The sequence below is a fragment of the Hakea prostrata genome, chromosome 2 (assembly GCF_041222555.1).
Source record: "Hakea prostrata isolate BN-2017 chromosome 2, UWA_Hpros_2, whole genome shotgun sequence".
Classification (NCBI taxonomy): Eukaryota; Viridiplantae; Streptophyta; class Magnoliopsida; order Proteales; family Proteaceae; genus Hakea; species Hakea prostrata.
The window spans coordinates 73,136,609-73,275,109 of record NC_142601.1 but is presented as its reverse complement, the minus strand read 5'-3'; the positions used below and the strand labels follow the sequence as shown (position 1 = coordinate 73,275,109).

The window sequence follows — 138,501 nt, the reverse complement described above, 5'->3', positions numbered from 1 at the left end:
GGAGAATGGTTAATTACAATGTATAAAGTTAAAAGAAGACACCGCTCCTCGCATATGCTCAAAACTTGAAGTACAAATAATGAATGATTAAAAAAGGGCAGAATTTAGACTCACTAGATAATGATAAAGCTATTGCAAGTGGGGTCTATACTCTTAACTAATCATGAAATCTGCAAATGCAGTCCTTACACTTGCTAATGATAAAAGCAGCTGCAAATGGTGTCGGTGAACTAGCTAATGATGAGCCTGCTGCAAGTGGGTTCCACAGGCTGCTCTTTAGCAACACCGTAGCCGTAGAACTAGTCGTCAATCCAGAGCTAAAAGAACCAGTTGTAGGCCTAAAATGATTCTAGGAAGAGTGAAGAAAGACATTTATAGCTTAGAATAGTGTTGATTGAAGATAGAAGATCCAAGGAGCCGACCCATTTAGTTCAGACAAGGCTTGTTGGAGATGATTTACATAATTTTGTTTGTACTGACATATTTGAGCTCCGTTTCTTCCTATTGCATGGTCCTAATGGGTTAAAGGTTGATTCCTTCAAGCTTAAGTAGATTAATGGGTTGATTTCATTTTTCTCTGTTTATTTCTGATTTTGATTTGATTTTAATTTTCATGTATAATATGAGCCCACACAAAAGAGGAAACTCTACCCTAAATGTTATTGTTTGCAAATTATGTGATGGTGATGATAGCTGTAATCTGGATCTCTCTCTCCAGAAAAGTCACATTATTGATTGATCATGTTTAGTTGGCTAAAATTCAAATTGGATCTCTGCCGACTCCTGTAGTATTGACTTTGCCAAATTGTGTGGCAAATTTAAGCAGTGACAATGTGAATTCTTAAAGATATGGATCGAATTTCAAAGCATGGATATATAGACCAGGTAGATTTCCTGTAGATGGATGCTACAGTGTAAAATTAGCAGTCATGAAGTCCTTGTAAATGGATTAAGTATGTTCTTGGATGGGTAATATTTCATCATTTCTAGTTGTGATTTGTTTAGGTGAACTTTATGCATGGGGTCGTGACGAAGGTGACGGTAGATTGGGCTTGGGTGCTGGCTGTGGCCCGAATGAAGGTGGTGCATTTAGCATTCCTTCCAAAGTAAAAGCATTACCTGTGCCTGTTGCTGCTGCAACTTGTGGGGGTTTTTTCACAACAGCGCTGACTAAAGATGGGCAACTTTGGAATTGGGGAGGTAAGAATGATGTCACCTTGCTTAGATTTTGAGATCCAAATTCAATTGTAAATGTATAAAGAATCTTTTTTCCTGTATTTCCCCCTTAATAAAGAGTACGATAGGCAGACCTATCATGTACTAGATCCTAAAATATAATCCTCTCCCAAATGATGTCAAAATTTACTTGGAGTTCCCCTAATTTGAAATCCTTGTTAGAATCAGCCCCACTCTGTTAGCTGTGCTGTGTCAGGGGGTGACGTTATATGATCCTGAAATTCTAATCGACCAAATAATTGATAGATCTATGGTGAACCTACTGTTCTTCCCTCCTATAGAAAATGCTTGAATAATTTAACCTCCATGCTTGACCATGCACTAATCCATCCATGTGTTCCCAAAATTGTTACTTTCTGAATTGAAATTTACTAGTTTCATCCGATCCTGCTTGGTGGCATAGGCACTAATTGTATTGACAGCTTCTTTCTCCAATGCTAGTTTGATGAATATAATTCCATCTCCAACTCTTATGACATCCACCACACATCCTTTGGATCTGTGTTCACCATTATTTTTTTTTGTTTCCATACACATTGCTTTAAGTCATCCAACACTTTAGCTTTTTTAACCCTTCCATTATCTCTTGAATTTAGGCAATAAGAATCCTTCTTCTGTTTATAACATCTCTCAATCCCATCCTCTTACCCATTTGAGATCCAATGTACCAAGACACAAACCAGATCATGCTCTTCTGGGCTAGTTTCAAGAGATGCAAATGACCATTGTGTGAGCTCTTGCAGGTTATGTCTCGGAAGAAGGCTGATAAGTATGAGACAATGTGTACTTTTCTCAGCCTTTCAGCTAAGATCAAGTTATGAGATAAAGTACCAAAACTAAAGTAAAGAAAGAAAATGATTCATGCAATGGTGAATGACTGAAATTAATGAGTAATGACTTGGTGCCTGCTGCAAACCTAATGCACCAGGGGAAATGATAAAAAAGAGGATAGTATATAACAGAATGGAGAGAAGGTCATTAATGCAATAAACAGATAAATTTAGAAGTTATTCAACCCTATTAGGTGCGATATCATATGAGATTCAAAACAAAGAATTTTACAATTCATGCTAAAATATAAAGAAAAGTAAAACTCCATATATGATCCAATATTGGTGCTTAGACCAGTGATTCAACTTGCCTATACCAACATAGTTATCTGAGGAAATGCACTAACAAGGCAAAGCAATCCAGCAATTCACAACAAAACACAGAAGACATAATGCAATACAAAGGGCACAACAGAGTTTTGATACAATATGCTAGCTATGTATTAAAATCATAAACAGGTAGAAATAAAGCCGTACGTGGGGCTCAAAAGTGTATTAAAACAATAGGCAGTTAAAAACCCCTAATGGCAATATATTAGAGAGCACAACAAATGCTATTGTTTGCTAAGAAGGGAAAACTGTAGCACAGCCAAGGGTAAATCTTCTTACGGCTACATTTGCCACTAACACAGAGAAGCAGTTACCAGAGAGTCAGAGACCTCAGCAAAGAAAGTGTTGTTTGGCTTCTGGATGTTGTATAGCATATGGGATAACTGACTGTGTGAGACATTTGCTTTGGACAAAGCAACATGGTTTTCCCTGTTTCAGTGGGGTGACAAGTACCATGTGAAACAACAGCCCAGCTCTCACTCTTCCAGGGCAGATTCTTCCATTTCCAAGCACCCAAATGTGCTGTTGTATACTGTGAAGTATGTAAATGAATTTGGCAACTTTGAGTCTATTAAAACTCCATCCTGTAAGATTGTAAGATTATTCCCATCTTTATTTAAATGACATACGTCTGCTTGTCATGAACTAGGCTTCATTCTGATAGTGTTTCTTTTGGATTTTCATGCAGCAAACTCGAATTTTGAACTTGGAAGAGGTAATAAGGTTGGTGGTTGGAAGCCACAGCCAATTCCCAGCCTGCAAGAAGCTCGTATCATTCAGGTGGCAAGTGGTGGATTTCATTGTCTTGCACTAACTGGTAAAATGATTTCAAAGTTATTTTAACATTATTCATTTACTTGGCTTAATGTTCAGAAGTTGATGTTATGCTTTCGGTATTTATTGTGATTACTGTCTATTTTGTAAGAGGGCAGTGTCCTTTCCTCCCTGCCCGAAAACAACCCTTACCCCAACCCACCCCAATGAAATGTTGACTCTGGGACTAAAGACAGTTGGAATACTTGTCAGATGATGGTAAAGTGCTTTCTTGGGGCCATGGTGGAAAAGGTCAGTTGGGTCATTCTTCAATAGAAAACCAAAAGATTCCAGTAGTGGTTGAGCCTTTAGTTGAGGAGCGCATCACATACATTGCATGTGGAGGTTCTTCTTCAGCTGCTATCACTGGTAAGAATGTTAGAAATAGTTTAGCATATGAGGTTTCTAAAATAAATTTCAAGCTGTTGCATGTGGAGGTTCCTCTTCAGCTGGTATCACTATTAAGGACAACTTGTTACTATTTGAGACTCTAAAATGAATGTCATTCCTATAAATAGGGGAAAAACAAAAAAGAATTTCATTATGCTCTTCATAAGAACTGTTTTATTTCTTAGAGAAATGTTTAATTTCTGATTGCAACTTTATGTTTAAAAAGCGCCTTGACGGTAAGATCTTTGTAATGAACATCTCTTATAAGTGAAGACAGTGCCTCATTTTTCCTTTCTGGAAACATAAACTGAATTTATTGGTAAAATTTAAAATACTAACATGGTCATATAATCTTAGGAAGAAAAGGAACAATATAAATGTTCTAAAATTCATCTTAATATTTTACTTTTGTGAAACTTCTCTAATTCTAATCTTTATGGAGTTCATGTTATCTCTATCAAGTGTATTAATTTTTGTTTAAAGGTTAGAAAATGTTATTTTTGTTGAATTCCATCATCTATTAATACTTTCAAACAGCTGAAACTGAATCTTGAAAACTCTCATGAAGTTTCGTTTTATGTATTTATTATACTTAAAATTTATAATATTTATTCTAGTAACTAAAATATGTTTATTTCTATTCAATTAAACTCAACTAAATATGAGGATAACATCTGATTGGTTCACTTTTGTCTATTTATCTCTATCAAGTATATTAATTTTTGTTGAATTCCATCATCTATTAATACTTTCAAACAAGCTGAAATTGAATCTTGAAAACTCTCATGAAGTTTCGTTTTTTGTATTTATTATAATTAAAAGTTATAATATTTATTCTAGTAACTAAAATATGTTTATTTCTATTCAATTAAACTCAACTAAATATGAGGATAACCTCTGATTGGTTCACTTTTGTCTATGAAATGCTTAAGATACCTGTTTATTGATGATATTCTGTAGATAATTTTGGCATATGAGTTTGACAGTACTAGTACTGTAATTATTCTTCTGGTAATGGTGGTGGAAATACTTTCCTGGGAATGGCAGATAAGGGGAAGCTGTACATGTGGGGGAGTGCAAGGGATTGTCAACTTGGGGTTCCTGGGTTGCCAGATGTCCAACCGTTGCCTGTTGAAGTGAAGTTTTTGATTGAGGATGATGGATTGGGGCCCCACCGCGTAATCTCCATTGCAGTTGGTGCATCTCATGCCATGTGCTTGGTTGTGAGGTCTGGAAATCAGAGCTGACTGTAGTGGAATCAAGAATTTTGAGCTCTGTTCCGATGGTAGAGAACATTCAGCAATAGAGGTGCTCAACAATAAGTTTTGACATACAAGCCAATCCTGTGATCTCTCTTCTGCAATAGAGAGCATACACTGGTGAGGAGAAGCAGCTACAGCAACAACTTGTAGGTGAAAAGGATGGTTTCATCAATGAGGTTTGCACACTGCCCAGTCAATGTTATACGATTTGATCATGGTCAATAGGTTATATAAATTTTGGGTTCAGTACAAGTTCTTTGAAATTTGTGTTTTTTTTTTGTGTTTTTTTTGTTTATAAGAATTTCACTTCACTTCCCCTTGCAACCAAACAAGGCCCTCAAAGAATTAATGTTTGTTTCGCTGGGTTGGTTTTGACTTTGTACCGGAAAAATAAAAATGGGAAATTTCAATACGTTGCGACTTTAGTTTCCTTTTTCACGGTCTAAGGGAGATTTGAAAGGTTTCCTCTTGGGCAAATGGGCATCCAGCAACAATAGAGGCTGGTTTGTTTAGGGCCGGGACGAGCGGACAAAAAGAGATCAAACCGACCAAACCAGAGTCAGGCGAAAAACGTTTGGTTAGTTTGAATTTTTGGAATGAAATTTCTAGATTTATCCTAAAAATATTTATTGAATTATGGTTCAAACTTTACGTTTGAAGTAGGGGAAACGGTTCCCTCTACCCAAAATCTCGATTCCGTTTTAGTGTAAAAATGGTCGATCAGAATCTGAGTCACACAACCAAACGGTAAAACTCCCCATTTGTGCAACCGAGTTTCAAATCTCGTTTTGCAAAATTTAATCATTTTGTAAATATTTACGGCAATTGATGATTGTATGCTTCCTGGTTCATGCGTTCAAGGAAAACATTATCCATTCCTCATTATTCAACTTCTCCAAGCCACGATGAAGGGAAATTCTTTGGTCAAGGCTTTTGGATGAGCTTAAGAGAGTAAATCTGATACTGGAATTTTAATGATAGTTGTATTATTTGAATATAATAAGAATAAATGTTCCATCTTCTTGGAGTTATAAAGTGCGATAAAAAATTTTCATTATTTTTTTTAAGGAAAATGTCTTTTATTTAGTCCCACATTGAAAAGTGAGTTGTTGAATTTGAGTTAAAAGGCGTTGCTTATAAACTCTGATTTATAATAATAAGACAAGCTAATGCGTATGTGGTATAGAAGCGAGGATGGTGTACAGTCCGAGCATGTTTGCACTTGTGCATGCATAGCGTGGGCACTTTTGGTGCACATACGCACTTAGCACTTGATCAGATGTAAATCGTAAATTTTGATCAACGGTAGATCAATGGTGATAGAAGTAGATCCATTAGATTCCATGGAAAATCGACGGTTAGATTTATTACTGTAATCTATCCGTAATAAAATAATCCCCATATCCATTTGATGGTCATTCTAGACTCGGGAGGCCGAACGATCTGACAGCTCAAATATGAACATGGGTATTGGTATCCTTGCATGGAGGTACCTATACGAAGAGAGTCATGAACTATTTAATACAAGTACCTCAATGCTTATAAATACCCCCTAGTTTTTTTTTTCCGTATCTTAGGAGATAATTCGAACTAGAATTTCCAGCTTTCTGAATGTGCTATCTCTCTTGATTCTGTTACTCTTTTGTTTACAAATGATTCTAAGATGGTCTCTGTAATGGAAAATTTCCCCCAATTCATTTGTCATAATTCAACTAGTTGTTTGATCATGTAATAAGGGAATTAGATCTGATGGTTACAGTTTTATAGACATTAAAGAGTCAATAAATTAGTCAAAATCTAACTCTAAGGAGTTAGTTAGTTTAGTTGGCAGAAATCAACACCTTGAGCATGATATCAAAACTCAGAAGTCTGAATTTTCTTGGAACCAGAGTGAGATCCCATATATTAAATGTTTGATCATTGTTACTTTTTCCTTACTTGTGGGGGGGGGGGGGGGTTAGAGAGACCATTATTTTTTATACCCATATAGGACTAATGATTCTGCGTGCATGATCTCCTTTGTTCACAGTTGATGAAGAAACACCTGAATAATTAGATTGCAGCTATTCACTTAAAAAATGATATATAAGCAAAGTTGAAGATAGGATGACTAAACAAAAAGAATTTAAAGCAGGAAAACTTCTAAGTATAATAAGGTCAATCATATAAGTGAACTCCTGTACATATTAAATGTTTGATCATTGTTACTCTTCCTCCCCCCCCAACATTTAGTGGAGGTTAGAGATACCTTTACTTTTGGTATCCATCTAAGACTAATGATTCTGCATGCATGCCCTCCTTTGTTCAAAATTGATGAAGAAACAGTTGGGATAACTAGATTGAAGCTATTCACTCAGAAAAATGATAAAGAAGCAAAGTTGAAGATAGAATGACCAAACAAAAAGAAGTTAAAGCAGGAAAACTTATTAAATAATTAGATCAAGACGCAAAGATCTCTTCTGGTATTACGTACCCTAGCCAAACTCTTTGTCTGTTCACTTGTCCCCCATCATTCTTTTGAATTTTATATTAACACTTCCCACTTTTTAGGGTTAATTTAAGTTTACTTTAAAACCTTGCACATTACTTCCTGCTTGAAGGTGTACGTTATTTGAAAGATCTAGAGAGCTTCCACATTACGTTGCCAGTTTGAGGGTTTAACAATGGCATGGAAACAAAGTTATTCGAGAGAAAAGACAGGGATGAGAGGAAAGCTCTTAAACCTAAGCTTGTCTTGTCGGGTGACCAAACACAAACACAGAATCCAATGTAGTTGTTTTGTGGTGTTCGCAAATGATTTAAATGGAAGAACCAGTCCGCAATGACTACCTTATTATGCGAACTGTATATAAGTAAGAAACGTGAATATGACTCCATCGTCTGCAATTGACTGAACTGGATCTCTGTGTACTTTGTTATTCAAAAATAACCAAAACACTCAGCTTTTAATAAGACCCTTATTCTTTGCCTTCTTAAAGATAGAAGCTTCCTCGATAACTACGCTCGTGGGAGTGCGCAGTGCTTTTCTTCCCTTCCAGCTCTCTTTCTTTTCTTCCCTCATATGCGCCTCTCTTTCTTTCTCTAGGAACCGAGCTTTCTTGCCAACTTGCAAACTTCTAAATTTTCTCTGCACTCGATAAAGGTAGCTGCTCCACCACCCTCTTTTCTTAACAGCAAAAGAAAAAGCTTCCGAACCTTCTTCATGGATGTAGTTACAGATACCCCACAGAGAGAGAAAGAGATTGAAGGAAATCAGTTGAGGCTATTAGTCTTACAACTCCAGCTAGAAAGGGTTATTTTTTTTCCTGAAGATTTCTTACACAGTAGTAGTCTATAAGACCACCAAGGTAACACTAGTTATATGATGTTTTAAGTCTAGGATGGGCATATATCTCAAAAGTTTTGGTGATGTTTTCTACGTCTAATTATGTTTACAGAGAAGAAAAAGTGGATGATACATATAAACTGGCCCCAGTTGGCCTTCTATAAAAAAAGATTAATTCTTTTCCTTTGCTCGTTCAAGGAAGCTCCAAATTAAAACTACCCTTTGTTCAATTTCAGTGAGGATTTCAGACAATGTAGGATATATTACAATATTTAATTTGTTGTTCCCCAAGACTCCAGAATTGTTTTTTCTTTTGATTGCAAAATGGTTGTTTCAGTCTCCAGTTTGTCTCTGCAATGATGATAGTAACTAATTTCAAGCAACTAACTTAAAAAGGAACTTCACAAAAGGCGGCTGCATTACAAATTTACAATGAATTATAAAGTTCATGGAAAAAATAGGAAGAAGAGTCACATGAAGAAGCATGCCAAAGTTCAAATTAAGTTATATATAGAAGACCCACATGGAAAATTTTTTGAGTAATAAAACCAAAGAGATACATGTCTTGCTTCTTTTTAGATACAGATTTGCAGATCATAAGCCCTGAGAAGCATCGAATAGGAAGGATTAACAGGACATATTCAAACATAAATGTAGTCATGATGAAGAGACCCAAAGCTAAATTAAAGCTGAGCTTTTACAATATTGCATGCGAATGTTCTTAATCTTTGATTGCAAAAGCTAGTAAAGGTTCATAGAGGTCTCTTCATCACTGATTTGATACCCAATAGTTAGAAGAATTTTAAGACCATTACATCTAAGAAATGAGCAGAGTTTCAGCCATAATGCAAATTTCTTCCTTGAAGTAAGCTGCCACCCTTGATCATGGGATTGACTCTGTCTACTGGATTATGTTGTGTTCTTCGTGGTGATGGTCTTTCAAGCTTTGCAGGCACCTCAAATTTCTTTTCTCCCACACCATCACTGGAGAGGATTGGCTTGGATTCATAAATATCCGACATAGAATCGATATCTGAACCGCTATCCATTGTCGACGCACCGATTTGAAGCTGATAACCCTTGAATGCATCTTCTTGATTGCCTAGACATGATGCAGCTGTTCCTAATTCCTGTAGTCTGAGGTCATCAGGCCACATTAGAGGATTAATCTTGCTACTGCCACCATATGGGCTATGCCTCTTCTTCCCAAGACAGATAGAATCATTGGCTGACATGAATCCTTCAAGAGATGATCTTTCCATATGTGGCTGCATCTCAACTTGCTCTCCTCCATATATGTGTAGGTCTTGAAGGGAAGGAAATCCCATTTGAGAACCGAAGTCTTTCATGGAACCCATGTCAACAACTCCTTGATCATTGACGCCCTTGTAGCTTCCTGAGGCCATGTTTTCACCATCAAGTGTTTGACAAGCTTTCTCAAGTATGGACTGCATATACTTACCTTGTGCTTCAATTCTCAGCTGGAGGTGCCTTTGTACCTGCAATTTCAGCAAACTGTTAAGAATCAACAATATTGCTTCAGGAACAGCAATTTGCAAAAGAAAAGGGAAGAGCTTTCCACCCCAGAAAAAGGCCCCAGAGAGAGCTACCAGAATCACGCTCAGAGAACATAGATTTACGTGATTCACTCAAGAAGGTCGCACGCAAAAGGGATACAAATAAAGCAACGTTTGCAAGTACTCCAAAGAAAAATCATTGATGTGAGTTGTTGGGTATTCCCTCTCTCTCTATATATATGCTTACCTCTATCTGCTCTTGCAATCTCCTTTGGACTTCCATTTGCATCCTTAGTGCATCAGTTATCTGACCGTTCCTGCTGAAGTGCATCAATCATAAAACACCTTGCAGCAACTTTTTTTGAGTGTTAAAAAGATTTAGTCAGTTACGTACTCATTTATGCTTCGGCCCATTATTCCTGAGGATGCATTTCTTTGAAGATCTAGCCCTGAAGCCGTCATGAACAAGTAAATATTAAAGAACAACAACTGATTCAGAAAACATATTAGGTTAAAATGGAAATTATATGGCATAAGGGTAGTCATCCAGTATATAAACATATAAGACAACATTTACCTCTCTCACCCTCCTTAACTGAGTGATCACCGAATTCCTTGTGGGGCTGCTTCCCAAGCCTGAATTTCTACATGACAAAAAAAACAAACAAACAAACAAAAGTTTGATTATTGAAAAGATTGTGAGTTCTGAGAGAAAGAAAACACATCAAATATTGTTTACATACCTGAAGATGGCTCTTGAGGTGATATAGAGTGAGACCCTTAACACCCATAACTCTCATGATGGTCTTTGGCGTGGCCTCTATAGATTAGACATGGAGAAGAAAAGAATCACATACAGGATCAAATAGAACCAAAAGAAGAGCTAGGGAGGAGAGAAAAAATTTAGATGAGAAGATGAAGAAGATCATCGAAGAAGATGGTTTGTGCAGGTAATAATAATAAGTTAGTGAGAAATGTAAGTACTGTCTGGTCCTCCGAGTTGAGTCACAGCATCAACGAATCTTTCATGAAGCTCGACAGTCCATCGAAGACGAGGCTTTGGGTCCGTTGTGAGAACAAGTCCCGAGTCCCCTTGAACACACATAGGCCTATCATGTGAATTCATAGTAGGTTTCTTGGATTGGAACATATTCTCAGAGAGCTTCTCTGGGATAGGAAGAGATTCAAGAACAAAAGCGACGCATATGAGGAAGAGAATAGGGTGCGTTTTTGAAGAAGAGAATGGCTTTGGTTTTTCTCTCTTCTCTGGTAGAAAGTTCCCCCTTGTAAAATAAACATAAAGCCCACCGACTCCAATTTGCAGGCCCTCCTTTGCAAAAAGATGTACTCTCTCTCCCTCCCTCCCTCTCTCACAGTTTGACTCGGAATAATTGATTAAACCAGATACCTTGCTTGTTAATCAGTCTAACCAAGACCAATCCCAGTCGATTCTGGACGATTCAAATCGGAATCAATGGAGTGCTGTGGTTTTACACGAAATTAATTATTCCAAATTGGAGGTGATTGCTGTCTTAGACCCAATTAAGATACATACTTAGGCATGCACCCTTTCTTAATAATTAAGGGCTAGCTTATGAATTAATTGCTCTTTTGTTTGCGTATACTCTATATAAAATTAGAAACCCAGAAGCAAGTGATTCTGATCTTGGACAATCTAATTTTTTTTTGGTTTTTTGTGGTAAAATTTCATACAAGGAAATGAAGGAACCCCTTGGTGCAATCATATAAAACTATCATTTGATTTAACTGTTGTCAGCTCTTTTCTCTTTTGTAGTATGAACCCACCCTTACCTTTTATGTTTATTATATGCTCATAGAGACCCATTTGGCATGATAGTTAGGCTACAAACCATGTTTTATGTCATGACCAACAAAAAGGTTCTATGATTGCTGCTATTGAGATTGATCATTTGAAAGCTCTGGCTATCTAACTAGTTAAACTATTCTTGGCAATATATATATCATAAGATGTACTATTATTTGATCAATGAAACACGGCGACGTGTCGTAAATTACTAGTATTAATTCCCATCCGAGTCACAGTAAGCACCCTCTGCTTATAATACTTACCTTCATTGAAACAATATCATTAGTGAAAATAGCTACAACAACAAGATGTCGTCTTACACATCTGAGAAGACACTAGCTTGAGAACAAGTTATGTGGAACCAAACTTTAGTTCTTGTGGCTATTATATGAGAATGTGAACATCAATCCATAAAGGGTTTCTATGTGGAGCTTTTGATGGCAGGTGGGGGGACCTCTCCCCCTTCCAAAGTTTGTTGGGCTTAAACGATAAGGCTTTTGTGGAATGGAAGATTGTCTCTAGCCCCATGCATATCTCATCAAAGCAACTCCATTTCAAGTTCAAAGAACCAAAAAATATAGGTAAGGTCAAACCTAATTTATCTTGAATCTTCACAGTTAAGACCCCACCCATGGAGGAAAAGAAAACTAGTATGTATAGGAAGAACATTTTAAAGCTCTCTCCCTCGCTCTCTCTTTAAGTCCATGCTAGGATGTCAAATTCCAGAGATGCACAACAAGGCCAGGTAAAAATATAAACCATTTAATATTTACCCTAACCCACAAAGGAATAGATGCTTTCTTCTTCGACAATCAAAGGAAGATTCTTCTCCCAATGATCTAGAAATACTAAATTGGTTCCCCTAAATCTGATTTACACTTAATTCTGTTCTGATCTCTCTGCTTTTGAACATATCAGACACCAATTTAAAACATATCGTTAGGTCCCACAAGGTGGATGACTTTACAGGTTGATATCATGGCCATTCCTAAATGCCAAGCTTACAATTTATGCTGCTTTTTAGTCCATGGTTAGGCATAATGGCTTAATGATCGATATCTTTAGAGTCACCTTGTAAATTTGATTTTGTATTAATGAAGATTCCTTATTAGAATACACGTGCTTCAAGCTGTCCTAAATTCTATAACAGAGTAAAAGGTGATTTATAGCTTTTAGTTCATTAATTAAGCTTCGTAGTGTTTTTATTCATAAGGAGATCTTAGCTTAAATTTCAAGCTGGAATTCTAAGATGCTTTGGCGAATAAATTCTTCAAGATGAATATATTCCATATAGGTGAGGTTTTGGGGACCCATCTTTCTGCATGGCTTGTTGGCTTTAATGGGTTTCTCTTCTTCTGCTTGCTAGGCCGGTGCAATTCTCTATCTCATACGAGGCCCACAGTGATTAGCATATACAGCAGCAGTGCTTTGATCTAGATAATCTCTAGCTACCAGCTTTGTATATATGGAATTAGGCTAGATTTTATCGCATTATGATGATTAGATTAATTAGAGCATCGAATATAATGGAATGGTATTGTCTTGTTCTTTTCCACAGAAAAGGCCATTCCTACTGATCAAGTACTGATCATTGATTCTGACTGTAATGCATCATTTACTGTATTTGAGCATCTGAATCGTAGTACAGTAACCATCCTTAATAACCAAGATTTCTCTTAATACCATTAAGTCAACAAGTAACAGTGAGTTCCACCAGAAAGAATACTAGAAAAGGGAAGAGTGTGAGCGTGGAAATCAGCCATGAGATCAATTTGATGGGCTCTCTGCAAAGTTGCGTCTGCGTTTGGCTGTCTAAACAGTAAGGAAGTTGATATAAGTTTGGCCTCAACAGCATTCCAGAATGACAAAATCATAATTTTGAAAACTCAGAGGGCCCGTTTGATAACTCACACAAAAACACTTTCTAGTTTTTTTTTTTCTTGGAGAAATAAAAAATTGGTCAAAAACTGTTCGATAAGACTTATTTGATTCTGGTGCTTTTTGTAACATAAATTGAAATTGTTGTTGCGTCAAAAATGGTTTTTGAAACAAAAGTTTGGTGCCCTGGATTTAAGTCAAATAGCTTCAGAGAGGGGTATTTGTAGAATTCAATATCCTAAACATAAGAATCATATTAAAACCCTTTCATGCAGTGACAAAAACTCTTCCATTCTTTGCTTCTTTAACTCCAATGATTGAGATTGTTCGATTCTTCATCTTTATTATCTTTGGTGATTGAAGGTTCTCTTCATCTTCTAAATCCCTGGTGAAATTCAAGCCATTGTCTTTGAGAAAAGAGTTCCTGTTCTTCATTTTTCTATCTTCGACCAACTTTGGTAAAATATCGATTGATATTGTTTCTACTTCTAGAAGCAAGTCTTGTCAAAAACTTGTAAAGATGTTTTGGCTTCCAAAAACACTCATAAGGAGTCTTGTCAAAAAATGATATATTGATCTAGTTTCATTTGTAATTTTTCATCTAGACCTAAATTCTTTTGATCTTAAATATTCAATCAAATCTTCGTTTCTAAAGATTGAATGCACTTCTATGGTCCCAAATTTCGTAATTTTCGAGCTGTTTTCGTCTATATTTGGGGTCGTCAAAATATACAAGAATATTGTTTCTACGAAAAATATCATTTATGAGTGATAAAATACATATTTATATTGTTTTTGCTTCCAGAAGCAAGTTTTGTCCAAAACCTATAAAGTCATAATTCTCAAGTCGTTTCTTCTATATTGGGGATAATCGAACACACAAGTATACTGTTTTTACGAAAAGTACCATTTATGGGTGATAAAACACCTATTGATACTGTTTTTGCTTTTAGAAGCAAGTTTTGTCAAAAATCTATAAAGATGTTTCTACTTCTAAAATCACACATACTTCTTTGAAAACCTAACTAGTCAAGAGTCAATTAGGTCCTAGAGCTTACTCCCATTAAGGTTATGGTTTTTTGACTCAATTTACTCATTTGAAAACCCTAGTGAGTGGAGAGTCAAATTGAGTCATGTTGAATCAAGTCGTGATAACTTCCCCCTCGGTTTGGCAAAAAAAAAAAAAAAAAAAAAAAGTAGATAACTTCTCTATTAAGAGAAAACAATATGTTTCTCTGATGCTTCTCAAATTTTAACTACACAGCAAGAGTGAAATTCTATAAGACTTACTAAATGGTTGTTTCGCCTTTGATTCATTTTTTTAGCATATAAAAAAGTGATTTCCACCCCAATTGTGTAGTTGACAAGCATAGCATCAAAGGTAGCATTTTTTTTTTTTTGGGGTTGTTTTTTGGATCTGAGTTCATCCATTCTAATTTAAGCATACTCGACTATATCCTTAAAAGAACTCTTAATTAATATATTGAGGAAGCTTCACCCTTGGCTCGGACAGAATTTCTGACCAACATTGATCTTTTCCAATTGAGCCACCTTCGGGTTAGGGTTAAGGGAGCACATTGTCATTTCTGACTGGGAGGGGATCCAAAGTCGCTCCATGCACCCGGATCAAGCGTTGACTCACCGAGTTTCAAACACCAGAATAACATTCGTCCTTGGTTCCGGCCTAGAAATTTGATGGGGGGTGGGTCAGAGCTGAATATTGATTAGAGGAAGCAAATGAGTTAAAAGTCTGCAGAAGCTGAACTTAGGAAGTTGGTACAAGGAGCAGTTTTGGTGGCGGTAGCCTGAGGAACCTGCTGGCGGCAGCGGCCATTAGAGGTGTGACGGAGGCAAGGGCGACCATATTCGGTCACGTTTTGAACCCAACAGGCCAGAGATCACCTCACAAGGTTCTTCGTAAGAAACTCATCGGCGAGAAAGTCGCTCAGTGGTACCCTCACGATATCAAGAAGGACGACCCACTTGTAATGGCTCGTCAAGAACAAGAGTATTGCCTCCAAATCCAATTCCTATTCTGAGTACCAATTTCTTGGTTGACGAAATATGCTTTTATTTTCTTACGCGCCATCTGTTTGTTTTTATTCTTCTTTGAAACTTGTATTTATTTATTTCTTTTGGTGGTGAATTTCCCCCCTCTTCAGTCTTCCTAGTTTTTAGCGATTACAATGTTTGTTTCACTCCAAAACCATGGTGGACTCCTGTACATTGTGTAGGTATTATGGATTTTCTCTAAAACATGTAGAAATATTTGGGTGATCTTATAATGTAGCATTGGCATTGAAAAATTCTAATGAGCAACGTGTATATGATTTAGGGATATACCTCTCTTGGTAAGCTTATGGTGAAATCCTGAATGCCTCCATTCCTCTTTTGGTAAAATTTAATTAGATTATGTTTTGCGTCTTAATACATTATTACTCAGTCATATTTACAAGCCATAGACATGCTAAAATTAACGCAGTTGTGATGGAAGCATTGGATAGGAGTCTGACCACTTGGGAAAACGAGCTCTAAGTATATGGTCTAATGCCGTTCTCTACCTTAGTTGTTGCACGAAGAAGTGAGAAGTGATGATTCTTGTGAACCTAAGAGCAATGATTGTTATGTAAAGCGTCTATATTTACATATGTGACTATTGGAAATCTGTATATGAATACTGGAAAGTCTGGGAATGCTGTGATGGCACCCAACATATTTTCTCCTTAAGGGTTGCTTTTCTGATGAGAATTTCTATGGTGGAAATGTAGTATGATGATTAGTATGACAGGATGAGCTTTGTGATTTGTGCCCAGCAGTTCATGATCAAAATTTGCCATATGTAATAGGGTTTGAAGCATTCTGAGTAGGGAGAAAGATATAACACTAAGCCCCACTGGAAAAGTGGCCAGCCCTTTATGCGAAACAGTCACACAAGCCCATCGTATAGATTTCTTGCAAAGGAAATAACTCTAGCTTTTGATTTACCCTTTGGTTTAGGGAGTAAAGAAAATTATGAGTGTGTCAAAGTAAAGTTTGACTACAGTGCTGAAGTCTCTCTCTCTTTTTTTTCTTCTTTTTTTCCCCCTTAAAGGTGTTTCTCAATGTGAGAAATGCCTTCTATTAATGTAATTGCTTGGAAGAAACTTACTTGTCTGAGTGCTCCAGCTTCCATGCCTAGGATGAAAAATAAGTAAATCAAAATATCTCAGCGCCCCTACTTTTGATTGCACTTCTACGGGCTTCTTTCTCAATGCAAGTGAATGTAGGTAGGTTGGAATCTTGGAACAGGGTAGAATGATACATGCGGCTAACCTGAAGTAGTTTGGCAACGCAATGTTGAGTTATGCTTTCAAGTCACTCGGCATGTCCTTTCCACAGTTGAGGTGGGGAACACCTAATGCTATTATCACAGTTCACCAAGTTTCCTGCCTCACCGACACTGAGTACTTATTCTTTAGGCAATACAATTTCAACAGGAATGTGTCATTACCTAGTTCTTCCATTTAGACATCTCAGGTAGCATGAGAAAATATAATTGTGATTCTTTATACTGCAATTCCGACCAACTCTAATTTTGATCTTGCAGGCGCTTATCTAAACTGGAAATGTTAAAACGTCGTGGGAAAGGCCCGCCAAAGAAGGGTCAAGGAAGACGTGCTGTTAAGCGTAGCAAGTAAAAGTAATCCTTTCAGGTGGTTTCTGATTCATGGCATTCTTTTAGTTTGAGGATATTGTTGATGAGTGAAATTGTGTCTACTAGTTTTCTGAATTTACTTGATCTTACTGCTTTATTTGCTACCATCTCTCTTAACATTTGTTAATGCAATGGAAGAAACACATTTTTTGGTGTATTAAAAGATCTTGGCATTGTTCATGCTCTTTTTATTGAAATGAATCAATATGAGCATTAAAAGGCAACTCTTCAATTCACGGCCTTTCATGAAGTACTGGGAGGGTTAGAATCTCAGGTGGGATTACTCATTAAATTCACTTGTTTGAGGGGCAGCATACTCCACCCATTGAATTCTCAGTAATGGAACTAAGAACTAGTCCTTTTAATTATCAGTCTCCATTTTCATTTGTTTCAGTATAAAAGGATGCATTGTCCAAGAGAAGAGCTGGGTAATATGGACATTAAGGTAATGAATGCCTGCATCCATATCCAACTCTGAAGCATGCCCAGGGAGCCATGTTGAATGAAGTAAATCAGCATAGGTTGACTGTGGACAGGGCCATTTGCTAATGAATTTTTTTTTTCCGCATGTGTGGTGCAGGGATGTTAACTGGGGTGTGGTATGAATATGGCTTTTCTTAGTTTTGATCCCCCTAGTGTAGAGTCTTTTTGTTTGGCTGATGTACATAGAGAAGAATATTTTGCATTCATGAAAGAGAATTCTTTTTTCTCTGCTTTTTAATCTTTTTTGGGCTGGGAAGCATCAGTGAATCCATCCATTTCAGTTATATCATCTTATTCTTTAGTTTTTCTTCTAGAAGATTTGGTGGGTCATTATAGGTAAATGTTTCCATAAACTTTGGCTATTTGACTGGAACAATTAGGAGTAAGATTGGCAAGAAAAAATTGTGTCTTCTCTATTTTTAAAGAGACACAGAACCTACTAAATCCACTGTAAAGTATGTTAATGGCATGTGTCAGACTCAGAATTTTGTTACAAAGATGAGGGCTGTAGCATAGGAAGATACTTGCAATTTAAACTGAAAACTCAGAAAAGAACTGAAGCAAAGAGTAGAGATTCGGAACGTAGGAAAACTTAAAATTCCTGGTGCATATTAGACATCTTAAAGCAGTGGTGCCCCAGAATACAGTTTTGGAAATAGAAAGCTGGTTTTCACCAAACTTCTTCCTAAACTGAAAATACCATAGGCCCTGCTTTGGTCACTTTCATAGACCTCAAATACATTAACTTATTTTCTAGTTCAAATTTACTAAAACCTGACTGCACTTTGAATTTACTCTGAAAAATGGATAAAAAACCTAATCAGGACATTATAAGAAACTAGAAAGAAACAATGAAAAAATTCTAGAAGAGGCATAGCTCATATTATGGCTAGGATGTTTTAAACTCTTTAGTTGATTCTTTTATGACTGGGATCTGATTAAGAGTGGTAGAAGAGGAAAAAATGACATTGTTCATTCAGATATCCAACAGAAAAGGGACTTGTAGCTGAGAAATATGCATTGTCTTTTCATGCTTAGTTTTCTGTCAGTGATAATATTTTTTGGTTACTTGAAAGTCTTGCCCATCAGCTTTTGTATAACTTGCTTGATTAAGCTATTGATCTACTGTGGCTTCTACATCAGCTTCATGACACTGTAAGGCATTTGTTGGGGTCTGAACCTGATCATTACACTCACTATTTCAAGTTCTGTTTTAAAAGTTGGAATTGAATAGGTTTCCCTAGTCTAGCCGATTCCAGGGTTTTGGGAATCAGATTGCCGGCTTGCTGATTTCGGGCCTTTGGGACAGATTATGGGTTTAAATTCCTCAAGTTAAGACATGTTTTCAGGTGTATAGAAGTTCCCTTGGGTCAATTAGACGCAGATATCTGTTAAAGTAGTCTTGTGATAGTTCATGGATTTGTCTTTCCTGTCTTCATCTTGGATCTCCAGGTACTCTCCATCCATCCCTTCTATCTGTCTAAAAGCCATAGCTAAATCACTGAAGTCTCATGGCCACTATTAGATAAGCAGACCCCCACCACAAACCCTGCCAAAAAAGTCCTTAAATGGTACGATAATAGTTCATGTGATATGGCATATTCCCATGGCATTATGAAGCACCACCGTGAGCTAGTTTTCCAATATAAATAAGAAAATGTATAGCAGTACCAAGAAAACTGGGTGTCCTGTCTAACTCATTTAGGTAACTCTGTCATGATCAGCAAGAATGAGTACCATTGCATGGAGCAGTGTCAGGTATATGATTGTTAATTGCATACCATAACTGGAATATAAAATGTGGTCTGTGCCATCTAGAAATGATTTCAAAGAACAATAATTTAGTTTTCACTAAGCAACTGCAGTTCTTATTGACAAAAGAGTCACAATAGAAAATCCCGTTTGCCAGGATCTTTACTCAGCCTCATCTCCACTAGGATAGCCCCACCAGTGCCTATGTTAGAGTGAAACTGAACAAATGCTCCTGGGTCTAGGGGTGAAGCATTGTCTATATTAATTATATAAAAGCTCCCTTGAGAATGTAGCTGAGGTGTGTGTAAGTTGGCCCAAATAAACCTTAGATTAGAAAATAAAAATAAAAAATAAAAAGTTGAATTATAGGGTAAATCTTAATTGTGATCCTGATGCTTTCTCACCACACAACAGTCGTGAGGCCCACCTATAAATATTGAAAGAAAAAAAATAATAGAAGTGGAAATGCCAATGGACCCCCCCTTTGTATGGTTCAAAAGTATCATGAGAACATATTGTTCTTCCCTGATGGGGAGCTGATCCAAACTCTTATAGGGGATTGTGTTGAAAACAAATAAAATTGAATATGATAGTTATCGAGGCAGCAAAACCAAACAAGACCTTCCATCTCATCCCCTAGAGTTGAAGGTAAAATAGACCCATATAGATCCGAGACCAAGCCCCAAAGATCAAGTTTTTGAATCCTCAAGAAGTATTGGGATATCAACCCAAAACCAGATTTTTGCAGCGCTCCCCCAGAATCCTCTCCTCTATGGATAGAGAGTTAACTAGCACGGATCATCTAGAAATTGTTCTCATGGTAGGGAAATCAGTCTACAAGGCATTGGGGTATGGCTAAAGTAGACTATAGTCAAACCAAATGTTGGTTTGGCTGCTTGTCCTCGACGGCTTTCACTCTAGTTAGGATTTACACATGTCAGCTCTGATACCAAATATTAGGTACTTTGACTAGTGTGCCAATAACTCTGAAGTTGACAGAATAGGTTGAGTCAAGCTCTTTAACATATCCTATATTAAACTGATTCAATCTAATACTTATACACCAAATTGAATTCCATTAAACACGTAACACTGGGGCTAGTTGAACTTTAGCTCCTTGTAGAACTGCAACTCCCAAGTCTCAGAAACTTTTGCGTAAAAAAAAATAAGTTAACAGTATGGACAAAGGGCATGCGCACTCTCACGCAAACAGCGCATACACACGCGCATACAAGCAAATAAGCAACTTTTCTTTTTCCCAGTTTGGAGCCTTTGGACCACAGGCAAGTCGCAAGCCAAGACAAACGCAGGAACAGATAAGAAAGGAAAAGCTTCAAACTTTTCTCCTTGATCAGTCTCCGACACCTTGTCCGATCCATCACCCTCTAATATAAAATGACGTTCCATTAAGAGCACAAATAAAAGAAAAAACACTAACACCTCCAGAACAACTCTGTTTAGTCTGTCTTATCTATTTCTATACATGGCAACTCGTCTATTTCTCTTTCCTCTCTACATATAAGTTCTCTTTCCCCAGTCACCCAACCAATGGCGATTCATTCGAACATAAACCAATCAGAATCAGATGGGACCCGTCAGATTCTGTCAATGTTTACGGACGATGGAGATCGACCTCGATTGCGCTTCCATTTGAATCACCAATTGCTTTATTCAATAGCGCCGGTAGATCGAGCGGCACTGGTACGCCGGTCTCGAAAGTATCCGGCCGGCATGGGCGGGGCACGTCATCGTCCCAGTTGGCGGCACCATACAATTGTACGATAAGCAAAGTGCGGCGGATTCAGGCAGAGGTGGCGACCCAGGTCCCAAAGGGAATCCTGATAGGTAATTGTGTTGTAGGTATAGTGTTTTCATGCTACCTACCAACACACTCTTCACGTACTCATCTGGTACGATTCCGATCAAACGGTTGTTGTTCAAGAACAAGTTCTCTACTCCCGACAATACCCGTGATAACTCCCCAGATAACTGGTTATGGCTCAAGTCCACGATCCATCCATCACCATACGATACTGGATCGTTACCCACCAATGTTTTGGGGACCCCACCAGTAAGATTGTTCCGTTGGAGCAGTAATGATGAGAGTGTTGGACGGAACAGTGACTCCGGAATACTCCCACTGAAGCTATTCATGCTCAGGTCAAGGTACACCAGCTCGGAGAGCGTAACCAGTACGTTAAGTGGGCCCTGCATCTCGTTCTTGGACAAGGAGACATAGCGGAGCGACAACGGCAATGAAGGAAGCAACCCCGAGAAACGGTTATCTTTCAAATCCAGGTGGAGAAGCTGAGTCGTCACCTCGGGCAACTCACCTGAGAGCTGGTTTGATGCCAGGATCAGGACCCTTAGCGAGGGTAACCGGGTGAGACCAGATGGAACCGAACCAACGAGCTGGTTTCCGGTGAGATCGAGCGTGTGAAGGTTTGGGAGGGTTGAGAGAGTCCCCGGAATCGGACCGGACAACCGGTTGTTGGTTAGGGAAATGACTCGGAGATTCTTCAAGGTGCCGAGCTGGGGAGGGATTGAACCGGAGACAAATCCAGCGTAGAGGACCAGCTGGGTTAGAGCCGTTAGGTTGGAGAGAGCCGGGGAAAGTGTACCCATCAACCCGGTCGAGCCGGCTAGGCCAGTACCCAGTGTGAGAGAGGTTACCCGCAAAAGCGGAGGGGCGGCGGCGGCGGCTGTAGGTTCGGGAGAGCAGAGGAGACCAGCGAAGGTGGAACAAGGATTGGGTGCAGTGAAATCCCAGCTGGAGAAGAAATTTGAACGTGGCAGATCTTTGAGACTGTTCCTGATGTCTTGGAGGGCAGCGAGATCTTCGGAGCTGATCTGCTGTTGTTGGAGTGATTGGTGTGTGAGGAAAAAGAAGAGCAACAGAAACAGAAGAAACCGAAGCTCCGCCATTAGAATAGCAGAACCACGAAACAATGTCTGTTAAGAGTCGATTCAAGTGTGGGATCAGCTCTGGCTCAGCGTTGTTCGATCTTCGCTTGGATTTTTACAGAGGAGTGAGTGAGTGAGAGACAACTTCTTATATCCAAGTTGGCACTGGCGAAGAGCGGTGATGGGCCCCCCACTTAGAGGACTACCATCCATGGGAGATAAGAGATCAAGAGTACATGGTCGTAGTGTAGCTTAATATGGTAAGTCATTGATCAGTATGTTTTTAACAGGTACCAATTGTTTCCTATGTCTCCATTAATGGCCTTTGTTTAATGAAAATTAAACAAAGTCTGAAATTAAAATGGTTATTGTATAAGCATTGGATCTGTAAATCTCCCTTTTAGTTACCAATACTAGTAGTTAATTTCTGGAAACTTTAGTCCATCAAGCGCTATGAGACAGATCAGATCCCACATGAGAGTTGAGACCGTCCAGTTTAAGAGACAATTCGAATAAATATGTGGGCCCATTAATAGAAAAATTCAATTAAATTAATTGGGTTTCACATGAGATGGGTGGTATTGAATTATTTTTCCCCACCCAGAGGATTTAAAGTTAGTTATGGAGGGAAGAATTGAACATGAAGAAGTGCATGAGCTTTTTTATTTGGTAATCTTTAATATGGGTGGTACGGGTTGTGCAAAGTTAAAAATTATTGATTATAGGGTAGGCAGGTCGGTGCTTTGCAAACCGAAGTGCTAGGCCTAGCATGTATAGGGATGTGCTAATCAAGTTTGGATTCATTAACTATGAGGGTAAAAGTCTATTATTTCTTGACATCTCTTCACCACGTATTAAGATTGTCATGGAACTCACTGAACAAATCCAGCATTGGTTCATTTTGTTAGCATAGACTTCACCTTCTAATGTATCATAGAAAAAAGTATAAGGGAAGCACAGACTTCTATCCTGGCCGCTTCTTCTTGGACCAAAAAATAAAATTAAACCAATTTTCATCAAACGAGTAGAAATTGAATGGTACAGATCGACCAAAATGGTCCACTTGAAACGAAGAAAATGAAACAAAATACAGTTTGACTTTATGCTGATGCTCCACCAATTTTAAACCATCTTGACCCTGGCAGAAACTTGACCTAACTGACTCAAACTCTACAGTTTATTTACTTTTATCTTTTCGAAGTCCTCAATATTCAAACAAGTGTTTTGAAGAAGTCGGAAGTTGTTTCGAAAGGTTCCAGAAATACATCAAAGCAAAGAGTGAAAGCCTTAAAAGCAGATTCTTGGACTTGTGTCCAAATTTAATGATGATATTTATGGCTTTACATGCCAAACAAACCATACAATTTTCGCTCGCAACATTTATGAATGAATTCCATTAAGAGACCCACGAATATCAGAATGTAAAATGAACCGTTATAAGTAGCCGTTAGCCCGTTAGTGTCTTGGCGGTGGCCTAGCTCAAACTTAAAGGTCCCAATCCCAAAACCATCATGTCATCTCCATTAAATGTTTCTGCTAAAAAGCTCCTTTATGCTTATAGTCTACGCAAATCCGCCTATAAGATCGGTCTTTAATGGGGGGCGATAAATTCATTTTTTCACCCCCTTAAACATTGATGTTTGCCGGAGCAGCTTAGATACATTTGAATTATATATCTTCTTCTTCTTTTTTTATATAGAAATTTTGATTACAAAGGTGTAGTTTTTACATATTAAATAGGGTTTCGCCCGACCCCGAGAAAAATTCATGTTTCTTAATGGTAAATGTGTGAAACCCAAATATTTTCTTTTAAGGGGAACAAAATGAGAGAACAGTTTTGATAGATGACACAACAGTCACAACTCTTCTAAATAAGCATCGAACCAGAGTCATTCTAAATCAGCTGCAATCACTTCAGGTAATTTCGTCTGATTCCACTTATTCAAATCCAAAGTTTTGCTCAGATTTACTAGGGCCTGCTTGGTATTTGAATCCCTGGATTCATGAATTGGAGATTTATACATGTTTGGCTGTAAAGCATCATTTTATTTTGTTGCTTAAAAACGTGAATTATGCCATTCTTGGATATTGGGTAAATTCAATGAATTCCATTTAAGTATAAAATGGATGAAGTTTGCAAATTCACACAGAGTAACCCAAAGGAACTTTACAAACTTCCATAGATTTGAGGCTAATTAAACAATTAATTTTTTGAACCATGAACAGAAGAATCACTTTTAACCCATGCATTCTGTTACAGCACATGGCTGGTACTTTTTATTATTTGGCGGGTTTTGCATGGACAGCTAAAATCTGGCCCAGTAAAAAGGGCCAAATTTATAAATAGGCTGGCTGGGATTTGGGGGCCCAAAATTGGGTCGTGATGTGTTTTCTTCCCACCCGAGAAAATATTGAACCAATAGTGGCTAATATCAATCAAGACCCATGAGATGAGGTTTGAAACCGTTGGATTGGAATATATAGAAAATTTGAATATATAGAATTTAAATCCACCACGGTTGCCTAGATTCCACGAAATGGTTTTGGTGGCTATTATAAATTATAGGCGTCCCCGTCTGGAATTGGTCGTTTCTTTCGTGAGTTCACGAAATGAATCAATCGACAAAGACAGGACGACGCGAGTGTTGGGCCCCACTGGAACCTATCGAATGGTTGGAAGTTGGAACCATTCAACGTTTCCACCTTACATTGTCTTTACATTATCAGATCTTATCTGGGTGTCATCCACGGCGTGTTCCCTGCTAGTAAGCCATCACAACAAGGAACTCAATTTCTAGAAGTCAAAACTGGACCACGGACCCACGGTTCGACCCATGAGTCGGGTTTGGTTTGGTGACCTGGACTTATTCAATTCTCGGTTGACCCAAAGCCTTCAATCTTTTTACATACTAAAACTAATTACTTATAAAATCTCGGGGTCTCAAGAATCGTCCGGCTCAGCCATCGGACCAATCCGGATACGAATGGAGGCTTTGATCAGGCTTCCTACTTGACCGTTGAAATGTCAATAGAAAATTTAAAAATTTGCGTCAGGAATCACCCCAGAGAGAAGCGTGTTTCGTTTCGGTCAATATGGATCTCTTCAGGGGGCGGCTGGGACTGCTTTCCAAGAAATTAGATTGCTTCGCTTGCGGCTCTCTCTTCCTTCCTTCTCTGAGTTCTCTTAAATTTCAGATTGGTCTAATACCTCTTTGGGTTTTGAACATTACAGAAGCTCTGATCACAAAATATATCCAGTTTACATCTCTGTGTATCTGACGCTTCTGGTGATTTACTTGTATATCTTTCTTTACGTGCATCTCTCTATCTATAGCTTCCATGAGTACTGGGAACGCTACATCAGAACCTGGACAACCTGGTTCTACATCATTTAGAAGACTCTCAAATCGACCCAAGTGTGAGCATCTCTGAAAATTCCATCCTTTTAATTTTGTTTCAGTTTATGGCTACCATTCATGTGAGCCCAGATTTTATATCGTGCACTCAATATTACTGTTTATTTTATGGGTCAGTTGGTTAAGGAATCGATTTTTCATCTTCCATGCTACAAAATTGGATTTCTGTTCGTTGAGCTATTCCTAGCTCAGGGATATATATATATATATATATATATATATATATATATATATATATATATTTTTATATATATATATATATATATATATATATATATATATATAGCTTCCTCTTGTTGCCTGGAACACTTGATGTTGAGAGGAGTTTCACAGAGAACATGACGAACCAACCTCTGACTTGAAACCTGAACATACGATACCATAAACCGTGATCATGTAGCTTCCAGTACCTAAACCATGAATCCCGAACCATAAAAACACATGGAAAATCTTTCAAACTAGAAACCTTGTAACTAGTGAACCCAGAAAATATCCGTCAAGCCCATCTTATTTTTTCCCTCGCTGGAAAGTTCACTCGCTGGAAAGTTCATTTAACAGTCCAAGATAAATGTTTTATTATATCGAATTTGGATTTTAAATTTCATCATCTGAGTATATGTAATATATTTCGTGAATTTCTTTATCATAGTTGATTAGATTAATCGTAGAACACAGCAATATCCTGCTGTTGGTTGACGAATCCCAAATCCCAATATGATCAAACTGACAGTTCGAATTTTCATGATCCCAGCTGGACCTTGTGGAAATTTATTCACAAAATTTTTTAATGTCGTCATTATTGTTTCTAAGACTTTTCCTAAATTCGTCACGACCTGATGGAAGTTTGTTTGTCTTTTCAGACTCAAAATTTTCTCAACAAGAGCTTCCGGCTTGTAAGCCGATACTCACTCCAAAATGGGTAAGCGAACACCAAAAGTTCTGGAACATCTTTTTTACTATTATTAGCTGTTTCATTCAGTACTGTGAATCAGTATATACTTATCTAGCAATAACCATGTTTCTCCCAGGTGATCATAGTATTCACAATCGTCACCATCATCTTCATCCCACTTGGAGTTGCTGCTCTATTTGCTTCCCGGGATGTAAGTGTCAAGAATCATCTGAAATATTGTATCTTCTTTCATTTACTTAACTCACTCGATCACTCACTCTTAAGATTATTGTCCACTTTTTAGGTTGTTGAAATGGTCCATCAGTATGAAAAAGAATGCATACCACTAAACTACAGAGGCAACCAGACGGCTGAAATCGCATTCATACAAAGCAATCTGCCCAAAACATGCAACATATCACTAACGGTAAGTCAGAGATTTCCTGACAAATCTGAAACTCCTGACTACTCTGAAGAGAAATCAAATTTGTATGAGAAAGCCCTTCCTAAGCCAACCCTGTTAACATGGTTAACAATTTGTTGCAGGTTCCAAAGAATATGAAGCAGCCTATTTATGTATATTATGAACTCGATAACTTCTACCAGAACCATCGAAGGTACGTTTTCCCTTTTGTTTTGAACTAGTATCTATAGTGTGGGGAAATCATTATATCTAAATAGATCTCACGGTGATGCCTTGTAATTCAGGTATGTTGAGAGCCTAAGCATTGCACAGATAATGGGTACTTCAAATAGCACAAGCGGCTGTGCACCAGAAGACGTAACTGCGGATGGATCCCCCATTGTGCCCTGCGGTCTTATAGCTTGGAGTTTGTTCAATGACACTTACAACTTCTCTCTCAACAACCAGCAAGTGCAGGTCAACAAACAGGGCATCTCCTGGAAGAGTGACAGGGACAAGAAGTTTAGTGACAAAGTGTTCCCCAAAAATTTCCAGAATGGAACCCTAATAGGCGGTAAAACCCTTGATACCACCAAACCAGTAAGTAATTCAGCTCCAGTCTGTACAGAACACAAAATAGAAACATTGCTTTTACAGATGAATGGTTGGCAATTACATTGGTTCCATTATAAACAATAACTGATCTCATATGATGCTATTATCATGTGCAACAGTTGAGTCAACAAGAAGACCTTATCGTCTGGATGAGAACTGCTGCACTTCCAACTTTTAGGAAGTTATATGGGAAGATAGAGATTGATCTCCAAGCAAATGATGTTATAAACGTGACCCTGGATAACGTATATAACACATACAGTTTTAATGGAGCTAAGAAACTTGTACTTTCCACAACTAGCTGGCTTGGGGGCAAGAATGACTTTCTTGGCATTGCATATATCACAGTTGGAGGGTTGTGCTTCTTTCTAGCCATGGTATTCGCAGTCATATATCTGATCAAACCAAGGTAGCAACATTTTCAACGCAAAAAGATTACCTTAACCATTTATCATCATCAAATCTATTTCCATTACTGACACTCTTACATGTTTTCAGGCGACTTGGAGACCCTTCATATTTGACATGGAACGCTCCTGGAGGGCGCTAAAATGATTTTATAAAGAAGGATTGTGCAGATCCCAGATATGGTGGATGTAATATATTGTGTATTGAGAAATATAAATCACTACAGATATATAAGCGAAGGATTCTTTCTCATTGGGAATTTGAATGTTAAAAAATTTCCATTCTTTAAAGGTTGAAAGAACAGAAATACCAACCCCCAACATCCAAGTGATAAATTCGAGCCAATTTAAGGCATTGAAAAGAATTAATGCACAGAATACACCTACATTAAGAATATATACACATGTTCACATTACCTACAAAACTCTAAGCAGAACATTGGAAAGATAAGCTCCTTCAGGATAGGATGGATCGATAGGGTGGTCACAAGCTGCTCCAGCTTGACGTAAAACTGTGACTTTTCTACCCGCCATTGAAGCAGCATTCTGTATGGAACCAAAATAGAAAATTCTCTCAAACACCAACTCCACTGGCTTGCACTTTATATTTATTTTTTTTTTTTTTTTGGGGGGGGGGGGGGGGGAATTTACAGATTTTTCAACCATATAACTCCACTGTCATCCAACATTTGTTCAGATAAAGCAGAGATCTGAATCAATCACTATGCTGGACATTAAGCTGATTCATAATAATACATGTTGCATGATCGCAGAATGCTACGTTTGGATACTCTTTTCCCCCTCAATATAGTTGTGTACCACGTTATTATACCTTAAATATACCACTAATATTTGTAGTTCCCTATCCAGATCAAAGCCTTAATAGGGCTCTGTTTAAGTGAAGAACTAGACTCACTTCAATACCTCCAGGCTCTGATCCTACAGCATCAAGTCATATTCCCAAACCAGATCTAAGCCTAAGGAGAAGCCTAAATGACAATATGATAAAATTTTTCAGCAACAGAACAACCTTTCATGACTAACCTCCCTCATCCAACTATTTGAAACAATTTATAGATCAATAAGCTGTTTGAGATAATCAAAAAAGATATTACTTGCCTGAAGAATACGTAAGAACAATCCACTTTGGGTCATCGCCCCTGAACATGAGCATGTCATGAGAAGACCACCTCTCTTCGTTATTTGCATGGCTAATGAATTTAGATTCCTATACATACCAGATGCACTTTGTAAAACCTGGAACCAAGAGTTGCCCAATAAGAAGCAGGAAAAAGCCACTAATTTTACTCTCCAGTTTTCTAGAACAGATTTTTCAGCAGATAACTCAACTGATTTTTTTCCAATTCAAGTGATTTTTTATTTTTTTTTTTTTGGTAAAATTCAATTGATGTTATTAAATAGCCAGAAAGATCTCCAGCAGCTGAAAACAGATACCCTTTGTGAAGTGAGAAAGGCCTCACCATTAAAGAACTATTCAACCAATACAACCACCATTGTCTTTAAAAAATATGTTACACATGCACAAATTTCTATGAGGAGCAGTTCAAATATAAAAAGTGTTGTGATGTTTATGCCAGCTATTTAATCATCATATATTATTACATATAAAAACACATCAGTTTCCAATCTGCTGGGATGCAAGGTAGTTTAGAAACGATAGAGATAGGAATATGGATCTCCAGAGCCCTTGAACATATTAGCCAACCCCAACACACTCATATATTATACATATAAAACACACAGCCCAATCTGCTGGGATGCAAGGTAGTTTAGAAATGATAGAGATAGGGATATGGATCTCCAGAGCCCTCGAACATATTAGCCTGAAGCCCTTTTCAGGGAGCATTCATCTCCTGGAAAGCTATCTGAACAAAAGCAAATGCATCCAAGGATTTCTTCTGTGTTGTAGCACCCTTTTTTTTTCTATTCCAAATGTGTCACATGCGCCAAGCTCTGCAATTGTTCTGATAGCAATGGTGAGATTCAATTCATAGAATTTACTCTCTTTGTAAATTGGTATCCAATTCTTCATTATCTTGTGGTCTAATATAGCCTGGATTATTCCTTGAGGATTATGGCATCTTATAGATGGTTGGAAGCTTGATGATCTCACTCAGATCGCTCAAATTTGGTCTTTGATAACTGCACCCACTCTTTTGGGTTTTGGAAACAAGGAAGGAGAGAAGAGAACACGACAGGAGGCAGAAGCATGCAAAGGACAAATAGCGAGCCTCATCACAAGTAAACAAACAGAGAGAACAAAGAATATGCTCACAAGAGACCCACCATATGTGGGTAACGCCGCAAGGGGAAAGAACCCGACACCACGGGACCCCCCCAAGCAAAACTCAGATATCCAAAAAGCTTCCAAAACAGTGGAAGCCAGGACCAGGGAAGGATGCACGAGGGGAAAGATCCAGAGTGAGCAGCAGAAGAAAGACCCGCACAGCAAACCAGAAAGCCACGGCACCAAAACATCTAAAAGAGGAAGCCCCAAAGCGCCACAACCCAACCCCCAAGCCAGACCCAGGACCCCGCTAGATACCAGTAGAAGAAGTCCAAGGCATCACAAACACGAAAACAAACCACACCACCCAACATGATGAGCCAATACGACCCAAAATACCACACGGCAAGACCCAAACAACGCAGAGCACGCAAACCCCAACAAAAAACGATCCACAAACAACACAGCCAAAACCCCACCAAAAGACACCAGCAAAAGGAACAGCAAAACCAAATACCCCAAACCCCAGAGAGGAGCCAACACAGGGAAGGCGAAGGCGATCCAGGACAAAGGAACAGCAAAGCAAAAATATGAAGCACGAGAAAAAAGAAAACCCAAAAAAGTCGGAGGAGCCAATCAAACCACAGCCCACCAAGGCAAGCGAATGGAAGGACCACGAGAGCAAACAAGAACGCAGAACGCAACCAACGAAAAGGAGAAAAGAGGGGCGACCAGGAAGGCGAAAAAAGAAGGGAGCAGGCCCAAACAGGACGCAGCATCACACGCAAAGCGATCAATCGGACAGGAACCAGGACCAGGAAGGCAACCAGCCACAGAGGCGATGATAGGGACCGAACACCAAACCACCAAGCTCAGCTGAACAGCACGAACCCATGGGGACAGGAGCACACCACAAGGCCACAACAACAAACCACCGCACAACAGGGAGCAGAGAGACAGGAACCAAAGGGAAACCAGGAAGAACAACGGAAAAAGAAAAGGAGAGGGGAAAAAAAAAGAGCGCAAAAGAAACACCAACCCAAACAGCAAACAAGAAAAAAGATGAAGAGCAAAGAAAAACCGGGCAGAAGGGGAGAACAAACACCAAACAAAGAACCACGAGGCCCACCGCAGGGCAAACCCAAGACAAACACAAGACAAAACCCACGGAGAGAAAAAAAAAAGGAGGGGGACCCACAACAAAAACAAAGCCCACAACAAAGACCAAAAAACCAAGCAAAAGGAACCCAAACCAACGAACCAAGGCAACAAAACGCCAAGAAACCAAAAGACCCAAAAAAAGCAAACCCAGAACACAAAAAAAAGAAACGGGAACAGAAAAACACCAAAGAAGAGGAAAGGAACAAAAAAAACCGAAAAAAAAAAGGAAAAGGGAACAAGAAAACAGACGAAAAAAAAAAGGAGGAAACACGGGCAGCCAGCAAGGCAAGAAAACAGGGGGCAAACAAAGGAGGACCAGGCCGAAAGCAGGAACGACGGCCGACAACAGCCAAGAAAGGTGGAGCGAGCATTTGTTCGCGGCAACCAAGGTAAACAGGCAAAGTCAGTTTAGGTTTGCCTACAGTCATCAAGGAAAATAACAAAAATAAGCCACAAGTGTTGGGTCTTGAAAATGAGCAGTTTTAACAGGTTCCCATGTATGCAATGCTCATCTCAACATGAAACTCGCCCAGTGTATGAGGCTTTCCTTTGTCAGTGCCAAATTCCAGTTTCTCCCTTATTGCTGCCTCTGTTGGAATCCCACTGAAGACAATGATCACCTTTTCTTTGACAGCCTATTCTCATTAGCTATTTGGAAAGGCATTCTGTCCAAAATGGGCACAAAGAAGAAGAATTCTTCCTTTTGAGAGAGAATAAATCTGGGTGGACATGAACTTCACAAGTAAGTGTGTAAGAAGACCTATGGCTGGTATCTACCATATCCTATGAAGACCGAGGGCTGGTATCTACCATATCTAGTTGGACCTTAGAAGTCTAAGATGGGACTCCTGAGTCTAGATCCTTCCAGCAGTTCCAGAACACTACCCTTTTTTATGAGAGATCCAAGTTGGTTGCAGCATCTTCTTGATTCACTGACACCCCTAGAAAAAGGTTTCCTGGTAATAATGCATGGGGTCTTCTATCATATTGGCCCATGCTTCCTCCTACACCCACCACTTGGTATAGGCAAGGCCTTGTAAGATGTTTTTGTTTATGTCTCTCCTTTGGGCTTTGGCCACAAATTTCTTATTCATCAAAAAGAATTTGTATGGGACTTCTTCAATAATTGATCTCATTGCAGTGATCTCCTCATTACTCTCATATTAGTCTAGCACTTTATTCAATAAATCTGCATTTCATTTATTATATGTTTTCAACATATATGGCCCATGCTATAACTTATAATTATGTTTCTCACATAAAAAGGATGTGACTTACAATACTGTAAAACCAGCCAGCAGATAGCAAAATTAAATATTTCTAGATGCCAAAATATAACAAAAATAATTTAATCTAGAAATATAAGAGGGACTCTCAGCATCTAACCACCAATCAACAAGAAAAGCAGAAATATGCAAGTACCTTCTTCCGAGGAGCTAATTTTGGGGGGTCCAGAATAACCAAATCCCAAGATTCATGCCTTGAAGCAGCTGATTTCATGAATTCTGTGGCATCTTCTCTCAGAAATGTTACTCTTCCTGGATCAAACTTGTTGAGACGGACATTTTCTTTTGCAAGGTCCAAAGCAGGTATGGAGGTATCAATGCCTGAGAGAAATAAGAGACAATTAATCACTTACCCTTCCATTGGAAGATATTTGCATCTCAAGGACAACAATTTAAGCGAGCTATAAATTTGTTCCATCAGTAGGGAGATTTTTATTTTTTTCACTTGCCCAAGAAATTGGCATTGAATACAAGGAGAAAGATAATTCCAACTTTCCAATGACTTATTGAATTCACCACCCAAAAAACGAAAAGAAATGAGTTTAGCTTCCAATTATTTACCCAAAACATCTACAGCACCACCCCGGACTGCATTTAGAGAAAAGCCACCACTGTAGCAGCAAATATCAAGAACTTTACGTCCCTCTGAAATTGTTGATATGAACTTACGATTTTCACGTTGATCAGCATAAAATCCTGTTTTTTGACCTTCCAATGAGATTGCATAAACAATCCCATTTTCTAATACCTGACATAAAGAGCTTAACATCATGTCATATGTCCCAAATGAGAGAAGACAGAGGGGAGGTAGAAGGATAAAAGACTTAAGGGTAGAGCCATTTTTCAAAAAAACCCCCAAAGATGTCAACAAATTTCTTAGACCAATGGATTTGTACTAAATCATTCAACTGGCTAATAGACTCAAACCCAAAATGACACCTGGGAAAAGGGACATCTAATATCGGACTCCATTGTGATAATGGTGGGAAAGTGTACAGGAGTAGCACCAACATAAAATCCACAAGGAATTTGTTCACACATAAAAATTTCAGGTCCTGTTCAGGTGATAAAACCTGTAGCTAAGGCATAGACCCAAGATCAAATTTTGAGTTGTCTACAGACTCCACACAGCTATAGGCCAAAAAATGCTCCCCAAAATTTTGGTCAATTAAGACCCTATAAGGTATCCTCCTTACAATCTCTAACCTTTTCATAAGTCTCTTGAACAGCTAAATAGCTTCCATTATGGCTCTTCCTTGCATAAAACCAAATGGGTTCTCCATAATAGTAGTTTCTTGTCCCAAATGGATTTTAACAACCCCCTCCCATAATTTCATGGTATGGTTCATTATTTTTATGTTTTTGTAGTTAATGCAACTCCAAATATCAAAAAATATTTTTGTTGGACCAAATCACAATGATTCTCCTCCAATCATCTGGCATTATCTTCTGTACTCTAAGGGTGTCAATTTGGTACTATGGCTCTTCCTTGCATAAAACCAAATTGGTTCTCCATAATAGTAGTTTCATGTCCCGAATGGATTTTAATAACCCCCTCCCATAATTTTATAGTATGGTCTCATTACTTTTACGCTTTTGTATTTAATGCAACTCCGAATATCAAAAATTTATTCTCCTCCAATCATTCTGGCATTATCTTTGTACTCACTAAGGGTATCAATTTGGTACTTTCCTTGTTTGACCACTTCATTAGTAGATCTCAAAGATTCTCATTTTAAGAGCCAACACCATACCCTATGATAGTTAAGCTGTGAAGCACAAATCGATGACCACTAGTCTAGGTTGAACTTATCAAAATTCCACTTTCCTGCCCACTTCATTAGTAAGAGATTTCAAAAAAATCTCCTTCCTCCACCTTATCCATGGAAAAATAAGCTCACCTTTTTATGAGCCTCTATAATAACACACACATCCATGACCAGTAGTCTATTCTGTGCAGTTATATTCTGTGACTTTGTAGTTGATGACCTTGAGGCTATCATTTCTCTTGAGATTTGGTATCTTCTTCCTCTATCTTTTCCATCCCCAGTGGGACCGTTTAAGTTTTATTCCTTTCTATTGTATTCCACTTTAGTTTCCTATTATGTTTAGTCCCATTATCCAGAGTATTATATTTACAGTGGCTCTGAAGGTAAATTACTTCACTCTTCTATCGCCCAGCCTTTCCTCCATCTTCATGATCTCACCATTCTTCTTCTCTTTTCTCTTTCTCTTTCTCTAATTCTTTTTCCTGGATTCTTCAGTTCTCAACGAAATACAAAATCAACACTACCATGAACAAAATCAGATCCCATTAATTATGCAATTGTTATGATATTCAGCAGAAAAATCTTGGTATGTTAATAATAAGGCCGTAAGCAGTTTCAAACCTTCACCCGCTCAAGCGAAGGGGATGGGTGTGATCCTCCTAGATCTGATACATCCAATCCTTCTTCTTTTAAGATATCAAAAGATGGTCTCCACCAAATATGATCAATGTCACAGGTTCTACTGATACAGGACTCAATTTCAGATTTATACTTCTCAACCCAAGCAGCGGATGAAGCTACTACAGCAACATTGCCAAATACATCAACAATTAGACCTGACAACCTGCAATAAAAGCAAAGTAACAAAATCTAAAAACAGGGAAGCTAACAACCTACGTTAAATATATTATACCACAAAAACTAGCAATCTAAGACATGGAAAAGGTTAAGTCCAGTAACATGTACACATTCAGTAACAAAATTTAAACCCAAAGGTTCAACAATCCATAAACCACTAAAATCATGACTACATACTGACAGCAGTGGTCCAGGAAGATTTAAAAGAACTTCCAAGTTTTAGAATATGCAGGGTATGGGCCCTAAATATCAAACCTCAGCGGCTCAGCCACAATTGAGTTTATGAACTGGGATATGAATTTAGGGTTTGGATGACAAAAGTCAGTAAAGCACCAGTACAAGTTTATCACTGCCATTTCAAGTCACCAAGTTCAATGCATTTGAACACCCCCCCCCCACCCCCCACCCCCCCTCCAACCCCCCCCCGATATGATGAAGACATTTTGTTGGCCCTCAAATTAGGGACAAAGCAAAAGATAAATTATGTACCTGAAATGTAAGCGACTAACAATATCCCATTCTACCAATGGTGAGATGATTTATTATTCTGATGCACTAAGATAAAAGGTTATCCATTCATTATCAACTTGTATCTGCTCTGTATTTGGGATTTGTTAATACAATTCATTATGTCTATGAACAAAAATTTATGAAAGAAACAGAAAAATAGACCTACGAAAAAAGAATAATAATAAAGAAAGAAAGAAATTAGCACATACATAATGTTGCATAATGTTGCATACCTGTCTCCTTCACTGTTCACAAGACGATATGCATTTGTATCCATAGATGGAAGCCCAAGACTCCTACGTAATTCTAGAGCACCATGAACTCTTATTGCAAGAAGCTTCTCCATATTCAAAGCACAAGACGGATCTCTGCAACACCCCCCCCCCAAAAAAATGATTCATCTTGTACAAGGGCAAGATAAGATTTTAGGGTCTTTCTAAACATGGAGCCATTCGGAGATCTTATATCATGTACCTTGCTGTCTCATCTTCTAGCTGCATGAGGCGGACACAAAACATGGAGACTGCATTGTACATCCCCCATCCAATGGGCTTTTCTGCCCCATCTGCTACTAGCACAACATCTCCAGATTTGGGTGGTGGCCTACCAATAATCCTGTCAATGGCACCACTATAAACCATTGGACTTCCATCCTTGAAAAGCTGGGTCTTACCCTTTTTCAAGACAAGTTTTGCAATACCTAAGGAACCAAAGGAAAATATAGAACCATCAAATAGGTTTCAAGACACACTTTGGAAACAGAGAAACCATCAAATAGTAAGCCTTAAACTGAAATCTCTGCATATCCCTAGCTTCTTAAATGGTTAGCATCTACATTTTCAGGGGGCAGATATGCTCTAGATAGGACTTACAATGAATCAAAAGCATTGGCTAAACAAATGAAAATTAAATTCAAAACTTAAAACAAAAGATTCTGCATAGATTCTTAAAGAAAAGTTAAAAGGGATCCAATAAGGTTGAAACAGTGCAATCATTTGATACCAAAGTAATGGAGGTTTCCTGCCCAAACGGTGACACTGTAATATGGCAGATACAGTATGTAAACAAAGTTGATGAGTTACAGACTCAGAAAGAATCACCACAAAGGAATTCTTTCATCAACATGCACACCACGGTCATCAAGGCATCTCCACATGTCCAAGTTGCTTGGGTGCATACCACAAAGAAGAAAAGAAAATGGAGGAGCAAGGGACAAGGAATAGGAAAGAAGAAAATAATAGGAAGAACAACAGAAGAGATTAGAAAGGAAAGATATAGGATGTTACCCTGAACTCAAGTTTCAAACAATAATCTCTAGATGCAATTATTACCGGGTATATATATATAGAGTCATATTTTCATACATAATCTGGAAATAGAAACTACTAAACAAATCTTATCAAACAAAGAAACAACTCAATCAAATCTCCTACATATATCAGTTTTAGAATAAATAAATGCAACTAGAGAAAAACACCAGCAAATAACTAAATAACTCCTACCATCCCTTATCAGACCAAAATCCTGGTTGCATCGGAGTCTGGTTTTCTAGATTTGACCACATGTTGGTCCAGCAATGATAATGCTAATGCATCAATAAAACTATTGAAGGCTACAAAGACAAGGTCAGACACCACAAGACTAGCAGTGTGTCATTGGCTAAACCCAATTAATGGAGATGAGAATATATTGATTGCAGTGGCTTTTTGTTGCTCTTTTTCTGTTCAAATTTATGGTTTCGATTTGGTTTCCTCCAGTTCAAAATGATAACATGATGCAGTTATGCTGTTTAAAACCAGCATTGAGTGTATGGAGGTAGAGGGCGGCTCCCTACACCAGCACCAAATTGTGGGAAATAATTTAGGATTTTATTTGAACTTTTAATTAGAGGGGCACTCTAAACAATTCCCAAAATGCAACATGAGAGTAGTCTCACTTTGCAACCCATAGAGTGGCTCTCTAAACAATTGAATTAAAGGTTGAGCAAAGTCAAGTAATGAGAGTGAAGTGCCACCTCTATAAGGGTCACTAAAGAATTGATAGTTAGATTACTAACATCCAAATGTCTATGGATGTCGCTTCTAGAGTTCTTGTTCTTTACTTTTTGCAAGTCCCATAGAGCAGTTGAGTATTTGGTATTCCTTAGGGGACATGTATCATGAAAAAAGATCAGCATTGACACCCTATTAAAAGCAAACAAGAGCATAAATCAACGTGATCACATCCAAAAGTCACAAAATATACTTTTAAACCAATAAAGGGACAAAATCATAGAAAAGCTCCAAAAACAAACTTAACTAGATGGAAATTAACTGTGATGTACCTAATGGGACCTAACTTAGTGTATCGGTGCTAGATGGACCAACCTAGTATGGGATAAGTTGAAGTGCTCAATTTAACATGTTCCATCAACTTTGAAGCTTTCAGCATACAAAGCAAATACCTAACATTTTATACTAGAGCCGAACACCACATCACCAGGTTCAATGACAGAAAAGACCACCTAGAGTAGAGTGAAAGCTACCAAGAAAAGGCTACCTACTGCTAAAGTGAGAGCTACCGAGGATGACATTTGCAAAAGCATTGCGGTGTGTCATGGTGCTTAACAGGGCCTAATCTAGCATATGGGTGCTAATGTGGGCCAGATTAGTGTTAGAGGAATAGGTTGAAGGGCTTAATTTAATCCATTTCATCAGTTTTGGAGCTTTTGGCATATTGATCAATTACCTAGCAATCATTACATTTCTCATTTCAATCAATTTTAAGGTAAAACCTGTTACTCTAGTGCAACAAACCTCTTCTTAGGACCTTATGACATAGGACCAAAGCCTCCACCTCCTTCCTTTTTCTTTTTTCTTCTTCCATTGAAAGTGAGAAGGTGGTAAAACTCTTTCATTTACCTCCTTATACATTTCCTCTGCCACCCTAACCCCATTACAAAGAACACTTAGAGTCTTGTCTATCTCCTGTCATAAATTTAGCTTACAAAGACCACAAATATCAAGAATAAAAAGAAAATAATGTACTTAATTGCTACCATAATCTTGGGATACAGATAATCCTGGACAGGATAGCAACTTCTGATACTTACAACGTATTGAAAGTTGAAACCCATCTGCACTTCTTCATCCATTCCTATTTGCTACATAAATAAAATGAGTAAATGACCCAAAAGAAGCACTCATACTTCTGTGTCTGTTGTGAACCTTAAAATGTTGTTTGTGAAAACATAAACATTCTAGATTTCTACCTAGTTCCATTACAAGGTATTGAAACCGAGAGACTTCACATCCACAACTTATTGTTATACAAATATAAATGACCCAATAGAAATATCCAGGTGCCTGTGTTCTACTATTGATTGTTAAACCTAGTTTCTCAAGACGAATCACTCTAATCACAGTGATGGTCAAACTTGCAAATCTAGAATTCAAGAAATCTATATCAATCAAAACTTAGAGAAGCATGAAATACTAACACATGATTCCCATCAATAACCACCTCAGAACAACGTATTAGCCTTTAGCAACGTTATTGAAATGGGAAACTTCAACAGCAATGCAGTAAAATTGGAAAGCCATTCGAAAACCCTCCTTCTGGATTGGGTATTGCCAGACACAACAGTCTTTAAAGAGCCAGAATCCTACCACACTTCAACTAGCACATGCGCACCCAGAAACAAAATCCTCCCCTTCTGTGAATGTGTGAGCGTTCACGGATATTGAAATCACGAAAACGAGCACCTAGCAAGGTTTGTCTTATAATTAGTAACAAGGATATTCACTAAGTAGCTAGCATCTAAATAAAGGTTTCCATGTCAAATAAGATCTCCTGAAAGGGTGAAAGGTTCTCATAGCGATATGCGCTCAACCGTTTTAGTGCTGCACACGATAGCACTCAAATAGAGAGTTACATTCTGGGAGGTGAAGGATAATACCATACAATTGAGACAAATAATCATATATCAATGAGACGATTGTAGAAAATGCCCATATGCCTGTCGATTTTACATTGAATAGCGACCGAAAGCAAATGCACTTAACACACATCATCATGCTGATACAAAAGATAGAGACGGAACCTTTATGGTTGGAAGCGATATCTTGAAGGGTGGATGACGCAGTAGATGATGAAAGCGATACTGACTTCACCAGAAGAGAGCGAAGCTGCATGTTTCTAACGTGTTAGAGATTGCAAAAGCGGAAAAGCCAGAAGGGAAGGAAGGATAACTCAGGTGGATGGCATTGGAGCCTCTGCACCTTCACTTTGGTTGTTCAATGAATATGAAACCATTAAACCGCCTTTTTTTAAGTGCTATGTTGGGGACTAGAGTGACTTCGAAGTTCTTCAGAGCCAGAATGCAAAACCTAAAATTAAGTAGGGCTGCAGGGGTGAGGTAAAATACACGACTTTTCCGTTCCGCACAAAATTTTGTCTGGATAGTTTTTTCTCGAACATAATTGATAAATGTTTCTGAAAAGTGTTCCTTGTTCAAATACGATTCGAATTTAACGGTAAATCTTAAAATAAACAGACTGAGATAAAATGAGCTAAGCTTAACCAACAGAAATAAAAAATAAAATACACATTCTTCTTTTTTCTTCTTTTTTATTATATACACATCCGAGGGGATCAATTTTTTGACATTAATAATGTGGGAACAGTGATTGGGGCCCGCCCCCTATGATGAGTCGTAGAGGGGTATGAGAAGAGTGTTATCATTGTATCGAGTTCCTTCATAGAAGGGTTGAAATATTACATGTAATTTAATTATATAATTAATTGGACATTTATTGAGAGAGCTCCTCTAAATTGAAGATCCTTATTTGTTTCCATGCAGTCATAATACCACGATATTAATTCACCCATGCAAGTGAATAGGATCGTAAAAAAAAAAAAAAGTGAAGAGGAAGCTATAGTTGGGTAGAATGAACTTGGCTTGAATAACACCCCCACCCCCAAAAAAAAAATGAAAATAAATTTTGTCACTATGATTGCAAAAGTTTATAGTATGGAATTTCTTAGATTCTCTAGTTTCTTTCTAAAATTATGATTTTAAGGTACTAAATCATGAAATATACTAATTGTTTTTTGAACAACATTTTATTTGATAGTACGTTAACTATGCCAACATGCAAAAGAAATGGGTGGCAGTGGAATAAGTGACTCAAATTAAAGGTGATAATAATTATGTGCTAATGGTTTTGTCTTCAATACTTTTTCCATGAAAATACTACTCCAAAATCAAGTGAAAGAAAATTTTCGGGTCCAAGAGTGTATTTACCATTTCCCAAACATCAGGGATGAAAATTGAAGAAATTTAATAAAAGATGTTGTACTTTTTTTTTTTTTCTTTTCCAGTAGACAATTAGTAATGATTTTTTCTACATCTTCATGCAATCTCTAATTTGTCTTTGCATATATAAGGAGCATCATTTTCCATAGATGCATGGTTATTGTTTTTTTGCATATTTATATTCTCATATGACAATCAATCATAGTAATCATAGTACAAAATGAAATTTCAAGGATTTTTTAGTTTAAATATTTGTTTATGGAGGACCATTTAGTGGAGCTTGAGGAACGAGCTTACAATCTCTATGATACTACTTACTATCAAGAATTTCTATGGGAGTGGGTGAGTTTTTTATAACGTGGAATGACTTTTAAATTTTTTTAATAAAAATTGACAATAACAACGTTGTTTTGTATGAAATTTTGATTTTGTTGTAGGATGTGTTAAACCATTTATTTATGGTTTTTTTTTTTTCGCACACCACAAACTATTAGTCAAGCCGAATCTAAACCGTTAGCCCAAACAGTTATTTAACCCGAATCTAAATTGTACAAAATCAAAACCCGCTTGAAACCATTATTTTGGTAATGGACCATGTTTAGATTGGGTGTTTTTCAGCTCCACAACGTTAACTCCAGCCTAAAACAGGCCCAAACCGTACTGTTGACACCTTTCCTTGCCCCACCCTCACGCTCTTTTAATAGAAAGGAAGTCTAAAACCAAAAAAAAAAAAAAAAAAGTGGGACCGGGGTCCACCTTCGCTTAGCACCGCCAGGCTAGGCGGCGCAAAGGTTTTCGTGGTCAAACCGGTGATAGAACGTTCGACTAAAACTTTTGATTTTACTTGGAAGTTGAAACGATGCCTGCTTTTTTCTGATTCTATCTTCACCCCGCTTCGATCCTCCTTCCGTCTTTCGTATCAGGGTCGATAGTGATATTCTCCGACTCTATACAGAAGTTTTAGTAGCAGAAGTTCAGATCCCATGGGGAATCGAAGTAATGTGGTAACGGCCTAATTCATTGGTTGTCATCTCCAGATCTTTCGTTAACCTCTCCCTTTCTACCTCATTTTCTGTCGATCCAACGAACGAATTTCGAAGTGCCAGAACAGCAACACTCACTTGCTTGTCTGTCGCTCCCGTTGCCATTTTCACGCCGTAGGACTAAGTTTTTTCGCATGCTTATCTGCAACTGCTGGAGCTGTGATTATGGCATTTTCAGTGAGGCGATGTGGAGTCTACTTAAGACTCTGTGTCATATGCTATAGGTCAGTGGGAACTCACATGTGTGAGCTGTTTTGTAGCTTGAGTCTTGAACACTGTTTTTGTTTTGGGGAGTGAGGTTGATGAAGTTAACAGTTTGCAAGTTATTTCAAATAACAGGGGATATGACATAATACTTGTGTCCCAGGATTTCACATTATATTTCTGCAGGGGATATGTCTTCGCTGTATGTGTCCACAAAGTGCAGCTTCTTCTGCAAGTCGAGAGTGTGAAACAACGCTTTCATCACCACCAACAGCAACACCAGCAAAGCCAAGTCAATGTTCAAGAGGAACTAGCGCCCACAGAAATATCTGAGATATGTGACTACTTCTCAGTTCTCACCGGGTTGCTTCAGAACCCTATGGTGCCTCTCGAGTTGCTTCCTTCATTACCCTTCTCACGTTACCTATTTCAGTTGTCCGGGAGTTCTTGAAACTGATCGCTTGGAAGAAAGGATCATTACAGGCACAAGGTGGAGATCTTTTCCCTGTACAGAAGCCACGCATTGAGTTGTGTCTTGAGAATCATTCTGGATCAGTCATGAATGAGAACCAAAAGAAGTCTTCAGTAGCAAAGACCAACATTCATTATGACCGACCTCAAAACTCTGTTGATATTGAGCTTACAGTGGTTCTTGATTCTACTCAAATACCCAACATAACTGCTGCTGGTGGGGCTGCCTGGTTGCCCTCTTGTGTTTCTGTAACATTGAGATACTCATCTGGACACAATCCCCTTGAATCATTTCTGGGAATGGAGGGAAGCCACGGAGGCTGTGCTGGTCCCGAGTGGAAGACTGGGAAAGGTGCAAACAGAGGGTGGCTAGAACAGTAGAGATGACGGACAGAAGTTTGGCAGTAGATGCTACTCAGGGAAGGATAAGAGGAGTTGCAGATAGTGTGCAAAGAGCACTCAAGTTGTGTATTCAAGGCCTGCGGGATGGTGGTGGTGGTGGTCTAACAGCTAGCTCTGGTGCCACATGATTGCTGGTCATCTCATTATTAGTAGAGAAAGGAAATTGCAAAAACTGAGCATACCTTGTATAGAACATTGGCGATCTCTGCACATGCAACCTGTTTTGGCTGGCTGCTGCTCATTTCATTCCTGGGGTCCTTTGGGACTCCTATGAATGAAGACTCTGCTGTCAGATATTGTCCTTCGTGCCTCTGCCTAGAACAGGTGCTTTGGTCGGCAACTGCAACTCTCCAAACTTGTCAATTTACGATATCAATCTCGTGTTAAGTGGTGAACCATTGACTTGATAATTGAACAATAGGTTATACCAAAAAAAATAATAATTGAACAATAGGTTTGAACCAAATAAGAACAGACTGAAAGAGCCAAATTCAAACCATATGGGATGGGCCAAAAGTTGATAACTCTATAAGTTCAGAACCAAACCGAAAGCCGATCCGATTCGATCGGATTGACTGCCTTTAATAGATCCGTAGATTTCACCAGGAAAGTGAGCCACCAAACTCGTCAGAGTCGTCAACGTTTGGTAATCTTCGACATTTACAAAGCGAAACGAGTGGGGGGGGGCGCAGCGGACGTTAGAGAGAGCTCAAAGCCCATAGCACACAGCCTCGGTTTCATCGAGACTTTAGTGTACTTTAAAGTGTCTCAGCGTTTATTTTCACTATTAATTACTTAAATCTCTTCCAACGCTCTTCAGGGTCAGGACTTTGGAGTCAAGGACTTGAGGAACTGTAGAAACGAAGCAGGCTGAAGCTTTTTCATTTATTTTGCCGAGGTTTGAGGAGCCAACGGCACACTGCAAACGTTCCGGAAGCAAGAAAGTGAGTTTCGGAACAATTTTGATTTCGGAGTTGCTCTTTAGATTTATGGTGATATGTATTTTCGTCAACTTTGTTCTCGCTTCTTTGTGTTTTCCGTTGCAAGTTTCTTGATCCTTGCGTTTCCGAAGTTCTTCTGAGAATTTTAGGTGGACGAGCGATGCAATTGTGGGTTTTGGCCATAGATTTACATTTTGTAGATTGCGATTCAGATCAAAATTCATAGTCCAGCTGATACTGAATCAGATGGGTGGAAAGATACTGGATTGCATTCCTATAACATCCCAAAAGAGCAGGTTTTAAAAGGGAAAATAGAGTCATTTGAAGATTTTTTTTATACATTCATTTGACGTCGCTATGGATGAAAACATCAGATGTTGAACTGGGCATCTTAAAATTTGTTTTTTAAATTGAGGAAGGGGAATTGTGTTATAAATTCGAGATGCGTCAATGTAGTTTACCCATTCATTTAGATATCTAGAGCATGAATTTTCGAACAGAGTTTAGTGTACTCATTCCAATTCTTATTACGGATTTACACCACATCCCATTTCTCTTCACTTCAAGGTAGAACAATTTTTCGTTTTCCGTCAGTTTCTTAGCGACCTTACTAATTACTTTTCTCCTTCTGTTTTCCAGCTTCGTCGTTCAGAGATTAGCTAGCACTTTCATGGCTGCTGCTGTCGGATCTGCCTCCATCTCCTTGGACTCTGCCAGGGTTTTGACCAAGTCCACCCTTTCCAGTGGTCGAAATGATCAAAGTATTCTGCAGCTTCCACAACGGTCTACTAGTGCGTCGAAATTGGTGCTGCACAGACCTTCCCTTGCCTTGCCGTGCAGATCAAAGAGTTCGTCTGCTTCTTCTGGTGATGTTCTTTTCCTTTGTTGAAGCTCGTCTGACACATTGTTCTTGTACTTCTGGTAGTAGTAGTTTGTGGCTATTTCCTGATATATTGTTGTTGCTGCCTTTTATTATATCCAGGCATTGGAGTCCTTTTTTTTCCTTCCTCTAAAGATATTTTCTGTTCCTTTTATTGACTGTAATCCCCCTGCTGCAAAATGACCAGAAAGAAACATAGAACTTATTGTGTTAATGGAACCATGCAGGTGTAAGAACTCAAGTTGCAGCTGTGGAACAAGCAGTCGTTGAACAGGCCCAAAAGGTGGAAAGTCCTGTTGTTATAGTCACTGGTGCTTCAAGAGGAATTGGTAGAGCAATCGCATTGACACTTGGGAAGGCAGGTTGTAAGGTTTGTGTGCCTAATCCACTTATCAATAATGTGTAGGCATCATTGATGGAACTAAAATAGTCAGTTAAATTAGACTGCATCCCTACTGTTTGTGTCAGCAGTATTAGTCAGGTTCTGCCATTTAACTGTCAAAAATATAACTACTGAATAATTACTATTTGCAGTGTATGACGAGAATGGAAAAACAGTTGCATTCTTTCAGTCTTTCTGGTAGAGTAGGAAATGTCAATCAGAAACACATATGCTGTAGTGTGGTAGCGTTTGTTGTAAATGGTTGGAATAGATGATCTCAATGCATAGGTATATTACTAGAGAATGAAATTCTTGAATGGTCAATGTTGGGCTGAGTGGCTGAAGCATTGTTGTCATCATGTACTTCCTTTCAATTATATAACTACTTGATAATTCAATTGTTTCTGGTGTTCTTGTCATTAATGTCATTAAATCTTTTAAGCAAACTGGCAGTTGATTGGAGTCCTGCACGTGTTTTCCTTACTGGAGTGATGCATTGGATGAATTAATCTCAATCTTCTGGGTCTTTTAGGTTTTTCTGTGTCTCTTATTAATAATTTACAGTATTGGTTCTACCAATCATTGAGTTTAGGGGCTGTATCCTTTATTATCTCAAACTTTTATAGATGTCTTCCCTGTTATTTAAACTAGACTGGCAATTGCAATAGATTTTTGGGTGCAAAAGTTTTCACGGTTGTGACTTTCCTATGCTATTTACAGGTGCTGGTGAATTATGCAAGGTCCTCAAAAGAGGCTGAAGAAGTTTCAAAGGAGGTAACTGTTAATTTTTGTTCTCATTGAGTGGTAACCACTAAAGGGAACATATAATGGTGAAAGTTTTCGTGGATTTTAACCAATGGACAGGATTGGTGGGTGGGCTCACTTAGTTCTGCCATGTGAAATTCTGAGGGTTGTTTACCTAGGAAATGGTCTAATAGACAACATGTCGAATTTCAGCCACAAATTCAATCGTTTATCTTGACATTGGCTCCCATGAATGTCCATACGCTTCTTTTGTTCCTGTGTACTCCTTTTGTAATGCTGGATATTTTCATCTTTTGTTTTACATGTGGACAACCCCAACTGGATGAAAATTGACATGTAAATAGGGGAGTTGGTCTACTTGTTCATATAATTTCAGCCCCAAGTGATCTGGTAGATTAAGATGTCTGCACCATTTTCCTGCATCTAGCCATCCACCTAAACCTCCAATATATTATTTGGAGAAAGTGAGGGAGTAGTGGATCTGCCACCGGATACTTAGGACAATCATGGTATGGTGGTGCTAGATAGTTATAGTCTTATAGAAAGCAAATAGCAGACTGAAAGTTGGACAAAAAATTCCCTCATTCACCCATAAGTCAATTGGTTTGATACTAAAGAAATTTTTGAACATTAAAACTCCTGGTAATTGAAACAATAAAAATCTATATCCTTTAAAGTGGATCTGACTAGCCTTCTTTGGAAGCTGTTGTCTATACCTTCCACTCTTATCTCTTTTGACTTCTTCTGCACTGGGATTCCCATCCGCTCTTTTAGACAAAACCTACAGATTCACTACACTAATAACTGCTTCTCATAAGATCATAAAAAGCACAGTTCCCTCACCTAGACAAGTAAATCAGATAGGAAGAAGGGAAAGGAATCAACAATAATTTGTTGAAGCTTTTGACCTTTGCCTCCCCACCTTGTCCTTCCTCAATTGTTGGCACCTAAATGTTAACCTTAACTGCATCCTGTGCTGGAACAGCCCCGAAGATGTAGACCATCTTGTTGAGAAAGTTGATTGTGGTTGAATGACTTATTGATCAATGTGATCTCAAGCCCTCTTTTTATAATTAAGTGGAAAGTACACTATTACATAAATGCCCTTACTTGGGTAACAAGAAATAGAAATTTACATGAATAAAAACTCTAATAGAGTTGGACTCCTAGTAGAACTCAACCAACACTCCTCCTCAAGTTGAGGCATAAATATTAGTCATGCCCAACTTGCCTACAATAGGAAGGAAATCTCCTTCTTTCAAATCCTTAGTGAAAACATCTGCCATTTTGTCCTCACAAAAGGCATGCAGATAAGCCCTTGTTCTAGCTTTCCTTTGACAAAAAACCTATCAATTTCAATGTGCTTAGTTCAATTATGTTGTACTAGATCATTAACAATACTAATAGAGCCTGTGTCACAACTAAACATATGTTTGGAACTGGACAATATGTGAGAAGTAACCAAAAGAAAACCGAAAGCATATAGGGATAGATAAAGAAATTGTTTTCACTTCAAGTAATTAGATTACCTAAAAAGGAAGAATGAAATTGAGGAGAGACAAGAGGAGCCAGTCTAGATTATCGGGGGACAAAAGATCAGGAGTCCAAATATTGAGATTTTGGGACCTCATATGAGATAAATATGGATTATGATGAATTGGCTCACATCCAGGCAGCGATGCGGCGGTGTGGGACAAGTAAATAAGGTCCCTACAGCCTTGGAATCTTTTGTCCAGGTTCTCCTCTTTTCTTAAGTTAAGGAATAGGGGTATCAACATACACCCCAACACAGATAATAAGTTAGGATATACTTTCTGGATAGAAATACCTCGTGAACCCCTAAAAAAGAACCCTAGATCTTTAATCTAAACCCGAAGAAAGTTCTCAACCTTGAATTTCTCACATCATTCGGATGACAATATCATCCACATAAACAATGGAAGTGTGATATAATATCTCGACTCTTAACAAATAGTGTATGATCGGCATTGCTTTGGTACCCAATGAAGTCATGCTAAGAGGGGAAAAGATCTAGGAGATTGTTTTAACCAAAATGATCTCTTCAAGACAAACCGGATGTCATCGGAGAAACAGTGGGATTTAATAGACTCTCCAACTCCAGAAGAAGGACGACACAGGGGAAGTGCTTGAGCGGAAAGAACGAGGGTTAGTTGAAGGGCAAAAGTCCGATAACTATCAAAGGGGAAACCCGAACAGTAGCTTCAACGTGATGATCCATCAATGTTAATCACAAACACAGGAGGCCGGAGGAAGGAAAGAAGTACATGGGATACCAGGCACAGAAGGGCAACAGGAACAATATAGATTATAGAGATGATATAAAGTGTAAGAGTCGGACAATGAGTAAGACAAAGTAGGATGTTGAGTACAAGAGACAGCATAGGAAGATCGAAGAAGATACAGGGGAACAATAAAATCTGATTACGGAGAGAGGAAGTGGAAGGACCGGGAAGGGAGATCCGGGAGTGATATGACGGCCAACACCACCCGTGTGGACCTCCTTAGCAAAAGGAATACGGCCTTCCCTGAAAGGGCAAGAAGCCTGACAGGGGTTCCAAGCACACAGGGGGAGGTAGGGTCTTAATGTAACGGGCCCTAAACTCATTAAAATGCCAAGCATGATTCTATAGGGTTAGATGGGTAATCTTATCTTCCGGTGGATAAGAGCCAGCCTAACCCGAAAAAGCAGACGACCCTCCACGGATCTACTTGGCCGACCATCATGAAAAAGGGAGAGAAGATCCAAAAATTCAATGGTTGGAACCCTTCTTAGCTCAAGGGGACCCCTCTCTCTTCTCCTAGACATCACATGGATACCTCCCAAAAGACACCTCTTGGTGGAACCTCCTAGACAAACAAACCGGCCCCTTGGTGATTCAAAGGTCATTCCGACACTCTCGTTCTCGGAGAGCCCCAAAAGCTCTCCCAAAGATCCTCTTTGTGACATCATAAAAGCATCCTTGGGTGTTTGGAAAACCTTGAGACCTTTTGCCCTTTTCCAGATCTATCTAGGAAAAAGCCCTCTCCTCTATTTGGCCTTGTTCAAGGCGTTCCTTTGGATTTGGTCGAGATTGATTGGTTATGGATCTTGAGAAACTTGTCTAGTTCCTCTGTTTGTGATCGGATTGGTAAGCTTGTGTTCTGTGCCTTAGTCCATCACCTTTGGTGGGAGCGCAATCTCAGATGGACTTCCAAATCCCGCTCTATAGATCAGATTTGGAATGCCATCTACTTTGACGTGTCCTTTAGATTGGTAGCTATTCCCCACCCCCTATTGTTGATACCCTAAGGAACAGGCTTACCGTTGTCTCCTGGGGTCTTGGTTCTCCTTTTTGGTCTTTTGCTTAAAGACCTTGTATTCCTTATTCCTCTTTAATATATTTATTTATTCATTAAAAAAAAAAGAAGTCTGCACCTCCTTATTCTGTTCAATCTTGTTTTGAAAGACCTCAATAATCTGCCTCATAGGAGTGGTCTCCCCTTGACCAGGTTCTTCACATGGTTCAGAAAACGGAGGGGGGGAATTAGAGTCTTCGGGTATACTAGCTAAAGTCTCCCCCTGGTTAGGAAACACTTCTTGAACTCCTAAGTTGTGTTGTGGTGGTGTGGTAGAAAGGTCTAGAGTTGGAAATAGCACCTCTCCTCTAGGACTCTCCCCCTAGAGAGGTGTATAGTAAGGGCAAAACTCATTTAAAATGACATCCATGGAGACAATGGTTTTCCTGGAACGAGGATGATAACATTTGTACCCTTTTTGAGTAGCAGAATACCCTAGAAAAATGCAGCGTAGGCCACAAGGAGCCAGCTTACTTTGATGGGCTGTGATTCTGGCATAACAGACACATCCAAAAACCTTTGGGGGAATAAGAAAAGAAAAGGTAGCTCATTAGGACATTTAAAACTAAGTATCCTATTAGGCATCCTATTCATAAGGTAAGAGGCAGTGAGTATAGCATTACTCCAGTATTGGTCAGGGACATTCATAGTAATCATAAGTGAATGAGCTAACTCTAAAAGATGCCGATTATTCCTTTCGGCAACCCCATTTTGCGCAGCAGTATCAACACAACTGGTCTGGTGTATTATGCTGTGAAGTCAGGGAAATATCTCTGAAATTCACCATCAATATACTATGTGCTATTGTCATTGCGAAGGATTTTTACAATGGCATTGAACTGAGTCTTAATCATATTATGAAAATCATGAAAACATTGAAAAACCTCTTTTTTTTGTTTTAAAAGATAAATCCATATAGAACGAGAGTGACAATCAATAAAAGTAACAAAATATCTATGGCCAGTAATAGACACACGTTGGCAAGGGCCCCACACATCAGTATGAATGAGTCCAAAAGGAATAGATTTTCTATTATGAAGAGAAGGTAAATAAGTAGAATGTGTCTGCTTCGCAAAAATGCAACTTCATAAAAAAGTTCATCCGTTTTACAAGAAGAAACTAAATTGGGAAATACTTTCTTAAGAATTCCTAGACGGGGGTGACCTAGCCTATGGTGCCACGGTTGAATGTTTAATATTACCGAATGGACTGGATTAGGAGATGCGGTCAAAGTAGAAGTGGATCCTCCACTTGGCTTTAATAGATAAAGTCCATTGTCTAGTTTATCATGTCTAATCTCCTTCTCAGTTACCATATCTTGGAAGACATAGTAAGATGGGAAAAAGTGACTTTACAATTCAAGTCATGTGTAAGACTACTGATAGAGAGCAAGTTAGTAGAGAAAGTGGGAACGTGTAAAACTTTAGACAAAGAAAGTGATGGAGAATGTTGAATGATCCATTTTCTAGCAATGGAAGAATAGGAGCCATCAACAATTTGAACTTTATCTTTTCCAGAAGTGGGAGCATAATGTAAGAAAAAGAGGATGAACCTGTCATATGATCTGTGGCTCATGTATTATTGATCCAGGAAGTAGATACTGAAGAAACATGGTAGCCCATAAAAGTTTTACCTGAAGTAGCAAGGTAGGAGTTGGTATGGGTAGTGGAGGAAGTAGTGGTAGAGGCTGTACTAGCAGGAGAAGACTACAGACTACGTCGCAGAGTAGCTAACTCCTCCTGTGAAAAACCAATGTCTGGAGAGGGTGTTGTGGAAACTGTCTAAAAAATACGAGCTTTTGGTTTTCCTCTTCTTTGTGCTCTTTTTTGCTCAAAATCAGCAGGCTTCCCATGGAGCTTCCAACAATTGGCCTTGGTATGATATAGTTTGTAACAGTGCTCACACTTGACAATCTCCTTAGCTGAATCAGGTTTAGTGTTAACAGACTGTAAAGCTGATTTCTCCATAATAGGAGCATGAAGTATGATTAATCGATGGCTTTCCTCACACTGAACAAGGGCATAAGACTGTTCTAGTGTAGGAAAGGGAGAACGACTTAATACTTGCACTCTCATCTGATCATGCTCCACATTCAAACTTGCTAAGAAGTCATATACCCGAATCTTATCAACGTGCTTCCTATAAGTAGTCACATCATCTGGATTAATGGGGTGATAATCCCCATAATCCAACTCTTGCAGAAGAGATCGCAACTCAGCATAATATTGGGCCACACTTAGTTCCTTTTGGGTAGTCTCATGAAGCTTCTTTCGTAGCTCATAAACCTGTGCATCATTCCCCAACTGTCCATATGTTTCAATAGTAGCCTTCCAGATTTGGGTTGCAATATCAAGTAATAGGTATCCACGGACAATATTTGGATTCATGGAATTCAAAAGGAATGACATAATAAGAGAGTCATTTGAGAGGTGAGACTCTTTTCTTGATGAACCAATTTGGCTTTATGCTAGGTAGATCCATGACAGAGATCAATGGGAGATGAAGTTAAGGAATTTCAATTCTGATGTGATTACATTACGGACCAGCTTTAAGTCCTTACCTTTTTGTACTTATCATCGATTATCTACCTTAAGAGTATTCAAGACAAGGATCCATGGTTTATGCTCGATGATAATATCTTTTGGTGGATGAGACAAGATAAAGGATTAGATCAAAGTTAGAGGTTTTTAGGAGTCAATATTGAAAACAAAAGGCTTGAAGATTAAAAGGGGGTATGGAGAGTATGATGTGTAATTCCTGTCACACTATGATGGATACTGATATGATTTGAACTGATGAAAGAGAGATACTGGATAGTGATTATTTTGTAGATTTCTGAGGTCAATCATAAATAAAGGAAGAGACGTAGAGGATGATGTTCATAGAGAATTGAAATAGGATTAATGTAATGGAGAGGTGCCTTTAGAGTGCTGTGTGATAACATATGCCTTTATAGCTTATAGGAGGGTTCTGTAGGATTGTTATATGCCATGATACATCGGGCAGAATGTTGGGCAATTATGAAATGTCATATTGATGAGCTGTGTATTAGAAATTAGGATGTTTAGGTGGATGTTTAAGGTGATATTTCATAACCAGCAGAGGTCTAGGGGGGACACGTCATTGGAAAAAGTGGTATGGTTATTGAAGGAACTAAAAAGGCTAGGGACAGACATGAAATGACCATATGCATAGTCTCTCCGTGTGCCGAGTATGATCTTAGACAACTTACTGGAGGGCAAGGATCGATGTTCTAGACCCCATCTAGCTGAGATCCTCCTACAGTGCTAGGTTTTGCCTTTATTTCTTTCTATATTTCATTTTTCTGTCTGTTTCTCCAGCTTCCATTGTCTTCTTTGCTTTCCTCATCTCTCTTTATTTTCTCTTTCGCTTTTTTTGTGGGGTTAGAATATGTTTTTCCTGCTTGCTCTGTGTTTGGATCCATGTAGATGACCACATTAAGTAGGGATGAGGCTGAATTTGTTATTATAGTTAGTTGGAGTTTATAAATATTCATTCATTATATTATCTCAGTTGGAGTTTGTGAATATTCATTAATTATATTATGTCACTTATCGGGTCTGTGATAAAACCCTACTAATACTTCCCAAAATCAATACAAGAATGCAATAATTTAACAAGATAACACTGGCTTCTATGGTGCTAGACACCCGCCACACCTCACGGTGTCCCTCAGCCTACGGCTGCCCAAGAACTCTCATAAAACATTCCATACCCTCTCCTCCCCCTTTCCCTCTATTTATTATCTCAAATAACCCTAACTAACCCTCATTCCACATGGCCTCATCCTAGGGTCCTAACATAGGGTCCTAACAACTACCGGCCCCTCGAAAATCAACTTGTCCTCAAGGTGATGGAATTGTTGAAGTTTAGTCGTCTGATGGTGCCGCATAACTGTAGTAATTCAACATCATCCTCCCAGGCTGAATAACACACCCACTGCTCAAAATCAGACTTGGAGCGAAGCAATTGGTCTGGAATTTTATATATTTTTTTCCGTAATGGAGCATTGCATCTCCCCTTCAGGCGCTGCAGCCCCATCGTTGCCGCCTCCCTTTCCATTTTGCAGCCCAGAGGTTGAAGACGATGGATTTTCCTCTTCTTGGCTAGGTTGGACTGCTGGTTTGGTGAATCGTTGGTTTGAACTGAGCCTTGGGTTGAGCCTTGGTCTGTTTTAAGTTAATTGGGCCCAAATTAAAAATCAAAAGAAGTGGACTTTGGGGTAACGAAACGGGCCAGGCCCATGATAGATGTGTTAAATGGGTGAGGTCCAAATACAAACTATGGCTTATGATAAATGGGTGGGACGTTGGTTTGATGGGCTGGATTAGCTTTGGGTCTTGAAAATGAAATGGATTAAGACATATGGGTTAATAAAATGTGATGGGCTTGGGGTTAAAGAGATAGTTTGGGCCCAAGGAGGTTTCTTTGGGAACCAAGTGGCCCAATCTTTATATTTGGTTCGTTTGGGCCCTATGTGGGAGGATAAGTGTACTTGAGTTGGGCCCAATTTAGAAGAACCTGGGCTCTTAAGGGCTGAAACCAACCCAAAACCCGGTCTGGGGTGAACCAAACCAACCCTAAAAACCCTCCAACTCCTTCCAAATGTTGGATCGCCACTCCTAGCCACTGCTCTTCCTCGATTTGGTTCTCCCAGCAAAACAACATAATTTCTAGAATCCATCTCTGACTTTCTCCTTTGCCAGAAAATGAAGGCAGTGCCATTACCTCCCTGGGATCGTGAATGCTCTGATGCCAATTGATAAAACCCTACTAATACTTCCCAAAATCAATACAAGAATGCAAGAATTTAACAAGATAACACTGGCTTCTATGGTGCCAAACACCCCCCACACCTCACGGTGTCCCTCAACCTACGGCTGTCCAAGAACTCTCATAAAACATTCCATACCCTCTCCTCCCTCTTTCCCTCTATTTATTATCTCAAATAACCCTAACTAACCCTCATTCCACATGGCCTCATCCTAGGGTCCTAACAATCTGCCTTTGTGCTGAATAGATTTACAGTAATGTTGGACTTCTATGTCATGAGGCCAATTGTTTGTTGATCTTTTCTTGTTCTAAACAATTCAACCTGCTGCAAATAAGCTTTAGCTGATACCATCATATGCCATGTTCTTATTGGTATTAGACTGGCTCTAACATGTTCCACGGATGAGATAATGACCTGTCGTACTCTATTATATTGCAGATTGAAGAATGTGGTGGCCAAGCTCTTACATTTGGAGGAGATGTTTCAAAAGAAGCTGATGTTGAGTCAATGATTAAAACTGTATGTTCTTCCCTTAGTGGATGATTCATTTTGAATATTTTATCCTTTCTGATTCTGACATTATGTTGGGTGCTCTCCATGTCTACAGGCAGTCGATGCATGGGGAACAGTGGATGTATTGATAAACAATGCAGGTTATTACAAGCTCTCCGGTTGCTTCCATTTATTGCTTTTCCTAGTGTTGTGTGTTAGTATGTATATTTCTTGTGGTCCTTAATGAGCTGAGCTTTTGGGATTAGTTGTTAATAACATGGTATCATCGCTTAGAGGTTGGGTGCTCAAGCACAATTGTTGTGAGGAGTTTGTGTTGCGTGTTGTTGTGCCCCCTTGGTGCCAGGTGCAGAGTCATGTGTGTGGGCTTCTATGTATGGGTGTATGTTGTGGCCCCTTAACAGCTTGAGCTCTTAGAATGAGTGATGTGACATTGCTCTTCCTACACTTTACCCTGACTGTTTCACAATGTTGTTAGGAATCACTCGGGATGGTTTGCTGATGAGAATGAAGAAACCTCAATGGCAAGATGTTATTGATTTGAATCTTACTGGTGTATTTCTCTGCACACAGGTATATATATTTGAAAGCCCTAATTGTTTTCGTGCATGGTGGCTTGATTTCTCTTATTCTAACTGAGGCTATCCGCTTTTGCAGGCAGCAGCCAAAATTATGATGAAAAAGAAAAAGGTAAATGTTTGTGCCTCCGTATTTTAATGGGTTTATTCTATTTTTGTCTGTGTATATGTTTTATTAGAGTTGTTTTGATCTCTTTCATTTGTGGCATATCTCTTAATGTTAATTCTGGAACTAGAATCTTTACCCCCCCCCCCCAAATATATATATATATATATATATATATATATATATATATCTCTCTGGAATGAGAATCATGCCCATCTATTTACCTGGTGTTATGTATGTGGGTCACATCATATCTGTTTGTCAGAGCTGTCTTGATTAGTGTCATCTAGTTTAGCAATCATACTGGGTTGCTAATTCTAGGACGAGAACCACACTGATCAATTGGCATGGAAGAGTTTGTGTTGGTACATCTAGCACCAGGCACCTAGAAGAAAGGAATCTTAGGCAGTTTCCCTGTGCACCTTGTGCTCTGGCTGGAAAATTGAGTTCATGGAGTTGCCAACCCTTTTGGTTGCATAAAAATGCTCCTGCACAAAAATGTTGTGCCCCTCCTTCCATTCAAGTTTCAGTTGAAACGATTGAATAGCAGCATCTCTTTCCTTTCTTTATGTTAGGGAGAAACAACTAGTTTTTAGATCATCATTCAACGTGGCTAAGTCTCATACACTGATGACTGATTAACCACGTTCGTGATCCATTTCTGCTTGCTTTAGTAATGAAGGATAATAATGCTTTGTAGTTTTTCGGGAATGAAGTTTACCATGTGTTATTAATGGTTCGGTAGGTAATGTTTCTGTTCCTTGTTTCTGCCCTTTTTCTGTTTTAATGGAACAAAAGAATTGAATCTTTTGTTTGGGTATGCTGGTCTCTTTTCATCTGCCAGTGATACAGAATGGCCTCTTTTTTATGCCTGAAACAAGATTTTTGAAGAAAGACAGAAAACCTTGTGTCACCAATTTTCAAAATGTTTTTCCTTTTAAATGAAAAAACTGATGCCAAATAAAACATCTTTTCCCAAAAATTTCTATCGAAGACTTGAACAGTGAAACAGAAAGAGCAAACTCTCCATCTTCTACCTCTGTCCCTGCCTTTGAGAAAGAGTTCTGGAAAAGGTTTACCATACCATTTTATGCTTCAAAAACATTTTTTTAGCACGAAAGAAAAATATTTAGGTGATAAACATGTGTTTCAGAACAGAAGCATTACTAAATAGACCCTAAGCATTGCCTACCTTGGTGCTCAACTGCTACGAGTTAGTTATTCACCTGTATTTTTCTACAATTAATTTATCAAATCAATTTCAACTTGGATTTGTCAATGTGACAAACTGATGGCTGCTGGGCATACTCACCATGACCCGATGCTATGATTTACAAAGTTAATAAAAATAAAGCAGCTTAAAGACAAATTTTCTGCTTGATACTCATTTCTTATTTATTTATGCTGTTGAATATGATTGGTGTCAAGTCAGTCATTTTACTGAGTGTGTGCATCACATGTAGCGTCATGTCCTTGTCTGGAGTCATTCATGTTAATATATGTGCCTAGATGTCACCAGGCAGTTGCATGCCTGGAAAAAGTAGAACTTTACCTACCAAAGAGGCTTAATGGAAGAATGATAGAATTAACATCCCTGGCAACTGAAGGATTTATTAAAGAGTTTTGATGTGTGATGAAATTCAAGAATGAACTCAATTGAGCAAGCCCCAGATATTGTTTAAATGGAGAAAGTACATTTCCAGTTTGTGTCTGAGAATTGTTTAGGTAGGGAAATTACATTTCCAATTTTCGTCTGAGAATTCTCTTGAATCTTGATTGCTGAGTCTCATGTTGGTCCTCAATTATCTATTTCTACAGGGGAGGATAATCAATATAGCGTCTGTAGTTGGTCTGGTTGGCAATGTTGGACAAGCCAATTACAGTGCCGCTAAAGCAGGGGTAATTGGCTTCACAAAGAGTGTCGCAAAGGAATATTCTAGCAGAAATATGAACGTGAGTATTTCTGCTCAGCTGCCTTGTAGTAATTTGACAGATACTCTGCTGCATCCACTGCTAATAGATGGACTAAGTATTGTTCATGTTAATGTTTTACAGGTCAATGCTGTTGCTCCAGGTTTCATTGCATCTGACATGACTGCCAAGCTTGGAGAAGACATTGAGAAGAAGATCTTGGAATCTATCCCCTTGGGTAAGAGTTGATTTAATTGGCTCTTGGATAAACATTGGTTTGTATGCACAACTGGAAAATTTCTTTAGAGGTGGCCAGTTGGATGACCATTGCCCATGAATTTAAAACTGAGGGAGAGTCTCATCTTGTTTCTTTTTGGCTCCAGGGAGATACGGCCAACCTGAAGAAGTTGCTGGACTGGTTGAGTTTTTAGCACTTAACCCAGCAGCTAGTTACATTACTGGACAGGTGCTGAAATTTTTGCATCTTGTATTCCCTTGTCCCATCCTTGTTTTCTCACATGCTTAGGAGCTCACAGGACTCCTTGATTCTGTTGCATTGCAGGTTTTCACCATTGATGGAGGAATGGTGATGTAGGGGGCGCAGAGATTCTTTCATCCTGGAAAATGCCCACCAAAGCCTTCCAAGATTATGTCACTAAGTCTGCTGCAGGCAAACACTAGCAAGAGTAGTGCTGACCTAACTGCTGCGATAGTCACATTATTCAGGTAGTTAAGGGAAAAGATTATCCAGTGGGAATGAAAATATTGGTGGCGCATCTTTTTAAGTTTTCTGTGTGGCTGAAACTGATATAGTATACTCAGTAGCAAAACATTTTTACTGTATCTGGATGCTAGTCCTTGTGGTCCTATGTTTGGCTTTTGGTTGTAGACTAGTAGATGTCGCTGAGGTAATTACTTTTTTGCCTTACAAAAGAGAGAAGTTTCTACCACTTATAAAAAATATGATGCTTTGTTAAACAAGATTAGTTCTCGGGTAGTGGGATCTGAAGCGGGTGCAGGCACAACTGGTATATGGTAATATAGAGGTAGTTTCTTGGACCGTGTTGGTTACAGCTTTGATTACGTTAGTTTTGTTGCATTTTCGCATCATTGGTGACATCTTTTTGATTGAAACACCTTGTCTTACGAGCCAATGAAACGACCTTGAAAGTTTGTTTGGCTTCTCTCCCTTTGCGTTGGGGAGGTGGAAGGGAAAAAAAGACTGAGCGATTGCAATTTGTGTGCAGTTTATCAGAGGTCTTCTGTGGGAAATTTGACAAAGGCCAGGCCCTAGATGTTTCAGCGATGACTCGCCAGTGGGTACTGGCTAGTGGACTTCTGTTCGAAGAATTTAGTTGCCCATCGATTTCAATCCTACTCGGGATAAGATAACATGATTCCCCTTCCACTGGAAGCTGGGCACAATCAATTTAGAATCCGAGATGAAAAGTTTCTATTAAAGCTCAATTGACTTTTCCTTTATCTGTAGCTTTTGAGGGGAGATAGACGTGGAAATGTATCTCTTTTCTACTGGAATTTTGGTTCAGGGTTCAACCACTAGACATTTCTAGGATATTGGGATATCTCATCTTAAATCAGCTACTAGCAAGACGCAACTGTCTTTTAGACTGGTGATAAAAGCTACGCAGTTAACATTTTCCTTCAGCAGCTGTTCCCTAACATTTAAGACTTCTTCGCATTAATTTCAAACTTGCTATTCTTAGATAGCATGGACCCAGTTACCAGCTAATTGAACGCTTAAACTGGAACAAGGAAAAAGTTGTTGATGCCATTGACGGATTGTCTTAGTCATTGAGCAAAATGGTGAAACCCAAGGTCCCAAACTGTGTAAAGGTCGTTGATCACATAACATAACCCTCATCTTCAAAGAATAAAAGGTGAATTTTCTCCCGGAAAAGATTTTCAAAAGTAGATGCATTCTACATAAAAAACCCACTGGAGAAATTCAATCTTATGTTTCTGAAGGTGCATCAAGAGTACACATTCATTCCAAAGCCGCTGAGAGGCACCAGCAGAGAAAAATGGAGAGTGGCTGTGGTTCCAGATTAGGTGGTGTTGTAGTGTCATCAATTTGGGTCTATCCAGTAAAATCATGTCGAGGACTCTCTGTTTCTCAAGCACCCATCACTTCAACTGGTAAAACTCCAACAACTCACTTCTTCTCATTCACCGGTCATTTTAATTCTGGTTTCTTTCCTTACTGTACTGTGAAAAAATGTAAAGAGTATTTGTTCTTTTCTCCCCTCTCATGTTAGTTGCTTAAATAGCTCCACTTCCAACAGTTCTGGTTCTCACTTGCTTTTCCCTTGATGGGTCTCTTCCTTTTATCCATTTCTTTCTTGTTTCTCCAGTGCGTTTTGCAGGGTTCTCCTTTTCATCAATTCCAGTTAGAATTTCAAGGGTTTTTCTATGTGATTGTCCCCTGCCATACATGTATGCATTCCCGTCCAGATGTTGACAGTATAGGATAATACACTTACCAACTTTGATGGTCCAATTCAAAGTTCAGGGTTTCCATATTTTTTGTCTGAAACACGAGTTAGGTTAAATCTGTTTAGCTTGCTTGTAGTTTAATTACCTTGGGAGAAAAGGTTCAATCACTTCAACATGTTTATAAATCAATTGAACCATTTAAAGACTTTCTACCCCTTTAGGTCTCCACCCTCGAGAGAAAGGAAATCAAAAGAACCATTTTAGAGGCTGGAAATAACCCAATTAACTTGATTCCGTTTATGACCAAACTACTGAGTCGTAACCGACCGAAATCGACCTACCAGGAATTCGGAAGCGACAGTAGAACCCTTCTGGACAAGATTGTCGTAGGCACTTATCACACAAGTTTCTCGTGGGTCGCTCTTCTGCATTTTAAAAATCGTCTCCTGCATACGTAATTTCTTAAGAAGGGGGAGGTGCACCCACACACACAGAGAACGGCAGAAGAGAGAGGGAGTGAGAGAGAATCTCTGTTTCATCGATGTGGTCTATATTTGGTGGTAGTAAAGCTGCACCAGCAGCTGAAGTATCATCAATCCTAATCTACCCAATAAAATCTTGTCGAGGAGTCTCTGTTCCTGAAGCACCGATCACTTCTACTGGTAAGATCACCAACCCACCTCCTCCTTCCACCGAGCTTGCTGCTTTTATTCTACTGGAAGGATTCATGAAGTGCATTTGTCTGGTCTATATATAGTATTTGGATTTAGTGCGGTTTCTCAATCTACCCATCTTGATCCCTTTTAGCAAACCTCGTATTTGAATTCTGTTTTGGTGGATCAAACTTCTAAGTGTGCCTGTCGTTGCTTTTTCATCTCCTCCTCTTTCTGATAACAAAGGTTGAGTTTGCTTGAACCCCTAGCTGTCATGAACATTCAGCATAATAATAAATATTTACTCTGATGTTGCTTCATCTTTTTCTCTATAGAGTAACATCCATCTTAATTAGGTCAAGGACCCCCTTCTTGAAATAAATATTATTATTAACTTATTTCTCATCCAACAGATCCACAAGCAAAGCTTAAACTTTCTTCATAAGCTCAGCTCCTACTCCCGGTGTATTAGTGTCTTTTCCGTTCTACCTATTTAAGTATGAATTTTCGGTTCACAAACTAGAAACGAAAGGAGACCTTGTTCTGCAACTCCTTTTTTTTCTTTTTTTTTCTTTTTTTTTCCGTGTATGTGTGTGGATGGATTGGGGTGGTGGTGGAGAGGTTTGGTATGCTAATTATTGAACACAACCTTCTTCATCAGAACCCATTTCGGATCTACTATGTAGTTTCTGTTGAATACCTGAATCTTTGCATTCTTCCACAACTCATTTGTGGATAAACATAAGGTGAATATTGATGGTTGGGAATTGTGTATCAAACTTGCTTGGAATTGTAAATATATATGCAGGCTTCCGTTGGGATCGACAGTGGCTGGTCATCAACTCCAAAGGCAGGGCATATACTCAAAGAGTTGAACCAAAGCTATCACTGGTAGAGGTGCAATTGCCAGATGCAGCATTTACTGAAGGCTGGGAACCAACGAATACATCATATTTAGGTGGGGAACAGATTATCTTTTTCTCTTCAAATGAAATGTGGATTTTCTATAGTCATATTTCTGTGTAACAAGTTGCAGGTTTTCATTTACACAATTATATTCCCCTGATAGCTCAGGCTTTAAATTTTACTTTGCCATATGGAAGACTTCCTTGAGCCAAAACTTTACAGAAGTGTTCATCTCCATGTTCCCCTGCTGCTGCAGTTTTCAACTCATAGCAGGGATACATTAAGTTTTTATTTGTTGGTTTGGTACATCATATGAGAGTGTTTACTTGGATTGTTTTCTCTAACTAATTGATTTCACCTGCAGTTGTAAGGGCCCCTGGAATGAATGAACTAAAAATTTCAATGAAATCATCTGGTCAAGTTATTGATGGTGTCTCCATGTGGGAGTGGTCTGGCTCTGCATTAGATGAGGGAGTTGAAGCATCAGAATGGTTCTCAAATTATCTTGGGAAACCCAGTCGGTTAGTGCGTTTTATTGAAGGTAGATCTTGAACTAATGCCATCTACTTATCAAACATACATTTTTTTGATAAATTTAGACATTTATATTTTATTCATTCTTCTGTCCACTCACTCATTCATTCATTTCCTTTGTACGTATTTAATCATTACGAATTTCAACATGAGCAGTATCTCTCAATTCCAGATTAATAGGTATATTAAGAAAATATGATTCATGTAGCTGACCTATTTAGTTTGGTTAAAACTTAGTTTAGCGGGTAGGTTGTATCAAGAGAACCCTAATTTTTCATTTTCGATCTACACTCTGGTAATTGTTAATACTACTTATATTCCTTCAGTTTACTGGTGTTTTTGTTATCCTGCAGGATCTGAAACAAGGGCTGTTGATCCAGATTATGCTCGTGGATACAGAACCATGTTTTCTGACCTGTTTCCTTTCTTGTTGCTCTCTCAGGTTTGTCAAATCAACTAAAGGAAAGCCAAAGCATCTCTAAATTCTAGAGATTTAAAAGTGTCTTGATTAGAAGTGTTTTGATTAATATTTATTTTTTGCAGGGATCTTTGAATGCATTTAATGAACTTCTCAAAGAGCCATTACCTATCAATCGCTTCAGGCCTAAGTAAGTGAATGGGGATTTATCTTGTCATTCTTCCTGAAAACGTGATGCTGCATTTTGTCAGTGGTCATTAATGCCTGACATATACTTACCGGTCGTATAGATAATATCTGTAATATTTTCTCTGTTCTGAAGAATTTATTTTCTCAATATTCCAGCATTGTTGTTGATGGATGTGAACCATATGCTGAAGACCTATGGACAGAAGTCAAAATAAATGCTTTAACATTTTATGGTGTCAAGCTATGCTCTCGGTGCAAGGTAAAAAGCTACTTTGTATGTCTTCTGTTATTTTCCATTAAGAGTACTTTTTATTAGGAAATATCCCCCCGGACTCTGCTTGTGCAGAAGCCTTCGGCACTGGATTTGCCCTTTAGTACTTCTCCTTTTTATGTCCTCTGGAACCAGTTTAACTTCATAGCACTTGGTAGAAAGTTGAAACTCCATGATATTTATAATTGGCTAGTTCAGGACTGGTAGAATCGTCCAATCCTTATGTTATCTTCTCTGAAACCGGATACCTCTCCCTACAAACTACCTTGAAATTTGATGCAATAGTTGCTACTAGCTCTTGCAAAAGCTGAATTAGTAAATTTCATGTATAATGTATAAACAAAATAGTAATTTGTAATTCATTACCTTTTCCTGTATCACTTAGGAAATAATGACTGCATTTCCTCATCTCTGTCAGGTACCTACAATCAATCAAGAAAATGGGATTGCGGGAAGTGAGCCAAATGAAACGCTCATGAAGGTTCGATCCGACAAAGTTTTACGTCCAAACCGTAAACAGCAGGGAAAGGTGAGATAGCTAATCAAATGTTTATGCTTGACAGAGTTGAGTAGGTTAATTTTACATCACTTAGTTTCAAATGCTTTTGCAGGTGTACTTTGGTCAGAATTTAGTCTGCAAGGAATCACTAACTCCAGGGAAATCAAAGATTATTAGAGTTGGAGATCCTGTTTATGTCCTTAAGAAGGTTTCATCAGCAGCAGATGCAGCAGCTTGAAACTCTTACATACACGTACTACTGAGTATTAACGTGATTAAGTCATTTTGGCCAAAAACAGCAGTGATATCCCATGTATGCTCAGTTGAATAATAAAGACCAGTAATTAAGAAGAAAATAAATTGTCCATGCTTACTAGAGCAGTAGATATCAGTTTTATCCAACATTGGTGGTTTTTTGCACACAATTGTGATCTCGCCATTACTCCCCTCTACTGCCTCAGTTGTGTGAATTCTGATATGGTTATCCTGATTGTTCCAGGAGTCTCATCGAACAATCAAAAGTGAAAGTATTACTATTTTTCAGGACCTTCCTCTTGGTTTGGACGCTCATCCCAATTGATCTCTGTGATCAACATATTTGTTCACTTTTATAGTTGGCATACCTGATCATGTATACAGCATTTGAGTGATACATGGCTTTTCCCAGATAGGCCAACTCAGATTCATTCAGATTGAAAAAATTTATCATTACCTATCATAGCAAGGTTTCTCGGTTGGTAATGACTAACAATTCTTAGTGAGAAGGTCGTGGTTCGGCTTTTGCTAATGGTATATCAGTATATGTAACATCTCCATCTCCTATGTATAAAAGTTCCTTTGTACACCTGAAAAAAGAAAAAATTATCATTACCTAATGATTTGGCAAGAAATATTTGGTTTGTCTCTAACCTTGAAAGACTTTTTAGGCCTGAAACCAGATACTGTTCCTGTCCTTGCAAACACTTTCATGTTGTGTTAGGTTCCATAATCTTACTAATGTTTCAGATGACCAAACAAAGTAGGGAAGAGTTATTGTCAAATGAAAGAACCAATACATGAAATAGAAGTCGTTAAAACAGAACAAAAAATGATCATCATGTTAGAGAGTTGAATTTCCGTGTGGACTAGACAATTTAATCCACCCGTGAAGTTTTCTTCCATCCAAGGGGAAGAAGTATTATCGTCTATAATATAAAATTTTTTAAATTATTAATGAAACCTTATCTTTCCCCCAAAAAAAAAAACATGTAACTATAAAATGGAAGGTCCCCACGGTTAGGATGAAAATGAAACATATTGAATGGTCAACCATAAATCTACATGCAAAATATTATTTATTTTAAATTAACATATCAATCTAAATTTTCAAACAGGAAAATAAAAATAAAAAATCTAGATGTAGCAGTTTGTTCAATGAATTTGAATAAGCTCATATGAAAATATCATATACCTGGAGAGAGCCTTGTCATCTTATAGAAATATGGTAAGATTAATTAGATAAGAATTATTGTAATAAAAGTGCCCATTTTGGCATTAAAAAATTGCTAAAGTATACCTTTCATTCTTTGAACGTTAACTGAATTATTATTATTACCTAATTGATTGTTTTGTGCCAAAATTCAGCTCCACCAAGTGGATTCTTGGAAGATGATGAACCAAAAAAACAAAAAATCTTGGAAGATACCATGGGCCATGGGATTTCCAAAAAAGAAAAAAAGCAAATCAATGATTAGGGTCTTTCTTTAGAGATTAAACTATAGAAAAGAATTAGGCTATGTATTTTAAATTTATTTTTGGGAATGTTGCTCCACATCAAGACGAACCCTAAGATATTTTGAAAGTCTTTTTAATTCTGGCTCTTGTATGGAACCCAGATACGTTCCCTCCAAAACAAGAAATCCTTAGAAATTTCAATCATAAACAGAAAAATAAAAAAAAATCCCACTTCGGAGAATCTCGTTAATCCTCCACCATGATCTCTTCTTTGTTTGCAATCATCAGAAAGCTTTCCCACTCCGAAAACTCTTTTACAGAAGGGAGAAAATGTGTGTTTTTTTAATGGCCGTGAAGGTGGAGAAAGAGGCAGGTGAGAGAGATGTTGGTTGTCATCTTTAGTCAAATGGTGTCTTCCTTATGATGCCACGTGGAGCGACTAGTACAGGGAAGGAAAATTACTTTCCTTTTCTAAAGATTTGTAAAGCTTATGGGGTCTGTATCCGGATTGAGATATCTTTATTACAAATTTTGTTCCAAGCCTGAAACTCTACTACTGTCTCTGTTTTTGTTTCTCTGTTAGTACAATTTCGTTTCGTTTCTGAACCATCATGGCTCTTTCTTCTCCCTATGATGTCCTTCTTAACAAACCCAGAGTGTGGAGGAAACCATCTGTTTCAGGTTTTGTATCTTTCCGTCATTTGTTTATTTATTTCCAAACTCATTGAAGCATTGTCTTTACTCCTTCATGTATGGCAGCATTTGCTCAGTTGGGTTTCCAGTGTTACGCGAATGGTCAGTATTTTTTTTCGTGTAAAAGCCGTTTGGCAGGCTTTTCACTTTCTACTCGTGGTGACTGGTTTATGTTGAGTTTGTAGACATTTCTGGGTTGGGTTGTTAATAATTATAAACGCAGTTCTGTGTGCTTGTTTCATAGATAATAAACAGAAAATTTTGATTGAGACGCTTGTCCTATGAATGATTTAGTGAAATGTTTTGCACTTGTTTCGAATAGTGCTGATTGGAGGGTAATGATCTATGTAGCCTGACTTCATTCGGTTGGGATAATGCTAAGTTTTACTGGTTTTAACATTATCATGTGTTGATATGTTTTTAGTCTGTGGAAATAGAGGAGAGTGTTATTCCCTGATAATTTTGGGTTTGATTCAGTTTCTGCGGGCAACGTTTCTAAGTCGACATGGTTATGTGGAATAAGTCCTATTAGGAATCACTTCAGTTGCCAAATGCATTAATCCCCTCTTATCCCATTCAACTTTTCTATGTTCGCATGCAACCTAAACCAAACAAACTTGACTGCAGAATTATGTTTAATTTGCAAATGGTAAAGGACTCATGCTAATTGTTAAGTTTCCTGAAAAGTATGTAAACATGCATTCTGGAATGAGATGCTCTGTAGTAGAATTATAGGGATTAGCAACGAACAACAAATAACCAAGTCTCCATTCAAATCATTCAAGTTTAGGAATCTTTTCTGTTTATGCCTTTCTAGGATGACAATCTCTGTTTCTGTAAATAGTCTATTTCTGCTTTGGTGTGTGCATGCATGCATAAGGGCTCTTACTTAGGTCTAAGATTGTATATGTGGGTGTGAGTGTGTAAGGGTGAGCTAGGTGGAATGGCCTTGAAATCAGACCAGATGTTGCACAATTCTGCCTGCAGTTGATGATCGGACAGTTTATTCTGTTGATCCTATTGTCCATTTGTCTCCTTTTTGAGGTGATTTAGTATCATAATTATAATATCTGCAAATTGTGGTATGCTGCAACTCACATAGTTCAGTGGCTAGGAAGTTTGTGTGCAAAGCAAGCATACTTGAGCTCATTTTTCATGATTGATATTTTAATAGCAAGCTTTTAAGCATAGGAAAGTTGCAACAAATGCCCGCTCATTGGTACTTGGATTGATACTTCTAGTCTTAAAATAAAATTGACTTAAATGTTGATTGCCCGGAATTCTTAATATTAGAGTTGATACCTACCATTTATTACTGATAAACTTTTACTGCTACCTCTATTTATGAATTGTTTGAGGATCCTGAATTTCAAATCAGTAGGGATCCTCTTACGAGATCCATGTAGCTGCTTCATCTAGTTTGAATAAGGCTGAATTTATTTTTAATCTTGTCCTTTTCCTTTGTCTATATGTTTTTAGTTTGTGGGAACGAGGAGAGAGTTATTTGTTGAGAATTCAATTTTGATTCAGTTTTCTCAGCATCAAGGAGCAATTATTTATTTATTTATTTTTCTTTCTAAGCTGAAATATTGTGTGGAAATATTTCCAAATTCGAAACACTACAGTTGCCAAATGGATTATCCCTTCTCCCTTTCAACTTTTCCTTATGTTTCCATGAAACCTACAACAAGCAAACTTACTCATAATTAAATACAATTTTGTAAATAGTGAGGATTTCATTCAGGTCTGAGGTAAATTTTGATTATTTGCATCTGAAGAGCCAGAGGCTAAGTGTTAAGTTTTCTTAACTGTTTGCAAACATGCATTCTGAAATAAGACGTATCCCATAAATAGCATTAGGAGGATTTGCAAAGAACAATAAATAAGCAAGGATTTGCAAAGAATTCCGTGGAACATCAGCTAAGAAAATCTTCTTTCAAGTTATTGACGTCTAGGACAAGTTATTGACGTCTAGGACGTCTACTGATTATACTTTCCTAAAGAGAATTTGCCATTTTCTGCAAATAGTCTATTTCTGCTTTGGTGCATACTCGCGAATGGGCTTTTACTGATTACTCAGACAAGACTGTGTGTGGGGTTTTATTGATTACTTAGATATGGTTGTCTCTGACTACATGTGAAAGGTAGGGTGAGGGACATGGAGGCAAACCTATCTCATGCATTTACCTGGACTTCTGAGTTGAATGAAAAAATAGTGATATGTTTCCATAACAATGTTTCATTTGAACTATTAAAGGTGATGGCGGATTTAGGTGGTCTCAAATGGAAGCCATGAATTGATAATCTTAGAAATGGTGTTCAAAGCAGACAAGATGTTACACTAAGTCCGATTCTCTTGTTGTTGAGTTGATTTAGTGTTATAAAACATGATACCTGCATATTATGATATGCCGCAACTCAGTCAGTTTGTGACTAGGATGTTTGTGTGCCGAGAAAGTGGTCTTTATTCATTCTCATGACTAATATTTGAAATCAAAAGCTATTAACCCTAGAAAATTGCATTAAATGCTCAAGCCAGCATTTTGAATATTTGAATTGATACTTTTTAACCATAATAAAAAATAGTATAAAATGCCCATGGACCCGCATTATGTCTGAATTGATACTTCCCATTTATCAGTGATCAACTTTTGCTGTTATCTGGTCATGAATTGCTTGTGGATCCTGAATCTAAATCAAAAGGGACCTGCTTACGAGATCCTTGGCAAGATAGTTTAGGTACAAAGCCAAAGCATCAAGCTGATGCTGACAGTTGAAATAGTTTCATGCAGCTTGACAGCCAGCTCCCAAGGCAATGAAAACACTATATATATTGTCATTAACGGTGTTTGGTTCTTTTAGTGATTTGGCACTTTTAGTGCTTTGTTTCTTTTTTCCTTGAAACAGGCTAAAAGAACTGGTTCTCTATTCTAAAAGAATAAATTGGAATTTGGCTTATTTTCTCAACTTTTATTATTGATACCTTGCATGTGTAACTTACGGTTCCAGTGTCCATCTCCAAAGACTGATCATTCTTCTTTTGTTCTAATCATATTGAGCCACTTTCTTCTGTTTTACCTTTTTATTATCCATTCTTTTGATTTTTATGGTTCCTATATTTTATTCTATTGCTATGTTACCTGTCTATATTTCTAAGTGTCCTGTTACCCTTACTCTATTGAAATACTTTTTTCTTTTCTTTTCTTGATCAGTTTCTTTGAATTCTGAATGGAAGATTGCGCAGAGATCTAAAGATGCAACTGTGGTATGATGGCAGTCTTTTTCCTTTATTCATGAATTTCATTTTTTAAGAATATAAGAATGAAAGGTGAACAAAATAATAAATTAATCATGTTGCAGTGCTTCAAAGGTCCCAAGGAAAGAATCAAGGAATTACTCTCAAAGGTTGAGCTCTCGGTTTCCTCCTATGACACTGCTTGGGTTGCAATGGTCCCTTCTGCAGGTTCACCTCAGTCTCCTTATTTCCCCAGCTGTGTGACATGGTTATTGGAAAACCAGCAAGGTGATGGTTCATGGGGTCTCCTACATTCCAGTTCTGTACTTACTAAAGATGCCTTGTCCTGCACGTTGGCATGTGTCCTTGCACTTAAACGTTGGAATGTTGGTGAAGAGCATGTAAAAAAGGGTACATAATACTATTGTTTTCTTCACTTAAATTCATCTGTCACCGTTGGTTTTTTTTTTCCCTTTCTTTTCTAATGTGTTGGTGTTTCTATTTGACAGGCATTGATTTTATTGCGTCTACCTTTGATTCAGCAACTAATGAGGTTCAATACACTCCTGTTGGTTTCAACATCATATTTCCTGGGATGATGGAGTACGCCCAACACTTGGATTTAAAAATCCCTATTCGACAATCAGCTGTAGATTCTCTTCTTTATAAGAGAAACAGAGAGTTTGAAAGGTGAATACTTTTTGTCATCCCACATTTCTGTTCAATGTCGGGCCTTGTGGTTCATGCAAGAGACTGGTCTCTGACCTATTTTATTTGAGAGAGGACATTGAACTGACTCTCAGTTCAATGAGTCAAATTTTTTGGATGCTGAAATTGATGTAGTTAACCTTTGGTGCCTTCAGATGGATGCAATAACATTTGACTGAGTTAATTTAGTATAATTTTTTCAAATAATGGACTTGAAACATGTCCCGTCTGCCTTGACATGAAACTAATGAAATAAGTTTGTCAGGATTCATTGCTTTTATGGACTTCAGACATAGTACTTTTCTGGTTTAGCCGAACAACAAAATGCAGTATGGTTATTCAATCACACCATGGGATAAACAACTTTGACACTTGCTGAGGAGCTTACTTTTTTTTGTTTTTCACATGTTTGATCTCCCTTGGAGCAGTGTTGATAAGTAAACCCATCAAGTTGAAATATAAGAAATTCCTCTGTTTATGTATCCAAGCAATGAGAGCTCACTCTGTCTCTCTAATTGATGAGTTAGTACTGATTCGATTATTTAGTATTCCTTTAGTACTATTGTATAACATTTTATTAGGTATATAATTGCAAATATATCTTTGAGGAAGCAACACTATTAATATTTTATCTAATACCAGATATAACAGTAAATATAATTCAGGGCCATTTCAAGTGGCTCTGGTATCATTGATCATTGTATCTCATACCTACGTTTTCTTGTCTATCCTCAATGGCTAAACTTTCTCTTTTAATATTTCATAAAACTCATATCTAACTTTACTCTTTCCCCCAGATCTCATCTCTTACCTCCTTTTTTGTGATTTTTGATATAGGCCCCAACCAAGGTTCAAAGACTTGTTTTGATTCAGAGTGTTGGCATTACTGAGATACCCGAAATACTGAAATTTCGTCAAAATGTTGCTGAGATTTGGTATTTTTTCCTACCAAATTTTGATGGGTCATTTCAGTAGATTTTAGGCCAGATTAAGGCATGAAACTTCATGGAAACCTTAACTTAGGCAATGTACACACATTTAAATGATCAATTTTCCCAAAAAGTTACAGAATATGGAGTGTTGGATTCACAATCTTGATTGCCTATATGATTGAATCTGAATGTATAATTACACATTTATACATTCTTGAAGTACCAAAGGACATCGATAATAAGCAATTTAAACAAGTAATGAAGTAAATGATTCAAACATAGTGTCACTGTCTGATATTCATAATGATTAAGTTACCCAAAATGCTGCTTTGGATTCGCACCCTTGATTACACTGTTTGGTCAAATTTGATTGTATTCTTACACATTTATACATCCTCAAAGTACTAATGGACATTAACAATAAGCAATTTAAGCAAGTAATAAGGGGCAGATTTTGGCGCAATGATCGGTGGATCACAGTTGTAGCCAGAGTTCAAGGCATCAAAACAGCCTCTCAGCAAAAATTGTTGGGATAAGGCTGTGTAGGAAAACTGCCCCTTGGACTCTGCTTGTGCAGAGGCCTTTGACACCTAGGTACGCCCTTTTGATCGAAGCAAGTAATGAAGTAAATTATTTAAACATATTTTAAAGATACATAATAGGTAAGTAAATAATTCTATTTAGACAAGTAATGAAATATATCATCTAAACATATTGACAAGGTTTTGTGACAGGGTAAATGTCAAGTACCTCCCCCCTAGGTTAGGAAACCTGATGTGTTCACCCTTACAGATAGTTCTGGATGTTAATTGTTATGAAATGACAAGTTTATCCTTATTAATTTTAGGAGATTATATTAACCTTTAACTTGGAGCAGACTATATTAACTTTTAACCTTTAATTTTTGAAAACTCAAGCATAAGCATTCAAGAGACACCAACAGATCAGAAGAAAGAGAAGAATTTGGTGTACTTGTTCTCCAAACACGATGTTGGAAATCATTGAATTTCCCATAGGAGAATTTAGCTGGGAAGTGAAAGCTTCCTACCAGGTAGGGTGGCTGACCTCCGTTGAGGTAAGCAAATTGGTCGCTGCAGTTTGATTGATGTTGGATAGGTTCAATAGAGAAAATAAACAAAATCTGAAACCAACTCTTCTCATTATTGTCGTGTTCTCCAGCATTTTCATCTGCTGCTATGTGACAGAAGGTGTTACTCTAGATGAAGCTAGACAGTGCAGGGATGAGGTAATTCCTGGTTTGGCCTTTATTTTTGAGTCTGGATCACCTCCCCATCAGGGGAGCACTGTGCTCACCTACCGCTTCTTCATCGCAGAATAGGTGTCTGACCTACATTTGAGTATTGATAAAATACTTCAAAGGTGGGACCCCCACCCTTATTGTGTGGTAAAGTGTCAGGGAAGCAGTATGTGCTCCCCCGATTGAGAGGCGATTTAAACTTATTATTTGTTTCCTTTCCATCATTTTGTTCTGGTTTATAGAGTTAGTGTTGTACGATGTAACCAATAGTAAATTGTTCAGAGTTTTTCCCACCAAAAAAAATAAAAATTGTTTAGAGTTTGGGAAAATGATGATTAATTTTCATGTGACCTCACCGGGATAGTCATGAGCAGTTATAGCCGTATCTAATTGGACAATTGTAGAATTCTCTATACACCTATCTAAATTAGATTGTGGGATTAGGCATGGACATGTTTGAGGTCGAATTACTGTTTTAATGCATAGGGAGGGATTCTGGGAACTAAAAGTTGGTCGTAAGGGAGGCTATTTTGGGTTTTAAAAACAAACAAACTGACTTCCTAGCACTTAACATCTAGAACTAATGTTATGGATATACTCTCATTTGTCAAACTGAGAGGGGAGGTTATCGTCATATAAAGAGTTAGAGGGAAGGTATTTGTGATTTTACCCTTTTTGATGATTATGTTATGCTCTTCAAGTAGATCATCACATCAATATCCTGCTAAAATCTTAAAATATTCTAGTAATTACTAAATTCTAATAATAGCTACTATGCCATCCAGGATTGATCTCCCTAGGAGTCTGATGAAGCTGATGTGTATTGTTCTTGAAGTGTAGGACATTCAAATGCCATGTCATAGTCTTAGAGAAGAAATGAATATAATCCTCCACAATTGACATGTACATTGCGTCATCGGTATAATGAGGGCGAACCTAGTATTGAAGGCTTTTGGACAAGTAGAGTCGGGGGGGGGCGCAGTTTTCTTATGCAGCCTTAGCCCAACAATTTTTTTGTTGAGAGGCTGTTAGAATAACGATGAAACTCATCTAGTTTTCAAACCATGTTCCAAATTTTATTGTACAATACTGATATTTCTTGCTTACCCCATTTAGCCACTAATCTACTAACACCCTCTTTTGTAAAAAATGATTTTTACTATTTTTAGAAGTCATTTATTTGAGTGCGAGCCTTTTTGAAGTGGTATTGGTTGCTCCAATGTCTTGGAGACAGCCTCTTCTCAAAAGCAAGGGTAAGATTGCATCTATTGTGACCCTCCTCAAACCTTGCAATGTTGGGGCGTCGTGCTCTAGGTACGCCCTGTTTGATTTGTTAGAGGATAAGGAAAAAAGAACTGCTTAGTCTGTAAACCGTGTGATTTCTCTTGGTTGATTTACAAAATGATGAAAAATTGAGCAGAATGTGATGGTTCTGCTTTCCATCCATTTCCATGGATATGTCATGTGTAGGAGGGACCTCGAAGAAGAATGGAGAGCAATAATATCATGGTAGATATGCAGTATAGGAATCCTGAACTTCAGAAACTTATAGTGAGAAGAAGATAAATGAACATGAATGACTTGGGAAGAGATTCACATGCACCCAAAAAAAAACTAATAATAATAAAAAGAAAATTGTGGGGGATGTGGGAGACAAAAGAGGGAGGGATTAGGTGCTAAAAGGAGAATATTAATGTTTGGTGTCATTGCATGGTCTTGTGCTGATATTAGGCTACAATTAATCAGTGTTGATTGTAATGAGATTCTTCCATCTCCTTTATATTTGGTTTATCAGTTCGTGGTTTGTAATTAACAAATTTTCTTACTTGTTTTTCCTTTAGAGCTTCTACAAGTGGCTCTGAGAGAGATAAAGAATATCTAGCATATGTGGCAGAAGGACTGGGAAAGTTACAAGATTGGAATGATGTCATGAAATATCAAAGGAAAAATGGATCTCTGTTTAATTCTCCATCTACAACTGCTGCCGCTTTTATTCACCTTGAGGATGCTAACTGCCTCAGTTACTTGAACTCAGTCTTAGCAAGGTTTGGCGATGCAGGTAAACCACAATCTTCTCCAAATTCATTGGTTGCTTTAGTATGTATAAATATCTAAATTTTCTCTTTTGTGGCCTTTTCAGTTCCGACATCTTATCCTTTAGACACATACACTCGTCTTTGTATGGTGGACATTCTGGTTGGTTTTGGAATTGATCGTCATTTTACGGATGAAATTAAAGTTGTTTTAGATGAAACATACAGGTATAATTTCCCAGAACTGAGTTTTGTGCTAGTCAGTTATCAGCCATTGAAATTCTGACATTTCTGGTCAACAGATATTGGTTGCAGGGTGTTGATGAGATATTCTTAGATCCTGTTACATGTGCCATGGCATTTCGGATCTTACGTCTAAATGGATACAATGTTTCTTCAGGTACTTCTTCTGGACTTCCATTTCTGTCCAAATGATTAGTGCATTCTGTATACTGTGAATTATACTGTAGGTTGTCATGTTATACGGATGCATTCTGTCCACCATGAATGATGTTTGTCATGTTTTGCAGATGCATTAGCTCAATTTGATGAACAGCATCTCTGTCATCCACTTGAAGGACGTACAGGGGACATTAGCACTCTTTTTCAGTTTTATAAGGCTTCAGAAATCATGATATTACCAAATGAACCAGTTCTGGAGAACCTGAATAACTGGTCAAGTCGTTATCTGAAACAGGAACTATCCATTGGTTCATTGGATAGATTCCATAATTATACGTCCAAAGGGGTAAGTGCTCAACAATGCTTATAGGGCACCCGTTGGTTTATTTAAATTTTTTTTATTGTTTTATCTTTGTCATTACCCACACCCTCCCCCTATGGGATGGGAAGACCTTTCAGTGAAGGCATCTATTAACTTAATTCCTCTTGGTATACTACAGGTAGATTATACCCTAAAATTTCCTCATTATGCCAGTTTGGAACGCTTAGAGAACAGGAGTAGGATTGAGAATTACAATTCAGATAGTCTGAGAATTCTGAAAACAGCATACAGGTATTCATCAATAGTATTGAGGAAAGGAAATTATAAGGCAAACAAGGATATACAGTTACACTCATCATTCATCTCGTTGCCCTCTTTTCTTGTATCAGGTGCTTAAATGTTAGGAATTGTAATTTCTTACAGTTGGCAGTTGAAGACTTCAATTTCTGTCAAGAAATCCACCGCAAAGAACTCCAGCATCTGGAAAGGTAGTTAGTTACAACTGATGCCTAAATACTGTTATTCCTTAAAAGAGAACTTTGGATAACACTTGTCAAATGATTTTCGATATCTCTTTTCATGTAAGCAGGTGGGTGAAAGATAACAAGTTGGATAAGCTAAAGTTTGCAAGGCAGAAACTGGTGTACTGTTACTTCTCTGGTGCAGCAACCCTCTTTGCTCCTCAGCTATCTGATGCCCGCATGTCCTGGGCCAAGAATGGTGTCCTCACCACTGTGGTTGATGACTTCTTTGATTATGGAGGTTCTAAAGAAGAACTAGTAAATCTTATTGAATTGGTTGAGAAGTATGTCTTACTACTTCCCTTCTCTTTTATACTTTTTTCTTCTCATTCGTCCAGAATTCCTGTAGATTCATGTGAGTTGGTTTTCCAGAACAGAAATGATGGTTCAGTGTCCACAGGTGGGATGGAAATCAGGCTGCTCATTGTTGTTCTGAACAAGTGCAAATCATATATACAGCACTTCACAATACAATCAATGAACTTGGAAACAAAGCATTTGCATGGCAACAGCGCAGCGTCACCAGCAACATAATTGACATTGTAAGATTTAATAGGAATATTCTGCCTCATCTGAAGTTGGACTTTTAGGGTAACATGCTGTTAAGTGGGTCCTTAACAATACAAGTTTGAGGTGTTAATTTTTAGAACAGTTGGCATTGTTTTAACAGTGAGGACTCAATCAGGCATGCCAGCTGATCCATCTTAGGATCATGGTGCCCAGTCCACGGTCATGCTTGATTGTCTGATTCGCTTGGGAAAAATAGTATCTGGTCAGGCATCAGATTCAAAACTGCGCTTTTGGGTGGATGTTGGGCACCATATTTACTCTGAATTTCATTCCATTCTTTATCTGGGTGAAGGTAATAAACTGCTTTTGTTTGGCAGTGGCTTAGCTTGCTTAGATCCATGATGGTGGAAGCAGAGTGGGCTAGAAACAATACAGTACCAACACTGGATGAATATATGACAAATGGATATGTATCAATTGCCTTGGGACCTATTGTTCTCCCAGCTCTTTATTTTGTTGGGCCTGAACTTTCGTCAGAGGTTGTCAATGGTACAGAGTACCATAATCTTTACAAGCTTATGAGCACATGTGGGCGTCTCCTCAATGATGTCCGGGGCTTCAAGGTACGTATTTCTGCTGGTATTCAAATTGTGAAATTTGTCAGAGACTGCAGGTGCAGCTACACAGTGCCCCCCCTTTCTCTCTTTTTCTTCTCCTCCACAAGAAACGCAGGTGCAGGTGCAGGTGCAGGCACATGGTGGAATTTTCTCTTATTGTTTGTTGGTCCTTACATTTCCTTTTTTCTATGGTTTGTTGCAGAGAGAAGCAGAGCAGGGTAAACTGAATAGCGTTTTCTTGCAAATGATGCACAGCCGCTCTGACACTATCACCGAAGAAGAGGCCATAAGAGAGATCAGGAGTCTCATTGAGAGTAATAGAAGGCAGCTTTTGGAATTAGTTTTGAAGACAGAGGGAAGTGTAGTTCCCAGAGCATGCAAGGATTTGTTTTGGAATATGAGCAAAATACTCCATCTTTTCTACCTGAAAAATGATGGGTTCACATCTCCAACGGAAATGCTCAATTATGTAAATGCAGTCATTTATGAACCTATCACTCCCGATGTAGCTACTGAAGAATGAATGCTACCCTTGAATCAGCATAAGCTAATAAAAATATGAATGAATTTTAATTTCAAATAAATCATACTTGAAGTATATCTGTCTGGGGCGATCTTTTATCGATCAAACAATAGCTAAGGAGGCCAGCAGCAAATAAGAAAGGGTTTGTTTGGTGTAATTTTTCCTGGTATGGATTGTCCCCTGCCCATAGATGCTGATTTGGTGGGTTAACCATGACAGTCCAAAACTACTGTGAGAATCACGCTTTCGTTCCACATAAGATCATTGAATGGGATATTGAGTGTAAGAGGAGCCTGCATCACCTCCCTTGCTGGGTTTTGACCACTGAAATAAGGGATAGGACTCTTTAGGTAAATATTAAAAATTAATAGAAAATGAAGATCCAGTGGACCTACCCCTATTTCTGTGGTCAAAACTCGCCAGGAGAGGTGATCTGATCTGGACTCAAGATAATTTAGGAGCATGATCCCATAAATTCTAATATGGCTGGCTCTCATACAAAATGTGGTGAAAAAGCGTTGAAAGCTTCATATATCAGATAATAGACAAGTTCATGATACTAAGTCAAGATCACAGAAAAAAAAAATCCGGGGGGCCATGGCCCCTCCGGTCCCAACGTGCCTCCGCCACTGAGTGTTAAGATAAATAAAGACAAAGGCTCCACGTGAACCTTCGGTGGAGATCGACATCTCAAGATACACGCTTCCATGTGTTACACACACGCAGCATATATGATATATACACAGGTTATTTGACAATTTGAAGGAAATGATAATGGATGGTTTCACACACACGTACACACAAACAAAGCCTGACAATTTTAGGCAAGCAAATGAATATGAAAGATGCATGGTAAACAAAGAGACAAAGACAATGCAGTTGAAGCCGTGAAGTTTTTGAATTAATTTGTTTTACCGGAAAACGTCATGTATGCTCACAACGTACGTACAATAATTGAATATCTGTGGACGGACGTTCACTTTGACAAAAACAAAGCAGTCACGTACGTTCAGCAACAAATTAGAATCACAAAATGTGAGGATATATTTTTCTCCCTTCGATCAATAATTAAGAACGGTGCCATGCACGCGGTTCTCTGGTTCTCTTTCGACCATTGATATGATATTGATAGGTCTCTGGCCAACCGAAAGTGTAGTCTAACTCTAAATAACTAAGACTTCAAACAGTGCGAGGCGTGATGATCAACGTGAATGATGGCAAGAGCATGCGTCGACTGAGGATCTTCACTCAGAGCTTATAAATAGAAGATAGAGAAACCGTAGCTTCTAATTAGCAAGACAGACAGCCACCTAACCTAGTTTGCAGAGATCGATCATTCTCAGACTTAAAAAAGATCGAAATACTAGTTCAACTCAGGAACTCATGGAGGTCCAAAAAATTCTTCACATGAACTCTGGGAATGGAGAAACTAGCTACGCTAGTAACTCCAAAGTTCAAGTACTCTACCTAATCTACTTACCTAGCTACTCGCTCTTTTAATCAGCATTAATTCTCTCTTTTTAATTCCTTCTATTTATTTTCATTAATTTCCTCTAAGGAGTTTATGATTCAACTCTGGTTTTTCAGGAGCTGGCGATAACCAAGGCAAAGCCAGTGGTGATTGGGAGCATTTCAGACTTTTATGTCGCTAACTTACCTCAGTGTTTAAGGGTTGCAGATCTGGGATGTTCTTCGGGACCCAACACTTTAATGGTGATCTCCGAGATAATTGACGCAATTGATGAAACATGTAATCGATTGAAGCTTAATACGCCTGAATTCCAAGTGTTCCTCAATGATCTTCCAAGTAACGACTTCAACAACATTTTCAAGACCTTGTTGCCAGCCTTCTATGAGCAACTAGAGAAGAAGAAGGGTAAAAAGTTTGGGCCATGTTCCATCACTGGACTGCCTGGTTCTTTCTATGATAGGTTGTTTCCAAGCAATACAATAGACTTCCTCCATTCCTCTTACAGCCTTCATTGGCTCTCTCAGGTTCCCAAATTAATAATTAGTTTTTGCACCTCTATTAATTACATGCTTAATTGATAATATCCTTACTATCATGCACAGTCATACAAGGGTTGGTTCACACATTGTAGGTTCCAACAATGGTTGAAATTAACAAGGAGAGTATTTACTTGACAAGGACATCACCTCCTAGTGTGCTCAAAGCATACTCAGAGCAATTTCACAAGGATTTCTCCTTATTCCTTAGCTTGCGCTCTAAAGAGCTAGTACTAGGAGGGCGGATGGTTATAACAATGTTAGGAAGGAGAAGTGAAGATCCTTTCGACAAAGAGGCATACTTTTGGGAGTTGTTGTCTAAGTCTCTTAATGACTTGGTCATAGAGGTGTGTAATTGCTATGATGCATTTATATCAAACCCTAACGTCATCTAATTAAATGTGTACCTCTCTAAAATTTGTTTCAGGGTCTCATTGAAGAAGCTAAAGTGGATACGTTCAATCTGCCTATGTATATGCCTTCTCGTAAAGAGTTAGAGTGCGCAATTTGCACAGAAGAATCGTTTGATATTGATCAACTACAGATCTTCGACGTCAATTGGGATGGGAGTGATGATGATAACAACAAGGCCGACTTCATGTTTGATAAATTTGTAAGTGGCCAAAAAGTGGCCAAGTGTATTAGGGCAGTGGCTGAACCGTTGATTGCTTGTCATTTTGGAGATGCAATAATTGAGAGTTTGTTTAGCAAGTACATGGAAAAAGTTAGTGACTACCTTTCAAGAGATGAAGGAAAGTTTGTTAATTTTCTCATTTCCTTAAAAAGGAAATGAAGCTTCGGAACTTTGAAAGGGATTGGAACGTCTGTTAGGATAATTTCTATCAGATGTAAATAAGTATGTATTATGTTGTAATTGTCACCAAGAAAATGTTGATGGTACAAGCTAGAACCACATTTTTCAATGTATGATTTGTGAACTTAGGTAGATTGATGGCAATTTAATAAAACCGAAATGCTTTGATACGAGTACATCTTTGGCTAGCGATGAGTGAAGTCGCCGGGACCTGAGGGATAGGGATTGGGAAGTTCAAGTGAGGGTTTGGAAATTGGGAATCAAAATCGGGTGATTAGGGACTTCACTTTGTGAATTTAGAAAATTTTAAACTTTTGAATGTAAAATTAAAATTCTTATATTTACATATATATCCTACATGTTTTATCATAGCCTTCCGATCTAAGTTTTCATACGTGGCAAAATCCTGACCGGCAACTGGCTGCAGTTTTTGTAAGCCTGCAAATTAAAATCTGTCTTTTTCCTAAGAACTTGTTTGGTTACATGAATTCAGAGATTTCAAATCTCTGGATTCATGAATCTGAGAATTATACCCGTTTGGTTGTAAAAATCTCAAGATTCATGAAATCTAGAGATTCACCTTTTTACACAAAAAAAATGTGAAAATGTAGTTTTATGGGTAAATGGTGAAATCCATAGATTTTAAAAAAGATATACATTTGCATATTCACAAAAATCACATCGATCAAATAGTTTTTTAGGATGAATACACAAATTTCATTCCACAACCAAGCATTTAATTTTCTAAATTATGACTCTATAGATTTGAAATTTCTAGACTCATGTAACCAAACAAGCCCTAAGATAATGGATTATCTTTTTTATGATTTATCACTTTTATGGTAAAATAGACAAATAAATAAATAGCATTTTAGAATATATATATATATATATATATATATAAAATCTTGAAAGAAATTAAACCCAAAAGTCAAGTATGTTTCCTTTGCAATAAAAGTAGATGGCAGAACTTTTTCAATACCATATTTATGTTTGTCAATGCAGGGTTGGTAGAGTGGTAAGAGCCATATTTCTCAGTGGAGAGGTAATGGATTCAACCTTGTAGACAACAAAGCTCCCCCTTTTAGGATGTAATCAAGGTGCGCACAAGCTGGCCCGGAAGAACCTCGGATACAAAAGAAGAAGAAGTAGATAGTAGACCAAACAATAGATATTATAGGTTTGATGAATATTTATGTTCCTCCCAAATTTGACTATTGTGGAAAATACATGTTCAAACTCCAAATAATTCATGTTTCTTGGGATTCCTCTCTTATGTAGTGTTTTAGATTTTTAAAAGGTGTGACAAATCCAATACACCAAATTAATTCATGTGTCTTATATCCACCTAACGGGGGTGGACGTGATGGTGTAGTATGGGCCTAGCCCTAGGCGTGGAAAACATGGAGTGCTTCACATGGAAATTAAAAATATGAATTTCTACGAATCCGGGTCACACAATAGTGATGTAGTCCATCTATAGATACTAATAAAATACATAATAGTAATGGAATCCACCTGTAAATACTAATAAAATACATCGTAGTGATAGAGTCGATCCACCTGTAAATACTAATAAAATAAATCATATGTGAAACCTTAGTAAATTTCACATGGTCCCATGAGTATTGTGTGGGGGAGAAGGAGAAAATAAGATAATACATTGTCTCTCGTGGAAGTGATGTGGACTCAATTACTTGAAGGTCTTATTTTGTTTGGTGCCCATCATCTTCATCTTCATCTTCATCTTCACTTACTTGAAGGAAACCAATATTTTCAGAGAAATAAGTATTAAATCAATCTAATCCATCTCGTGTTCCACACGCACTAGTGTGGAAAGATGGTGTGGCATCGGCAAACTCGGCCTGGCCCACTCAGAAGTCAGATGGGCCGCACGTAGCTGTCCCGATCTGAACATGGGCCAATCGTGCTTTTGTTTTTTTTAAACAATTTCTGCTTACGGATCTTAATTCTTAAATAGAGATGAAGAATGAGAATATATATATTAATTATCTTTGAAACTTGGTCATATTATATGATAGTGCCGGCTGAATTCTTTTATCACTTCTATTCAAATTGATACGAATTCTGATAAAAAAAAAATGGAGCTGATGTTGGGGTGTTGTGTAATTAATACATACCATCTACAACAACGAATGGTTGAGATCGAAATCTCAATTGAAATTTTGATCATAATTATCTATTTCTAAAACCGTGAAGCATGCTTTTGTAAAACAGACGGTCGAGATAAAAATACCAGTGAAGTTTAGTCCGCAAAATGAGGACAGGAAAGCAAATGATGTCATCCATCAATTACGTTACGCAATTCCATCCATCCAAATAAAAGGTAAGCAAAGAAGCTTAAAAAGATTAGAGCTTACGTGAGCATGTTTAATTATAATTATGTCAGCATGTAGACGAGATTAAAGCTGACGTAACCATGTTCATGTGTCTTCTATATTATTAATTTTAATAATTATCTCCCTGTCGCTTGCCAAAAGTCTTTGCTTTATATCTTTTCTCAAAGACCCTAAGTCGTTGTCTTATTTCTTCTCTTCCTATGACATACCTAGGTTTGGGTCTCTATAAATAGAAGAGAAACCATATATTGCTTCTAATTTGCAAGACATCCAACTAGCTTGCAGAGATCGATCATTCTCATACTCCAAAAAGATCGAAATACGAGCTCAACTTAGGAACTCATGGAGGTCCAAAAAATTATTTACCAGAAACTAAAGTGTACACGTAAACAGAGATCTAGCTAGCTAGCTACAATACGCCTAAGGTACACTGCTAGATCTCTAAGATTCACAAGCTATATATATATATGCGACACAGGAAAGCATCCAAGTAGTAGTGTACAGTACGTGTCGGATTCCAGCTAGAGTGACCAGTGACCACTGACTTTGCCTTCTTGGTTAATTATCACTAGTTAGTTCCTGCAAAGACCCAAAAGTCTATCTAATCTCTTAGAAAAATGAACTCAGGTTGGTTGAATTGTTTGTATGTGAATCAGTGAATGTGCTCTTTTTCTTCTTCTTTTTTTTCCATTCGTGTACATGGAGAACTTGTTGGACTTTTCCATGGCTAGCTTGCCTGTAATTAAGTCTCAGAAGAGTTTTAAGCAACTAAGTATATATGATGATGAGTATTATAAATTTATAATTTATAAAGAGAGATCGATATATAAACCATGTACACCACCCAAAGCTAGGTATATATGTCGTACGTAGGAAGAGAAGAAATATATATAATTCAACGACTTGGGTCTTTGAGAAAAGATAAAACAGAGACGTTCTCTGTTTGACGAGCGAGAGGGAGATACTTGAACTTACTGATCGATACAACATTCGAAAGAAGACGAAGACGAAGAACGTTAGCTTCAATCTCGTACGCTCTAATCTTGTATGCTTCTTTGCCTTTGCCTCTACCTCTACCTCTACCTCATATTATTTGGATGCATGGATGGAATTGCGTAACGGAAATTCCAACTGCATACGTCATGGATGATATATCATTTGCTTTCTTGTTCCAGATTTTAGGGTCTGACTTCTTCGACTTTAGGGTTGTGTGTGAACGATCGAGTTCGAGGTCTCGACGATATTTTGATCTTTACTGTTCGTTTTCCAAAAACGTGTTTCACACTTTTCAAACTGTTAAAATTAAAGTCTCCATCTCAAGTACTATACATTAATTATGCAACACGTACCCAGACAACGTCTCGATCAAAACTCGTATCAATTTGCATGGACGAGACAAACAACTCCTGCCAGCCATATCATATTATAGATATGACCCAAACAGAATACTAATTAATATTGCCACTAAAACAGAAAGTACCAAGTTTTTTTAAAAGTCCTTTATATTAATGTATATTCCCACTCTTCTCTTGAATTAAGATCAAAGTCAATTGGAAGCAGAAATTATTATTATTATTTTCAAAGCAGGAGGATTGGGACAGCCACGTGCGGGCCCATCTGACTTCTGAGTGGGCCAGGCCGGGCTTGCCCATTCCACACCGGCCATCTTTCCACGCTATTGCGGATTCACATCCTCTGTAATTTCTTTCCCTACAATTCCCTCCTAGGATTGTGTTATGTGGCATTTAAGTATTCCATTACTGCCTGTGGAACACCAGATGGATTAGATTGATTTAATACTCATTTCTCTTAATACCGGCCGACTAGGGTTTCTTCAAGTAATTGAAGACAATGGGCACCAAATAAAATAAGACCTTCAACAAATCGAGTCCACATCACTTCCACGAGAGACAATTTATTTTATTAACATTTATAAGTGGACGCCATCACTATAATGTATTTTATTAGTATTTGCAGGTGGATTTCATTACTATTATGTATTTTATTAGTATTTATAGATGAACTCCATCACTATTATGTGACCGCCCCCCCGGCCCCCCCAAAGCCCCCCCCCACCCCCCCCTGGGGGAAGTAAATATCCAATTCATTACATCAGGAAGGAAAAAGACTTAGATCAATTGGACTTCAATTGGAGAGAGTAAAACATAGCCATTAGTGAGTCACTATAGATGATATTCAATTGGAAAGCAATTAAGATGGAAAAGGGAATTGGTTTTCAATTTTTAGCATATACTTGAGAAATAAATCAAAATGTTATGTGTCATAATACTAAAAATACACTTATGAGTTATGATTATAAACCGATTTTACTAACAAAATTCTTGAATGGTTAAATGTCCAGATTTTACATAGATTGATTTATATGCTAGCTTTCCCTAGCAATAGGTTCTTGTACACCTTTTTTTTGTGGACTTTGAATATTTTAACCATTTTTTCATTTTATTATTCATTGAGGGTTGGGAGTGAAGAGGGAAGGACCACTAAGTAATATACTTGCTTTTATATACCATCATGAAAACAGTATGAATAGTGCTTTTCATTCCGTTCATGATTTTTAAATTCTCTTTTTTCCAAACATTTTTCTTTTGAAATTAATTTTTTTCCCTTGCTCAAATGAAGTTTTCATTCTTTATAAAAAAAATTAAAATAAAATGAAAGGAAAAATGCAAATATAGATTAAATTGCCATCAATCTACCCAAGTTCACAAATCTTATGTTAAAAATGTGGTTCTAGCTTGAACCATTAACATTTTATTTCTAGCTACATAGGAGATTTAAATACTTCGTGAGAATTATCGCATAATACATACTTATTTACTTCTAATAGAAATTATCCTGATAAACCCTCCAATCCCTTTCAAAGTTTTAAAGCTTCATATCCTTTTTAAGGAAATGAGAAAATTAACAAACTTTCCTTCATCTCTTGAGAGGTAGTCTCTAACTTTCTCCATGTACTTGTTGAACAAACTATCAATTATAGCATCTCCAAAGTGACAAGCGATCAAGGGTTCGGCCACTGCTCTAATACACCTCGCCACTTTCTGGCCACTTATAAGTCTATCAAACATGAAGCCCTTGTTTTCATCATCATCACTCCCATCCCAATTGACATCAAAGATCTCTAGTTGATCAATATCAAACGATCCTTTTGTGCGAATTGCATACTCTAACTCTTTACGAGAAGGCATATACATAGGCAGATTGAACGTATCCACTTTGGCTTCTTCAATGAGACCCTGAAACAAATTTTAGAGAGATTTTAATTTTATCAGGTAACGTTAGGTTTCGATATGAATGCATGATAGTAATACTAAGCATACATACCTCTGTGACCAAGTCATTAAGCGACTTAGACAACAACTCCCAAAAGTATGCCTCTTTGTCGAATGGATCTTCACTTCTCCTTCCTAACATTGTTATAACCATCCGCCCTCCTAGTACTAGCTCTTTAGAGCGCAAGCTAAGGAATAAGGAGAAATCCTTGTGAAATTGCTCTGAGTATGCTTTGAGCACACTAGGAGGTGATGTCCTTGTCAAGTAAATGCTCCCCTTGTTACTTTCAACTATTGTTGGAACCTACAATTGTAAATCAACCCTTGTATGACTGTGCATGATAGTAAGGATATTATCAATTAAGCATGTAATTAATAGAGGTGCAAAAACTAATCATTAATTAGCGAACCTGAGAGAGCCAATGAAGGCTGTAAGAGGAATGGAGGAAGTCTATTGTATTGCTTGGAAGCAACCTATCATAGAAAGAACCAGGTAGTCCAGTGATGGAACATGGCCCAAACTTTTTACCCTTCTTCTTCTCTAGTTGCTGGTAGAAGGCTGGCAACAAGGTCTTGAAAATGTTGTTGAAGTCGTTACTTGGAAGATCATTGAGGAACACTTGGAATTCAGGCGTATTAAGCTTCAATCGATTGCATGTTTCATCAATTGCATCAATTATCTCTGAGATCACCAATAAAGTGTTTGGTCCCGAAGAACATCCCAAATCTGCAACCCTTAAACACTGAGGCAAGTTAGTGATATACAGGTCTGAAATGCTCCCAATCACCACTGGCTTTGCCTTGGTTATCACCAGCTCCCTGAAAACCAGAGTTGAATCATAAACTCCTTAGAGGAAATGAATATAAATAGAAGGAATTAGAAAGAGAGAATTAATGCTGATTAAAAGAGCGAGTGTAGCTAGGTAGGTAGGTAGATACTTGAAGTTTGGAGTTACTAGCGTAGCTAGTTTCTCCATTCCCAGAGTTCATGTGAAGAATTTTTTGGACCTCCATGAGTTCCTAATTTGAGCTCGTATTTCGATCTTTTTGGAGTATGAGAATGATCGATCTCTGCAAGCTAGTTGGATGTCTTGCAAATTAGAAGCTATGGTTTCTCTTCTATTTATAGAGAGAGATATGTAGACACACACCCCAAACACCTAGGTATGTCATAGGAAGAGAAGAAATAAAACAATGACTTAGGGTCTTTGAGAAAAGATATAAAGCAAAGACTTTTGGCAAGCGACAGGGAGATAATTATTAAAATTAATAATATAGAAGACACATGAACATGGTTACGTAAGCTTTAATCTCGTCTACATGTTGACATAATTATAATTAAACATGCTCACGTAAGCTCTAATCTTTTTAAGCTTCTTTGCGTACCTTTTATTTGGATGGATGGAATTGCGTAACGTAATTGATGGATGACATCATTTGCTTTCTTGTCCTCATTTTGCGGACTAAACTTCACTGGTATTTTTATCTCGACCGTCTGTTTTACAAAAGCATGCTTCACGGTTTTAGAAATAGATAATTATGATCAAAATTTCAATTGAGATTTCGATCTCAACCATTCGTTGTTGTAGATGGTATGTATTAATTACACAACACCCCAACATCAGCTCCATTTTTTTTTTATCAGAATTCGTATCAATTTGAATAGAAGTGATAAAAGAATTCAGCCGGCACTATCATATAATATGACCAAGTTTCAAAGATAATTAATATATATATTCTCACTCTTCATCTCTATTTAAGAATTAAGATCCGTCAATTGGAAGCAGAAATTGTTTAAAAAAACAAAAAACAAAAAACAAAAACAAAAAAAAAACAAAAAAGCACGATTGGCCCATGTTCAGATCGGGACAGCTACGTGCGGCCCGTCTGACTTCTGAGTGGGCCAGGCCGAGCTTGCCCATGCCACACCATCTTTCCACACTAGTGCGTGTGGAACACGAGATGGATTAGATTGATTTAATACTTCTTTCTCTGAAAATATTGGTTTCCTTCAAGTAAGTGAAGATGAAGATGAAGATGAAGATGATGGGCACCAAACAAAATAAGACCTTCAAGTAATTGAGTCCACATCACTTCCACGAGAGACAATGTATTATCTTATTTTCTCTTTCTCCCCCACACAATACTCATGGGACCATGTGAAATTTACTAAGGTTTCACATATGATTTATTTTATTAGTATTTACAGGTGGATTCCATTACTATTATGTATTTTATTAGTATCTATAGATGGACTACATCACTATTGTGTGACCCAGATTCGTAGAAATTCATATTTTTTCCATTTGAAGCACTCCATGTTTTCCACGCCTAGGGCTAAGCCCATACCACACCATCACGTCCACCCCCGTTAGGTGGATATAAGACACATGAATTAATTTGGTGTATTGGATTTGTCACACCTTTTAAAAATCTAAAACACTACATAAGAGAGGAATCCCAAGAAGCATGAATTATTTGGAGTTTGAACATGTATTTTCCAAAATAGTCAAATTTGGGAGGAACATAAATATTCATCAAACCTATAATATCTATTGTTTGGTCTACTATCTACTTCTTCTTCTTTTGTATCCGAGGTTCTTCCGGGTCAGCTTGTGCGCACCTTGATTACATCCTAAAAGGGGGTGCTTTGTTGTCCACAAGGTTGAATCCATTACCTCTCCACTGAGAAATATGGCTCTTACCACTCTACCAACCCTGCATTGACAAACATAAATATGATATTGAAAAAGTTCTGCCATCTACTTTTATTGCAAAGGAAACATACTTGACTTTTGGGTTTAATGTCTTTCAAGATTTTATATATATATTCTAAAATGCTATTTATTTATTTGTCTATTTTACCATAAAAGTGATAAATCATAAAAAAGATAATCCATTATCTTAGGGCTTGTTTGGTTACATGAGTCTAGAAATTTCAAATATCTAGAGATTTCAAATCTATAAATTTCAAATCTATAGAGTCATAATTTAGAAAATTAAATGCTTGGTTGTGGAATGAAATTTGTGTATTCATCCTAAAAAACTATTTGATCGATGTGATTTTTGTGAATATGCAAATGTATATCTTTTTTAAAATCTCTGGATTTCACCATTTACCCATAAAACTACATATTCACATTTTTTTGTGTAAAAAGGTGAATCTCTAGATTTCATGAATCTTGAGATTTTTACAACCAAACGGGTATAATTCTCAGATTCATGAATCCAGAGATTTGAAATCTCTGAATTCATGTAACCAAACAAGTTCTTAGGAAAAAGACAGATTTTAATTTGCAGCAACTGCAGCCAGTTGCCGGTCAGGATTTTGCCACGTATGAAAACTTAGATCGGAAGGCTATGATAAAACATGTAGGATATATATGTAAATATAAGAATTTTAATTTTACATTCAAAAGTTTAAAATTTTCTAAATTCACAAAGTGAAGTCCCTAATCACCCGATTTTGATTCCCAATTTCCAAACCCTCACTTGAACTTCCCAATCCTTATCCCTCAGGTCCCGGCGACTTCACTCATCGCTAGCCAAAGATGTACTCGTATCAAAGCATTTCTGTTCTAACTGAGATTTCAGGTTTAGGGTTATAAATATATATTTTATTATTCTGATAGGGTTTTGGTTTAGCATTTCTGTTCTACAACGTAATGGAATCAAAGTGAGCCCATTGACAATTCGACACCCTTGTTCCGACCAGTGATTTTTCCAAGCTAGTGACTTCTACATCTCTCCAAGGGTTCTTCAAAAGCGAAATAGTTGAAGAAGTGGTGCATCGAGATTTAGTAAATCTTCCATTATGAGCTGTTGTCTCCATACCTGTTGTTAGAGTGAGCGTTCCAGCTGCATCAAAAAATAGGTTAGTGTTCATTTTACCGGTATAAGCTTAACGCCTCTACGCTCGCGAGAGCGGAAGAAAGTGACACCAACCTCCCAATCGCTCAAGAGGGAATCTGAAAGCACTTCAGATGGGAATTTGGGGCCAATCTTTGGGTTACTTCGTCGGGAAAAATGTTAGAAGGAAGCCATAGTTCTCCGTCTTCTAAGTTGGGAGAAAAACTAGTCATTAAAACTTAATAACTACAGACCCAGAGAAGTTAAAGTACAGAAAACCCCAATAACCAGAGACCATAAAAGAGAGACAAGAAAACTCGAAGAAACACGAAAATGGCGGACAATGGAGGAATGGAGAGGATTTCAATAACCAAAAGCAGTAGAGCCGCCCACGCCGAACGATTAGGTTGCCATGGCTTAGGGACTTTACTTGTAAATTTAAAAAAATTTAAACCTTTGATTGTAAAATTAAAATTTCTGGATTTATATATATATATATATATATATATATATATATATATATATATATATATATATATATATATATATATATATATATATATATATATATATATATATATATATATATATTCCACAAAATTTATCCGAGCCGCCCGATTCAAGTTTTCATACGTGGCAAACTCTTGACTAGCAGCTGCGGGCTGCAGCTGCTGTCGCAAATTAAAATCCTGAATTGGACAACTTAGAGAGAGAGAGAGAGTAAAAGATAGCCATTAAGTGAGTCACTATAGATGACATTCAATTGTATATAATAAATTATTGGAAAGCAATTAAGATGGAACAAGGGAATTGGTTTTCATTTTTTAGCATATACTTGAGGAATAAATCAGAACCTTATGTGTCATAATAGTAAAATACACTTAGGATTATAAATCGATTTTACTAACAAAATTCTTGATTGATTAAATGTCACATTTTACAAAGATTGATTTATATGCTTTCCCAGCAATAGGTGTTGTACACCTTTTTTGTGGACTTAATATTTTTAACCATTTTTTCATTTTATTATTCATTGAGGGTTGGGAGTGCAGAGTGAAGGATCACTCAGTAATGTTGTCATTAGAATGTGTCATAACATCTACATATACCTTTCTTTTAAATACCATCATGAAAACAATATGAATAATGCTTTTCTTTGTCTGATTGATATCATGTTCATGATTTTTGAAAAAAAAAATTCCCAAACATTTTTCTTTTCTAATATATATATATTTTTAATTCCTTACTCGAATGAAGTTTCCTTTCTTTAGAAAAAATAAATAAAATAAAATAAAATAAAAGGAAAATTGCAAATATAGATTAAATTGCTATCAATCTACCCAAGTTCACATATCATACATTTTTTTTTTTTTTTGGTGGAATCACATATCATACATTGAAAATGTGGTTCTAGCTTGGACCATCAATATTTTCTTTTTAGCAACATAGAAGAATTAAATACTTGGTGACAATTATAGCATAATACATATTTATTTACTTCTAATAGAAATTATTCTGACAAACGTTCCAATCCCTTGCAAAGTTCCAAAGCTTCATTTCCTTTTTAAAGAAATGAGAAAATTAACATACTTTCCTTCATCTCTTGAGAGGTAGTCACTAACTTTCTCCATGTACTTGTCGAACAAACTATCAATTATAGCATCTCCAAAGTGACAAGCGATCAAGGGTTCAGCCACTGCTCTAATACACTTGGCCACTTTCTGGCCACTTATAAGTCTATCAAACATGAAACCCTTGTTGTTATCATCATCACTCCCATCCCAATTGACGTCAAAGATCTCTAGTTGGTCAATGTCAAACGATCCTTCTGTGCGAATTGCGTACTCTAACTCTTTACGAGAAGGCATATACATAGGCAGATTGAACGTATCCACTTTAGCTTCATCAATGAGACCCTGAAACAAATTTTAGAGATGTACATGTTTAATCAAATGACATCAGGGTTTGATATAAATGCATCATAGCAATTACACACCTCTATGACCAAGTCATTAAGAGACTTAGACAACAACTCCCAAAAGTATGCCTCTTTGTCGAAAGGGTCTTCACTTCTCCTTCCTAACATTGTTATAACCATCCGCCCTCCTAATACTAGCTCCTTAGAACGCAAGCTAAGGAATAAGGAGAAATCCTTTTGAAATTGCTCTGAGTAGGCTTTTAGCACACTAAGAGGCGATGTCTTTGTCAAGTAAATACTCCCCTTGTTACTTTCAACTATTGTTGGAACCTACAATGCGTAAATCACCCTTGAATAAATGTGCATGATAGTAAGGATATTATCAATCAAGGATGTAATAGAGGTGCAGAAACTAATTAATTATTAATAATGCAAACCTGAGAGAGCCAATGAAGGCTGTAAGAGGAATGGAGGAAGTCTATTGTATTGCTTGGAAACAACCTATCATAGAAAGAACCAGGCAGTCCAGTGATGGAACATGGCCCAAACTTTTTACCCTTCTTTTTCTCTAGTTGCTTGTAGAAGGCTGGCAACAAGGTCTTGAAAATGTTGTTGAAGTCGTTACTTGGAAGATCATTGAGGAACACTTGGAATTCAGGCATATTAAGCTTCAATCGATTGCATATTTCATCCATTGCATCAATTATCTCGGAGATCACCAGTAAAGTGTTGGGTCCTGAAGAACATCCCAAATCTGCAACCCTTAAACACTGAGGTAAGTTAGCGACATAAAAGTCTGAAATGCTCCCAATCACCACTGGCTTTGCCTTGGTTATCGCCAGCTCCTGAAAAACCAGAGTTGAATCATAAACTCCTTAGAGGAAATGAATATAAATAGAAGGAATTAGAAAGAGAGAATTAATGCTTTTTAAAAGAGCGAGTAGGTAGGTAGGTAGAGTACTTGAATTTTGGAGTTACTAGCGTAGCTAGTTTCTCCATTCCCAGAGTTCATGTGAAGAATTTGTTGGACCTCCATGAGTCGACGTTCCTAATTAAGTTGAACTGCAGGTGGTAAGTCGATCTGAGAATAATATTCGATCTCTGCAGGTGCAAGCAAGGTAGCTCGGTTGGTAGCTATTTACTTGGCTCAGGCTGTCTTGCAAATTAGAAGCTTTGGTTTCTCTTCTATTTATAAGCTCTAGCTGAGTGAACCATACATGGTGTTGTTATGATTATATGGCTGATGACCCCAAAACACACTAACTACAGAGAAGGAAGGCAAACAAAAAAATCTATTTTTTAAAAAAAAAAAATTCTCAACCATTTGTTTGCTTGGCATACAAATACACTGCAACAGAAGATATTTTTTTCTTTTGAACCACACATTGTATTATCATGCTTATATGGCTGATGATCACCAACATATAACTACACGTCATCAGTTAAAACTTAAAGGTAGTCCGTCCATGCATGCATATATGATGACGTTGGGAGCATTTAATTCAGACTTGTATACCACCAATTCAGTTACCTCCATGTTTAAGGGCAGCAAGACTTGGGCTGCTCTTCAGGGCCCAACACTCTGAGTGATCAAAGAGATCATTAAGGTTAACGTTATTCATAAAACATGCAATCAGTTGGAATCATAATTAAGATGCATGCCTGAATTAATTCAGGTGTTCATCCGGCCTCAATGATCTTCCAATTAAGCAATGACTTCAACATGCAACATTTTCAAGGCCTTGCCAGCCTTTTGTCTAACAACTAAATTAGAAGGAGAAGGGTGAATAGGTGATAATGCATGATAGCAAAGTATATATAAAATGTGTAACCCCCGCGTTTGTTTTTTTTTCCCCCCCTGCTTTTTTTTTTTTTTTGTTTGGAATTATATATACCTACCTACTCACAAATATTTGATTAGTTTAGATTTAATGTTGAGTTTGGAGCACCTACTCATTATTGATACGTACCCTGGCCTCTAGATGTATACGATCAGATAAGGAAGTATATTAGGTCAGTTTTTTCACATGCATGACATGGATGGATATTAGAAAAATATTCTTGCATTCCCAAATGGTATGTCAAATTTCAATATTCTCTTTTATTGTCAAATTAGAAGAAATTTAAAAAGCTAGCATTTACATAAACATTAATATAATTAATGCCTTCATCATCATCATCATCATGTAGATAATTGATGAAATTAAAAGATCCCATTCCAGTGGGAAGAAGAAAAAAAAGAGAAAATATATAGTGTGACCTCCATGCTGCATGCTGCGCATGTGAGATCAAATCCAAAGAATATCACAGAAAACACATGTTATCTTTGCATTAATTAACATGTACATGCTGTGAATAAAGAAAACAATATTAATTTGATTCTTATATTCGATGTTTATTAATTGGAAAAACAGACGAAATATAACTGCAACGTGTGTTGAAGACTTGAAGGATATGGACGATGACATCTAATTAATATTTTCTTAATTTTTGGCATTTAAATCGTGCTCGATCCAAGTGGTATATATAAGAACAGACATGCATGCATATATGCATGATGTTTTTATCATGCATGTATTTTATACGTACACAAATTTATTTACCAGAAGCTAAACTGTACACGTAAACAGAGATCTAGCTAGCTAGCTACAATACGCCTAAGGTACACTGCTAGATCTCTAAGATTCACAAGCTATATATGCGACACAGGAAAGCATCCAAGTAGTAGTGTACAGGGTCGGATTTCAGCTAGAGTGTACGTCATCATATATGCATGCATGGACGGACTACCTTTAAGTTTTAACTCATGATGACGTGTAGTTATATGTTGGTGATCATCAGCCATATAAGCATGATAATACAATGTGTGGTTCAAAAGAAAAAAAATATCTTCTGTTGCAGTGTATTTGTATGCCAAACAAACAAATGGTTGAGAATTTTTAAAAAAAAATAGATTTTTTTGTTTGCCTTCCTTCTCTGTAGTTAGTGTGTTTTGGGGTCATCAGCCATATAATCATAACAACACCATGTATGGTTCACTCAGCCTAGAGCTTATAAATAGAAGAGAAACCAAAGCTTCTAATTTGCAAGACAGCCTGAGCCAAGTAAATAGCTATCAGCCGAGCTACCTTGCTGTGCGATCTTCTGCAGAGATCGAGAGTGAACTACATACTCTTTCTCGGATCGACTGTACCACCTGCTAGTTCAACTTAATTAGGAACGTCTCATGGAGGTCCAACAAATTCTTCACATGAACTCTGGGAATGGAGAAACTAGCTACGCTACTAACTCCAAAATTCAAGTACTCTACCTACCTACCTACTCGCTCTTTTAAAAAGCATTAATTCTCTCTTTCTAATTCCTTCTATTTATTTTCATTAATTTCCTCTAAGGAGTTTATGATTCAACTCTGGTTTTTCAGGAGCTGGCGATAACCAAGGCAAAGCCAGTGGTGATTGGGAACATTTCAGACTTTTATGTCGCTAACTTACCTCAGTGTTTAAGGGTTGCAGATTTGGGATGTTCTTCGGGACCCAACACTTTACTGGTGATCTCAGAGATAATTGATGCAATTGATGAAACATGTAATCGATTGAAGCTTAATACGCCTGAATTCCAAGTGTTCCTTAATGATCTTCCAAGTAACGACTTCAACAACATTTTTAAGACTTTGTTGCCAGCCTTCAACGAGCAACTAGAGAAGAAGAAGGGTAAAAAGTTTGGGCCATGTTCCGTCACTGGACTACCTGGTTCTTTCTATGATAGGTTGTTTCCAAGCAATACAATAGACTTCCTCCATTCCTCTTACAGCCTTCATTGGCTCTCTCAGGTTCCTAAATTAATAATTAGTTTTTGCACCTCTATTAATTACATGCTTAATTGATAATATCCTTACTATCATGCACAATCATACAAGGGTTGATTTACACATTGTAGGTTCCAACAATAGTTGAAAGTAACAAGCGGAGTATTTACTTGACAAAGACATCACCTCTTAGTGTGCTCAAAGCGTACTCAGAGCAATTTCAAAAGGATTTCTCCTTATTCCTTAGCTTGCGTTCTAAGGAGCTAGTTTTAGGAGGGCGGATGGTTATAACAATGTTAGGAAGGAGAAGTGAAGATCCTTTCGACAAAGAGGCATACTTTTGGGAGTTGTTGTCTAAGTCTCTTAATGACTTGGTCATAGAGGTGTGTATGCTTAGTATTACTATCATGCATTTATATCAAACCCTAACATCATCTGATTAAACATGTACATCTCTAAAATTTGTTTCAGGGTCTCATTGAAGAAGCTAAAGTGGATACATTCAATCTGCCTATGTATATGCCTTCTCGTAAAGAGTTAGAGTGCGCTATTCGCAGAGAAGGATTGTTTGATATTGATCAACTAGAGATCTTCGACATCAATTGGGATGGGAGTGATGATGATAACAACAAGGGTTTCATGTTTGATAGGTTTATAAGTGGCCAGAAAGTGGCCAAGTGTATTAGGGCAGTCGTTGAACCCTTGATTGCTTGTCATTTTGGAGATGCAATAATTGAGAGTTTGTTCAGCAAGTACATAGAAGAAGTTAGTGACCACCTTTCAAGAGATGAAGGAAAGTTTGTTAATTTTCTCATTTCCTTAAAAAGGAAATGAAGCTTCGGAACTTTGAAAGGGATTGGAATGTTTGTTAGGATAATTCCTATTAGAAGTAAATAAATATGTATTATGCTGTAATTGTCACCAAGAAAATGTTGAGGGTACAAGTTAGAACCACATTTTTCAATGTATAATTTGTGAACTTGGCTAGATTGATAGCAATTTAATCTATATTTGCATTTTCCCTTTCATTTTATTTTAATTTTTTTTTCCAAAGAAGGGAAACTTCATTCGAGCAAGGAATAAAAATATAAAAAAAATTAGTTTCACAAGAAAAATGTTTGAAAAAAAAAAAAGAATTCAAAAATCATGAACATGAGATCAATCAGACAAGGTAAAGCACTATTCATACTTTTTTCATGATGGTATATAAAAGCAAGGTGTATTATTTAGTGATTCTTCTCTCTTCACTCCCAACCCTAGATAAATAATAAAATGAAAAAATGGTTAAAAATATTCAAGTCCACAAAAAAGGTGTGCAACCCCTATTGCTAGGGAGAGCATATAAATCACTATGGCTCATGTGAAAAGCATACACAGGTCTATTTGAAACTCAGGAATGCCCTTTACCAGCTAAGGTTTCCTTTCATATTTGGAAAGGCCTTCAATTCTATAGTCATGGGATATCGAATAATGGGAGACGGAGTCTTGATCCGCCTCATATCAAATGGGACCCACCAGCTCCCAATTCCATAAAATTTAATGTGGATGGTTCCTATTTTTCAATCCGTAGAGTAGGCGGATTTGGAGGTATAGTTCGTGATCATAGAGGAAAAATGAATATTTTTCTTTGGTCGAGGCACATAGGGTCAAGACATACTCATAATAGAAGCTTTAGCAGTGCGTCAAGCGTTGTTGTGGGCTCGTGATTTTAATTTGCCCAACATCGAAGTAGAAACCGACAATCAAACTCTTTTCTACATATTGCAACACAATCCACCAGAAGCCCCATGGAAGCTATTCCCCATCATAGTGGACATCACAAAACTCAATCACTCATTCGCTTCTATCACTTTCTACCACATTTTTAGAAAAGCTAATATGATAGCTGATGTTCTGGCAAAAGAAAGTGCCCTTACACAAGAGGCATTCCTAACTATTTCATTCCCACCCCCTAATATACACTGGCCTTTAATGTTTGACCAATTAGGATTAGGTTGTAATAGGAGATTCTCCCTTTAACTAATAAATTCTGCTTTTACCCAAAAAAAAAAAAAAAAAAACATATAAATCAATCTTTGTAGATATTTATCTTCACCCGAATTCAAGTTTTTTGGGACTCCTCTCTTATATACCGTTTTTTTTCTTTCTAAATTCCTAAAAGAGTAAGATTCACAGGCTATGCAACACATGAAAGCATCCAAGTAAAATAGTTATTGAGATATTGATTCCTTTGGTGACGTCAGCATGTGGTCCTCCAAACTGTGAAGCTCGTGACCCCTAATGCATGTGCACCACCAACAACAACAAGACAGCCCAGCCCAGCCCAGCCCATCACATCCCTGCTTTGTCATCACGTGAACTTTTTGCATCAACTCCAAGATACAAGATATGAATTTGGTATTAGGTGTTGACAAAAAAAAAAAAAAAAGAATTTGGTATTAGGTGTGGTTGCAGATGATCCGATGGGCAGGCACATGATAAAGCAAGAGCAAATGTGGTTGGAATTCAACTAATCAGATATTGAACTCCAAGATACAAGACATGAATTTGGTATTAAATGTGGTTGCAGATGATCCGTTGGGCAGGTACATGATAAATGATAAATGATAAAGCAAGAGCAAATGTGGCTGAGGAAAGAGTTTGGATTAGGCTCTAGCAGATTAAATCTTATCCACAAGTGGATCAGACTCAGTGCTGCACTCAAACACATAAGATACATAGTTCATATATACCAAACACAAATGGATAACTTGAGTAATTCAAAGTCTAGAGTTAGAGTCCAAGATTATGTTGAGCAGGACTCTTGTAATTATAAATATGTAATTTGTATTACAATTAATTTTAATGAAGCATATTACATTTTTGTGGATTGCAAATATCAACCGAACCACGTAAAACTGAGTCTCCCTTCCACCCACGTTTTTTTTCTTTTCTTTCTCTCTCTCTCTCCATTACCCATAAATGTGTCTCTCTAACCCTAACTCATGGCCTTTAACAATGTTATTAGATGATTACATGTTAATTCGATGGTTGAGAGTAACAAATGGAATATTTACCTAGCTAAGACAAGTCCTCCATGTGTGGTCAAAGCATATTTGAAGCAATTTAAAAAAGATTTCTCTTTATTTCTTAGTCTGCGCTCTAAGGAAATAACACCAGGAGGACGAATGGATCTTAACAATGATAAGCAGAAGAAGTGAATAACCCTTTGGTAAAGAAACTTACGTTTGGGATCTCTTGTCCAAGTCATTAAATGATGACTTAGTATCAAAGGTATGCTTATCACTTAACATGTAGATTGGGACTACAAATTTCATAGCTAAAGACGTTTTTTCGTTTTTGTTCAAAGTAATAGTGTTCTAATTTGTTTCAGGCCTCGTGGAGTAAGCTAAAGTGGACTCATTCAATCTACCTTATTACATAGCTTCTCATAAAGAAATAGATGCCACAATATTTACCGAAGGATCATTTTATCTTGACCAATTAGAAATATTTGATATTAATTGGGATGCAAGTGAAGATATATGATGACAACAAAGAGTTCACATTTGATCAATTTATAACAGGACAAAAAGTGGCTATGTGCATTAGAGCTTCAATAGAATGCCTACTCGCTTGTCATTTTGGGATGGATCAACCTTATTTATCTTTATGGATTAATTTTTTGCCTTTTTATTGGATACAATAACTTAAAGGATTCACATGGTATGCACTGAATATCGTATCAGTTAGGTGATTTTAAGAGACGTATCGTCTATGTGAGTATTGTTTTACTAGCCAATGCATTTTATTTTCAATGTGTCATATCAGTTGTATTCATCACAAATATACATTGCCTAGCATTGTGGGATACATTAAACCTTATTTTTTTCGTCTAGCTTGCTCTTGCCAGACAAAAATTCCGTCTAGCACTCTGTAACTAGACAAACAACCATCTGGCTCAGACTAACATCCTCTTGCAACACAGAGTGCACAATCAATGCAAGACAGGGACATGATTTGGTTTTTGGTATTTATAGCCGACCCTAAGCCTCATACACTCTCCTTATATTTCCTAGGTTAGTCTAGTGACATGATATGTATATAATTTAATGCAAGCACATATAAGTGCATGTGGAGATATCCGAAATCCCTACTTAGATAGTTGCAGGTTTCATGCGTTGGTTGGCCTTTGGCCTCGGTCGAAGCCAAATTTAGGATTTTAACAAAATTTCAGTATTTTTTGAGCTTGTGTTCATTTGTTTTGACTGATTAACCATTAGATGAGTTGCAGCTTTCATGGGTTAGCCTTGATTCAAATTTGGGATCCCATAGTCATTTATGGTTCAAAAATGTTGAAGAGTTAAGTTGAATTTTCACCAGTTTTTAAAGAATTGAAAATTTTTCAATTGTTATGTCCACATGATGCACCGTAGGCTAGTAGTACTAAACCTTATCTTTGCATTTTTTTCACTTTCTATAATTTTCTATAATTTCTATGTAAGATTGCGACACATGGCAGTTAATTATCCAAGGGTTAGGATAAAACCCAATTAGGAACTGAACCTAATAAAATTTCTAAATTTTCTCTCAATTTTTGTCTCTCCTTTTTTTTTTAAGGCTTAATTTTAGGAATTTATTAGGTTTAGTTCCTAATTGGATTCTAATCCTCATCCTTGGATAATTTACTACTACATGTCACAATCTTATACAAAATTTCCAAGAAATTGTCCAGGGTGAAAATTGTAGAGGATGTGAATTTGAGTGAATTCCCCTGAGAAAATAGCTAATTTTCTTTCGCATATATAGAATTAATCTTTGTTTTTGTAGGTAGAGACGAAGAATGTCATCATCTCATGCAAGGACCACTTTATTAATTAACGTGTAGTTGTTGGGATTTGATTTCCTTTGGTGCTCGGAATGTGGTCCTCCAAACTCTCACCGAGAAGCCCATGACACCTGCTGACCTAATGCATGTGCACCATCACTAATAACAAGAAGGAAGACAGCCCAGCCCAGCCCACTCCTGCTTGGTGATCACGTCAATTTTTTTTTAGTTACTTTTTGCATCATTTTTATTGGAGAATTGATGGTCCATTTCTATAGATGTGTGACAAGTGTCTTAGTATCACATCAAAAGATTGAGATCCATTTATAAGTCACGTCAAATTATTTAAGCCATAAAGAGAAAGAATACTTTTTTTCTTGTGAAATGTGCTTTATAGTGGGGATATTATTACATATTGTATCAAGGAGTATTGAATCCGGGCCTACTCATTAGGAGGCATTAGTCATGGCCAGCTGAGCCGACTTCTAATGTTTCCATTCCTTCTCTCACTCAATGATGAAAGGAGAAAACAATTATTTGTTTTCATAATTTGGCAATGATAATATGTCGACATCCCCTACATTTCTCATGGTTTACGAGGATGAATCCTATAGGTGATGCATGATATCGAAGAGTGTAAATTCTTATGTGTAATGCATATTTTATCCGAAAAAATAATAGTGTCACACATGTAGTGTAGTAGTCTCTTTTTAATTTTGAGTACGGAAGACTTAATAGTGTTTGATTACTTTACAGTTAATTTTGAGTTTGGTACATGTACTCAACTATCAATATCTTCCACATACGATTGGATAAGAAAGTTTTATGTTGGTTGGTATGTCATTATTGGGACTTTGCTTGGTTCTTGTGCGTTTAATACACAGGAGTGCAGGATTGTCAAGCTAAATACCATGGCCGTTAGATTGAAATTTCGATCTCGACCATTGAAATTCAAATATTTTGACCGAAATTTCGGATCTGACGGTCCGTAATCTCGAATTGACAGCCATGCGCATGACCCAAGCAATTTCGCCATTATTGTTCACATGATAAGGTGGGGGCTAGGGCATTAAAATACTCTTATATTTCCAAATAGTTATCAAGTCAGAAGAAATAAAAGATTATATATAAATATTAATATAATGCGTTCATAATCAGGTAGATAATTGATGAAACGATGCCATTCTTGTATATTTAAAGAAAAAGAAAAAAAAGATGCCACTGAAAGGGGGGAGGAGAAACAATAGAGAAGAAACACCATATACATGCCTATGTGATCAAATCCAATCAAAGTGACCAAAAACACATCTGATCTTCTCGTCAACGCATCTTATGAATAAATAAAGAAAACCATTTAGAATATTATTGCGAATCGATGGTTTATCACTGGGAATAACAGGAACATGACTGCAACGTGGGTTGCACTCAAAATTTCCCCAATCTTCTCCAGCACTAGTGAGATCTCCGGTCTTCCTTTGAACCTTGTGTTCTAGTTGGATGCCTAGATCCATAAATTATTACATAGAAGCACCTTTCTACACTAGTCACGAAGTCATTGCATAACAGTCTAGCCTGCAGATCGAGTTACAGAAGCCATGGAAGTTCAACAGATTTTCCATATGAATGGAGGAAATGGAGCAACTAGCTACGCCTGTAACTCCGAACTTCAAGTACTCTCTCTCTCTCATGCTCTTTATTTATTGTTCTCATGAACTAGTTACTTTCGTTTTCATTTTTTCTAAGAGATTGAACTTGCATGGGTTGTTATTCAGAAACTGGTGATCGAAAAGACCAGGCCAGTGGTAATCGGAAGCATTTTAGATTTGTACCACAGCAGCTTACCTCGATGTTTAAGGATAGCAGATCTGGGCTGCTCTTCAGGTCCCAACACTCTGGTGGTGTTGACAGAGATCATTGAGGCTATTGATGAAACATGCCATCAATTGAATCGTAACCCACCTGAATTCCAAGCGTTCCTCAATGATCTTCCAAGTAATGACTTCAACACCATTTTCAAGAGCTTGCCAGACTTCTATGGGCAACTAAAGAAGAGTAAGGGTGAAATGTTTGGGCCATGTTTGATTACAGGAGTTCCTGGTTCTTTCTATGAGAGGCTCTTTCCAACCAATTCTATAGACTTCTTTCATTCGTCTAACAGTGTTCATTGGCTCTCTCAGGTTAGTAATTTATTCAGTCTTCATTTTAGAATCTTATTGATCTTCTTCAAAGTTATTTGATATATTACTATTCACATGTGGAAACCCCTTCTCTTTGATACTACTTAATTTAGTGACATGAGACCTCTCGGAAGAGGGACTCTTTTAGTCAAACCTGGCTACTATCTAGGCAGTAGGCACACCTATTGGCAGCCAGAGAAATGAAATTTAAATCCAAAACCCTAAGAAGGTATTTAATTATGAACTCAACAAGTTATTCCATAGGATCCAAGGTATTCATTTGGTAGATTTTGATTTTTATTACCCTACTAGAAGGCCAAATTCAGCCACAGTGATAAAGAACACCCCCATGAAAGGATCCAAGGGCTTGTTTATCAAACTGATATCTCTATAAACATGTCCTGCCGGCCAGTTCCACTTGCTCTCTTCTAACAAAAAAATATTGTATCATGCATATTTGTGAGAAGAATGATCTTGTTATAATTTCTTATGATGACGACAGGTTCCTTCGATGGTCGAGAGTAACAAGGGGAATGTTTACTTGGGTAAGACAAGTCTTCCCAGTGTGATCAAAGCATATTTGGAACAATTTCAAAAAGATTTCTCCTTATTTCTTAGTTTGCGCTCTAAGGAGATAACACCAGGAGGACGGATGGTCTTAACAATGATAGGTAGAAGAAGTGAAGATCCCTTTGGTAAAGAAACTTATGTTTGGGATCTCTTGTCCAAATCCTTAAATGATTTAGTATCAGAGGTATGCCTATCGCCTAGCCTGTAAATCAAACCTTCAAATTTCATAGTTAGAGTTGTTCTTTATTTCCTTTATGTTGAAAGTAATATTGCTTTCTTAATTTGTTTCAGGGCCTTGTGGAAGAAGCTAAAGTGGATTCATTCAATGTACCTTACTATATAGCTTCTCATAAAGAAATAGAGGCTACAATATTTGCAGAAGGATCATTCTATATTGATCAGCTAGAAATATTTGATGTCAATTGGGATGCAAGTGAAGATGATGACAACGAAGAGTTCATGTTTGATCGCTTTATAACAGGACAAAAGGTGGCTCAATGTATTAGAGCTGCAATTGAATGCTTACTCGCTTGTCACTTTGGAGATGCTATAATCGATGTTCTCTTCAGTAGATATACAAAATATCTTTGTGACTTGCTCTCAAAGGAGGAGGGTAAGTTTGCAAGTTTTGTCATTTCCTTGAGAGGCAAGTGAAGCTTTGGGATTTTGAACAAAGTATAGAAACTAATATTATTGTGACCACCAAATATAAGTAGCTAGATGTTGTATCTATACTTTGGTTGGCATTAGAAAGTCAAACTTTTCTACTATTAAAGAGAACCACTAAGGGATCATTTATTTCAAGATTGATATGATTTTGGTGGCCAAAGTAATGGGAAGCTTTGGTTGATCTCCAATATGTATTTGGGAATAAAAAGGATATGGTTGTTACAAGGCAAAAGAGCCTAACAAGAGAAGCTTCTACAATTAATTTCACATCTCCTTCTCGAGAAGGCACTCAACGTGAAGTTCATGAAGATTTATTACAATCTGTGTACCTCTATTTTTCTTATTTGAATTAATAATAAGTTTCATTAGAAGCATGGAAGTTTGTAGAAGGTCAGTCAAATCTTTCCTCCTTTTTTCCCCTAGATGTTTATAAATTCATCAAGCTTAACTTCATTCTCCTTGGTTAATTAACTTACTTCAAAGCTCAACCAAATCTATTCAACCTCCATAGATGGAGTACAAAGCATAAATTCTCCCATGAAGGTGGGTTGGCATGGTAAGATGGAGTAGTGAATAGGAGTGTTGGTATTTTGTGGCTTAAAGGAGATGTTGGGATCCTCTACCTGTTAGGGGGAGGTACCTCTCAACCACATATTCGGAGGGGAACACACCTCTAAATTCTAATACTTTATAATAAGCGGTAGAGAAGTGTGAGGAAGATTGGTACTCTATCAATGGTGATGTTGAATTTTTTTTTGGGTAAAAGGAAATTCCATTCCAAAAAGCAAGACAAGGATGAGCTTCCACCATCCACAAGGATGGAAGCTCATAGTAGAAATTGGCCACTCAATCTTTCTTGCTAAAGTGAAAGCCTTGAGTTAAGAAGTGAACATACCCATTATACTTTCTAGAAATACATTCAAAAGAACATGAAGAGAAGTCACATGAGATAGAGTTGGAAGATATCTTCAACCACCGGGGCTATAGAGAAAGAGAGTAATCCAGTTTGTCAGAGTTATGAAGAAGCCAAATGAGTTTCTCACAATCTGATTGGAGATGTACCTGAGACACACGGCAATGAAGAACAAACATCATAGCCGCTTTTATAGCTAGAGCCTCTCCAACAAAGATCTATTTGAACACCATAGGTTCCAAAATTGCATTTATTACATCTCCATTTTCATTGAAGATGACATACCCCACCACCCCCTTCAAAATTCCCAAGAATTTTGGATGCATCACATTGAATTGAAACACAATTGTTGCCTTAGCTTATTCTTCAATATGTTCTTGCATTTTATCAATGGTATTGCACCAATACCATTTCTTATAATTGATGGCTCCATACCAGTTTCTAAAATACTCCACCTCTAAATATTTGAAAAGAGGGGGTTTTATGTAATGTTTTTAGTTAAGAGTGGTCTAACTCTTGGGAAGGAAGGCGCCATGGACCTACTTGTTATTTTCCCAAAAATTAATATTTTCGCGTGACTCTCCTTCTCTCAGCCCCTCCGGTCGGTAGCTGGATTTGTTTCTCGTAGAGAAAAAAGAAAGGGGGCAGATCCAACACAAGGAGCTTAGCAGTGCAGCCATGGCATCTCCGGATCTTCTCTTCAGCCTTCGCAACAACTTCTATTTGGGTGCTTATCAGGCTGCCATTAATAACAGTGATGTTCCCAATCTTTCCCTAGAAGATGCAGTCGAGAGAGATTGCCTTGTTTATAGATCTTACATTGCCCTAGGGAGCTATCAGGTTCTCCCTCTCTGGAAACCCTAAGATTTCATTTCAGGAACAAGGATACTAGAATCCGATTTTTCCTTTTTTCTTCTGCTTCGTATTCATTTCATCTCCTGTATTCACGTTGGCAGCTTGTGATCAACGAGATCGATTCTACGGCTCCCACGCCTCTCCAGGCTGTAAAATTGCTTGCGCTCTATCTCTCTGGTCCAGAAAATAAGGTTTGGTCTTTTGCTTTTGCCGTGCCTTCTAGTGTTTAAGATCTGTTGGTTTACGTATATCAAGGTCTTAATGCGCCTGAATTTCAACAATGTAATTACTTATTCATCTATCAAGTTTCTTCCCTTCTTATCTAAAATACTGTAGTTTTTTAATATAGATCTTCTGCTCGTAATCTTGATTGAAGTCAGCTGTTCCTATTCTGTGGCTTTCGGGCTTGGGCACTAGAATCGGGTTTTATTAATGGCGTTGTTTTTGCAATTCTACAGGAATCTGCAATTTCGAGTCTTCAAGAGTGGTTAGCAGACCAAGCCATTGGAAGCAACCCTGTTCTAAGGTTGATTGTTGGGATTGTATACACGCATGAGCAGGATTACAATGAGGCTCTGAAGCACACTCATGCTGGGGGGACTATGGATCTGTAAGTATCTCTCTCTCTTTCTTCTTCTTCTTCTTCTTCTTCCCTTTTTTTTATCCCCTTTCTTTGGCCCTTTTGATCTTGGAATATCTGACACCATAACATTTTATTCATATACGTCTATTAGAATTATTATTTCTTGCTGCGTTGCTGGAATTGTAGTTTAGAAGAAGGAGACGAGCTCTCATGAACAATATTTGAACTTGCTTTGGGTTTGGCAGATTAAATTGTTATTCCACATCTCCTTTAAATTACTTCGACTCATGGTAATTTTTTTTTTTTTGGTCGAAAACCCATGGGATTGAATATCTATTTATTTGATAAATAAATCTCCGAGGAAATAAAAGGTTAGCGGAGATACATGTTAGCAAGAAATGGTATAAATAAATAAACTTATAAAGGTGAGATATCCTGTTTAGTGATACCTTACTTTTTTGCTTAGATGATTTAGCTACGGTGAATAATTACTTTTACCTTTATTGTTGGGAGAACATCGGTTGATTATCAGCAGAGTTTAAATCATCAGGTTGAATAGGCATTCGGAAAGGAAAGGATAGCATGACTTAATGCAAAACATAGCTAATTCCTTACTGTATTAATGGTTATGAGGCCAATTTCTGTCTAGCACTCTAGCTACAAGTATTTAAGGGTGTCCATCTGGGGTCTGAGCAGGGGAGAAAGCAGGAGGGATAAATTCACTATTTCAGGCTGCAGTATACTCTTGCTGAGTTATTCATTGTGTATTGCATGGGTGGGGGCTTCATGTTCTCTGTAGGGCTTCATGTTCATCACAATGGATGTTGGCTGTTATTGATTACTTGTCTAATCAGGCAGAAGGTTATTGTTGAAAGATATAATGGTGACTCAGAGAATGCAACTACATGAACATTGTAGTTCTGTTTCAAAGGGATCTGTAAGGATCATAAGTCATTTATTTTTTGTATTTGCTTTTCTTTTTGGGATTGGTTATTTTTGGTCATGCTGAGCCCCATAGGCATCCCACTTTATACTGACTTCTTCTCTCTACCCCTCAACAATTAGAAAAAATGTTTGTGCCCTATTGATCAAATTGTGCTGCATTTTTAATTATTTCCCATGTTTTGTTACCACAAAATGCATTGAGAGCCATAGGTACAATCTATTGTTTTTAAGGTCTTCTATTTTGGTGATTACATTCTATTTGTGGGTGAAAAACTCTTTCTGTCTTGCTCTTCCAAATACCTTTTCAAGTATGGTTAAGTGTGTCCATCTCAAGCATTAAACTATAAAGCTAGCATCTGAGGATACAATGCCCAAGTACCTATTAGTCTCCACCGTGGGTATTACTTATGCCTTCCACTTGAAGCCCAAAAATCCTCACAAGCATTGATACACTTCTTAAGGAAATTACAAGGTAGATCTCTTCCTTATGCTAGCCATAAAGAAGGCAGTGCAAAGTCCTTATAAACCCCTCATATTACCTTTTCATATCTAATGCATGACTCTATTTTGCCTTATGCTTGGACATCCCAACAGTATCAACTTTTTACCTGTTTTAAGTTTGTACAACTGAAATGTCCCACTTCTACTTTGCTACAGTGGAAATATTCTGGTGGTGTTTTACATAAGCTTTTTCATGGCCCTAACTAAAGTGGAGTAATGGAGCAGGCAAGATTCATGTTGACCACATGTAGTTGGTTGGAAGCTTAGTTGAGCATAAATTTCTTGCTAGTCATGTTGAGGGGCCTTGACCTTTTTCTTGATTTCAGTTGCATTCTTTTCCTTACTGTGAAATAACTGCAGCATTCTGTAATCCTGATGAGCTTCATCTTTTGTAGGCATGCACTGAATGTTCAAATATTTCTTAAGATGCATAGATCAGATTATGCAGAGAAACATCTAAAGATGATGCAGCAAATTGATGAGGACCACACATTAACGCAACTTGCAAATGCATGGCTAAATTTGGCTGTGGTAAATGAAAGTTTTAAGTAATAGTATATTAGAAATGAGATAACTGTTTGTGATCTTTGCTAGTTGTTTTGTGATATCAGGGTGGTTCAAAGATACAAGAAGCATACCTGATCTTTCAAGATTTCTCTGAGAAGTTTCCAATGACCACATTGGTCCTCAATGGCAAGGCTGTCTGTTGCATGCATATGGGACACTTTGATGAAGCTGAAACCCTGTTGCTAGAAGCTCTAAACAAGGTTGGATTTTTTTTGGGTATGGGGGGTGGGGTTGCAGGGTGGGGAATAAGTTTTATCCAGTGTTGATTTCTTGGAGCGTTTATGTGGATGATGAATTTACCTTTTTATACATGAAAAATTAATCCTTTAATGTCTGTACAGGATGCAAAGGATGCTGAAACTCTGGCCAACCTTTATGTATGCTGTCTTCACCTTGGCAAACAATCATCTCGTTTTCTCAGGTAAGCAATCAAAATATTCCATATTTTCCACTTTTTCTTCCTTTCAAATTATTAGCATTGTGCATGGCAAGTCTCAAAAGGATCTTTCACTGAGGGAACTTAACAAGATATTTGAAGATGGAAAGTACAAGACATCTGATGATAATGTACACCTGAAAATCTAGATTTTTATCTGTTTATTTGGATAAGAGGAAGTTGGATATGATTCTGATACCAATGTGTCTTCTATGCTACCATCCTCTTTAATTACACTTCAAATCTACAGTTAATCAGGATAGAGGTGTATCTGATCCTAGTTTTCTCAATTTACATCCTTAATTCTGGTGCTAATTGGTCTTGAATGTTGGAAGTACATGAAACTGATTACGATGATGTATTTCTGCAGCCAATTGAAACTCTCACATCCTGGCCACATGCTTGTCAAGTGCATGGTGTCCGCTGAAGATAGCTTTGACAGAGCTGTACAAACAATTGCTTGAAGGTCTAGGGTGTCAGTTGATAATCTGCCGATAGTTGCATAATCCAAGTCTTTCTTCAGTAATTTTAGAGTTCGGTTTTCCCATTTTGCATTACTGTTTCTTCACCTACTGATGTTCATGCTGTTGAAGTAGTGGTAATAGTAGTAGTAGTAGTAGTGCCCTCTCCCCGTCTCTCTTATTTTCAATTAAAGTGTAGGTAATTGTTGACATCCCATGGGGGCAGTATATGGATAGAACATAGACTGATTTCAGGGATGTTAATTTGTATTTGTTGAAGTGGAAATGCATGATCCTGAAAATTATCAGGAAAATCTCATTCTTGTGAAGACCTAATTCTGATAGGCATCTCATGCATGTCCATCACCATTGCTATCTTTGACAGCATTGTCATTTTAGCAACGGTGAAGTGGAAATGCATTGTCAGTTGATAGGCAAAACGGATGGTCGAGATTGAAGATTTCTTCATCCTCACCGTTCGCAGTTCAGTGTTGCGCATTAATTGCACAGCACTGAAGCACGATTATATACCTATCAGCCCGGCCTAGGTTGGGTGTACTCTGTGGGATTTTGGGAATGACGGGCAATAACTCAGGACATATTACCCAGTTTCTTTCTCTGGATTTCTTCTTTCCATTCAACTTGCTCTTCTGATTTTCCCGAACTTTTACCAGTTGAGATGACTCTGAATTTGCGGTCCTCCCCCCTTATACTCGTGGGCAGAGGTTCCTCCGTTATAACACACAAAAAATGAAAAATAAACTCGTGTATGTATTATAATCGGATTACTGCAATGCAATTTCTACATCTGACAGAAGAGAGGCTGAAGTAACTCTACATACAAAGGAAAAAAAAATTATGTTCCAATCCTAAGACAAAAAGCCTAGGAGACTCATTCCTCTCTAAAAAATAGTTTATGATCACATCTTCACTTGCAAAATTCATGTTTGAGACTCTGTAGAAGATCTCAAAGGGAGGGAGGTTGGTAATTCCTTTACAAAAGCTTTATTTAATCTCCAGGATGTAGTGTCACCTTATAATGTCTTCCGTCTTTTCAGTAATCATAAGTTGACGAAATGGCACCCATCATAACCTGTTTGAGCAGATAAAAGAGAAACATAGCGATCAGAAAAGATGACAGATTAATGATGCAGAGAAATGCAAATGTTATTAAGGACACGACTACTGCCTTTCTGCCTGCTGGAGGCATAATCTGTGGATGTGTCTTCCCTAAAAATCAACATATACTAGTCGGGCAAACATGATCTAAATAATTAGTCAAGAGATCGGGTAATTCCCGGCTCACAAATTGAAGCTATCCCGCCTGAATTCTTTGGGATTTGCCAATTGTAGGTAATGTCTGAGTATCATATCAGTCAGTCAGGTGATTTTTAGAGACATATCGTCTCATACCGAGTATCATGCTGACAAATACATTTTGGTACAATCTGATATGTACCCATTTGAGAGAGAGAGAGAGCCATGAACTTACTTGGATCTACGGTGACCAGAACGGCTACTCCTCCAAAATCGCAAGTACCTCCGGCTGATTTGGTTTTCTGAAAGTAACTATTGAAAGCATAAGAAGCATGAGCGAACAAGGTGTCAGGTTGGAAACAGTCTCCATCAGGCTGAATTGAATCACAATCCGCTCCAGAGTCACAAGCATAATTCATGGCTTCTTGAATGATCGGATCAGGAACTGTAGGCTTAGCAACACACCACAGGCTTCTTCCGGGAGCCCTATTTGGAGGTGGTGGCGTTTTTGGGAAAGGGTACACAACTGGTGGTAGATTCGCAGGTGGAGGTGGAGGTGGAACGTATCCACCAGGACTGGGGACGTACTCAGGTGGACTGGGAACAAGACCTGGAGGACTGGGCTCATTTTCAGGTGGGCTCGGTACAAAGCCTGGGGGAATGATGGGCTCATACCCAGGTCCAGGTGGGTTTGGAACCAAACCTGGAGGACTGGGCTCATACTCAGGTGGGCTTGGAGAATAACCTGGGGGGATGGGCTCAGACCCAGGTGGGCTTGGACCCAGACCTGGAGGACTGGGCTCATACTCAGGCGGGCTTGGAGAATAACCTGGGGGGATGGGCTCATACCCAGGTGGGTTTGGACCCAAACCTGGGGGACTGGGTTCATACTCAGGTGGGCTTGGTACAGTCCCAGGTGGGCTCGGTACTATCTCTGGAGGATTTGGCCCAACTTCCGGTGGAGTAAGCCCATAGTCTGGTGGATATGGGGCATATTCGGGTGGGCTTGGGGTGGGGAATATGGGTGGGAATTCTGAAGAGGGTGGAGGGGGTGGTTGTGCATAATACACCACAGGGGTAGGAGTGGTGGAAGGGGGTAGTGGGGTAGAAGGTGGAAATACACAAAACGGAGGGGTATTATCGGGCAATGGGATTGGGCCTAAGGAATCAAAAGGTGGCAGAGTGAATGGTGAACTTACACCATAGGGTTGGGAATTAGTGGTATCTAATGATGGATTTACATCCAAGTGGTTTGATAATCTGAGCTTCTTAATGCCTTTGTTGCTTGAACTTCTTAGACCTGTAGTGGGACCTTTAAACCTGTACAGTTGCCTTGATCTCCTAGCATCTGCCCCACCGGAGGACATAGAAGAAGAAGAAAAAAAAATTGCTCAATTCAGTAATGGTCATGATCGAACAAATTAATATCAGATCCTTCTCTTGTCTATAAGAGAACCCAACCCACCTATCATTGAACCAGTAAATTAAGAAGGAAACAGCTGCATGTGACTTACCACAGTGATTGAAGAGACTAGCAATAGAGATATAAAGAAGCAGAATGCACAATCTCCTGCAATTTCTTGTACCATCCATAGCTGTAATGCCCAACTCGATTGATGATCAACTGCTTCTATTTCGGCTCCTCTTCTGTGTCTATGCAGACCTTGTAACATCGCAAACTAACACTTTTGAGTTGTGAGAAGGTTACATATATAGGGAAAGCTTAGATAGTCCAGGAATGTCTGGAAAGAGGAGGGGAATAAAGAGGGAAACTCAAATTTAGTGAACACTCTGCCTTTTACTGTCATGAAGCAACAGAAGTGTTAAGGAAGAAGCGTGAATGGGGATAGATGTTAAGGAAGTGTGTTTGTGGACAGTGAGGGGTTTCTGTATTTTTAGTTTTTAAAATTTTTAGGGATATATGCTTGCTTCGAATGAGAGAAAAACTATAAAGTGTTATATTTTATCCTTTTGTTTTGCTTGCTTTCTACTCAAAGAGGACTCTCCTTGGGTGCCACTCACTTTGCTTCAGTTTGGAGGGCATGGTTGGTCCTGTTAGATCTTCTAGCCAAGGGTTGTCCTACTCGCTGTATGGTCCATTTCCTGTAGTTCTATGCCTCAATCTGGAGCAAACCTCCATTACCTTTTTTTCTTTTTCTTCTTTTAAGGTTTTCCTTGGATACTTTTAGTATGAAGAGTCTGTATTATAAGTATATCTAAGACAAAAAATTGTACTAGTAAGATCCTCTATTTGAATTGGTTCAATCTGAGAATAGATCAGAATATTATGCAAGTGGTTTTGCTTGTTTTTAAGTAAGAAACAGTTTTGTCCTATCTATTTCTATGCATTTTCACTATTTTTGGGTGCTGAATTCATGTATGGTATTTTAAAATAAAAGGTTATGTTCTGATGTTAAAAAGACAGGACTCTCCCTCCATCTTTTCAACCCCTAGTGGACTATTGATCCAGAACCCACCAGGGAACAATAAATTCCTAATGGGCTCTATATCATATGGGATTGCTTATTATGATTTGATGTGGACCCACCAGAGCATACCCATGTATGTTTGAGGTCCACTACAGATCCCAAACTGAGCCCTACTTCATGTGTTGGGCCAGGTAGCACAGTTATGTGTGGGCTTAGATTTGTTGAAGGGTGCTCAAATGATGGTCAATACAACAAGTGATCGATCGAGTTAATGGCTAATGTGCTTTCGTGAATTAATTGTCTATTAAGTGTAAAGTGGCGTGTAGCGGTGTAGACTTATTAGCAATTGAGGCCTCCTTACATGCAGGAGGGGGCATCAGTTGTTCTTTGTAACATAATTGGTTCTTATTTCTACCCCCCAAAAAAAATAATAATAAATAAATAAAAAATGGTTCTTTTATTATTAAATGTTTGGTTGCCAGTCTTTTCGTGTTTATTGGATTTGATTTGGGTGAATAAATCCAAATATACCTACCTAACGCTCTGAGACTAACATACCCTTAATTATTGGAAAATTGACTAACAATTGTTGATATGATACTTCTATCCTCTCTCTCCCTTCATATGTGTAATCAGTAATAAAACACAGTAGTGGAGCAAGAACCGTGATCCAAGAAGTCTAGAGACCCATGCAAGACCCAAAATGATCTCTAGAGCCCAGGTTAATGGTCAATATACTTGATTTCTGCTCCAGTTTTGTAGATATAGGTGAAGTGCAACGAGATTGAATGTTTTGAGATTCATTTTTTATCCATGTCAATAGCTGCATGAACTTAAGTGACCAACTTTTCTTTTTCTTCTTCCATTCTAATTTTCAGTAGTGGTATATAAATCTTGTGCTTTACATGTGTACGTACCCTCTTCTGGGGTTAGTTGATCCATGGCTGCCGACCTTTCTCTCAGACAATTAAGCAGCCTTAGGCCAATAGAATCGTTACTTGTGCATCTGGTTTACCTAATTATTCACTAGAAATTTGCATCTCATTCGACGACAAAACTAAGATCAAATCATGGAAATCTTCCAATCTTTTCATAGCTGATCACAATACATTGCTGATGACAAGATAACAAGGAGACTTGTTACTAGAGTCAACAATTCTTTTTCGACTTGTAGTACTTAAAGGGGTCCATGAGCTTATCTTTATTGTCTAGCTTTTCTGAATAATTCCAGTTGGTTTTTGACATATTCTGGAAAGAACAAGCTTTCTGAGTTAATTTCTATCCCTAGCTAGGGTCCCATTCTGATGGATCATTTTTATTTATTTTCTTTGAATACTCCTGGTGCAATTACAGCATGCGTGTTTGTTTAAAGGAAGAAGTGGAATTTCAGAGTCACAACTCATGTTCCTTCAATCATGTAGGTGTAAACATAGTGATAAAAAAGTAACCTTTATGGGGGGGGGCATGTGGTAAACTAATATTTTTCTCTGGTGATTTACTCCAAAATTCAAAGGAAGAGGTGCACCGTGCAGGTCTCCCAGTCAATTTACTTAGAGATCCTCAAATCTAAGTTCATTGAATCCTATTCAAATACGACAGTTACCCAAATGAAAGGGAAGTACTCTTTCCATTTTTTATATTTTATTATTTTAGGGACCACTATATGTGGCAAATTAATTGAGATGTAGGTTGTTTTGGTTTGTCTAAAGTGTATATATATATATATATATATATATATATATATAGTGTCTCTCTTTCATTATAAATTCAGCTTTTCTTGCCTCCCTTCGAAGTGTTTCAGGAGCTTGACATAATTTTTCCTGTGCCCTAGAAAAATAATTTACGAGAGCTTTTATCTGAATGGCTTTAATGAATGATGAGATCGTTCTATGATGATTCCACTCTAGAAGGACTTGTAGAATAAAAAATATTAAATTGCATTAAGAAATAAGGAATTTATGACTTCTAAACTGTCTAGAACTCGTAAATATTATATTATCACATTTAGAGATGATTTAATAGAATTTAGATTTACCTAAAAAAAGGAAAAGAATAATAATGTGGAGATCTAGTGTTGAGAAAACCTGGATGTAAAAAAATTAACTTGCAAAGGATAACTAATTGAATGGATCGAAGACTGACATTTCATATATACCTCATGCTTAAATAATGAGCTGGTGTCAGTTAAACCATAAAACCCAATGAACAACAAGATCCATGAAGTGTGGGGAAATGAGAGAGAGGGTTTTGTAAAATTAAAATAAAAAAGGATCTAGGTATGTTCCTCTACCCCAGAAGGCAAAAAGATAGAGGGTTAAAAAAGTTACTGTGTTTGAGACTTGAGAGGGCAAAACGTGTTGGACTGGTAGCTGGTGGAATCTTGAAATGAATTGAAACTCTGAGAGAGCTACACACATATGAAACTGCAAGCAAGAGAAAGAGATATCATGGAAATTCATGTTCTGTGTCATCTGTTGATTTAGATAGGCACGTGGGCGGACTAAAGAGTTGAGTGAGTGATGTTATGTCATGTCAGATATGTTATATAAAAGAGAGGAGAAGGAGAAGGAGGAATGAATAATTAGAAAGGCTTTGTGGGAGGAGAGCCTGGAGCCTGGAGATCATACACAGTAACTACTCCAAGTAGTCCAGGAGGATATATGGGTGGTGTGAGTAGATTCAGGAAGGGTTCTTGGACTGAAGATGAAGATAGGCTGCTCAGAAGATGCGTTGAGATGTATGGAGAAGGGAAGTGGCGTCACATCCCTGCTAGGGCAGGCAACAATCTAACTCAAGATCGATCACTTTTTAACTTCATTAATTGCATTTGGGTAGCTTTATAGTTTTGATGTTGTTTGATTTTTATTTCCCTGACCTGATCATCAAGCCATGGAAGATTCTTTATGGTGCCACAGAAAAGAAAAGAAAAGAAAAGAGGATATTGATGATCATGTTGTGGGTTTTTACTTTTTATTTTGCAGGCCTGAATCGCTGTCGCAAGAGTTGCAGGTTGAGATGGTTGAATTATCTACACCCAAACATCAAACGAGGTGATTTTGCAGTTGATGAAGTTGATCTCATCATCAGACTTCACAGGCTCTTGGGCAACCGGTATGACTTGACTTCTTTCATCACTTCCATCGTCTCTCTCTCTCTCTCTCTCTCTCTCTCTCTCTCTCTCGTTTGATCTGCGTGAATGATCTCTACCAGATTCTGATCGCCAGATATTTTGAGCAAAATACATTTAAAGAATGTTTACAGTCTGACACGTGTCCGACAACTATAGAGATTTAGAATCTTTCCTTGGAAAGAGCGATCATGCACTTACAATGCCTTAAATGGACCCAAAAAACATCAAATCCCTTAAACAACGGTCAAAGCAGCTCAACCCATTTCGTCTCTGTCACTGCTTCACGGGTTCTTAAGCTGACCATGGCTGCCCTCGATTCGCTCTTAAAATCTATTGTTTATAGTTTACTAATTTTCTAATTATAAGGTTGAACAAGTAATCTCTTAGAGACTTACTCTTGTTGGGTTTGAATATGTCTTTGTATTTTGCGAATTTCTTCTTCACGATTGTAGAACGCGACATGAAAGGTGCCCATGAACTTAGTCTTCTCTCCTCTCTCTCTTTCTCTCTCTCTCTCTCTAGTGACTTTCTGCTACTGATAAAGTGTTCAAAGAAGGTGGCTTTGAAATGGGAAAAGATACACAACTTAACAATCAAATTGAAAAGACTTTTCAGCAAGTGGACCTATTAGCAGCCTTACTTTGGGATTTAGGGATTTAAACTTTTCCTTTTTTTTTCTCATCCATCTGCACTCTGATGAGTAGTTTATCCATGATGATGATGATGGCACCACAAAGAGAATATAAGGAATTATTCTTACCCACTATGTATGTATTGTAAGGGATGATGGGTTCTACCCAAAAAACAAAAAAAAGAAAAAAAAGAAAAAGGGATGATGTGGTCCTTTGAGGTAGGTTCAAGTTATGAAATAATAAAGTTGTGGTGGATGGGATTGTTTTAAGTAATAAGGACATATATATTATATATATAACTAATTAACTATGGGGTCCAGATTCATTATTAAAAAACATTAAAATGTCAAGAAGTCGGTGGCACTGTACACTCTCAACTTGCAATTGTTAACACATTTTCCATTATTAATTGTTCTGGTTACCTTATAAACCCCAAACTAGTTGAGATCATATCATGACAGCCTCGGCTAGCTAGCTAGAAAATGGAAAGACAGGCCCAGCTATATGCACCACATATGAAGCAGATTGTTTGGAATATGAATGAATGCAATTAACCATCACAATGATATTGTTTTTGAATGTGGGATCAGGTGGACGCTGATCGCAGGAAGAATTCCCGGACGAACTGCTAACGATGTGAAGAACTTCTGGAACTCTCACTTGAGCAAGAAGCTGCTTGCATCCAATGAGTACAACCTCACGCCATGTTCTACACATAGTCTCCACGATCCAGTCAGGAACTTGGAGACTTCTTCAAGTGAACAACAACCACAAGGGAGAAGAAGAAGAAGAGGAAGAAGAAGAAGAAGAAGAGAGAGGAGGAGGAGGAGGAGAAAGAAGCAACCTCAGCCTTTTGGAAGAGTCTTTTAACGGAGGGAGAAGAGACGGAGATAAACTCTGCAAACTTGACAGATGAAAATAAAGACAAGGTAGTGAGAGAGGATGATGACTTGTCGTTTATGGGAATTGATGAGTTGCTTCAAGGCATGGACATGGACATGGAATTATGGGATGCTTTTGGTGGTCTGCAGTTTCCCCAGTAATTTAACACCATTCTATGCATGCCATTACTCATTGTTGTACGTAGCCTGGTTTAGTTCTGAGATGGAATTTAATCTGAAGAGACAAGAGAGCTAAGCTACCTGTTCATTTTCTGTTTTCTTTATATGCAATTATGCATGCATCATTTCTACTCTTTCCAATTTCAAGCAAGGGACTTAAGATGAGGGTCCACAGTCCACTGCACTCAATCGAAGATAAGAAAGGAAATAAGATGAGGGTCGTCCCTGGTTAATTTAATTATACGGGTAAACCACCAGTGAACAATCCTCCTCGTGAGTATATATATATATATATATATATATAGTGGCAGAAGGAGAAATTCGTGGTCTCATTTCTATATATATGATATTTGACACAGCATCTGTTGTATACAAGAGGCATTAGGAGGAGCTAACTATATGGGATCCATATATCTTTCATGGTGGATTCTGGGAAATAATGGGATATCAACTTCATATTTAGGGATGATCGAGCAGGAGAAAAGCCTCTAGTGGCGGTGGCGGGACCAATGGTTCTCTTAGGCGTGATTATGGGAGAGGCGCGCGGTAGCCATTCGTTTTGGTTTACTTGTGGCTGTTTCAGAGGGTTTTTTGAAGGGCCATGCTTAAACTTTTACAATGATTTGGTTTTTAGAAAAATCTTTAGGACATCATTCCGGCAAAATGCCCTAGCTGAAAAGGCCCAATCAATGCTAAGCCAAAAAGAATGACCATCTTCCAGTTCTTGGAGCTTTGTAGACAAGACCCTTTGTGTTGTCTTTTTCCTTTGCTCCAATAAAAGTGCAGTACTTTACCCAAAAACAAACAAAACTATAAAGGGACCAATGTCTTGTGAATAAAACCACTGTATAATAAGTCATATCCATATCTTATTAGTAATAGAGGAATTCAAGTACCCCTAAACAGATGTAGATTTCAGTTATCCATTCATTTACACCGTATGAGTACAAGATCTATAGTATTAATTCACAAAGAAAAAGAAAACCCTTTAAATGGAACCAATTAAGATTAAGTGTCTCCATTTATTTGGGTGAGTTCCCATATTATATCTACAACCAATGACCTTAGGAGATCATGAAAGTCATGGCTTGATTAGGATAGAAAGGGACTTGAACAAATAAACAAGTGGGTTGTGAACTAACAATACAGATGCTGGTTGGACAAGTGTGTATAGCTGGTATCCCTGCAGCCACTAATAATGCAAGTGATCATACTTGTCTTTCTCTCTATGTATGTATCTATGAATATCTATCCACCCTGTGTCGACTTAGCCATGCCATTTCGTTAAGTATTAGCTACCAGTCATACTCTACTTCCCACAATTGATAGAGACTTATCGTCCAGTACCATTGCCAGCTCTCACTTTCAAAGTACTGGGCACTTCAATCTTTTCCACTCTCTCTCTCTCTCTATATATATAGCTATAGTCAAGACCACATCAGAGACTTTTCCAAACCCTATATATAATTAAAGCAGTACTCTCTGAGCTACCTCTATCTCTTTTTTGGTATCAATCGTTATCATTATATTTCATGGTATCTTTATTGAAAAACCATAAAGTACTGATCAATGTTTATTAATTGGAAGGAAGAGAACTACACATGCTAAGATCTAAGCACTGCCCTGGTTGATCAACCATCATCAGATCCTATCCGTGATGTCCTTGATCAACTTCTTCAAAAAATTGATGGAAGCTCCACTGTCCAAAAGAGTCATCCTGCTCTTGTCTCTCATCTCCTTCATTCTCATGACCTCCTTGCCTTCATGATCAGCATCCATTATTAACCTCACCCCTCTCTCTACCTCCTTTGCTGTCACCACACCACCTTCATCATCTGTTCTCATTCTCAATTTCAGCCCCATGTCGAACCCTAATCCAAACTCCCAAACCAGCTCAAATGCATTGAGTTTCTGTTCTGCATAGAGTGGCCAGGGGACAATTGGTACACCATACCACAAGCTCTCTAATATGGAGTTCCACCCACAGTGAGATATAAACCCTCCAACTGATTTGTGGGCCAGTATTGCTGTCTGTGGGACCCATCCACAGATCAACCCTCTTCCCTCTATCCGACCCAAGAACCCATCGGGCAGGACTTGCTCAAGATTTGTTATATCACTGGTCGAACCGGCCGCACTACTTGTTGGCCGACGCAGTGACCACAAGAAACGATGCCCACTCTTCTCAAGCCCAACTGCCATCTCTTTCACCTGGACTTCACTGAATGATCCCCTGCTTCCAAAGCATAGGAAGATAACTGAAGATGGAGGCTGGTGATCGAGCCATTTCATAATCTTTTCATCTTTGTCTGCCTCATGAGCAGAACCAAGACGACCCTTGAGATTGAGCAACGGTCCAACCGGATAGACCGGAGGAGTTTGGCCATCGTGGAACGAGTCCATGGCATGGGATTCAAGGTCAGCGAAAGTATTTACGATAATACCTGCCGTTTCTTTGAGTCTGATAGAGCAATTAAGGAAGCAGGCATAGGCTTCAGTAGTGTTGTCCAAGAACACCGTGGGCAGCACAGATGGGGGGACCGGGTTGAAGAAACTCGGGATCGATAACTCACCCTTGTGGTTCTTCAATCCTGTTCTTGCAGCTTCATCGTGAAGGGTCGGAAGGTGGAGGAAAACACCCAGTGTAGCTGCACCCGAAGTGAAGTACACATAGGTTGGGATGTCTAGTTGGTCTGCAACATCAATCATGCTTACCCAGAAGAGGTCAACAACAAAACCTGCAAGTTGAGGAGAGTTGAAATTGGACTGCTTGTTAGCTGAGTGTCGGGTGATGGCTTGTATGAGGTGGGGTTTTTGGTTTTCTATAAAGAGAGCTAGGGAGGATTCTGCAGACAAGTTTTGTGATGGAGCAGGTTGGTCATGAATGATGACTTGATGAGGAAGGTTGATGAATCGTATCCTGGAGTCAGAGTTAGCGAGGGAGTTGCCCAGTGATTCGATTTCTCCAGTGGTTGTGCTACCAAATGGTGCAGCCGTGTTAATGAAGGTGATAGAGAGGCGATCATCTTGGTTAATCAGGCGCCTTGCGAGCTCCACCATTGATACAAGGTGACCAATTTCTGGCAATGGAAGGAAAACCAGCTCTGCTTTCTTCATCTGTGGATGTCTCTGATTAATTTAAAGAGTGCTTGAATTCATTGCTTAGGATGCATGCATGGTCCGTTTTGATTTATATGGTATTCATAAAGAATTGCGTGTCGTTTGGGAGACGAAATTTCTAAGGGAATATCTACAAATTACAAGATTTATGGTGCCTGGTCGGCTTACAAAAAACATAATTATGGAGTGTAAGCTCTTTGCTTTGACCAGCTTTACTTGGGTGCCAGGCATCACCGTGTAGTTTATGATCTATGATCTGGACAAGAAATTTTAACTACTCACTTTGCAGCTAAATTTTATTAAAAAAACGCGTATGCAAAACAAGATGAAACGAGTGGTTGAGATTTTGTCTTGTTCAGAAGCTTCAATCTGAACCGTAAGCGATATGATAATTGTGCAGCAGTAAAGTAATTTTAAAGTTTGAAACAAGGAAGCAAGAGAAGAGAAATTTTGCCCCTTGCTTGGTCTGAATAGTCAAGAAAAGTAGGTAGAATTGAGATAATAATAACAAATAAAATGAGAGAAAATAGGAGATTCCAAGTTTTTGAAGAGGAAAGGGGGACTAATACAATTAAATTAATGATCCAGTGTCGCACCCAAAGGCATAATTGACTTAGAAAGGGGAGGAAATTAAGGGATAGAAGAATGAAACGTCCTTGCACAGACTTTGCTTCAATTTTGTGTTAATGCACAAGACTATCAAGTAAAACAAATTTCTGCCGCAAAAAAAATTCAAGATTTCGATCTCGACCGTTGATATTCAACAGTTGATACCAAAATTTTGGATCCAATGATCCCAGATTCGACTTGACAGCGCAAGACTGAAGCGTTTTCTCCATACACCGGAATAGACCCATTATACATATAAAAATGGGGTTCTAAAAAAAGAACAGGAATCCTAGACTTTGATCCCTAACAACTCTATGGATGCTTTACTCTAAAAGGAAGATAATTTATATTATTGAGATAGTGAAGATAAGTTATATTATTGAGAGAGAGATCAGATGAGCTGAATAGAGGGAATTAAAGGACTCGGTCAAATCAGAAACTGTCTCTAGTCTAGCATTTGGATTTCTCTCCAAGGACAAGGAGACGAATTTGGACTACATTTTTGTAGATATTTATGCATTAGCCATGACTAGAGTCCCTGATGTGATGAATTTGTATTAGCACATAATATATCGTGAGAAGGATGAATTTGTTTTTCACATCAAGTTGTCTTTGTGTACACAGTACAGGATTTGACAACACTTGTGTGCTTTGTAGCTAAATGGGGGCACAGATTTTAAAATTTAGGCTGCGTTTGTTTGCAAATGTGGGGTGGGAAAAAATGGGTGGAAAAAAAAACATGTGGGTCCCATATATAATGGAGTGAGGTAGAAGGAAAAGAAGGAAAAGAAGGAAAAGGAAGAAAAAGAGTTTTGTGTAAAAATGATAGGGGTGGATCTCACTTTTTACTTTTTTTAACTTTTCCACAAAGTTCCCACCAAATATGTAGGGTTTTAAAATGGCATGGGGTGAAAAGATGGGCTATCATATCCAGACAAGTTTTCTTAATTTAAGAATACTTGTCTCCCACTTTTCCATCCCAAGCAATCAATCAATCTACCATTTTGAGATTTAAAGATTTTAAAGAAAAATAATAAATCTATATTTTTTTCAAGAATTTTCCTACCCCATCTCTATTCCAACGAAACAAACGCAGCGTTTAAGGAATAAGAATATTGGAATCTGCTTTCTCTCCAATAATGAAGAGTCATGAATGAGTCAATTCACATGTTTTATCTCTGCGAATTGGATTAAGGTATTGGGCAGGCAAGCACTCACTAGCTAGCTAGTACCTGCTGCCCAGTGGGGTTGTTGATCTACCTGATCCTGTCATTTAATACAAGAATCCACTAGCTGTCAAACAGAAACCATGTGAGAACTGAGAACTTCATGCAATAAAATGCTACAAAGTACAGAACAAACACTTCTCTGCAATAGTAAGTGTTCTTCCTGTTGTACTCGACTAATAATATTCCTGAAAGCTAGAAAACCAGCAACTCATTATTAATGAATGAACATATCTACCTATGATCTATCTTCAATAGTAATAAATAATAATACCCTACCTATTTATCAGGTCCTATCCGTGATGTCCTTGATCAACTGCCTCAACGAATTGAAGGAAGATCCACCGTTCAAAACAGCCAATTTGCTCTTCTCTCTCATCTCCTTCACTCTCCTTACCTCCTCACCATCACGACCGTCCATTAATAACCTCCTCACCCCTCTCTCCACTTCTTTCGCCGTCACCAACCCACCTTCGTCTCCGGTCGGACCAGTCCTCATGGTCAACCCGATGTCGAAGGCTAACCCGAACTCCTTAATCAACTCAAAGGCATTGAGTTTCTGTTCTCCGTAAAGTGGCCAGACCACAACTGGTACACCGTACCACAAGCTCTCCAACACAGAATTCCACCCACAATGAGATATAAACCCTCCTACCGATCGGTGGGCCAGTATCGCTGTCTGTGGGACCCATCCTCTTATCAGACCCCTCCCCTCCGTCCGATCTAGGAACCCTGCAGGCAGGACATCTTCAAGATTTGCGCGCTCACCGGTCGAACCACAACCTTGCAAACGCAGTGACCACAAGAACCGGTGCCCGCTCTGGTCCAGCCCAACTGCGATCTCTTTCGCTTGGGCTTCGCTAAATGATCCCCTGCTTCCGAAGCACAGGAAGACAACTGATGATGCGGGCTGCTTATCGAGCCATGTCATCATTATCTTTACCTGGTTGCCCCCGTTAGACCAAGGACGACCCTTTGGATTGAGCAGCGGTCCGACCGTATAGACCGGAGGGTTTGGTCCATCACGGAATGAGTTCATGGCATGGGATTCGAGGTCAGCGAAGGTATTTACGATAATACCTGCTGTTTCTTTCAACCTTTGACTGTAACGAAGGAAGGAAGCATACACTTCCGTGGTGTTGTTCCAAAACACGGTGGGCAGCACAGATGGGGGAAGCGGGTTGATGAAACTCGGTATCAATAACTCGGGTTCGTTCTTCAATCCATTTGTGAACTCGTTATGGAGGGTTGGAAACTGGAACAGGACACCGAGTGTAGCTGCACCAGAGGCGAAGTACATGTAGGTTGGAACACCTAGCTGGTTAGCAACATCAATAATGCTTACCCAGAAGAAATCCACAATAAACCCGGCAAGCAGAGATGATGAGCTTGAACTTAAGTGTTGGGTGATGGCATGGAGAAGCTGGGGCTTTTGGTTTTCAATGAACTGAGTTAGGGAGACCTCTGCAGTTGGGTCCTGATCAAGGGTGAGTTGATGAGCAGGAAGGTTGATGAAGTGTATCTCAGTGTCGGAAAGCGAGTTGCCCAGTGCTTCCATGTCATCAATGATGGTGCCACCAAAAGGTCCAGCTGTGTTTATGAAGGTGACGGAGAAGCGATGATCTTGATCGATCAGGCGTTTTGCAAGCTCCACCATCGATACAAGGTGACCGATTTCACAGAATGGAAGGAAAACCAGCTCTAGTTTCTTCATCTTTGGATAGCTGAGAACGTATGATAGGCACTGTTTTATACATCGTAAATCTTCAATTAATAATCATGGTTGTAATTAATTAGGAAAAACTGGTTTAATTTCTTGGGAAGATTGATTAACTGTCTTTCTTAAAGTAAGGTGGTTTATGGTATGGGCGGTCGGCTTAGAAGCAACCACAGTGGAGAGTGGGTGAAGTCTTAGCTGTGTGATTCTCCTCGATTTAGTGGCTATCATATCTTTAGCTTCCTTTGTCGTTACTTCATTCTCATTCAACTAATCTTCACTCATCACTATTCAAAGTCTTGTACGGGAAAAAGAAATAAAATGAAGTTCTTGAGAATCGAGAGAGAGACAGCTACATGATTGGATGTCATATTGTAAAGAGAATATATTCACTGAAATGTTACAGTGAATGTAACATTTCGTGACTAGTCTTTTCTGTGGTGGGTTAAAAACAAAACATGAAATCCACAGTTTTTAAATGGGATACAAGCAATTGAATGGCTCCATGTAGAAATTGCAGACTTTTATCTCTTCTTTTGTTCTGTTCTGTAGTGAACTAGTGATCCATATCATGGATGGTAACAAGACAGTTTCATAAAAAAAATTATTTCCTTTGTTTCTTCTGCAATCATAATCTTATTAAATAACCAAATTAATCATGCTGGCCCCCCCACGTAATCGGGTCCCAGCTGAATGGGGCTCCACATTGCTGTTAGTCGGAAGGTGGATCTTCTATAACCGAGGCGACGTCGCCACAAATATGCAATCATCCTTGTTATGAGGTCAACTCGCGGTGATTGAATGGGGCTAACGACAAGGGGCATGATCGAGGAGAACATCGGCCTTGTCGGCCAACTTACCAAATACTAAAAGGTAACACCCCACTATAAATGCTGATCTACCCCTCGGTAGGAACCAAGACACTTTGAGCATAATCTTGTGTAGCTTTGCACGAACCTCATTCGGTTCATCATCGACTTTGCCAGGAGGCGGTGCGGCACCGCCGGCCGCATCTAACCTCTTGGGGACTCATCGCCCGGATACGGAGGAGGCTCGGTCGGATCCGAAGCATAATTGATCCGCATCGGTTGGCGCCGCGTGGGAACGACAAAATCTTCAAGTCATGGTAAGCGACAAATGGCGTTCCCGACAAGAAGTCGGGGTGATCGAGTAATTCTGAAGAAACGATTAATCGCGGTTCCGAAGAACAAGAGATGCTCCGGACAATATGGTTCGGCGTCCAATTGAAGAAGGGCATCCGGGACCCGGGACCGGGCCATATGGCGGATATGGTGAACTGCGTAAAGGCTGCTCGAAATGCAGGGGTATTACGTGGTTTGGTACATCAAATTGGGGTCGCAGGACCAGGCGAACCTCGGTCGGGAAGGCTAATGAGAGCCCGGGCGGTGAGAGGAGCCGACATCAAGGCGCATCCGGAACAAAATAACTCGGGAGCGGAGGGAGATACAACCGATCGAGCAGCGCCAAACCACGCCTAATGGGACAGGTCGGTGCTTTAGACGTATTTCGTTGCCGCCTAAGCGGGTCCTTGCCCCCGGTATAGTCGGGGCATGTTGTGGTCGTGGAGAAGGAGGAGGAAGGAGAAGCCAGCCCCAACCTTCAAGATCGAGAATTTGACCTCTCGGGCACCATCCCAAAGGAAGGAAACTACAAACCTTGCCAAAAAGGACGAGTCGAATCCGATGAGGAAGGTACAAGGCGGAACGGCTGCGGAGGCGAGTGGCGAGGTCGGCGAACTGAGATCGGGATCTGCGAGGATCTTGATGTAGTAGATCGGGAGCCATTCTGGCGAAATCATGAACATGCCTCTACCAAGGAATTTTATCATGCCAACCTTCACCCCTTTTGAGGGGAAAACAAATCAAAGGCACATCAGCTACTTTAAATCGGTGATGACGGTGCTAGGTCGGGAGGATGAATTGCTCTGCGAGAACCTTTCGCATCACTTAAGGGCCGGCTATAAAATGGTTTAGTAGTCTACGTCGGCATCAATAAATAATTTCCGGGAGCTGGCCCAAAAATTCATAGCTCGGTTGAAGCGCAATCGGGGAGTAAAAAGACGTCCGACGCTCTTTGGCATCGACAAGGCCGAAATGAGTCCATTGGGATTATCCGAAAAGATTTGATGAAGTTGCCATCGAGATCGAGGAGCTAGATGACCAAGTGGCATACGGCGCGCTTTGGAGTGGCATTACTCACCAAAGGCTTCGGAGGTCTTGCTTACGGCAAGCCAAAACGTCGGCATCTTTGTTCGCAGTGCCAAAAGCAAGCCGGTGTCTATGAGGTGATAGATGCCGGGTTAAAGCGGATCGGGACGGGAGATCGGATCGGGACAAAAGATCGGATCGTGAGGAAAACCATCCCCAAGTGACAAGCATCAAAGGCCAAAAGTAGCTGGAAGCGTGAGCGGTAAACTATACTCCTTTAAACTCGAAGCCATCGGAGATTCGTGAATATCCGGGATAAAAGGAGTTGAAATGGCGGGAAGATACGTGCACCTCCGGAGGATCGGGATATGACCAAATATTGCCGATTCCATCAAGATTACGGGCACCATACGGATGCTTGTCGGAATCCGAAGTTCGAAATAGAGAAATTGATTCAACAAGGAAAGTTGGGTCAATCGTGAGGCGTCGGGGAAGAGTCAAGCATATTCACCGGCGCCAAAGAAGAGAGGTCGATCCCCAAGCCCAAAAGAGCTTGACAAAAAGCGGCAAGGGGAAAGAGAAGGAAGATCGGGAGGAAACACCCGTGTACGTCATAATGGGGGGACCAACTGTGGAGTCGATCGGAAAGGCGAAACAAAAGGCTCGGTTCGTGGGGCTGTACATTTGCCTAAGAAAAGGCAAAATCCGGTATGCCCCGAGCCTATAACCTCTACGGACGCTGACCTTGACGGTGTCATGTCACCGCATGATGACGCAATCATCATCAAAGTCAAGATAGCCAACCGGGAGGTTCACGGAGTTCGGTGGACACGGGATCCTCTGTCGACCTCATCTCGTATGATGCCTTCGGGAGATTAAAGTTGGTGATGATTTGTTAACACCATCATCAACACCACTATATGGTTTCGCGGGATCATCCACGGTGGCGAAGGAACTATCCATCCGGATCTTAAAGTGGGAGTGTCACCCCGAGATACTTTGGTTCGGGTAAACTTCATGGTGGTCCGGGAGCGTCGGCATATAACGTCATGCGGGACGACCAACGTTGAACGCACTTGAAGCGATAGTGTCTCCCAGGCATATGAAGTTAAAGTTCCCGACTGAATCCGGAGTCGGGGAATGTTGCTCGAGATCAATCGGCTTCCCGACAATGTTATACAAACTATCTCGAAGGAAAAGCGTAAGCGAAAGTTCGGGAACGGCCATGAGCGTCGAGGTTCGGGATGACCGCGATGAAGAAAGCATGCAGCGGGCGGAACCCGTCGAAAAGCTGGAAAGGATCCAACTTAGTCAATCCTTTCCCGATCGAGGAACGTTCATTGGTTCAGAGCAGCCAGACGATTTCAAGAAGGGACTTACCGGTTCTTGTGTGATAATGCGAGATATCTTCGCATGGTCGGCAAATGATATGCCGGGATAGACAGACGAGTAGCGAGCACAAACTGCGGATACAGAAAGATGCTACCCCGGTCATCCAAAGACGAAGAAATTTTGCAATTGAAAAGCATGAGGCAATCAGGGTAGAAGTAGAAAAATTGGAGAGGTCGGGTTTCATAGAACCAATCGAATGCCCAACTTGGCTTGCCAATGTAGTTATGGTGAAAAAAGCAAATGGGAAATGGAGAATGTGTACCGATTATCCGACTTGAACAAGGCCTGCCCCAAGGATTGCTATCCTCTCCCAAGGATTGATCTTCGATCGATGCTACTGCGGGTCATGAGGTCCTTAGCTTCATGGACGCATACTCGGGATATAACCGGATCTTAATGAGTCGGGAAGGCGAGAAACACACTTCCTTCATGAGTGACCGGGAGAGTTATTACTACCGAGTAATGCCATTTGGGTTAAAAATGCGGGGGCAACTTATCGGAGAGCTGTCAATAGGATCTTTCAAAAACAGATCGGGCGGAACATGGAGGTATACGTGGACGACATGCTTGTAAAAAGTTTGGTTCGGGCGGGACATTTGGCTGACTTGGAGGAGACATTCGATGTTCTTAGGACATACCGAATGCTTGAACCACTGAAAATGCGCCTTCGGGGTTTCTGAAATTCTGTTCATGTTTCCCAAAAGGGATAGAGGCTAACAGAAAAGATTCAACTGTCAACAAAAATAATAAAGAAAATGTACAGGGTGGCGCTTAAACTTCAATAAAAAAGTGTAAACATCTTCAAAGCCTTGAAGACGGGGAACAATTCTTGGACAGGGTGTCACGGGCCTCGATCATCTTGTAACATACCGGACAACACTTCCACCGCTGGGAAGCTCTTACGTTTATCGGCAATCTGAAGCGGTGGTGGTTTTGGTTGGGTGATACCGTTGAACCCAATCTACTATGTGAGCCATGTGCTTATAGATGCTGAAAGCGGTCGGACATTGATAAGCACGTTCACTGTGATCACGAAAACTAAGACCCACGGCACCGATCATAGTCGACTAACTTCCGTTAAAGAAAATACTTCAAGGGGATGTAGCGGGGAGGATGGTGGGTGGTGAGAACAGGAGTCAGTTGAGTTAGCGAGCGGCTATAAAAAGTGTTGACTTTATAGTCAAAGCACTATACCCGGAGAAAGACCAAATGCACAAGGAAAATCAGTTGTGGATTCTACATGTTGATGGTTCGAGTAATATTGGGATCGGGACGGGATTGACTCTGTAGTCAGAGAACACCATCAGCTACGCAATAAGATTCAAATTGCCTCAAACAATGAGGCGGTATGAGGGCATAGGGGTGAGTGGGAGCTCTGTACTAAGTGAGAAGTGATTCTCAATTGGTTGTCAACCAAATCGGGGAGTATGAAGCTAAGGATGAAAGAATGGCTAAATACTTGGTCAAGGTTGGAAGTTTCAAACCTTCGAGCGGGTAACATACGAGAGATACAAGAAAGGAAAATGAGAATGCGATGAACTCTCCAGCTGGCAAGTTACAAAAACTTGGACTGGGTTTACATTGAAGAATTAAATAGCAGTATCCAAGAAACCTTTGAGATCGAAAGAATGGGACCACCCAATTTCGTAATTCGGGATGACATTCTCCACTGATCAAAGAAGCAAAGAAAGTCAACGCTCGGTTCACCAGGTCGGGAGCACCATATAGAAGATCCTCACGAATCCCCTCTTAAGATGTGTAGGGCCATCCCGAGCGAGTTACGCCCTTTGAAATCCACGAAGGCATATGTGGTGCACATATGGGTGGGAAGGCATTAGCACAAAAGTATTAAGATCGGGAATATTACGGCCTACAATACAAAAAGACGCGATTGAATATGTTCGTAAGTGCGAACGATGAAACACCTAATGTCCCAAAGTTACAGGTCCCCAGGTATCCATCTCCAACCGACCCCATTGCGATGTGGGGAATGGACCTCGTCAAACACAAAGCTCCCAAGATCGAGTACATGGTGGTTGCAATAGACTACTTCACAAAGTGGGTGAAGTGAGCCGTTATCTTCCATCACGGAGAAACAGATGGAAAAGTTTTTCAAGAGAAGATAATATACGGGTTGGGATACCGGATACTAGTAAGGACAACGGCAAACAATTTGAAGGTGCGTTCAAAGCCTTTGTATGAGGTACCATATAGAACATCGTCGCTTGCTACGGCAATGGGGTTGAGTCACCAGCAGACACTTGATGGGATCAAAAAAAGTTGGAAGATAATCGGAGTGGGTGAGGAACTCCAGTACATGTCATAGGAACTACGGTCGAACCCGCGAAACCCTTTTTTTGGCTTATGGTAGCCCTACTCCGTAGTATGCTGGATCATTGGTATGATCGTTTAATGAACAACAAAATATCAGGTCGGAGAATTAGATCTCTTGCAAGAATCGACAAAAAGAAAAATCATGTATCAAAGGAGGCGCCAACAACCTCGGTTAACAAAGATATAGATCGGGGGACTGGTTTAACGAACAGGCGGAAAAATCAAGTTAGCTCCAACATGGAAGGATTACGGTGGAAAAAGAAACAAGCCGGATCATACGACAAAGAGAATGAAGGCGGAAGCCATTGATCGCTCATGGCATTCCACAAATAAAGAGTTTTACCAATAAAGACATCGGGTCAATTCCGTTTGTGACTTCACATTACATCGAATCTTTCTAAAGAAGATACAATAAATGGGTTCACTCCGTTGATTAATACTCCTTTTTAAAGGAACTTGCATCTTTTCTTAAAGATACCATTCACTCGGGTTCACTCCCGTTGATTAATTACTCCTTAAAGGACCACTCAACCAAGGAAAAGGAAAAGAACCAGATGTGAAATCAAGGAAGATGCATCTTCAAAGATACCATTCACCGGGTATCCGTCGATTAATTATTCCTTTGGAAGTTGCATCTTTTCTCAAAGAACACGGGTATTGGGAAAATTGCATCTTTCAAAGATACCATTCACTTGGGTGATTCCGATTGAGTAATTACTTCTTTCTTAATAGGAATTGCATTTTTCTTAAAAATACCGATACTCGGGCTTATGCAAAAACGAAGAAAAATTTGATTGATCATAAAAGGATTACAATATTCAGCATTAAGACTTAATCAATTTAACGAGGACTCCGGGAAGGTCCTCCACAACAGCCTGGTCACCCTCAGGACTCCAAGCCTACGGTGTTGCGGAACCCGGATCTCCTTGCCTTCATGTCCTCGGCACTCACTATCTCCTTCCAGTGTTGTTTCTTCGTCCTCACCTTCCTCCTACGTCTTCGAGAGGGTTGGGGAAGAGGATCAATGTAATCCACGGCATCGGGAAAGGGGAAATCCTCAATCTCGGGAAGGCCTTCGGGACGAGGCGTTTGAGTTCATCATAAATCCGAGGGTCCAGTGGCTTCTCCGGCTCTCGGGGGCGAGGAAGGTCGGTTTGCTGCAGAGCCTTCTTAAAGGCAACTCGCATACCTCTCTTAAAGGAAGGAGTAGCAACAGCCGGAAGGAGACTCTTGAACTGGAGTTGAGAAGTATTCCTCCGGCCACTTCGCCTTGAAGCTCCTGTGCCCGGGACTCCAGCTCTCTCAACTTGTCTCTCGGTGGGCATTCTCATTCTTCTCCACCAATAAAAGGGCCTCGGATGCCTTGAGATCTTCGGACACCTTCCCGACTTTCTCTTCCAAGTCAATGACCTTCCCTTTGTATTTGCTCTTGCTTTTGGAAAGGACATCCCTTTCCTTCTTGATTTCGCGCTTTCTCTTCGGCGTCCTTTCTCAGATAAAAGAAAATAGAAGATTTGTTTGAAAAAGAGGGGTGGTATGTTGTTGTCGGGCTGGTCGGCGGAGTTAGAAGACGAAGCTTGGTGAAAGAGGGTTTGAGTACTAAGGGCAGGCGGGGTCCAGTGGTGAGCTCTTGGGTGTACCAAGAGTAGGGGACCAGACCAAATAAAAAAGGACCTGGAGAAACCCGAGGTGACTGGAAACGGGTGAGCAAGTTTATATATCTATGTTTAAGGGAATGTTGTGACTTCCCCTGCTCTGTAGCAGTGAGAATGGTTTAAAAAAGAGTAAAATTGTCTATAAGTAGAAGGGAAATTCTTTTGGATAAGAAAAACCAGTTGGTGTGAGGATGAAGGAATAGTAATGGTGGAATAAGCCAAAGTCGAAGAAACAAAAGAGAAGATAAATCTAACGTTGGGCTCAAATTGGAAGGCTGAGCTTATAATGCTCAAGCACATCTATGAAAAGATCATGCAACGGGAGACGAACCCCGATAAAAGCATCATAATATAAGGGATAAAATCCCTGAGGACTATTTACTCTCGGCTATCGGTGGGATAATAACTGATATCCCTCGGAATACCAAAACTACAAAAACCTATGGATCCTAAACAAGGAGCAAAGATAGAATCGGGTCCGAGGAGTTGGACAAAATTAATGTGGGGAGTTAAGGGTTCGGTTGAAGAATTTCTAAGGGGGAGTGAGTTTTTAACATCGGTTAGAGGTGGCCATACTAAAGACTTGATGAGGTAGTAGATGGGACATCGTCAAGAAATTGGAAGATACGGCGGGTCTCGGAGTGGCGTAGACTCGGGTCTTAGGGCACTAGCGAAGGAGTGGAATCGAAACGGCGGTTGAATGAAACTGTGGGACCCTCGGGATTCTACACGGAATGGTCTCAACCTCGGCTCTTCTCTGCTCAGGTCTCTACTCCCCTTCACTTCATCGGGTGGAGGGATGGAGCCGAGGCTTGCATCTGCCTCTCTTTGTCCTTACGGAACATCTCTTGAATCTCATCATAGAGTCGGGATCGTCGTCTGGGTTGAGCAGCTATTAGATTTGGATTTCTCCTCATCGAAGATTGCTCATGGAGTTCTTTCGGGCGATCCCGGTGGGTTGTATTTTTCGTTTGATCGCTATCACCCTCATGGTATAACCCTCGGCCAGACGACGTCTATCACGATAGATGGGAACGGGAACCTTGTTTTGATACCTAAACCCTCTCAAGCTTACTTTTGGCTTCTTCGGGGCCTTATATCTTCTCGGGGCCATAAGGAAAAAGAAACTTGCGATTAAAAAGCGGGAAGGCTTGAGAAGGCTTGAGAAGTCGATCGGGAGCGTTGCTAGTCGAGAGCGAAGAAAACGGTGAGAAGAAAAGGAAGGTAAAGGCCCTATTTATACTACCGGAAGAGGCGTTACACTTCTTGATCGGACGGTTACGACTCTTGACGATCAACGGTTGCAAAGCAAAACGGTTCGCCTCCCGAAGCTCTCATTATGAAGCCTACGCCTAGCCGCCGACGTGTCAATCTCGGGTTGGGCGAAGTCACGAGGACAGCCGTTACAAAAAACGGCTGGTCACTTTAGTGCGTGAGGCATTCAATGCGCCCACTAAGGGATATTCTGGAAATGTCCGAGGGAAGGGAACTCGTGGAACCTCCAGAGATACGACTCATTCCAACCACTTAACTATCCCGAACATCGCAAGCAACGATCGGGATAGGGGGCTTATGATACGGAAAGATATGCACCGGTCGGGTATAACCCGAGTGAATGGGTACCGTCATATTAAGCGGGTTACACCCGACCTATCATGATGTAACGTAATCGGGTCCCAGCTGAATGGGGCTCCACATTGCTGTTAGTCGGGAAGGATGCCGATCTTCTATAACCGAAGGCGTAACGTACGCCACAAATATAGCAATCATCCTTGTTATAGAAGGTCAACTCGACGGTGATTGAATGGGGCTAACGACAAGGGAGCATGATCGAGGAGAAACATCGGTCCTTGTCGGGCCAACTTACCAAACACGTAAAAGGTAACACCACACTATAAATGCATAGATCTACCCCTCCGGTAAGGAACCAATACACTTTGAGCATAATCTTGTGTAGCTTTTGCACGATACCTCATTCGGTTCATCATCTGACTTTGCCATCGGAGGCGGTTGCCGGCACACAAGCCGGCCCGCATCTAACCTTTCTTGCGGGACTCATCGTCCGGATACGAGAAGGAAGAAGAAGCCGAGAAAGAGGAGGCAACCATGGCGAGCAAGAAAAGGGTGGATTTGGTGTTCCTTCCACTTCCTTTAATGGGTCATATAATTCCGATGGTTGAGTTGACCAGGCAACTCATGGCTAGAGATCGCCGAATCGCCATTACAATTATCATCATAAAGTTCCCTACTACCACCGAGTTCGACGCTCGCTTCCGATCTCTCGTTGCCTCTGTCGCCTCTGTCGCCGGAATCCGCTTCATCGAACTACCACATGTGGAACTATCTTCAACCGACACGACGGCTGACTCGCCAGAAGCCATGGTATCCATCTTCATTGATGCCCAGAAACCCTTTGTCAAGAACACTATAACCCAACTCTTTTTCGATACACCCGAGTCAGCCGATGCCAACCCAGAACGAATCGGTGGGTTAGTAATCGACATGGCGTGCACTTCCATGATCGATGTAGCCACCGAACTCGGAATCCCTTCCTATATTTTCTACACATCTAACGCTTGCGTGCTGGGTCTCGGACTCCACCTCCCTACGCTAGACGCTTGCATCCACTCCGACTTCAAGGACTCGGAGATGGACTTGACGATTCCGAGTTTCAGAAACCCAGTCCCGCCCGGTGTCCTGCCCGAGTTCCTTTGGCGCAAAAACCAAGACGGGTTTATCTGGTGCATCTATCACTGCCGCCGGTACAGGGAAGCCAAGGGAATTATCATCAACACATTTGCCGAGCTTGAACCCTATGCGGTTCAATCGTTATCCTCAAATGGTTCGATCCCGACGGTTTACGCGGTTGGACCGTTACTCGATCTCCAGGGTCTGATACACTCGGAATCGGACAGGACACAATTCCGAAGCATAAAGAGATGGCTCGATGATCAACCGCCGGCGTCGGTGGTGTTTCTGTGCTTTGGCAGCATGGGGAGCTTCAGTGCTCCGCAAGTGAAAGAGATAGCAAATGGGCTTGATAGGAGCGGATACCGGTTTCTGTGGTCACTGCGCATGCCACCTCAGCAGGTGGGCCCCGGTTCTCCTCCCACAGAATACGAGAATCTAGAGGAAGTGTTGCCAGAGGGGTTTTTGGAGCGGACGGCTCAGGCTAAGAGAGGCTTGGTTTGTGGTTGGGTCCCACAGGTGGAAGTTCTGGGTCACCCTGCGATAGGTGGGTTCGTGTCGCATTGTGGGTGGAACTCGATATTGGAGAGCTTGTGGTTCGATGTGCCGATCGCAGCGTGGCCACTGCATGCCGAGCAGCATCTGAATGCGTTCCAGATGGTGAAGGAGTTGGGGGGATTGGTGGTGGAGCTGAGATTGGATTACAGGGGAGGAGATGATTTGGTGAACGCGGAAGAGGTGGAGAGAGCAGTTAGGTGTTTGATGGATTCTAAATGTGAGGTGAGGATGAAGGCCAAAGAGATGGGGGAGAAGAGTAGGCGAGTGCTAAAGGACGATGGATCATCGTATACTTCTCTTGGACTGTTGATTGAGGATCTGATGGATGAGAGCTCAAGAAAACCAAGCGGGTTTTCCCGTTGAAGAATTGCTCAATCTGTAATGACCAGCAGAGCAGAGCTCATTCATGAATCAATTCCCTGTAATATATATATATATATGTAATAAGACTTGAATTAAGGGATGAATCAAGTTGGTTACTAGTCACGAAGACTGTTAATCTAAAGGATTACACAGTATGACAATCTAATAAACACCTTGCGTTTAGAATGCAAATAATTGGTGGTTCTTGTAGATTCCTCCATGAGGTGGGAAGAAGAGTCTGCAAATTCCTAGAGAATCTGCGAACAAGTCGCAAGGATGTGATCTCCAAAGTGTCCTGATGGGTTCTTCCATTCCATTTCTTAGAAAGCTCATGCAAATCTCTGAGTCAGGTGGTTCTTCTTCCTCTGTCAACCGTGTCCTGCCCGAGTCCCTATGGCGCAAAAACCAAGGCGGGTTTAGCTGGAACATCCATCACAGCCGCCGGTACAGGGAAGCCAAGGGAATTATCATCAACACATTGCCGAGCTGAACCCTATGCGGTCAATCGTTATCCACCCAAACGGTCGATCCCAACAGTTACGCGGTGGACCGTACTCGATCTTCAGGGTCTGATCCACCGGAACGGACAGGACACAACCGAAGCACAAAGAGATGGCTGGATGACAACCGCGGGCGCGGGGTGTTTCTGGCTGGCAGCAGGGGAGCTGAGTGCCCGCAAGGAAAGAGATAGCAAATGGGCTGATAGGAGCGAATACCGGTTCTGTGGCACTGCGCAGCCACCTCAGCAGGTGGGCCCCGGTTCTCTAGAGGAAATGTTGCCGGAGGGGTTTTTGGAGCGGACGACGGCTCAGGCAAAGAGAGGTTTGGTTTGTGGTTGGGTCCCACAGGTGGAAGTTCTGGGTCACCCTGCGATAGGTGGGTTCGTGTCGCATTGTGGGTGGAACTCGATATTGGAGAGCTTGTGGTTCGATGTGCCGATCGCAGCGTGGCCACTGCATGCCGAGCAGCATCTGAATGCGTTTCAGATGGTGAAGGAGTTGGGGGGATTGGTGGTGGAGCTGAGTTTAGATTATAGGGGAGGAGATGATTTGGTGAACGCGGAGGAGGTGGAGAGAGCAGTTAGGTGTTTGATGGATTCTAAATGTGAGGTGAGGATGAAGGCCAAGGAGATGGGGGAGAAGAGTAGGCGAGTGCTAAAGGACGATGGATCATCGTATACTTCTCTTGGACTGTTGATTGAGGATCTGATGGATGAGAGTTCAAGAAAACCAAGCGGGTTTTCCCATTGAAGAATTGCTCAATCTGTAATGACCAGCAGAGCTCATTCATGAATCAATTCCCTGTAATATATATATAATAAGACTTGAATTAAGGGATGAATCAAGTTGTTTACTAGTCACGAAGACTCGTTAATCTAAAGGATTACACAGTATGATCTAATTCTAATTAATTTTTTACACCTTGCGTTTTAGAATTGCAAATAATTGGTTTGGTTTCTTGTAGATTTCCTCCATGAGGTGGGAAGAAGAGTCTGCAAATTCCTTAGAGAATCTGTCGAACAAGTCGTCAAGGATGTGATCTCCAAAGTGTTCCTTGATGGGTTCTTCCATTCCATTTCTTAGAAAGCTCATGCAAATCTCTGAGTCAGGTGGTTCTTCTTCCTCTGTCAACCGTGTCAACATCTCCATCTTCTCGATGCTGAAACATCCATCCTCCTCTACCAACCGTTCAAACTCCTTTGGAGATGCAATGTATGTAGGGTAGTTGAAAGAGTTCACTTTCTCCTCACTTACTGATCCCTGTCAATTAAGTTAACAACCATGATTATAAACAAATAACAACCTTGGGAACAATTCCCATCAAATCAGATTAAAAACAAAGTGCAAGATCATCTAAAATTATCCCTAAGAATGAAGGCTTACCATCTGAGCCATCTCCATGAGGCAACACCCAAGAAGGTCATATAGCACTCCATGAGAGCATATAGAATATGGGGTTCCATCTGAGAGGCCTGGCATGAGAAGGGTCATCATGCCTCCACCCACAAGCTCTTCAGCTCTGGCAGACAAAAAGGACTCCATGTCCTCTTCATATTGAGCTTTATAAGCCTCTTGTACTGCCTTTTCCGAACTAGTGTAAAAAATCTTCCCCTTGTTCCATGCAGGAGAGTTCTCGTCCATCACCTCATCTGGAACCTTAGAAAGCCATTGGAGAGAATGAGATGAGTACACAAAATGGAGAGATCCTGCAGCAAACAAGCGTTCATAAAACGAACCCGGTACACCTGCAGCTAAGTATTGTCTGTTGGGAGGCAGAGCAGAAAACAGAGTGTTGAAATCATTGGAAACGAAGTCATTGAAGAACACGAGAAATTCTGGGATTTGGTCTTTTAAACCTTCAGAAACGTACTTGAGCTCTATGACATCTACGATGTCATGCATTGCTGAATATGTTTCAGGTCCAACTGAACAACCCAAATCTGCAATGTGGAGTGCGTTTGTAGAAGAAGAGAAGAGTTTAATGTCAAGCTTTTGGGATACTTCTTCCTCAATCCTTGATTTGATATAACTCTTCATAGCCATTTTCTACGAAGAGGGGAAATACCAGATAGTACATACCATTCATGTATATGTTGAAATACTTTGTTGATCATACAACCAAAATCAGCTTGATTTTGGCCAACAAACTCGAGTTGGAATCGGACACCAAAGAAATACTAGTAGACCTTGCTGACCCTTTTATTTCGAATCTGATAATTTTGTGAGAGAACCAGGGGTCATATCGTTAGAGATGTAAGCCGGTCAAATAGTTAGAATATATCATTAATTTCAATTACATCTAAAGTAGTTTTTAATACCAAAAGAAGACTTTTTCTTGGGTAAGAAACATAAATGTGGCTCTAGTGAACTTTGACCATAACTACACAATTTAGAAGTACATTTAAAATAATGTTTATCGAAATCAAAATTAAAAATCCAGTTAGAATTTCATTTGAGAGAGAATTCATTCAGTGGAAGATGTATATTAAATTTATTTGAATTACAATTCGAATATTTGAATTTGAATTACAAGTTGTTTACAATCAAAATGTTGATATTTTAATCACAACTCAAACTCTTCTTCATCTGTTGGAGATAAGACCAAGTAGATTTGAATTTAAATTTGAATTCAAAGACTTATTCTTTACTTCTTTCGGTGAAACTTACTTTATAAAACCTCGTTAAAAAAATCTTTTTTAAACAACCGTAGATCAAGAAAATTTCCACCTAGAATAGAACAAAATGGAGAAGATACGAACTCTGCCAGAGTTACCAATGAAACACTACAGCTACCACAGTACCACGACGTTACTACTTAGAATTACATAAATGACCTCATAGATCCATTCCATCGCTTGATTTACTCAGAAATATTCATGTTTAATTACATGAACCACCCTTACGTATTGTTAATGACACGGATATTCTAGAAGTACAATGTATTACTTGAATTAAAATTCAGGCGGTCGTCTGAAATTGGTTTCTCAATTGCAGATTTCTTACAGAACATGAATCCAAACCAAAATATAACAAATAATAAAGAATTAAATCCCCATCAATCTTCACCTGTTAGTCATATCACACAACAATTCTGGCCAAAAAAAAACAGATATCACACAACAACAACCCAAAAGATATAAAAGGACACTAAGATTAAAGGCTGAATTCAAGGGAACAGATTTTGATAATACATTTAGCCGGAAAATTCTTAAACATCTAATGAAAAAAACTAAAACTAAAAAAAAAAAAAAAAATAGTTGATTTAATCCAAGAAAAGATCAAGACACACTTAG

At 38.8% G+C, this 138,501-nt stretch overlaps 19 protein-coding genes and 3 pseudogenes across 23 annotated transcripts in view; 12 read left to right on the top strand and 10 right to left on the bottom strand.

The window, feature by feature from the left end:
• RUG3 (Regulator of chromosome condensation (RCC1) family protein) overlaps positions 1-5,366 on the top strand; it is an 8,561-nt gene extending 3,195 nt beyond the window's left edge. Inside the window, exons 3-6 of the mRNA XM_089146651.1 lie at positions 1,006-1,200; positions 3,085-3,213; positions 3,423-3,578; positions 4,647-5,366. Of these exons, the coding sequence (XP_089002777.1) occupies positions 1,006-1,200; positions 3,085-3,213; positions 3,423-3,578; positions 4,647-4,846 (680 nt within the window). The 3' untranslated portion in view covers positions 4,847-5,366. The remainder of the gene's footprint in view (positions 1-1,005; positions 1,201-3,084; positions 3,214-3,422; positions 3,579-4,646) is intronic.
• A 3,237-nt stretch (positions 5,367-8,603) lies between these two features.
• LOC149026368 (myb family transcription factor IPN2-like) lies at positions 8,604-10,980 on the bottom strand. 3 transcript variants are annotated; one of them, XM_089143304.1, is made up of 7 exons: positions 10,688-10,980; positions 10,447-10,523; positions 10,281-10,347; positions 10,098-10,152; positions 9,951-10,023; positions 9,649-9,685; positions 8,604-9,582 (listed from the first exon to the last, which is right to left on the bottom strand). In XM_089143304.1, exons 1-7 carry the CDS (start codon positions 10,851-10,853, stop codon positions 9,023-9,025), a joined length of 1,035 nt encoding a protein of 344 aa, XP_088999430.1. In that variant the 5' UTR covers positions 10,854-10,980; the 3' UTR covers positions 8,604-9,022. The 3 variants fall into 3 exon arrangements, with proteins under 3 accessions (XP_088999430.1, XP_088999428.1, XP_088999429.1); XM_089143302.1 differs by having other exon boundaries at positions 8,608-9,685; XM_089143303.1 differs by having other exon boundaries at positions 8,611-9,685; positions 9,951-10,020.
• A 1,263-nt stretch (positions 10,981-12,243) lies between these two features.
• On the top strand, positions 12,244-20,436 carry LOC149026367 (small ribosomal subunit protein mS33-like). Its single transcript, XM_089143643.1, has 3 exons — positions 12,244-12,276; positions 15,179-15,417; positions 16,996-20,436. The coding sequence occupies exons 1-3, from the start codon at positions 12,244-12,246 to the stop codon at positions 17,084-17,086; spliced, it is 363 nt and encodes a 120-aa protein (XP_088999769.1). The 3' UTR covers positions 17,087-20,436.
• Positions 20,437-20,530: 94 nt separating this feature from the next.
• Positions 20,531-22,407, bottom strand: LOC149026366 (Leucine-rich repeat (LRR) family protein). The gene has a single exon (XM_089146650.1). It carries the CDS (start codon positions 22,261-22,263, stop codon positions 21,010-21,012), a length of 1,254 nt encoding a protein of 417 aa, XP_089002776.1. The 5' UTR covers positions 22,264-22,407; the 3' UTR covers positions 20,531-21,009.
• Positions 22,408-25,340: 2,933 nt separating this feature from the next.
• On the top strand, positions 25,341-28,153 carry LOC149026365 (ALA-interacting subunit 3-like). Its single transcript, XM_089146649.1, has 8 exons — positions 25,341-25,660; positions 26,519-26,577; positions 26,687-26,761; positions 26,855-26,977; positions 27,097-27,167; positions 27,259-27,553; positions 27,688-27,977; positions 28,067-28,153. Exons 1-8 carry the CDS (start codon positions 25,582-25,584, stop codon positions 28,116-28,118), a joined length of 1,044 nt encoding a protein of 347 aa, XP_089002775.1. The 5' UTR covers positions 25,341-25,581; the 3' UTR covers positions 28,119-28,153.
• Positions 28,154-28,166: 13 nt separating this feature from the next.
• On the bottom strand, positions 28,167-40,309 carry LOC149026364 (S-adenosyl-L-methionine-dependent methyltransferases superfamily protein). Its single transcript, XM_089146648.1, has 8 exons — positions 39,889-40,309; positions 36,282-36,507; positions 36,041-36,175; positions 35,061-35,283; positions 33,232-33,418; positions 32,807-32,991; positions 29,095-29,232; positions 28,167-28,521 (listed from the first exon to the last, which is right to left on the bottom strand). The coding sequence occupies exons 1-8, from the start codon at positions 39,977-39,979 to the stop codon at positions 28,393-28,395; spliced, it is 1,314 nt and encodes a 437-aa protein (XP_089002774.1). The 5' UTR covers positions 39,980-40,309; the 3' UTR covers positions 28,167-28,392.
• A 3,688-nt stretch (positions 40,310-43,997) lies between these two features.
• On the top strand, positions 43,998-58,855 carry LOC149026363 (3-oxoacyl-[acyl-carrier-protein] reductase 4-like). Its single transcript, XM_089146645.1, has 12 exons — positions 43,998-44,167; positions 44,804-45,030; positions 45,272-45,414; positions 46,147-46,200; positions 54,782-54,862; positions 54,951-54,996; positions 55,332-55,426; positions 55,511-55,543; positions 57,356-57,490; positions 57,593-57,686; positions 57,832-57,914; positions 58,011-58,855. Exons 2-12 carry the CDS (start codon positions 44,835-44,837, stop codon positions 58,041-58,043), a joined length of 993 nt encoding a protein of 330 aa, XP_089002771.1. The 5' UTR covers positions 43,998-44,167; positions 44,804-44,834; the 3' UTR covers positions 58,044-58,855.
• Positions 58,856-59,111: 256 nt separating this feature from the next.
• On the top strand, positions 59,112-64,228 carry LOC149026362 (uncharacterized). Of its 2 annotated transcripts, none has more exons than XM_089146646.1 (8): positions 59,112-59,605; positions 61,364-61,513; positions 61,826-62,002; positions 62,349-62,437; positions 62,539-62,603; positions 62,759-62,861; positions 63,292-63,402; positions 63,485-64,228. In XM_089146646.1, exons 1-8 carry the CDS (start codon positions 59,491-59,493, stop codon positions 63,608-63,610), a joined length of 936 nt encoding a protein of 311 aa, XP_089002772.1. In that variant the 5' UTR covers positions 59,112-59,490; the 3' UTR covers positions 63,611-64,228. The 2 variants fall into 2 exon arrangements, with proteins under 2 accessions (XP_089002772.1, XP_089002773.1); XM_089146647.1 differs by lacking the exon at positions 59,112-59,605 and adding an exon at positions 60,429-60,564.
• A 1,380-nt stretch (positions 64,229-65,608) lies between these two features.
• Positions 65,609-77,037, top strand: GA2 (Terpenoid cyclases/Protein prenyltransferases superfamily protein). The gene is made up of 14 exons (XM_089146644.1): positions 65,609-65,766; positions 68,991-69,043; positions 69,139-69,424; positions 69,523-69,703; positions 73,753-73,970; positions 74,052-74,172; positions 74,247-74,344; positions 74,475-74,692; positions 74,847-74,959; positions 75,058-75,156; positions 75,258-75,473; positions 75,590-75,731; positions 76,077-76,322; positions 76,519-77,037. Exons 1-14 carry the CDS (start codon positions 65,697-65,699, stop codon positions 76,837-76,839), a joined length of 2,382 nt encoding a protein of 793 aa, XP_089002770.1. The 5' UTR covers positions 65,609-65,696; the 3' UTR covers positions 76,840-77,037.
• A 1,110-nt stretch (positions 77,038-78,147) lies between these two features.
• On the top strand, positions 78,148-79,828 carry LOC149026360 (S-adenosyl-methionine 4-1-methyl-2-pyrrolidinyl-3-oxobutanic acid methyltransferase-like). Its single transcript, XM_089143301.1, has 4 exons — positions 78,148-78,297; positions 78,427-78,834; positions 78,942-79,193; positions 79,274-79,828. Exons 1-4 carry the CDS (start codon positions 78,223-78,225, stop codon positions 79,637-79,639), a joined length of 1,101 nt encoding a protein of 366 aa, XP_088999427.1. The 5' UTR covers positions 78,148-78,222; the 3' UTR covers positions 79,640-79,828.
• A 4,902-nt stretch (positions 79,829-84,730) lies between these two features.
• Positions 84,731-86,392, bottom strand: LOC149026359 (S-adenosyl-methionine 4-1-methyl-2-pyrrolidinyl-3-oxobutanic acid methyltransferase-like). Its single transcript, XM_089143300.1, has 4 exons — positions 86,253-86,392; positions 85,724-86,128; positions 85,366-85,617; positions 84,731-85,277 (listed from the first exon to the last, which is right to left on the bottom strand). Exons 1-4 carry the CDS (start codon positions 86,325-86,327, stop codon positions 84,915-84,917), a joined length of 1,095 nt encoding a protein of 364 aa, XP_088999426.1. The 5' UTR covers positions 86,328-86,392; the 3' UTR covers positions 84,731-84,914.
• A 4,152-nt stretch (positions 86,393-90,544) lies between these two features.
• Positions 90,545-92,268, bottom strand: LOC149026358 (S-adenosyl-methionine 4-1-methyl-2-pyrrolidinyl-3-oxobutanic acid methyltransferase-like). The gene is made up of 4 exons (XM_089143299.1): positions 92,042-92,268; positions 91,518-91,925; positions 91,159-91,410; positions 90,545-91,078 (listed from the first exon to the last, which is right to left on the bottom strand). Exons 1-4 carry the CDS (start codon positions 92,114-92,116, stop codon positions 90,716-90,718), a joined length of 1,098 nt encoding a protein of 365 aa, XP_088999425.1. The 5' UTR covers positions 92,117-92,268; the 3' UTR covers positions 90,545-90,715.
• A 2,009-nt stretch (positions 92,269-94,277) lies between these two features.
• Positions 94,278-103,500, top strand: LOC149026357 (uncharacterized). The gene is made up of 8 exons (XM_089143642.1): positions 94,278-94,381; positions 94,502-94,909; positions 95,017-95,268; positions 95,357-95,716; positions 101,264-101,362; positions 101,465-101,869; positions 102,372-102,623; positions 102,731-103,500. The coding sequence occupies exons 1-8, from the start codon at positions 94,307-94,309 to the stop codon at positions 103,091-103,093; spliced, it is 2,214 nt and encodes a 737-aa protein (XP_088999768.1). The 5' UTR covers positions 94,278-94,306; the 3' UTR covers positions 103,094-103,500.
• A 1,134-nt stretch (positions 103,501-104,634) lies between these two features.
• LOC149026356 (coatomer subunit epsilon-1-like) lies at positions 104,635-109,074 on the top strand. Its single transcript, XM_089146643.1, has 7 exons — positions 104,635-104,861; positions 104,978-105,067; positions 105,335-105,486; positions 107,301-107,436; positions 107,517-107,672; positions 107,814-107,893; positions 108,279-109,074. The coding sequence occupies exons 1-7, from the start codon at positions 104,700-104,702 to the stop codon at positions 108,370-108,372; spliced, it is 870 nt and encodes a 289-aa protein (XP_089002769.1). The 5' UTR covers positions 104,635-104,699; the 3' UTR covers positions 108,373-109,074.
• A 65-nt stretch (positions 109,075-109,139) lies between these two features.
• LOC149026355 (Carbohydrate-binding X8 domain superfamily protein) lies at positions 109,140-111,430 on the bottom strand. The gene is made up of 3 exons (XM_089146641.1): positions 111,141-111,430; positions 109,862-110,974; positions 109,140-109,462 (listed from the first exon to the last, which is right to left on the bottom strand). The coding sequence occupies exons 1-3, from the start codon at positions 111,217-111,219 to the stop codon at positions 109,431-109,433; spliced, it is 1,224 nt and encodes a 407-aa protein (XP_089002767.1). The 5' UTR covers positions 111,220-111,430; the 3' UTR covers positions 109,140-109,430.
• A 2,962-nt stretch (positions 111,431-114,392) lies between these two features.
• On the top strand, positions 114,393-117,116 carry LOC149026354 (transcription factor MYB113-like). Its single transcript, XM_089146640.1, is given in 5 exon segments — positions 114,393-114,833; positions 115,037-115,166; positions 116,408-116,591; positions 116,593-116,640; positions 116,642-117,116. Coding segments are annotated over 5 exon segments (699 nt in total). The 5' UTR covers positions 114,393-114,715; the 3' UTR covers positions 116,861-117,116.
• Positions 117,117-118,283: 1,167 nt separating this feature from the next.
• On the bottom strand, positions 118,284-120,194 carry LOC149026353 (UDP-glycosyltransferase 71A16-like). The gene has a single exon (XM_089143298.1). It carries the CDS (start codon positions 119,993-119,995, stop codon positions 118,520-118,522), a length of 1,476 nt encoding a protein of 491 aa, XP_088999424.1. The 5' UTR covers positions 119,996-120,194; the 3' UTR covers positions 118,284-118,519.
• A 1,729-nt stretch (positions 120,195-121,923) lies between these two features.
• Positions 121,924-123,906, bottom strand: LOC149026352 (anthocyanidin 3-O-glucosyltransferase 2 pseudogene; annotated as a pseudogene).
• Positions 123,907-133,180: 9,274 nt separating this feature from the next.
• Positions 133,181-134,819, top strand: LOC149026351 (UDP-glycosyltransferase 71K1-like). The gene has a single exon (XM_089143297.1). The coding sequence runs from the start codon at positions 133,206-133,208 to the stop codon at positions 134,706-134,708; it is 1,503 nt and encodes a 500-aa protein (XP_088999423.1). The 5' UTR covers positions 133,181-133,205; the 3' UTR covers positions 134,709-134,819.
• A 187-nt stretch (positions 134,820-135,006) lies between these two features.
• Positions 135,007-136,653, top strand: LOC149026350 (UDP-glycosyltransferase 71K2 pseudogene; annotated as a pseudogene).
• On the bottom strand, positions 136,124-137,355 carry LOC149026349 (loganic acid O-methyltransferase pseudogene; annotated as a pseudogene). Its single transcript, XR_016171482.1, has 2 exons — positions 136,592-137,355; positions 136,124-136,468 (listed from the first exon to the last, which is right to left on the bottom strand). The product of XR_016171482.1 is annotated as a loganic acid O-methyltransferase pseudogene (transcript).
• A 711-nt stretch (positions 137,356-138,066) lies between these two features.
• The window catches only part of SUF4 (zinc finger (C2H2 type) family protein), an 8,446-nt gene continuing 8,011 nt past the window's right edge, over positions 138,067-138,501 (bottom strand). The window contains exon 7 of the mRNA XM_089146639.1: positions 138,067-138,501. This exon is cut by the window's right edge and continues 303 nt beyond it. The gene's annotated coding sequence lies outside the window, so the exon portion shown is untranslated.

Coding starts and splice junctions, on each gene's coding strand:
- LOC149026368 (XM_089143302.1), bottom strand. CDS start 10,853: ATGTTCCAATCCAAGAAACCTACTATGAATTCACATGATAGGCCTATG. Junction 10,524..10,687: donor TCAACTCGGAGGACCAGACA/GTACTTACATTT, acceptor TCTAATCTATAG/AGGCCACGCCAAAGACCATC. Junction 10,024..10,097: donor ATGGGCCGAAGCATAAATGA/GTACGTAACTGA, acceptor GATGCACTTCAG/CAGGAACGGTCAGATAACTG.
- LOC149026367 (XM_089143643.1), top strand. CDS start 12,244: ATGTCAAATTCCAGAGATGCACAACAAGGCCAG. Junction 12,277..15,178: donor GAGATGCACAACAAGGCCAG/GTAAAAATATAA, acceptor AGCTGAACTTAG/GAAGTTGGTACAAGGAGCAG. Junction 15,418..16,995: donor ATGGCTCGTCAAGAACAAGA/GTATTGCCTCCA, acceptor TTGATCTTGCAG/GCGCTTATCTAAACTGGAAA.
- LOC149026366 (XM_089146650.1), bottom strand. CDS start 22,263: ATGGCGGAGCTTCGGTTTCTTCTGTTTCTGTTGCTCTTCTTTTTCCTC.
- LOC149026365 (XM_089146649.1), top strand. CDS start 25,582: ATGAGTACTGGGAACGCTACATCAGAACCTGGACAACCTGGTTCTACA. Junction 26,978..27,096: donor CATGCAACATATCACTAACG/GTAAGTCAGAGA, acceptor AATTTGTTGCAG/GTTCCAAAGAATATGAAGCA. Junction 27,554..27,687: donor CCCTTGATACCACCAAACCA/GTAAGTAATTCA, acceptor CATGTGCAACAG/TTGAGTCAACAAGAAGACCT.
- LOC149026364 (XM_089146648.1), bottom strand. CDS start 39,979: ATGCAGCTTCGCTCTCTTCTGGTGAAGTCAGTATCGCTTTCATCATCT. Junction 29,233..32,806: donor AATTAGCTCCTCGGAAGAAG/GTACTTGCATAT, acceptor TCTTGGTTCCAG/GTTTTACAAAGTGCATCTGG. Junction 28,522..29,094: donor TGTTCTTACGTATTCTTCAG/GCAAGTAATATC, acceptor GGTTCCATACAG/AATGCTGCTTCAATGGCGGG.
- LOC149026363 (XM_089146645.1), top strand. CDS start 44,835: ATGGCTGCTGCTGTCGGATCTGCCTCCATCTCCTTGGACTCTGCCAGG. Junction 54,997..55,331: donor TGTATTGATAAACAATGCAG/GTTATTACAAGC, acceptor CAATGTTGTTAG/GAATCACTCGGGATGGTTTG. Junction 57,687..57,831: donor CTTGGAATCTATCCCCTTGG/GTAAGAGTTGAT, acceptor TTTTGGCTCCAG/GGAGATACGGCCAACCTGAA.
- LOC149026362 (XM_089146647.1), top strand. CDS start 60,444: ATGTGGTCTATATTTGGTGGTAGTAAAGCTGCACCAGCAGCTGAAGTA. Junction 60,565..61,363: donor AGCACCGATCACTTCTACTG/GTAAGATCACCA, acceptor ATATATATGCAG/GCTTCCGTTGGGATCGACAG. Junction 62,862..63,291: donor AGCTATGCTCTCGGTGCAAG/GTAAAAAGCTAC, acceptor CATCTCTGTCAG/GTACCTACAATCAATCAAGA.
- GA2 (XM_089146644.1), top strand. CDS start 65,697: ATGGCTCTTTCTTCTCCCTATGATGTCCTTCTTAACAAACCCAGAGTG. Junction 74,960..75,057: donor ATTCTGAAAACAGCATACAG/GTATTCATCAAT, acceptor TTCTTGTATCAG/GTGCTTAAATGTTAGGAATT. Junction 75,157..75,257: donor GAACTCCAGCATCTGGAAAG/GTAGTTAGTTAC, acceptor TCATGTAAGCAG/GTGGGTGAAAGATAACAAGT.
- LOC149026360 (XM_089143301.1), top strand. CDS start 78,223: ATGGAGGTCCAAAAAATTCTTCACATGAACTCTGGGAATGGAGAAACT. Junction 78,298..78,426: donor CTAGTAACTCCAAAGTTCAA/GTACTCTACCTA, acceptor CTGGTTTTTCAG/GAGCTGGCGATAACCAAGGC. Junction 79,194..79,273: donor TTAATGACTTGGTCATAGAG/GTGTGTAATTGC, acceptor AATTTGTTTCAG/GGTCTCATTGAAGAAGCTAA.
- LOC149026359 (XM_089143300.1), bottom strand. CDS start 86,327: ATGGAGGTCCAAAAAATTCTTCACATGAACTCTGGGAATGGAGAAACT. Junction 86,129..86,252: donor CTAGTAACTCCAAACTTCAA/GTATCTACCTAC, acceptor GTTTTCAGGGAG/CTGGTGATAACCAAGGCAAA. Junction 85,278..85,365: donor TTAATGACTTGGTCACAGAG/GTATGTATGCTT, acceptor AATTTGTTTCAG/GGTCTCATTGAAGAAGCCAA.
- LOC149026358 (XM_089143299.1), bottom strand. CDS start 92,116: ATGGAGGTCCAACAAATTCTTCACATGAACTCTGGGAATGGAGAAACT. Junction 91,926..92,041: donor CTAGTAACTCCAAAATTCAA/GTACTCTACCTA, acceptor CTGGTTTTTCAG/GAGCTGGCGATAACCAAGGC. Junction 91,079..91,158: donor TTAATGACTTGGTCATAGAG/GTGTGTAATTGC, acceptor AATTTGTTTCAG/GGTCTCATTGATGAAGCTAA.
- LOC149026357 (XM_089143642.1), top strand. CDS start 94,307: ATGGAGGTCCAACAAATTCTTCACATGAACTCTGGGAATGGAGAAACT. Junction 94,910..95,016: donor GCCTTCATTGGCTCTCTCAG/GTTCCTAAATTA, acceptor TACACATTGTAG/GTTCCAACAATAGTTGAAAG. Junction 101,363..101,464: donor CCTGTAACTCCGAACTTCAA/GTACTCTCTCTC, acceptor GTTGTTATTCAG/AAACTGGTGATCGAAAAGAC.
- LOC149026356 (XM_089146643.1), top strand. CDS start 104,700: ATGGCATCTCCGGATCTTCTCTTCAGCCTTCGCAACAACTTCTATTTG. Junction 105,487..107,300: donor GCTGGGGGGACTATGGATCT/GTAAGTATCTCT, acceptor CATCTTTTGTAG/GCATGCACTGAATGTTCAAA. Junction 107,437..107,516: donor CATGGCTAAATTTGGCTGTG/GTAAATGAAAGT, acceptor TTGTGATATCAG/GGTGGTTCAAAGATACAAGA.
- LOC149026355 (XM_089146641.1), bottom strand. CDS start 111,219: ATGGATGGTACAAGAAATTGCAGGAGATTGTGCATTCTGCTTCTTTAT. Junction 110,975..111,140: donor TAGTCTCTTCAATCACTGTG/GTAAGTCACATG, acceptor CCGGTGGGGCAG/ATGCTAGGAGATCAAGGCAA. Junction 109,463..109,861: donor TCTGGTCACCGTAGATCCAA/GTAAGTTCATGG, acceptor CTGCTCAAACAG/GTTATGATGGGTGCCATTTC.
- LOC149026353 (XM_089143298.1), bottom strand. CDS start 119,995: ATGAAGAAAGCAGAGCTGGTTTTCCTTCCATTGCCAGAAATTGGTCAC.
- LOC149026351 (XM_089143297.1), top strand. CDS start 133,206: ATGGCGAGCAAGAAAAGGGTGGATTTGGTGTTCCTTCCACTTCCTTTA.